Source organism: Bombus flavifrons, chromosome 11 (assembly GCF_040668555.2).
Source record: "Bombus flavifrons isolate JBK064 chromosome 11, iyBomFlav1_principal, whole genome shotgun sequence".
Lineage (NCBI taxonomy): Eukaryota > Metazoa > Arthropoda > Insecta > Hymenoptera > Apidae > Bombus > Bombus flavifrons.
In genome coordinates, this window is record NC_138452.1 from 592,406 (window position 1) to 701,652 (window position 109,247).

Genomic DNA, 109,247 nt, shown 5'->3' on the forward strand with positions numbered 1-109,247 from the left:
TCTAAAATTATTACATTTGAAATATTCAAGAAAAGGAGAAACACATTCGGTCGATTTAATCTGAAAGGACTGTTCCTATGCATCGATTAAGTTTCTTTTTTTTATCAAATGTTTTCTCGATTTCGCATGACGAACGAAGAAATCCGGCGGGACTACCGAGTCGCTTGCCATGACCGTTCGATAAAATTTGCAACGATATATCGTGGCGCTTTCAATAGCGGCATTCTTTCGTAGGAACAACTCGATCAAGGTCAGCTAGAAGCGAGCCGAGAAGAGAAGGAAAGACAGAAATGTGTCTCAGTATGTCGTAGGTTACAAATCATCCAGGCGGGAGCTGTAAACAGGCGTAAGGTTAAACGGGCGTACACACTTAAGTGCATTAATGAACGCGTTTAAGATACGCGGCGTGCCGTCGTTTAAATATAGGCTAAACCAGTGTTTCTCAGCCTACTCGTTAAAATATAGACCATTTGAAGACCCAAGACTTTTGCGTCACGGTTATATCTCGCTGATGCTTGCCGTGTAAACGATATCGTGAGAACTAAACTCGCGATCCTCCACGCGACAAGCTTGGAAGTAGCTCGCCGAGCGATTACTTTGATATCTTTTCTCTTCTTCTACTCAAATGCAGTAGAATTACGCTTTTGTCTTGATATTTCTTCGAATTGCGGCTAAACAAGGCGAACTGTGACGCTCGCAGTAAGAAGTGGCAGCGCCAATATTTAAATCGTAGTTATTGGAAGAGAAAAGAACAATAGTCTAGCTTTCGTATTCAAAAGTGTAAAGGTTTATTGCTAGAAATATTAGTAGGCCGTGAATTTATATGTAGAGCGTTTGAAAAAGTTCCTAAAGGAAGGTATGAAAAATACAGAAACAAAAGCAGTAGGCATTCGTTGGATCCAGATACGTTGGAGTTAATATTAATTTTGAGAAGTCACATTGGCCAGTTTCGTAAATTGAAAGGTGCAGAAAAGTGACGGTGTTACGAATACTGTTTTTTAAAACTTACCTTTACTAATATATACGTCGTATTACGATGAATAGACTTATGGAAGTAAAGCATTTGTTTCTTGAGAATTCGGTATTGATCGTGTATTTATGTTTATTCTATGGAATTAAGAATTTAATAAAAAGTAGAGTCGATCAGTTTGGCCTCTAAGAAACTCAATAATAAATATAAAAATTCATAGTTTCGCAGAGGAAGAAATCTCCGAACAAAATTTTCTCGTTCGGATTTACATACTGGCAAGGGAACAATTAGCAAAGGGAACGGAACAGATGAACAGTCAAGAAACGAGAGAACGATAATGTGGAGTAGCGAGGAGGAAGCAAAGCAATAAAGTTGCGAAAACGAGGGTAACTTTCGCCGTCGTTGTTTTCGAGCGTGCTACTCGCTTCACAATGTGCGAGTGCCTTACTTAATTAGACAATTAACCCTTGCAACCATTGAAACCGATGGCGCAGAGAATGGTCAGCTAAGCGAAAACGACACTGTTCTCTTAATTTGTCCTCGGTTCTGAATCAGGTTGAAACAGGAAACTGTTAGTTCTCTTTTAACGTGGAACTAGTCGAATTTTCTAAAAAATTTCCGTAATATGTTAACGATATTACACGAAAAAAGAGATTCTATATTTTCGATCTGCACTTGTACAAAAGAACGCAATGAGTTAAATTTCCTATCTCTTACGAAGAAGCATTTTTAAGATTCAATATTTATACTGTCGATCGATTCTATGCAACCAAAATTGTTTCTTCTTTGGTTTTGGTAGTTAAACACGCATACCTCTTGGTACTTCTCAAAATTTCTAAAACATCGTTCATCTTAGTAACTGTACCATTGTCTTCCACAAAACTTTGTCAACCTGACCGCTATTTTTAAATCACATCTTTCAACCTAACAGATGTGATGTTGTTTTTGTTTTTAATTGTGGCATATTAAAATGCTTCTGCTCGATCATAAAGCAACATTAAAATCAGAAAATCATGTTTTCTCTCCTATCGTCTCCAAGTGTTATTCGCACTTGTCAAAGATTCAGAAGCTTTTCAACAAGATAGTGCACGAGGTGGCGAGAATTATGAGACGAACGTGTCTCCATTTGCCAGTTGAGAGTACGTCAGGACATGTTATTACGACGCTAGGAAAGGTGATCATCGAACGCAAGAGGGAAAAGGGGGGCTCGTCGGTCGGAACGTGAAGAAGGGAGAGGTAGGACGAAGCGTTTCCACACCGGATATCCTCCAGAGGGAAGTGGTGCACGCGATTCATATCGCCACGCCCGCCATGCAAAATGTGTATTTATATTATTATTACTATTACTACTATATATATATATATATATTATAATTATTATTATGCTATTATAAATTCGTCACTTGTGTTGTATCTGTAACAACTATGGAAAGAAGTAAGAAGCGCGGAAGGTCTCGCGAATAAGAGCACTGTTCTTTTTACGTCTCATTAACTACGATTTCTTTGTACCTCATTATATTATGTTTGCTTCGTTTAAATTAATTACATCTCGTTGTCAGCGTCGAGACAGCGTCGAACACAAAGATTTTCATTTTAATTCCATTTTTATGACACTGATAATTCTTTTGATATACTGATTTCGCGTACATCGAAAACTACTATAATACAGGGATGTTTCATATTTTCACATTCCAATTATGTTAAATGCTTTTGAAAATTAAGGCCTTGAACTCGTCCTCGACCAACGTTGTTTGTAACGATAAGTTCGCGAGTGTAGCTGCCGCTAATGAATCAGGTGAGTTCTCGAGTAACGATATGAACGAACGTTTCATGAAAACCTTGGGTATCTCCTTTGCATGTATGCGAGTAAAACATGATTTGCAGCAACGCTAGTGCCACATTATTAGACGAGTCTGACCAGTCGCGTTTCTAGATCACTTTTCGTTGTTCCCTTCAATGTCGCCAGCTTGTTTTTCCTCGACTCTAAGGATTTATTCGTCTCGATACTACGTTCCGTTCGATTCCCGATCGTAAACTTCGAGACCTTTGAAAAATGCGATTTGTAAATCAATCACACGTTTAATACGCCCGCTTCGCGCATTCGAGACTAGAACAGTGGCATTTTTGCATGGAAACCGGTTCACCGTATTTACTGCCGAGTACTAAGAGTCGTCACCGTCGATGCGTTTCGTAAAACCACTCCAATCTTTACATACATATAAACGAAACGAGTAGATCGCTTTTCAACAACGACTAGACTATATTTTTACGTTTCTTGTGTTTGGATTCTATAGGAGGATTACAAGGAAAGAACATGATAAGTCAGATTTTTAGAACTAAACGTGCGTTCTCTTATTCCCCTGAAAATTTAAAGAATATTTCTTGGTTTACTAATTACGTACATTTTTGGCTTTCACAAAACATCAGCTATCATCATAATTTATGAGCTATTTTTGAAAGACTTACATGTCTGGACCTGAGAAGTTATTTCATTTTTGATTATGTCATATTTAACATTCCCCTGTTTGATCATAAAGTGAGAAAATCAGAAAATCAACAAAAATGTCTTCATCGTGTTTCTCTCCTTTATGTTCATATGTAAGTGCACCGATCAAATCAGGATATTTCACATTAATCAATCTATTCACGGAATCATTGACGGAAGCGCTAACCTTCTGATTTTTGAACATATTTTTATGAGACAAATAGGAGTGGAATATTTGATGAATAGCGTGATAAAATCTCGTCGACAAGAACAAATTCACAATCTGTACATAAGCTGTTATCTGAAATCAGGATATTTTGTATTTCGTCGTCTAATTAAATATTATACTTCAATCATTGATACGTAGAAACGCCAGTGAGAATATGATATAAATACGACTGGAAGGTTTGTCGAACACCGTGGCGAAGTTTCGAGGACAAAAGCGTCGATTTGGAACGTATATACAGTGGATAAGGTTGGAAAGGCGTCCGCCGGAGAGGAAAGAGCGCGACGTGATGCAACCCGGTGTATTTATGGTAATTTTATTTGCAGGAGTCTGGTCGATTTATCTTGACAATATTCCGCTCGTGATTCGAAACTTGCGTGTCCGATTAATACTCGAACTGCTGCGCTGCCTGGTGTCCCGGCTGGGCGAAACGGAGATAGCCAAGCTGGAAGCGACAAGGACAGCCTGGTTTATGCTCACTGTCTGCCTTACAACAGGGAGTGGGAGGAGGAACACGCACACACGGCCGCATAAATAACGTGGCACAGCCACAGAGTTACGGTGCGACTTACGTGTAAACGAATAGAGTGAGACGAACAGATGGGGAACGAGGACAGTCGTACGGGTTGTAAAACAAGAACGACGAAGACGAAAGAGGATGTAGTCGGCGGACATTTCCGAAGAGAACCGAGAATCCCCGACATGTGGGAGAGCCCCGTAGTACACAGAGGGGTATCGGTTTTATGACGTTCGATCACCTGAGCGAAGATTTTTCAAGCACCGCGGAGCGAAGAGAGAATACGAACGAGCGAAATCCTTTCCCGCTTCGATATCCTTCAATGAATAAACCGTCCTCCCTGAGCGCATTCTCGTCAGTTCTTTGAGAAGAGATCGCGTTTACGAACTTATGAATGTTTAACTTCCATAGTTGATTACAAATATATTTATTTAATACATTCCATGTTAATCGCTCGTGTATAAGGAATCTTTAAGTTTGATTCATTAATGAATTATTTTGAAAAGCAACGATCGCGGAACAACGTAAAAGTAGATTTTGATAAGCGATATAAAATGAATGAACATGATAGATAGGAGAGAGAGTGGAGCGTGAGTGTCGTAGATTAGACGCGGTACACGTGTACGAAAGTTGGCAAAAAGTACGTGGGACCTGGGTGAACAGAAACAGCCCTGGTCGCACAATACGAGCATGAATGAAGTATCGCGTCTGGCTCGCGGGGTACGCTATACTCGGGCGAAGCAGGGCGAAGCGAGGGGGGGGATAGCAGGCGTCACGGTGCTTTCGTGGCGGTGAGGTTGCCGCGACGTATGTATGCACGTTTACGTGTAAACGATCACGCTCGTATGAGTGAACGCGCGCATATGCAACTTTCGGTATGATCGAGTGCGCATGCGCATCGCGCGCACCCCACCCACAGACAGACAGGCCGCTGCTCCGCTGTTTGTAACAAGCAGAGAGTCTACAACGCCACACCAGCGTTGAGCGCAGCCGGCCTCGGCTCCAAACGAAACACGATTATACTCCTGCTGTGAAAACGAACGGTATATACGGTATTGAGAAAAAAAGAACGGGTGATACTCGACTCGGAAAGAGGGAAAGAGGAGAGCAAGAGAAATCGCGAGTGTACGCGTGCGCATTATTATATTTCTCTCTTTCTCGTTAAACTAGACCAAACGGCGAGATTGTTCGCCTAAGATTTTCCGTGAGAAACAGGAAAAGAGGTTCGTTCGCCTTTCCGCTCGATAGTCGTTAGTGTGTACAAACACATCGTTTACAGTTTGTTCGAATCACATTTGGATCGTCGTACGCGATCGTATTCACCGGGAGAACTGTAAACGTGTTACACGCTTTAAGTCGAAAGTGAGAAAACGAAGAGATCCGATGGATACACGGAGGCTCGAGGATCGATTTGATCGTCGACCGGCACGGCAATACGAACGAACGTGAAAAAAGTTGGAAGGAAGAGAGGTTAGAAAAGACGACAAGGAGAAGGAGAGATTGTGTCGTGTACGTGATCGCGAAGCTTGGAGGAATACGTGGTCGAAGCAAAAAGCGAAAAAAGTGCGGAGGAAAGAGAGGATAAAAGAAGAAGAGAGGGAGCAAGAGGGAAAAGGCGAGAAAATAGAGGTGTTGAGTGGTGGGCCTGCGGGCCGGACAGTACGTGCCTGGGCTGCGCTCGCACGATCTACACCGGCATGGCCGCCGAGGCCAGCTGAACTTTTTCTTCTCTCTCTTGCACGACGATCGTTGCTCCCACCCACTTTATCCGTCTTTCTTCCTCCCTTCCTTTTTTCCTGCCTTGTTTCTCTCTCTTTCTCCATCTGTCTTTCTTCCGCTCCCTCGTTCACGCTTCTCCCACTCCTCGTGGCTGTTTCGTCGTTTCGTCTCTTTTTTTCTTCCTTCCATCCGACTCGTTCCAACTCTCTTTCTCCCCCGTTCTTTGCTTAACGCAAGAGAGGAGGACCGTACGCCACGAATACCCAGGCTCCCCGTGTATGCATTCGCTTGTGTGTGCGCGCAGTTTGCCAGCCATCGCGGGGAAATCGAGCGGAGGCTTGCCATTCGAGAAAATCAGTGAACGCAAGCGAACCCTTTACGCTGGCTGATATTTAACCACGGACACACGCGTTACATTTATCACCATCAGTGGTGTACGTATCGAGAATTGCGTCGTGCTTATGTGATTCCTCAAAAAAAAAAAATCTCGCTCAATCGATCTACACGATCGATTTTCTCGCATAGATCGAGGGGGAAATTACTGGATCTACGGAACGGTGGAGGTGTGCACGAAAGAAACAAAACTGTATCGATATTTGGCGGTGACATCGTTTCAGTGCAGAGCCTGTTAAGCTGATTGCATCGAAAGCTGTATAATAAATCTCCTGACTAGAGAGATATAATAGGAGAAAATCAGTGACATTTGGATATTAGCGAAACGATCAAATTCCCGGCAACAGTGTCAGTTAGTTTACGGTAGAACGGGGCGACTCGATCGATCGTGACGCACCTGTCGGCATCGTCGTCGGGGTGCTGCTGGCAGTGGCAAAGGCAGAGAGTGTGGCAGTGTCTCGTGTGCCGGTAGGAGGAGACGGAAGAATAACGGAGGGCAGAATAAAGGGCAGGCATCCAGCTCGGTGAAGTTTACGCACGAGGACGTACGCGTGAGAGTGAGAGAGAGTGAGAGAGAGAAGAGGAAAAGCACATACGCTTTAAGGAAGAAAAAGCAACGCTCCGAAGAAGAGGAAAGAAGGATGCACGAGAAGGAGAACGTCGGTGAGGAGGTCCTACTCGTTGCTTTTCCACGACGAGCAGCAGTACTGTTGTTCGAGGTGCGAGCCGCGTGACACGAATGCGAGAGTGCGAGAGAAAGGAGAGGCAGGAACGAGGGGGAGAGAGAGAGAGGAAGGAGATCTACCGAAGAGCGAAGGCATATCCGGCCGTGGCATGTGCGCGCGACGAGGACAGAGCGAAGTGGCTATTTCTGTGGAGCATAGGGGGCCGCCCGTATAAAATAAGCAGTGAATGAAGGAGCCTGTTTACTGGCAGACGGCCTACGCGAGATTCAGTCGTCGGCTCTCTTTCTCTCGCGCTCTCTCTCTCTCGGTTGCGCACGCTAATCGTCGTTCTCTCGTGCCTTCTCTCTCTTTGATTTTCGCTCTCGCTCGACCAGCAGCCGTCCCGTAGCGGAAAGAGAAAGGGAAAAAGAAAGAAAGAGAGACGGAGAAGAGCGCGCATCGTTGCCACGAGAGAGAGCCCGTATGTGTTCCCAGTGCGCGAGAAGAGCCCGCAGTGTATTCACCGGTCTTGTCCTTCTGTCTCGCCTCGTCTCGACTCGTCTTGCCTCTCCCTCCTCTTACCTCACCACACCTCGTTCTACCTCTCCTCACCTCGCTTCACCTCATAGCACACCTTAGTACTCGTTCGACTCTCCGCCCTTTGCCTCACTTTGTCACGGTTTGGCTTCCTCTCCTCGTATTCTCCTCTGCTCTCTCCTCTCCACGTCGTCGTAACCTCGCCTCGCCTCACCTCATCTCTCGTCTCGTCTCGCCTTGTCTCGTTTCGTCTCCTCTCGGCTTGCCTTACCTCGCATCATCTCGTCTCACTTCGTCTCGCCTTGCCACGACTCGACTCCACTCCACTCGGTTCTCTCATCTCCTCTTCCCGTGCTTGTGTTTTTCTCGACAGAGCTCTTACGCCGGAGCCACCGTGCCGTGTTCACCGCTTTCGTTCCTAACCACGGAAATCTACCGATAATCCGTAGCCTGTACGCGAGTTTCTTGTTCGTCTGTTACGTTTCACTGCACTATGCCATTACACCTATAGTATCCGTACTCTGGAGCATGTGTTTACGTGTTGTGACGTGACCAGTGCGAAAGAAGAGAAGTGAGGAGATAGAATATAAGGAGGAAGAGGCAGATAAGAGAGAACGCGACAATATCTTTTTTTCGAAACCTCACGGTGCGCGCAGTCACTGTTGCTCCATCTTTCTTTCTCGTTCTTGTTTCCCCATTCGCTTTCCGAACGCAGACCGCGTGTTGTGTGCTCGCGGATTTCAAAGAAAAAAAAAAAGAAAAGGAAGATAGTGAAAGAGAGATTGCGGCGATAAAGGGAGTCGTCGGCTCGCGCCTCTAATGAGTTCGTGCTCGAACACGTGCCACGGAAACTACAGCGAAGGATAAAGCTAAAACGACGATTTCGCGGTTCGGTGAAGGATACAGGTGAAACGGAAGTGCCGAAAGTGTGGATACCTTGGACTACGAGCCGCCCCCGGTGCTGCCACCGCGGCGCCCGCCCTGGCCGTTTAACAGCCTGAGCAGCACCGCCTCAAGGTACATCGGGCAGCACACCACCACAATCGCCGCCACCACGTCCCCGTTGACACCGACGGCGGCTACGACGACTATCACGTCGACGACGCCACTGACGACGACGCTTGTACCGGCGCCGTCCGCCTCCCAAGGCTCAACGACCTCCTCGTCTGCGCGAGTGTCGCCGCAGCCGCCACCCTTGACGCCGCCCCAGTATCCTGCGCCTCCACGGCCCCCTAGTCGAAACGGTGAGTCTGAACTTTCAATATTTATCCAACATGAATTTACTTTCTACCGTCATTCGATCGTTATTTTTATTACGGGAATTTTAATCAACCTATTAATCGGAGAAAACGAATCAAGTCGTCACGCTCTCGAGTCGATTCTCTTGGATATACTTTCTTCGTCCCTATTCCTCTATGATTTTAGGTGCCATTTCATTTCGATGTAGTTCGCTATGACTGGCGTAAATCTGGTTAAGGGATGAATCGGTTATTCTAGCGCGCCTTTTCTAACGTTGAAAAATATCTCAAGCTCGAGTAAAATATAAAAATGTGCGATTACTTGTTTCAATCCTATGTTAAACACTTCCTGATAACACTAAAAATCCGTTTTACTTGCTAAAATAAAAGCAAGATTGAGATAGAAATATTCGAGGATCGTAGTAGAGTTAACACGCTTAACCCAACCTTTTTCGTTCTTGAACGAATCGTTGATCGAAAGGAATCGATCCTAAAGAAACTCTGTAGGCTGTTGTTGCTCGTTTCTTTCTCATTGGGGATTCACTCTTGGAACCTAATATAAGGGAGACCTAGTCAAACGAGTCTACCAAAACTTTTATGGTTTCTATGTAATATGCGGTATACTGTACACCTTTTAGGCTTATTCCATGTTTGTTTAGAAAATATAACATTCATAGCTCCGATATAAAGCTCGCTGGGTTGCTAGCGAGGTCGCACGATTTCTTCGTAGCAATTTCATCGACGATCGGAGCGAGCGAGCGTGACTCGCCGCGGATTGAGTCACATTACGCTTTCATAGAAGTCAGCCAGAAGGTACGGGCCGAGTAGTGAATGAAATTTACTGGTGTAGAAAGTTTGCGAGAAAGTAGCCGCCACCTTTCCGTTCGTAACGCCCGACACATTTTACGTAGCCGTGTTTCCTCCTCGAGCATTCGGCTTCGTGTGCTCGTTGCTTTCCTCCCGTCGATGGGAATGCTGACCTCGTAGGCGGGTCGCGTATGCTTTCATGGAAAGTATTCGCTTATTCTATCTATGAATGCACTGGGTGTATATGGTATTCGATCGATTTTCCAGTCGTATTTTCTGGTGGCTCAATATCCTTCTCGGACAAATTTGTATAACGAAATGTCGAAAGGGAGGACAGACGTATCGAGTGACACGTGTAAAATGCTAAAATAAAAATCTGACTCCAAGTAAACATCGGCCTTTATCTCGCGTTATCTATACTGAAGTTGATTCGCATTCGTTAACCTATGTTAACTGAATACCCCTTATCTTCTTTCCTGATTATTATACACCTCTATGAGCTACGATTTCATATTTTTATTTTATATTCTCCGAATGAATCTAAAAAGCGAATTTATTTGGTTCATATATATGCGTGTATGATTTATCAAAGATAGCGCCGATTGAAAACTTGCAGACTGTAATTGAATTAGTCTTATTGCTAGTTTCCTCTCTCTTGGAACGGAATACGATCGGAGTACGAGCGCATGCGCAGTGCCGCGCATTCACACCAACACATAGCCGCGTCATTCGCTTCGAATGGCAATAGAAATGAATGCCACTCGGTTTGACGTACCTGGCGCGCATGCGCCTGCGTGTCTGCGTCAACGTTTCACGTAAGTTTCTCGCGTATAAATACGTATGCCGATTTATCGGGTGCTCAAAGAATCTCGCGTAGAATATTACTAAAGACCTTCGGTGAGTCGCACTTCCGGTTGAATGATTAGTTTTCCAAGAAATTCGGAAACAGTAATAATCGCGAATAGTAACAATCATCGACGCGTACATTGAAGTCATGAATCGCGCCCGAGATTAGGTTTGGTATCTGGAAAGGCTCGATCGAACGGCTTAGTCAGAACACTGGGATATAAGATCTGACACGTAACATTTGATATTCGATCGTAGATTAGATATCTCCGATATTCATCGAGTGGGTAGTGTAATTTCACTTGGAAGTGTGCAGCCGCGAGTAAAACCAACGTTAGATTTACGATTTCATGATTCGATCGAAAGTTCCTCCGTTGAAATCGAAACCTATTGATCGATTTGAGTTTGATGACGGAAAATCGATGAATAAGTGTCTGTCATCTGTGTAATTTTACTGTAAAGTTTTACTGGACTTGAAATATGTAGTATATAGAGATAAAGGTGTGTGCTAGAGACTTTCAGGCCAACTTGTAGAGGCAGTTTGCACGGCGACTTGCGAGGCAAGATATCGGCACGCTCACGCGCATCGTGACACAGATATACACGTAAACGAATACTCAGCCACAGACATGCACACACACATAGTAGTGTCGGTCTGGCATGAATGAAACCGTGATTTCCACGCATGGCGCATAGGTAGCTGACTCGTCTGGCGCTATACTCGACTCATCGATGAGAAAGATTAATACGCTGTATCTGCGACAGGGATATAGAAACTAATTTCGTCTCGTTTTTCTTTCGTTCTGTTTTCATTCAGTTGGTTACGAATCGATAAGATTTCTCATTCAGGCACTTTTGAATGACAACTAGTAGATCGTACAGTGTCGTAATAATCTGTTTGTAAGTCTGTAGAGTTTCAAACTCGTCGGATATATTTAACTTTTTTTATCAGAAAATAAATTTACGAGTATGTTCACACATACTATTTTTTGTATAGATTTATATTCAAAAAAAAGGCTTTGATCAGGCGTATTCACCTTTCAATGTCGCCTCTAAATTATTGCCTTGCATCTCTGTGATTAATCGTAACTGGTAAACGAATGTACGAGTAGATCGGTGAAAAATGTATTTTTTTGGCGTTTAGCCATTGTTTCCAACGTTCTCCACGAAGGGCTCTCTTATTATTCTGCTCGCGTTTGTCATTCCCTCGAAAGGGACAAGACGAAGTCGATGACGCAAAACGCGACGCAGAACGTGATTTTCCGATATTCTCGAACCACTGCGTCGCTTGCTGAATAATTCGAAGTACGTTCAAGATACGCGACAAAGATATTCATTATATCTCGAAAATGTTCCCCGTCCTCGGAAAACATTGAAGCTGAAGCTTTATCTTTAGGAACTATGTTAGACCAAGCAACGATTTATCACAACAAAAATGAAACAACAAAAAAGTGAGAGATATCAAACAAATTCTTGAAATTTCCTTTAATTAGCCGTGATGTTAAAACACAGAATTCGATAACGTATATTGATTAAGAAAAAGCTTATAAATGAGATATTGCATTAATATAACGTTAAACCTTAATGGATTAAGATACCATTAGATCCCAGGAAATTGATACTAAACGATAATTTAATCGAATGTTGATAGAAAATCGAGTCAATTTCGTGATGAAGCCGATGGAAACGCAAGTTCTCTGATTCTTGATACGTTAGTTAACGATGTATTAATATGTAGTATGCATATGACATGGTTACGTATACGCCAGAGATTTGGTTTGACATTCGTATTTCAGTGTTTGTAACACATACTACGTTCACGTTTAATCACATCCTATAGTAACTTTGAACCCAGAATGTACGATTGGTGGAAGGCGAGTTTCGAGCTACCGTTTCTTATGTAATGTGGCGCAACTTCGCAATAAATGCGGTGTGGTAACACTTTGCAAATGCACTTGATGATCTTCGCGCAAAGACGCCACGTCCTTGAGTGACATGTGTCCGGAATAATGAATCGAAGGAATATGAACAAAGTCATAAAAGGAGTGGTTGGCGTTGCACGTCCTCGCGCGTTTGCACGTGCGTCTTTAAACTCATCAACGAGTCATTTAAATTATGCACAGATCGTATCCTTCGTCTTTCGACGTCGGATAAAACGTCTTCGTATATCGATCGAAGACAGTACGACGTAGGAGTTTCGTGATCGATGAGAAATTAATTCGACATTGAAATCCTATAGACAACTTCTGGTTTTACATAAGAACAAGAAAAAGTATTTTAAAAACGAGACTCTATCTATACATACATTCAGGAAAAAGAAGGTCCGTCGATGTGTTTTGCACCAGACACGGGTGAGGGGGAGAGGCATTGTGAAAGTTTCCATTCCAAAGCCACCGTTCCGCGTAACGTTGACGATGTTGCTTGCATTCCACGCGTTTCGACGTCGTTCGTGACGAATCGGCACGTCAACTTCCAAGCGAACTACGCCTGCAAAATTTCCGCAAATGCATTTCCATATAATAGGCACATGATATTTCCATATAGTACCATAACAAATCAAAATCGATTCTAAACGAAGCGCTTATTTCATTAGGCTTTGTTCCAATGTACATACGTGTTGGTATCCCGTTGAGCAATATTCATAATATGTTGACGGTCGAGTCAACGTTTTCGATGCAGAGACGCCAAGCCTGTCGGCCTATCCTACTCTTGCAATAGTCTACAATCTAGAGTCATACTCGAATCTTTAACAAAGGGTATGATTCAAACGTTCGAGCCTGATTCAATTCTCCTCTCGATTAATGCTGTCTATACTTGCGTGTATTCTAAATGACATGCTAGCCGAGACAAAAGAGAGACTTGTTTAGAGATTTTCCAAGAAAATTCTTACAAATCGTTTTATAATGTAGAAGCATACATTTCTAAAATATCTGGCGAGGTGAAAATCTCCTTATATGTACTTCGATTTCGCGAAAGCGCGCATTTCTTCGATCGGAACGCTGAACACTTGGGTCACGTCCTTTGCTGAAGTAAGATTCTCTCCTCTCTTCGTAATACAAGAACACCGCCGCTATCTTCATGTTTGCCAACCCCGTTATCTCTCGTTCCTCCGTCTTTGATCTCCTTTCTCGCTCTCTCGCATCTTTTTCATTTCCTCCTCCTCGCACTTTCTCTCTTTCTCTCTCTCTCTCTCTCTCCCCCTCCCTCCCTCCCTCCCTCCCTCCCTCCCTCCCTCCCTCTCGTTGCTACTCTACCCTCCCTGTTCGTCACCGTTTCATCAACTCGCTCCTGCTCGCCTGCTTTTGCACAAGCACTGAACGCAATCTACGATCATCGTTATGTGCTGTCGCGTCATATCCGGTCTAGCTGATCGCTCGCCTTCTCCCCGTTCGTTGTTCTTATTGCTCCTCTTTTCGGCCTTCTCGATGGGTCGTTGGTTCTCCGGACCGATCTACATGTCTGCTTCTTCCGACGAGCATTCGATTCTTTCTCTTCTTTAACACCATAACTAATAAATTTTTTAATTTAATAATTTAGTTAGACTCCTCCCTGAATATGTTATACATAGTTAATTAAAATCAAAGTAGAGTATATAAAGTATGTAAGTATGCGTAACCGTGTTTCTATCTTAATAAGAGAAAATATTGATATCGTTAAGAACACTTGCAGGTTTTTGGTAATCGCAAAAATAAAAAATCTGATACCGGTGCTGTCGATTGATTTGGCAGTTCTAGTACTTAGATGATTTGTGAAACTCGTTGCATTGCAGAGTACTCTGAATGAATCTTCGAAATATGTGTTTAGTTGAATGAAGTTGCTATGAAATTGTTATCTCAACTGATTCAGTATGCTTCGGTACGCTTGGATTCGACGTTTCTGAAATTACCAAAACAACGACCGATTGTGATAGATTAAAAAGCGCACTAGGGTGCAATTTCATGCATAATTCCCTTTGATAATAGCTTTGTAAATAGTAACAATTGATCTGGTTATATTAACCACCTTCGTATGATTCTTATTGTAGCAAATAATGCCCAATTGTATAAATAATGGCTTATTGTAGTAAAATAATGCCTAAACTGATATTCAGAACAACGTTCCCATCGTATTCGCTGTGTGTGAAGTTGAAAGTCTCCTGCTTTCTCCGTCGGTGTATCGAAAATTATAGTAGCCGCAGTGGATTCAAGGGGGAGGACTGATGTAGTTTATTGCCACGAAGGTATCGTGTGTCGCGATCAGCTCACGGAGATTGACCGGAAGTCGCAGGGACGAAGATACGAGGCAGGCTGCTTAATTGGCGACTAGAGTATTCGATTCGATTCAGGGTTCAACGAATTGGCCTCTCGGCGAATTAATTTATTGTCACTGCCACGGGGCCAACGTTATGATACACGGATGCATGGACTTTTATTGCGAGCACGAATTATACGCGCATAAACCGACCGTAAATGATCGGTTACATAATACCGCCATAAAATAACATTTACAGCTCGTCAATTTCTACCTACGTTACCGATTTCTACTTCGTACGAATATTATTCGCATTCCCTGCGTGTATCGTATAAATATGCGTGTATGCGTAAGCTTGTTAAGTTAGGGCGTGATTGCCACGCTGCATTACGATCCTTCTCTGGTATAGGTGTTTAAAATTCATTAAGTAAATCCATCGAGTAAATATAAAGTTTGCGGATAATGTAATAGGAGCCTGTATCGTGGTAACCATCTTACTACCCCTTCAATTTTCAGTTATTAAACTACATTTATTTATTCACTTTTATGGTTTATTAATTACCAACTAACGATAGAAATCTCTGTTTAGATATTCTATTTACATTTAATTGCATTTAATTCGTGGAATTGGAGAGATGCAAGTGTGTATAAAATACAGATGATATGTAGGAGTATGTAAAATATCCGAAGCAAATATCCAAATTCCATTATTATGATTGAAACAGATCTTTATTTAGATTTCATTCTCGTTATTAAATATTTTATCTAAAAATCATTATTGTTATTTTATTTTGTTATATTACGTACATTCGGTACATTTTCTTATTCTTAGATTTCTATTCGATTGTCATAAATATATAAACGAGTTTTATACGATACGTATTTCATTATTGTTCAATCAGATCGACGATAATCCTCGCATTCGTATCTCGGACTTCAAACATTTGGGAAGAACTGCACTCCTCTCCATCGGTCTGATCCAAATGGTCGCGTCCCTCTATCGTGTGGAACGGCGTGCCCTTATCTCGAAGACGCTTTTACGAATTAGCACGATACATGCGGCAGACCATTATGACAGCCGTGTACAAGCCGGAGTCGAGATGCGCTGTCGAGTTACTTACGTGTTCATTCTCGAACTTACGTGTAAATTAAACGTTAAGACAAGGAAAATGAAAAAATCTTCCTATATCAATCTTTTGATACTACTTTGTATGTTCTTTCCTTGCAACTATTTTCAATTAGATAAACACGAGAAATATCGTATTTCTGTAAGCTTCATTTCAATTATTACTCTATACGATACGATTTGACTAATGATGAGAAGGATAGGAAGGATAAATAGGTAAATAGATCGTTCGAAAAATTCATAGCACTGCTGACAATTTGATGTAATCTTCTGTTACATGCTTGACGAGATTTCAGTTCAATAAAATGATCACAGAAATCTTTGTATCATCTTTGTTCTTCTTCATACAGTTTAACACACGTAATCAGTATTTCTTAACAGATTGTATAATATAACTTCACTTGAAAGGTTAAAAGACACGGGAAACTGGAAATATTTCAACGAATATTAAAGAACGCTGGATAGAACATCTTAAAAGAAGTAGTTTCAAACTATTTGAAATGATCGTGAGGTAACTTGACTGCTTTGTACGAAATTCTACTTCAACGAAGTAACAAGTGTTCATCTCGAATGCCTATAAAATTCTAACGCGGCAGATGCATGGCCGGTTTCTAAAACTGGACATCGCAAAATATTTAGGGCAATCTATTTCACTTTACGAGCTATTATTAGTTGCTTGAAAATTCACCCTCCCGAAATAAATGACCATCCTTTCTCTCTCTCTCTCTCTTTCCCTCTCCCTCTCCCTCTCCCTCTCCCTTTTCATCCGCGTCTCTCCCTTTCACCGTTTTATGTGGCTAGGTCTCGCTCCTACGCCCGACTGTTCTTTGACTTTTCTCTTCGGCCGTCCTTGAAAGGAAGGGAACGTTGACCCTCACGAGAACGTCCATCTGTCCGTCCACCGATCCGTTCGTACGTACGTTCGTCCGAACGTAGTTTCATTCAGAATGCGATGCCAACAAGATCGACGTTGATATATACTGGATGAGGAATGATGTTGCAGAACAGGGAACAACACCAACATTGTTGAACCACCGCCTTTGCTTTTATTTTCCTCTGATCCTTCTCGTGCCGTGCACCGTTCCCTAGGTAGCTTCGTCGACTACGTGGACATCACCGTGACACGAATAATCTCCACACCGGTCGGGAAAACATTCGATTCGATATTAATCTGCTATCGATAATCCAGTCACAGTAAGCCAGCGCTAGCTGTCATCCTAGATACATGGGTCCAAGTAATCGAAACGATCGTGAACCTTGTTCGATTCTTCTGCTACCTTGTTTCTATATTTTCTTTGGCTCGTTCGGAATAGCAATTTGCTATTTGCGTTGTGGAAATCGTATGGAATCTCGTTAGAGTATTTGATAGTACAGTTCGTTGGAAGTAACGCAGCATAGATATTCTATTTCTGAATATCATTTAGCGAAATTTCGCCAATCAAGTTACAAGTTATCAGCTTGATAAGTACTTCAGCGTAATATATAGTAACGAAGAAGATTAAATTTTATAAATTATAAACTATCTATAGAATTTTAAATAAGGAATCTGCAAGCTGAAGCTTGCAATTTGTAAGTTTAATTATATTATTAACTGATAAATTACATCTTGTTCGCGAATGTTTATGGAAAACTCAAAGCTGCAAAGATATACACAATTCGTATATCTAACATAATCTATAAAATTCACAAAGCACAGCGCTATTTCTAATACCTAATAATTAAACCGATATTGTACCCAAGTTCTTAGTTATATTTATAAAAATATGATTTTGCTCAAATAGCTGAAGTTCATCGATGAGACACGGTAATTTCACGCAATTCAAAGTTTCCATCGTTTGGATATGAAAGATTTCGAGGACTCGAGCAACGAGATTCGTCGAAGGAAGAGCAATTTTACTTACGATTTTGCGTAACAAACGCTTCGGTATTTGACAGAAACGATAACAAGATCCGCGATGCAGCCGAGCGCTGGCTCCCTTAACGAGAGGAATTCCTGCCGGTTGGATAAATATCGAGAGACGCATGTAGGCCGCGGCAATATGTTTACATACGTAAAACAGAGGTTTCCGGCGGAGTCAGGAGTCCGCACGTATACACAATGCTTGCGTCGAAAATAGTTTTTCAACATACACGAGAGTCGGTAGTTTCACGACATGTGGTGGAGTGTGGGTCGCCACTACGTGGGCTTGTATTTATATACATATATACAATATATGTGTGAATACGTAAACTTACGTATGTACGTGACTGCGTATTTGATATCCGGATTTTTCTTTCACCCTGTTGGGTAATCAGCCAGTCGTTTTCATCGGAAAATATTTAGCGTCTTCCTGGAATTTTTCACACGCACAAACGTTCGTCATATTTCCTTTCCGTTATTAATATCGTATTTCGTCCGACCAGCCGTTGATATTCATTGTTTGACTCTTCTTAAGGGACGTTGTTAGGACGTTGTTAACCCTTTCAAGCTTGCACGCGATATTGCATTTAAACAAGTTATAAGCCAACTAATATTGGCTCGTTGCACTTTCTCTATAAAAACGCTATGAAATGTATGTTCTTGTCATTAATAAATTGACAAAAAGAGAATTTATCTCTCAGTTTAAAAAACACTCGATTCTGAAAGGGTCGAGACTGACTTCTTAATGAAAACTTATCTAAAAGTTCTCTTTGAAAATCGCCGAAATTTTCAAACACTGTAACCGATCTTACCGATCTTTGCGGCAAGAAGAGTCTTCTATGTACAATAAAAAATCTTATAATTATCAATCAGATCATAGTTTTCTGATGACAATATTTGCTATCAAACCACTTATCAAACAATCGAAACGAGACAGAAAATTGAAGGGAACATCGGCAAGCAGTCGGCGAACGAGCGAGGCGGCATAAAATGGTGATCGAAGACGCGAGTCCGCAAACGGACGCACAACCAGAATTCCCAACTGTCGAGTGATTTCACGTAACGCGAATGTGGTAATACCGGCTATAAATTTCCATTCCGCGAGCCATGCAATTACGCTGGAATCGCTAACGAACTTTTCTCCGAGTTGACTTGGAGATGTAGATGCATGCGTAACGTGGCGCGGGTGAGAGAATCGTGGCACGACGACGACAACGACGATGACGACGACAACGACGATGACGACGACAACGACGACGACAACGACGATGACGACGACAACGACGACGACAACGACGATGACGACGACAACGACGATGACGATGACGATGACGATGACAACGACGACGACGACGACGACGATGACGACGACGACGACGACAACGACGACGACAACGACGACGACATCGACGACGAGTGGGTGGTTGGGTGAAGATCCCGGCCATATGGTGTCCACATTCCATTTCTCGTGAGCCGACGATAGCTGTGTGTTTGCTCTCTTCTTCTGCCGACAGCCAGAGAACCTCCCGCTTCGCGGACATCTCTAATTCCACGCCTTCGATGGAAAAAGCATCTGTGCTTTCGTGTTAATCTCCTTTTCTCTTCATTTCCAGCGATTCTTTAGAAACAATTCAATTACAGTGATTCACGAAAGTATTCCTACCTTAGTAAACACCTTTTATGAACAGGCATACTAGATTGTTTGGAAAATTTGATAAAGTTTGATTAGCGATAATTAAGAAAGATTTAGCTGGAATTATATATTGTTCGATAGAAATTTAAGATCGAAACGCTATGAATATTTCGAATAACCCGATATTATGCATGGAATACAAAACGTGTTGGAATTTCGTTGGTACTGTAATGAGATAAGACTGTCATGGATATATTGGTAAAGTTTGAAACTAAAAATTTGAAATTAGAAAATATTTCGTTAAGATATTTCGCAGATAAGAAAAGTATCTAAACAATAAATTGCTATTTATGTTCATAAGTTTCAACACCCAGTGAAATCATCTCTATCGATTATTATATGTTTAAGATAAGTGTTCATGCTGTACACTAATTTTTTACCAAATACACGTTTGTAGTAAATATATATTTAGTAACTTGCGCACATTTTTCCAACATGACCATGACAGTCTGTCTCGTTACAGTATCAATGAAATTCCAAAATGTTGCGTGTATAATGTACACGCTGTACGCATGAAAGTTTATTATGGTAAGCGTCTACGATATTTCCATAAACTGCCGTATATTACCCTATATCCTCGATATTTAGCTGTTTAACGCTTCCATATTATAAAACCAATTTTCTCGTCGATCGACTTTTAATCGAATTTCTGATACCGCATGATCGATTGTATATGTATGTATTATCCGGTGATAATTCAAAGGAAACAACGTGAATAAACTTTACGACATACTCGATACCCAAATAATGATCCATTAACTTTGGCAATCGTAAATGACTATTCACATCGCTCGATGAGTGATAAATTCCAGTTGGACATTAAATTCGTCGTATGTATATTACGCAGAGATATACTAATAATCTTAGCAGCTTTCTAATAAACCTAATCGACGAGCCAAGAGGATCCTAAAATTAAAGGAAATACCGGAAGGTTATGCAAATGAGAATGAAAGAAACGATAATAATTTAACACTCGGTAGCGGGAAGCGCTTTGGCGAGTAGGTGATTGATTATCTTCCTCCAGCTATCGGATGTACTCGTAAGTTAATCACCGTCGTAAATCATGTAAGCTGGTGCTTTTTCTAAACACGATACCTTCCCTGAACGATTTTATTGCGCTTTAAATTTGAAACCGATGCCGGATAGAGGTAACAGACCGAGGCTGGTGTTGCAGGTATATACCCTGTGGTTCGGAGAGAATAGGTAACGCAAGGTGGCAGAAAAGCAAAGGACGGAAAGAAGGGATCGTAGCGATCCATTGTCTTCCCTTCTCTTCTCTTTCCCTTCTCAGCTCCCTCTTCTCCTTCCTCCCCCTTCTCATCTTTTCTCTTCCTTTTCACATCGTTCGTTGGCTTTGTAAGAAAATGACTCGTTCCACAGGTTCCTCGAAATTTCTTTCTGTAACGCAGTGTCGCCGTAAACGATTCCTGGTTTATATACCTCTCGCAGAGGATAGGTCTTTGCACACAGAAACCTATTGCGAATCGCGTTATAACGACCGCCGTTAATAAAAGTCAATTGTTTCATTTATTAGGATCCTGTTTGCTCCGTCGATAATTCGCTTTCGAACTCGTTGGAACCGTATAAAAATGCATACAACTGTTGCTTGTTTCGAGTTGCTTTCTTATCCAGAAATTATTTATTACGAGGATTTTGCTTTGCTAGGATCGGAAAATCGATTGGGACGGTCACAAAGGTCGATAAAAATTGACGAAATCGAAAGACTCGTCTCGAAGTAAGATTTTTCTTATTGTCGATCTATTAGAGAATTATCTGAGCCGTTCGAAAGTCACACTGGTTCCGTCCATAAATGGAACAGTAGAGAAAATTAACGACGTTACGGCTTTTTAAAATTTACCTTGGAATTTACTATTCTCATTTATGTCATCTTCTTGCTACAAAATTTGTTTCTTAGACGTACGAACTTACGGAAATAAATCACGCGAGAATTAAAAGTTCATCGAGCACAACGAAATTAAGAAGCTGAGAAAAGATGGAGTTGACCAGGGCTTGTTACGGGGATTCTATGTTTTGAAAACTAGAAGGTGAACGATTGTAAGAGCCAATAAAGAGAGAAAGAGAAAATCTATATCAACTAGAAAAATTTGTTTCAAAGTAAAATACGTATTTATAGCTGGAAAAGAAACGTAACAATGCGAAGATCGTAGAAAGACACCATTCGAGTTTCTTTGAATTGGAAAAAGGAAAGTTTACAGAGTTTTCAGAGCAAAGTATCTCGTGTAGGTTTCAGGCGAAACCGGATACATCTGTCTCTGTAAACGGGGCTGGTTCCTCGTCGTCGAAACCTTCGTCAGAGTCCCGTCGTATTTTCAGGCTATTTCCTTTCGTAATCAATTTCGAAAGTGTTGTTCGACGCTCCCGTGGGCAAAGATCGGAGATAATCGAGTGGGAATGCCACCAGGGGGAATAAATAATCGGATACAGCGAGTTTGCTGGGCGACGCTTAAAAATATGCCAGCACTGAATCGCGGAGAGATGCTCTGGTGCATCTTGAATATACGAGTGTGTATGCACGCGGGCATGCATGCACGTTGCGTGGGTGCAGTCTGAAGGATATCCGGTGTCGCTCTCGCTCGTTCCTTTCTCTCTCTCTCTCTCTCTCTCTTTCGCTCCCTCTCTTCCTATCTCTCCTTCTCTTACCTCTATCCCATTTCATCGTTTGCTCCTGTTCAAAATTTTGTTTCGCTTTTATCGTTCGCTAATTATGTCGCTCTCAGTTGTTAATTCCAAAAATTTGCTATTTCACGGCGAAACGGATTTTATTGAGGTCGTTAGCTTATGAATAACGATCCATCGTTTGTGAAATTAGATTATGAATTTCTATGCATTTATTCATTAATAATTTATGTAAAATTATTTATTTATTTAATTTCTAACATATTTCTATGCAAAATCTATAGAATATTATATAATATATATACTATACATTGATTATTTATTATATATTTAATATTGTTCTATGTCTTATAATATTATTATTAATATAATAACATGTATTTATGTATTATATAATATGGATAACTTATATTATGCAAAGATACATAAAATATCAAAAGTAGAGTGGGTAGCTTGCTCGTTACAATGTTTGGTGAATGAAAGCTCTATTTAGATTCAATTTCTTTAATTTATAAACACGAATACTACAGAGGAACAACCTATCTGCATTTCTTACATGTTACGAAGAAGCAGTTTTAGAACTCGGTTCGTTGTCAATCAATAATGAAAACGTGATCAAAACTATATCTTGCTTTCGAGGTAAATACGTATTTCCCCATTTCCTTTAAAATTGTAAAGACGGCATTAAAATATTGCCGTTTTGATAACTATGGCTTCTATTTTCAAAAGATTTACATCTTTCAACTTAACATATTTTTGTTTTCAATTACATCGCATTAAAATTCTTCCGTCTAATCACGGAAATCAGGGAATCAAGAAAAATATAATTTTCTCTCCGTAGTCGTCAAATGTGAATTTGCATAAATATCCATAGTCTACTAATTACATACACATGTATTATATTGCTCTCGCTTGTTACGTCAATAAATTTGCTAGCTATCAGCAGGACAAACTTTACGAGAGCTGTCGTCCTAAAAAAAAAGGAAAAGAATAGAATAATTAGAAGAAACTTTGGAAAGTAAAGAATCATGAGGGTCATTTTGACTAGGCTTCTTGGGAATCGCGCGTATATTTATTGCGCTCGAGTCGAGAACGAGTCGAGCGCGAAATTAAAATTTAATAATCCGGCAAAGCTGTCGTCGATAGGAATTTATAGCGACGGTCGATTTATGGGCGATTCGTTATACGAGATTTACGAGCGTATTAAGGTACTATATAACGATTAATTCCTACGTTAGCAAGAAGGTTGCGCGCAGTCTGCCCTGCGCGGCTACTTTGCATGCAAAGTCAAAACAGCTTCCGACGACCGACGACCAGCTTCTCCGCTCGCTCGCTCGAAGGGAAGTTGAACAGAGGCCGGCAAACATCTGTCGTAACGTCTTCGCTGCATGGGGCGCGCGTTCCCTGTCAGTTATGACAAAAAGCTGCAACATCCTGGAAAACGGCGGTGCTTCTTTATTTCCTTATTGTTCCTGCTGTTTGTTATTTCGCTGTCGCCTTAAACTACGTGGCGCGCTGTTTCCCTTCTCGTGGAACTTGCAAGATTGATCTTCCATTGTGAACGATATTTTTCAATCACGATAGAACGTGTGACGTCAGTTTAACACTAGAACTACTGGCTTTTAATGCATATTTAAATGTACGACATATGGTCAAATGGAATTAAAGAAATACGACGAAAATAATTAAGCACATATTATCCTTAGGCTAAGGACGTCTACGTAAATTTGTACTTGTATTAATATGATTCCAAACACGAATTCCAAATAAATATTACTTACATCCGTTAAATATTATAATGCACAATTTCCTTTTGATATTTTATATAGTTTTTTACATATATCCTGTGCTTCCTTGGACCTTCAAATTTTTTATAAATCTTTAAAAATCCATAGCGTAGTATCTATGTTTCTATCTCAATTACCAAACACATTTACATGCAAATGTGTTTGGTAATTGGAAAAGTAAAACGGTTCGATACCAATCGTTTTAACTGATTTTGCACATCTATTGCCAATATTGCGTCACTCTTTTATCGGAAGGAAGCGATGAGTCGTAAGAATAACAAAAAAAAGTCGAATATTACTCTTTCAAATGTTTCCCGATTTATTGCTCAGGTCTTCGAGTGGAAAGTTAGGAAAAGCATGTGGAAAAACCCAGGTAGCTAGGTAATAGGATTGGAATGTTCCGTCTCTTTTCCAACTCGAACAATACTGCGAATCTTCCAACTTTTCTCTTTAGAACTAGGGAAATATTTAGAACTCACAGGTTTTACGTTAGGAATCGTATTGAGAAAGGTTGCAAAGTTTTCGAAATATTTTCATTAGAATCGTGGAAGGCTATCTAGAGTTCCATAGCAAAAGGAGCAACGTTTTCACGATGAGCTCGAGCTTCTTCTGTAGGAGAATATTACCTGGAAACGCGTCGCAAACCCTCACGAACTACCATCGCTGCGAACGGAAGGCGTTTCGCTTTCTGTTTTCAGTGAATCGAAAGGACATCGAACTGAGAAGTTCTCGGTACTACAGGGGTATCTCTGGAATTAATTTACTATTTCGAGTAACTTGTTTCGCAATGGTTCGCAGAAGGAAAGATTTTATTTTAATTTTAAGTTTAATGTTAGATCTATCTTTAATATATATATATATAATATACATACATTTACATAGTTAATTTAATATGGATATTATTATAAATTGTTCTTTTTATTGAGACAGTCGGAATTTGCATATACGCAAAGATTACAGTACGTTGTATTATATTATATTATATTGGATTATGTTATATATTTTCAAATAAATTACGATTAGAATACATTAATTTCTTATAGTATCAGGTTACAACTTTCAACGAATAAGTAAAACTACATACAACAGGTTAATACTTGCGTGTAATTTTGGTAATTATAAAAACAAAATATCTGATATCGCTCATCTCGATTGGTTCGGTAGTTCTAGCGTATATAGTTCTCCAATTCGGGAACTGTCAAAGATTTTAACAAAATCGAAACTTTCTTCCGCGATACAGAACTCACGCGTTTAATCAGTTCTTCCGAAATACAGATTGTTTTGTTTGGGATGTAATGTACGCCCGATGTTAGATAACTCGTCCAAGTTACGACCTCTAGAAAAAGACACGCAACCGATAAGAATCGATCGGTGGCTGTTACGGCCGCTTCGTTAACCACGATCGTATCCGGGAGCGTGGAATGTTTTTCAGTCTGGTCTCGGTGGCAATAAATAACATCCGCTAGGTTTGTTACACTTCCCAGAACCTTGACTTTCCCAAGGACTAGAATTTCGGTTTAAAAGATAGCACATACAGACACGGCAGCTTTGTCGACCATTATAGCGCGACGGATTGCTTGAATCGCGCGATCTTGACACACCGAGAGAAGCAGAATTCTCATTAAAATAACTTGACGGTGCGGCTCTAATTTTGTCGGCCGTTGTGAACGGATGCACCGTGACACGGCCCGTTGAAAGAAAAATATTTTGGATCATCGTCAACTCCGCGCTCTCCGTGCCTTAATTTTTACCTCCCTTCTCCCGTGCTACACGTTTCGAGATTTACACCACGCGAAAAACGAACGAGCCAAACTGCTCTGTTTGCATCTCTGTGTCTTGTGGTTGGAATTCATACGGAGCTCTTTTATGAGCCATTGTGTAATTGGCTTCGCCAGTGGCACGCGAGTCTGCCTCCTCGAAATCGAAAACGCTCGAAATAAACTGGCTGCTTTGACGCTCGCTAACTCGCTGCTACCCATTGCACGCCTTTCGTTTCCCAGAGTGTTTTCTTCATCGTCGTTAGTCGACCATGCACGTTTCTTCATTATTGACGTAGCAACTTAAGCAAATAACAGCAATGCAGACGAATTGTGGCTACCTTTGCCTGTTTTACATGTTTGGATGTTTCGAATAGTGAACGATTATGTGTGTATAATTATTTAGTTGTAGAGGACTCAAATTTATAAATAGGCGCGGTCGATATTATTTTGACAGTGGAAAATAACATTGAAATTGTTGCTAGTAGCAGAGAAATCAATTTTGAGATCTATGGGGTTTTGTGCGATGGCTCGTGGTTAATGGTAGGGACGCGGATCGGAATTTATTTTATATAGAAATTTCTTGGTGCACAGAGATGTTTGCTCGGAGGCGAGCCAAGCCCTCGTCAAAGTTTACTTGGCTGTTCGCTTGCTCGCTGTTCGCCTGCTTCGCTTAACGTTCCTGCGCGCTTGTCTTTCTACGCCTCAGTAGCGTATCGTCGAATTCACAGAACCCTGAAGAAAATCTCTTCGAGTTGGCGCAATAAATCAGAATGACATCTAAACATCCTCTTCTTCAGCTTTTAAATAGAAAATTTTTTCACTCGCTTGATTATAATATCGTTCTCGTAGATTATTGAAAATTCTTGGTAAAGGTCCGCTAGCGAGTTGAATCGTCAGCGTGCCTTGGTAAACGATAAGCTCGCAATATCGCGTGTAGTTTAGAGTCGTATCGTTGTCGAGTCGACACTCGAGATACACCAAAGAAACATTACACTTCGAACACGATATCTTTATCTGCGCTATTTAGTTTTCGTGCGGCACTGCAAGGACCGCGACCCGGAAATACGTTGTTACGCAACTAGGATATACGTTGACACACGATCGGCAAATCTACGTTGCCGATAGATAATACTCGCTGCAATTTGTTGAAAGATAGCGCGAACGTGTCGCTCCCGAATCATTTCCCTTTCTATATGTCTATCCGCATTTGAAAATCCTTTTCAGTCTCTCAGCGCCGTACCGAGATTATGAAATCACGTAACTTAATCAAATTTAGAGAAAAGATTTGCGTCTCTTAAGATGTATTCTAGAAACTTTTGCTAGGTCAATATATTCATATCTTAGATACTTGACTATAACAAAACAAACATTTCTACTTCGGTTTTCTCATCGTGGAAGAATATATTCATACCATGAGCCTGACTATAAAAGAGAGAAAACTCCGCATGAAATTTCGAGTGCTCGAACGGGGAGAAATGAAATAAAATAAATTCGAATAAGATTTCCAATTTACGCGCGATGCGCGTAACCAGGCGGATTCGTAGTTACGCTATTGGTATCTGTCGTGCGGATGTGTGTCGTTGGTGGGGAAGCACGAGTGAGTGGGAGCGACGTGACTAGTTGCGCGACTGAGTGAACGAACCAGAACTAGAAGGAGGATGGCCAGACAAGGACGGAGAAGGAAAAGGGGCAAGACGGTTGCGTATGAGAAGGAGAGAACGAGAGTGGCTGATAGAATGGAAAGAGACGAGAAACAACGAGTGGAAAGTACACGGGCAGCGGGAAGGACAGAGAGGAGATGAATGAACGTGCGTACGCGGCAGAAAGAGAGAGAGACGCGACGACGACGGTTGGCGCGGCACTGTGAGATAGAGCGAGACAAATGTTCGAATGAATGAACGGTGCACGACGAGGATAGAATTAATGAGTGGGATAAATATAGAAGCATGTAACGCGTCAGAACGAGACGGCCTATCTCTTCCTCTTCTTCCGTTTTCTATCTGCGCCCTCTCTCATCTGTTCGTGTTCGACTCGCTCGGTTGGTTGGTCGCTCGACTTACTCTTTCAACTTCTTCTCTCTGTTTCGCGTGTCAACGTGATCGAACGACTACTCGCTGTAAACGAGCCTCCGATACAATCGAACCAAATGAAACGAAAGGATTCTTCCTTACGCGCATAGCTGAATCAACGCTATAGCGTCAACATGTTGGAACGATTTATCGATATTATAGTACGCTGGGAATTCATTCAGCCATGATACTCGTTCGATGAGTATCGTCGATGGTCTTTCAACCTCTGACGCTTGATTCGTGGTTATTTAAATGGATAGGACAATGGCTTTTTTTTTCTTTTTTTAAACTAGATTTTGATTCTGGGATTAGACAGGACGAGTTAAAAATTACCAGGCAAGCGATTTGTTTTCTGGTTTTCCATGCGTTTTCTGCGATCGAGTTATAATTATTTGTCGTTCGGCTGTGGTTACAGTAAACCGTTCAACTTTCACAAATAACCGATTTCATTATGGGGCAGAGTAGCTTAGCGAGGTACGAAGTGGTTCACGATACGTTTTTCTATGAAAAGTACCATTAACGGTATTATTTTAAGTAGACGCTCTTATCGATTGTCTTACGATCGACGTAAATACCAATAGTGACTTTCAGGCTGATTCTAGCGGAACGTTCGTGACCATTTATCGCCACAAATGATTAATATTAATGAGAACAATGTTAGAGATAATGGGACCGATACCGTAAATGTTAAGCGAAAGATCGGAATAGGACTGGTAGGTACATGGTCAGTTGATTAAAGAAACTCCTCGAAAGATGCAGTCTGGTTATTTAATAAGCCTTAGACGTTCTTCTGGTTCGAGAATGGTATCGTTATTCGAACGGTAACGGTACTCGTTCGTTCTTTCTATTTACTATCTATTCCTCGGTAACAGTTACGATCGAATGAAATTTGCTGCCTCTGTCGTGTGAAACGCGCCAAAGTCAATTGGAAATGCGCGAGAAGGAAAAAAAGGTAAAAGAAGAAGTGAGAAGGAAAAAAGAACGGTGCAAGATGACGGTGAACGTGTAAAGTGACGCGGCTAGAATCCTTTATCCGGTGTGACCGGAGACTCTTTGGTGTCGAGTAAACGTCCGAGAGAGGTACGCTTTAAATTCGATCGATAACACGCAGAACGGCACATCGAACCCCCGGTGTGGTGATCGGACAAAAAAATTTCCCACAGCGTGGAAGGAGGCGTGTACAACGTGTAGAGAGCACGTTTGACAGGGACAAAAAAAAAATCACCGCGCAAGCATTTGCCACCTCCAGCGTGGCGACCGACGACCGTCACTGTCGCCGCGCCGACGCTGTCGGTGGTATACACGGTGACGACATAGGTAATGTTTTCATTCAATCTAAAGCTTCAATGATAGCTTCCGCCCATTCATAAAAAGCTTCGTGTTGCGAACGAGTCGTTGGCCACGATATCGCCAGATGGCATACCGTGCACGGAACTCGACCGGCCCTCGTTTCTCTCTCTCTCTCACACACTCTGCCAACCACCTCTGCTCCATCTCGCTCTTTCGAACACACCGTTTCTCTCTACTTCTGTCCGCTCTGTTCCCCTCGCCCGGCTGTCGCCATTCATGGCTTCCTTCCTTCTCCTTTCCTGCTTTCCCTCTTCTCCATCCGTTTCGTTCTACTGCCTCTCGTTCTACTGCTCGTACCCTGCTCACCGCTCTGTCATCGTTCCCACTCTGCCCTCTCTCTTTCTCATCCGTCGTTCGTCTGACTCGCCTGTCGCCCCTCCGCGCGGACCTCTTACACTGCACCCAATCGCTAACGCGCTCCCCCTTCCCCTTCACCGCCAGCTAGCCAGCTCGACTCACTCACGGCAAGCTCATTGTCAGTCGTCCGCCAGCAGTTGTCGTGTTTGTTTCGTGTTATGACGTTTCACCGTTTCTTTCTCGCCTCCGTGTCAACCGTCATCCATTCATATCCTAGTCTCGTGTCACGAACGAACACTTTCGTAAGCTGCTTCTATCGCGCTTCTGCCGAGACAAACGCCGGACCATAAACGATATAATCGCAGATATCCACGAGGATTTAAATGTTCCTTTTCATCCATGAAATTCGAGAAAAAGTTGGGAACAGTACAGGTGAAACTTGATCTTTTCCGTGCAAAAGTAAATCGTCGTCGTCGTCGTCGTCGTTGAGTGAAAGGCGTTTGACGGAAATATTAAATAAGATCGAATAGGGAGCTCTCTGAGTATTCGTTCAAATTCGTTGACGCTTGTGACATGTGCCCCGTTCTCGGCGCTAAACGCCGTCGACAGGGAGGCTCGTGGTGCAGATATTAAACAAGCGGCAAATGAGAGCAGTACGACGTGACCGATGAGAGGATGACAAGCTGACGTCGTCCGGTGGAATTCGAGGACGTCCCTAGATCCGTTCGAACGGAATCGCTGTTCCGTTGGTGTCGTGTCCTGTCGGTGCGCGTGCGTCGCCGTGATCAGACACGCCTCCGAAGGATTCCATCGGCCCCGGGCGTGGGCGAGCCCACGTTCTTTTCTGGATTTTCGCTAGTCCCATGAATTTTCAGTAAGTCGACAAGGCCAATTTCTTCATTTCCACGCATCTCCATTTTCCATTTTTAGTCGATTTTTTAAACGATTGCCAGGATGTAGAAGAAAATGGTTACGGTTACGTGGGCTAATACCGGGGTATTAATAATACACAATTTTTTTTTTTTAGATATTTTCACATATACTATACTATATTTTTCTATCGTTAATGGATATCTTAAGTTGGACTAAAAAATTATACTTGTGATTTTTCCTCTCCATCTCGTGTGAAACGTTAAATGTTTTATATATAAATCTCAGTTCGGTTCAAATGGTACGATAAAAATAGGTAGGTGTAATAATTTATTTTATCTGAGACGCGCATGTATAGTATTTAATAATTGCGCGATCAAAGAATTGTAATCCCGTTATTTTAACAGGTTTAGTAGCTGCAGCATTAAACGAAGGAAATGTTATTTGTATAAAGTAAACGTTTATATATTTCGTCTACGATTTACGAGTTATAAAAGTTGGATATATATATTTAAAATTATTTCGTAGCGCAGGATCGTTGGAAAAACTTGCCGTTTAATAGGTACGCATACGCGACATCGTGCTGACCGCAGCACCAGATAATTTTATTGAACGGAAATACGTACGTGGCGAGGAAGCATGTCCGATCTTATCGCGGACATTTCCGGCGCGTTATTGAAACATATCTGGACCGGAACGTCGTTTAAAAATCGCGTTTCTTTACGAATGACAGTTACACGAATCTTATTCGTAACATCCTGTCAAAGATACAAACGTTTCCCAAAACTTAAATTGTACCGTTTAATTCTAGAGCTACGAAAGTGAGATTTTTTGTTTGTGTTATTACGGTAAACATATAGGAATATCTTTTAAAAAAATGAATAAGCATTGAATTTCGCTACAATGGGAAGGTAATTGCACATATTACATATATAATTTATATGATTTTATAATCGATATTATAATTTAAAATTATAATTATTCGTACATAATATACTTAGGCGCTCGTTGAAGCATCGTAATACTAGCGTTAAGGAAATTTTAAAACAATAGCAAACATTTCCACGTAGTTCAACAATCCTCGATGTATCATTGTTTAACAAAACTTATTTTCTTTTTCCCGTACCAACTATTTTGACACGTAACATTACAAATCGTAAAACATTGCAAGGATTATTTGTATCTCCTTTTCCGAATTATCTCACCGTTTATGGCATTCTATTTACAAATAACTCCAATTATAATTATCGTTGTGCACGCGACAGAACAACCAGACATGAAATATCGAGCGCAACACGAAGGACGTGAGATAGTTGGCTAAATATTCGACGTATCATCGTCATTATCCTAATCGCGGCGATTGCGCGTGGATATTGACGGAACAATCATCGTGTCACAATTACGTGATTGGCAATCTTCCCCGAAGCCCTCCCGTTCCGTAATGCCACCAGTGTGATTCATAATTGATTCGTGACTTACCTTATCGTTACTTGGAAAGCGTACGTTATTCACTGGTTGACGTACGCGTCGCACGAATATCTCTCGTGCCGTGACAAAACGAAATTCCTCGCGTGGACGAGCCTTCCTTTCACTTCGCAGCTGTCTGCTTTTCAATGAAAATTCGCCTCGCGTTATCGTTCTACGGTAGTGGAAGTTCGGCTTCCAGAAACCCATTAGCGGATGGATGAGTTTCTATCTGTTGACAGTGTTAGTATATACTACGAGGAAAACGAAGAAACGTATTCGTTTTTGTTGGTTGATTTAGAAAGAAGAGGTAAGAGAGATAAAAATAGAGAGAAGGAAAGAGAGTTGCTCGTTTATACCGGCTATGTACAAGCTCACAAAACGTTTCTCTTATCTGTACTCGGTCGTATAGAGCGACTAAAAGCTCTGACCTATGGCAGTCGGCCGGCGATAGGCTCCACGCATTCCTCCGAGCGCATCCTCCCTGAATGGCTCTGTGCTCGAAGGTTTTTTCGAGAACATCACCGTGTCGTCGAAGATAGCGTCCGTGCGTACCTATCTGTTTACATTCACACATGTTGGAACCGCGTGTTTGTTAGGCTGTGGTTACGGTTGATGCGTTTTCTCATGAACTGACGTTGCGACAAATATGTCGGAACGATGTAAGCTCCTCAGAAGTTAAATCGACAAGTCCGTTTTTGTTAATTTTTCAATTTCGATGCACGAGTATCTGCGCGATTAACGCTCAATTTTCAAAAAACAAATTTCTTACTTCGACGGAGAACTCCATTTACTACAAGAAAATGACGCAGATAATAGGAGATTCTAACGTAAATCCGTCATTGCTTTTTCCACCTTTAAGTTTCATCTCATTTATTGACTCATAGTTCCGTTAGGCAGAACAAATGTACATTTTTATGAGAGTAGTCACATCGTTCTTCGGACGTATCATTCGTCAGAGCGACAATTCATTGGAACGTGCATTCGCCGCAGCTATGGCTTAATCATGCACCCAAATCCTGTCGATTCTTATATTTGTCGATTTACTATTGACTGTACCGACGTGTTTAGTTTCCTAAACAGAGAAAAACCGAATAGTAGAGCAAGGGAAGTTAATAGTCGTCGTTGCGAGAGATACTAATGCATTTCTACACGGCGGATGCGTGTAGGACGCGAGATTGGTCTCGTGCGGGCAAACGTCGTTTCTTCCAGTTCCGTAGGCTCCGCGAGAGTGGGTCGTGGCGCGTTGAACGGATTACCAGCCAGATTTAATGTCATCTGGTCTGCGTGCATTCTTCCCTGTTTTCCAATTACATATTCCGTCTGTTCTTCGAGTCCATCACGACGAATATATTATACATTCTCCCTCGGAAGGGTAGACGAATAACAGAGTCTATAATTTTCCAACGTTGAGTTTCTCCAAAAAGTCTTGGTAGAAATAATTCATTGGCTAGCCCTGGTTGTAAGTCTGTCACACGGAGTAGTTGCGTGGAGGGCACGATCGGTCTTGGTTGAACGAAACGCTCGATTCTTCCACAACTGTAGGCGCTTCGAGTGGGCCGGTGACCACTGAATCAAGAACCCCGGTGCTGCACACACAGGCCACGAGCGCCCACTCGCGCCGCACTCGCCCACGTACGGAGACCAAACCTACCTCGAAGCTACGTAGGTAGTGGCGCGTACACAGCATTCTTCGTATCTATCGAGGTGTAATCCGAATATCGCTTTCGGCTTTGTTCATTCAAATTTGTTCTTCCATTCTTTCAGGATTCTCCGTGAGGATACTTCTTACTAGGCATATAGAATAGGCAAAATACGATACCGGTTTGGCAAAACGGACGATCGCGTGTTGGTTACTTTTTAATTCTCTGTTTCGACAAGATAACGATGTATTGCGATTTATAGAAACTACGAAAGAGAAAGAGAGAAGAAGAGAGTAACGGATGTGGTATCGTTTCAGGTGGGGATGAAGCGCGTGTCGCGAGGGCGAGAGGAAGCGGACGCGGAGCATTACCGAGCCTCATCCTCGCTAATGGAACGCCCTTGTCGAGAGTGTCACCACCTCGCGCGGGCTGGGCAGTGCGGATCAACGAGGCGATACTTACTACCCCGAGTCAATCAACTCATTATCAGCAGCAGCAACAGCAACAGCAGCACCATCAGAACCAGCAGCATACATCGAGTCCAGGATCACCGAGAGCCATCGAACAATGGGCTAGCGAGCGGGCAGCGTCGTCGGCTTTATCGGTTCGTCGTTCCACATCACCATCCTCGCCAGAAACAGCAAGGAGACCGGGAACAGGATCGCCGAGAAGGACCCTCTCGTCATCGAGTCGAGGTAGGCCTGGTGGCGCGGGTGGAGGAGGAGGAGGAGGAGGAAGTGGAAGTGGCGGAAGAGGAGCAGAAAGGAGCGCAGAGATCGGTAACGGTATCCATTTCGCGAATCACTGGCAGGAGGAAGAAGAGTTGGAGGCGAAGAAGAAGGAGGAGCACCGGAAGCGTTGCGTGGACGCAGCGGCGCGTTGCCAAGCCGAGCATCTTGAACTGAGAGGTCGGCCGATGTCGCAGAACAATGCGATCGCGCCGCTTTCGCGGCCGCCTCCTTCGCAGACGAACGCGAATGCCGCAAACAACGGTCTCGACACCGCCAGCACAGTCATTACCACCGACAACAGCGCCAACACCAACTCCGACGACGGAGACGCGCGTTTCGTTCAACAACAGGGCGTCACCGGTGGTCGCGTGCACGATCACAACCGGCCGTTTCCGCCACCGAGATTGCCCAGCGTGCACGTCGCGGCCGCCTCGATCACTACCGCGCCTCCTGCGGCCTCGTCAAATCCGAGAGTATTGGTCACCGCTCCGCTCAGTCCGCTCTCGAGCACCTTCCGGAGCAGACCGAGGAACGTGGACATTTCGAACGAGACGAACGCCCGGGGGCTGTTGTCGAACGACACGCCACCGAGGAGTCCCATAAGTGAGGTGAGCCTCACCGTGCCTCGACCGGATGGAGAGAGGGCAATCAACGAGTACGTCGAGGCGCCGTTCAAACATTCGAACCAGGAGCGACGCGTCATCGATGATGAAAACAAACGCGGGGTCGGTACTGATTGCCCGAAGATCGACCGAAGGCATCGTCAGAAGGGTGTGACGGACGCATCTGTCGCGGCGACGCATCGGTTGCACGCGAGTAGGACTCAAGCGTTTCGCGGATTGATCGCGAGCGGGACGAACGCGACCGCATCCGCGGGCTCGATCGCCGCGAACACCGCGACACCGAACGCCGTGACCAAGCAGCCGGTCTCGTTTACCAAGGAACCGGCCAACAGCCTCGCCTCTAGAACTTACGATCCGGCCGGTTTGTCGATAATGTGCAATTTCTGCGGTCGATGTCGCTGCGAGTCTTGTCGGGAACCACCGCCATTGCCGAGCAAATGGTTGTGCGACAACAAATGCTTCTGCTCCGCCGACACGATCCTCGATTACGCTTCTTGCTTGTGCTGCGTGAAAGGACTGTTTTATCATTGCGTGGACGGGAACGGCGGCAGTGGAATCGACGGGGAGGCGGCCGGGAGCTGCGCGGACGAACCATGCTCCTGCACGGGGAACAAGAGGGCCTCCAGGTGGGCTTGTCTCGGTGCCCTTACCCTCGTCATGCCTTGCTTATTGTGCTACTGGCCGTTCAAGGGCTGCGTCGCTTTGTGCGAAATATGTTACGCCCGGCACGCCGCTCAGGGATGCAGATGCAACCCAAATACGATCGGGAACGCCGGGAATAGGCATCATCCGATCGCCAACGACATCGGGGACTCGAGGGATCCGGAGAAAAGGTTGCTCGACCCGGTTACACCGGAACTCTAATAGTTGGGTATTCCGACACCGGTAATACGACACGTGGTATATCGCGGTCTCTCGCGAACAGAGACGCCAAGGCTCTTCTATGCACAGGATTATCGAGAGGGAGCAAAATGAAAAATTGCATTAAGTACAAGAGTTGCATTTAAGTCGAGAAACGATATCGAAGATTCTGACGAATTTGTACGTCTGACGTCGCGAGTGTTTTATTTATTATTCTTCCATGCGCGCGCGAAAGTGCGAAGCGAGCGAGAGAGTTTGAAAGAGCAAGAACGTGTACGAATGGAAGAATGCGAGTATCGTGTAGTAGTGGTAGGAAAGAAAGGAGGCGAAGGAGGAGAAGGAGGATGGAAGATGGGCGAAGGGTAGAAAGGCGGCGGAGAATGGGCGAGAAAGATTGACAATGTACTACGCGAGCGTGCGTATAAACGCAGAGACACATACCACTTACGTACAGATAGGTCTATACATGATAGAATATATAAATAGTACGCGCACACACAGGGAGCAAATGCGAGCGTGACCAAGCGAATGCGTGGTAACAGTAAGCGAGCGTACGAGAGAGAAAGAAAAGAGAGAGAGAAAGCGTGAAAGTAAATAGACGAACCACTAAAGTATATTGAACGCGAGCACGTGTACGCGCGTGTACACGCGTTCCTGCTGTTACTTTGCTCGAAACGCGTGTACACGCGTCTACGCCTAGGTTATAGATATGTATATTGTATATTACATTTGTATAAAGAAGAAACTTTTCTACGGTTAATTTATTCGTGGCTGCATCGCCAAGTAACACATAAAGTTTCACAGTAGGAGCACGACACGGAGAGAGGCGGCGAGAGATGTTTGATCAGCAGGCGGCGAAAGAATTCGGAAGGCGTCCTGCCCGACTGGACTCGATTATTTTCTGAAACCGTGTTCCAGTCGCTTGCATCTCGCGGTAAAATACGTATATAAGAATCGAAAAAGGAAGGAATAAAGATATGGAGGGGAAGAAAAAGGGTGAGGGGGAGAAGGGGAAGAGACGGAGAAAGAAAGCTCTGAAAAGAAGCATTGTCCGCGTTTCCGAGCGTTTTCCTCCGCTCGGTACACGATGTATACGCTTTTATACTCGTTAACACTGTTGTATCGAGCGGCCCTGTCGAGCGTTAGAGAGCGGTATGACACGAGATCGAGATAATGCACGCGTTCGGGCTGCGTGAGAGCGAGAGCGCTATGTAAGTCTGTAAGAATGAACGGTTGCATCTATATGTGTATCTGTGTGTAAGTGTTGGTGTACGTGCGTATGTGTATATGTATGTATGTATGCGTGTATGGGTGTGCTTCATGGGGACGGCGAGAATGCGGGCAGATGGGAAAAGGACAATTGCGTGGGGGCATAAGCGTGAGGAGAAGAGAAGTACGGCACAGGACAGAACGAATCAGGGAAGGGGTAGAAAAGAACACAACGCGCCTGAAATCTCTTACGTACGTATACATATTTATATACGTTAGGTTGTCGGGCGTCGTTTTCCATTTCGTTAATTCTCTTCCTTTTTTCCAGTATTATCTAGTCGTGCGAGTTTAATTAAATATCGTTTCATTAAGATACGAGGTACAAAGCGATACACGCGTCGTGCGGTGGTGTAGTTGACAGGCCGTTTTGCCGGTGTTGCTCCGCTCTTCTATAACGCGAGAGTGGATTCGCGACTCGGGATCCCCTTTTTCTTTTCTTCTTTCGCTGTTACGAACGCCGATTTAACGTACATACACGGATAATCGCTTTCCTCGTTGGTTCGACTCTACTTCTTTGACCAAGATTTTGAAATAATTAACGCCTTCGAGACTCTGGTGTTGTGGAGAGCCGAGCCGCCGCTGCAGCCTGGAGCGGCGTTTAATTGCACGGTAACAGCGCTTCCCACGCGGACGGAATTCACCGAACGAAGGTGTGTTAACTTTCCATTCTTGCTCGAGCAGCTTGATCGTTGAGGTATGTCGACGTTCCACGGGATACCGTCATCCTCACGACCACGATAACGTTCGTTTCTTTTTATTGTCGAGACTGTCTAAACCGTTTTTCCAACAGATACCACCGACACCACCGTTTTATCCATGTTTGAAGCGCATCGAACGAAATATACGAGTAGTCCTTGCATTTTTGACACACTTTGGGAAAGATGAACAAACGATCGAAGACGCGCGTACCGTTAACGCGTACAAAGTCCACAGCGAAAAGTAATTCCTTGGAAGTTGGTGAAGCACGAGAGGGGGGTCGAAAGGTTGGAAAACGCGTCACGGGAGGAGCGATTGCTCGGCGAAGCGGTTTTTCTTCCGATTGCTCGTTCGGCTTCGTTCGTCGCGAAGAGGCAGCGAGAAACAGAAAGAAACCACGCGTCCACTCGTTTGCCGCTGCGTTGACTTTCGAGAGTCGTCCGCGATAGGACCTGTCGCGGAGTGAACGTGGCGGGAAACGATCGAACGTCCAACGAATCGCAATATCCCGAAATCAATCCCCTCTCGTAGGTTCGCCCTTCCGAGTCGAGGGAATAGGAGAACGCATGGTACAGGGAGAACGTTCCGCGGATCGGCCGTAATTGGAAACTTTGGGTGCGTTAATCGTATAGCCTTTCAGAACTCGCGAAACCTTCGACGTACACTGATTTGATGTTGCGAGCATATTTGGTGCAAATAAAAAAGATACAACGAGACCATTAGAAACCGTCGGGTTCTCGCAAGCATTCGTCCAATGTTTGAAAACTTGCTTTTTTCTATTCAACCTTTTAACGACGAGTAATATTTTTTTTAGTTGATCTTCCGAACGGTACTTTATATACACGAGGAACGAAGCGTCTGGCTAAGAAATGCTGAAAAAAAGGTGAATCGGACACGGGCATATTCGTTGAAATACAATTCGAATGGTCGAGATCGACTCACGGGAACATCGAGCCCTGGGGCAAAAAGGTAAAAGTGTTAATCAAGGAGTACGTCGCGACGATCCCATTAATGCGTTTTGTGCATACCTATGCGCGCACCTGTATGTATAATATGTATGGTTGCATGTGTGTGCGCGCGCGCGTGTCTCGCGAAGCGAAAAGGAAAAATGTATGTTTTTATTAATATTAACTATATATGCTCTGTATATGTCTTGTAAATATTATATATATATACACATATATGCATATATATATATATACATATGAATTATATATATACACAAACATGTATATATACATGTATATATATATATACATATATATTTATGCATTTCTGTTTAACATATTGGAAGCAGTAGTTTGAGAACATCCAAAATTGTTTCCGATTATTTCGATTCTCCGATTAATTTAGAGATTCGTCTATCGTTCTTTGCAATATCATTTGTCGGGTGCGCAGAGGTTATCACACGAGTCGAGACATCTGATCGATTCCTCCCTGTCTCTCTTGCTTAACATTTTCTCTTCCGTATCATCAATCTTTGGTCTTTCTTTCGACGTTTGCCGCATCGTACTTATAAACAGCGACAGCTTTCGAAATACATTTACAATGGAAATCCTTGCAAAAATTCGAAGAAGAATACTCATCCACCCTTTGTATCATCGCAGCGATCATCTTCTCGTTACTTCGGATAAAATAATAGATCGTCGAAATAAGAACGAAGGGAAATAAAATTCGTAACTTGTATGTCTACGTTGTTTGATGGAAAACGATCGAGAGAAAGACAAGGATACAGCCTGCCGCGAGATCAGGAAATCTGTCCAAAATCGTTAGAAAGAAAAACAGATTGCGATAAACAAAGAAAATAAATAGATGTATCAACGTATCCAGGTTCGATCAGTTTCTTCCACGGTGAATAAGCTCTCGTCGCATCAGTATCGTTACCGTGTAGTCTCCTTGCGAAACCTGATTCTTTGGGACATTGTAATCGCAAAGCGTTTAACATCGACGTAACTACGATATATGTCTTACGTGCACGGACGTACAATATTAAAAAAGAACAATGTGGTGTAAAAAACGAAAAAACGTACCAATTCGGTGTATTAATCCCCTCGCCCCCCCCCCTCCATGGATCGATACAAATTCGCCTCAAACTGAACAATCTTTCTATCTTTGATAAATAATATATCGCAATGGCTAATAAAACGGCACAAAGAAAAAAAGAAAAGAGAGAGAGAGAGAGAAGCAGGAGAATAGAAAAGAACGAAAAATTCCATTACTTCCGGTTGATGCGAATTCGTTACGTCCATAGGAATGCGTTGACGCACATGTTGTTATCTAATTGTTAGTAGATTCAGGTTTATACCGGCAATTGTTAATAAAGTTAGTAAGCAAATACTTTTTTATTTTCTTTTTTTTCTCGCGCGAATTTCGTCCTTATCTCTTTTTTCATTCTTTATACATGCTTCTTGTAAGAAATAAAATATTTCTGGATTTTCACAGACTCCACTGATAGCCGAAGCTTCGATATTTGAATTCTATCGATTGGAAAAAGTGTTAAAGGTAGCGGGTTGAAAAGTGCGAAAGTTCAGCACTACGGATATTAGTTCGCTATGAATTTATAGTACGTTTAAGAACGTGTCTCGACGATTTTTACGCATTCATAGGATATTCAAAGATGTAAAGTATTGGATCTCAAAATTACATCACGCTCTACGATGTTTCGTATATAAAACAATCTTCTATCGAAGTCCGATCTGTCTGATTATATTCCATAAAAGTATGAATTTGCATAAATATCGTAAGTCTAGCGATTCGACTTTAATTGGTCTTGAAGTCGGTTTTATCGATTCGCTCTAATTACTGGAAAGTGCAGATATCTCCTTGCTGCAGCAGTCCCTTCGATTGATAATTAATTCCTGCAATCTTTATCGCGATATAGGAGTCGAAGATGCATTTACTGTGAATGAAAAGTGAACATCGTCGTGCAAATTGAAAATTCCATGGCGACGAGAATAAGACGTGAAAATACGTTCTCCACCATCTGTTTCGCTTGTTCCTGACCGATTCGTGACAGTTTGAGTTAATCAAAAAGAAGAAGAAGAATAAGAAGATGACGCCGATGTGGAGCTACGTAAGGGAAGGTTGAAAGGGAAAGAGAGAGAGAGAGAAAAAGGGGGTCTGACGAGTCGAAAATAAGAAGAGAGCAAAGTGGCAGGCTGGCTGGTCCAGTGTTGTCACGTGACCGGAAGTGGCCTCTTCCCCACCCTTCAACTCCACCTTCGATGTCGAGACCTGTACACGATCTCCCCTTCCCTCCTTTCTTGGGCTTCATCCGGTTAGCGATGGGCATTAAATTCCGTCCGTTGCAAGTTTTCGAACGATTTAGTCAGACAAAAATCTCCGATAATAATTTGGTTTTAATGGAATGAATGAGCGGCGTTTCCAATAATTCATAGGAAAAGAGCGATCGATAGAACACAGCGTATGTGCATTTCTTGGAATATTAATTAGGCCGTATAGAAATACTAAGAGAATGCGGCGTTATCGCCCCAGTTGTTCGAAATCACTCGAAAACATCTGTGGAATATTAATTCATTAAGGGTCACGTTGCTTTAATACGACATTTTATTTGCAATTTCTTTTTTACCGATCTATGTTATCTAAATACTGTTTTTCAATGTCGTAGCTGCGAAAGGGAATATTTTTCGTCGTTATTTCTTTCACTCAGATCTCAAGTTGAACTTAAAGAGATGTATGTGCTTGTTATAACGCTTCTATACTAACGATCAATTAGGTCCAAAAATATAAAGTTTCTTATCATATAGCGGTACTTTCAAATAGCTACAAAAATTCGATAGTACGAGAATCAAAGGAACCTGATGAAAGAAGTTCCATTAGAGAATAAGAATATGCGCGAATATACTCTGCAGTTACTGTGATAAATTATTGCTCGGTCCTCGATGAGTTAGCATCTTCCGTAATAACACGAATCAGAATTTGAAGCATCGGTCTTTCACAAATTTGTCCTCGCCGTCTCTTCGAGATTCGATTCGAAGGTTTTGGTCGACACTTTGCGCCGTGCCGTGCTTAAACATACGCACAGTAATTGAACAACGTTCGACGCAATGGAAGTTTTGTCAACGGTCCGAAGCGATTCGGAACGCGTTGATTCCATCGCTATCTCCGGTTACTTATCCCTTCCTCTCCGCACGAACGAACGCATCAACGAGAGGGAAGATTGGCCTGGCTCGCTTTTGCCTCGCTTTGCCTTACCTTGACGACTCGTTCAACCACATTCGAAGAAGTCAAAGCTACCGGAGACGTCCTTTAACCCCTTCTTCCCCTTCACCTTCTGCCCGTCTCGCGAAACTAGTTTCATCCTTTGGTACATATTGTATTAAGGATAAGCACTTATACTCGTACGTGACACGATAATTTCATAGTACCGGCTGATTTAAAGATATTGTACGATATGGTACGCGGTGTTTATCGCGTCGCTTTACCTACAGAACGTAAGCAGCGGAGAGACAAAGGTGCACCACGCTGCAGAAAGGTTTCCAATTCCAGTGGTACAATGCAACAAACAATCTTTGCAGCAGTATTGTGATATATGTCTTGTTCGGTGCAGTTTGACGATACAATCGTTATTGAAAGAACGTTAAATGGAATATTGGCAAAAATGTAGGGTGATAAGGTGCACGGTTCTATGTGACACGATGATACAAGGCGCCAAAGAGAAACAAACGGATGGATAACTTGTTACAGGGCGCAATAACTTGTTCGCACGAATGCAATTCTAAACGACAAGGAAATACGTGTTAGTCTATGATTACAGCGGATACGTACTCTAACGAACTATCGTTTTCGCGAATACGTTAGAACAATCAAGTATGCGAAGATTATAGGAAAAGGGCGTGACAAGAACAATTCTGTTGTTGATTTTTTAACTTTGATGTTATTCAGCGATTAAAAGCGTGTACATTGATATAACGTACTTAAACGTGAGAACATCCTATTCGACCAGAAGATAAGCATTTTAGCGGTAGATTAGAAATTGATGATGTTACGTTGATAAGATATTGGACTTTCAAATTGCTAAATGTGACTTATCCTGTTCTTGCTCTATGGTTTTCGTGTAGATACGCGTGAGATTTTATTCGTCGGAAGGATGGTTCGTCGATAGTTCAATTCCTAAGACATAAAAGATCGATTGTTGGAAAGAGGTCGAGGCAAACTTAAATTAGAGTGAATCCTTGCCCTGATTAGTTCACAATACTTCAATAGTTTTTCTCGCGTCATGCGTAACTCGGAAATGTTCCATCGGAGCAGCAGTCCGAGTGATCGAACGCGCCATTCGACGCGACAGAAGAGTCAAATAGAAGCGACCATTGTACACATGCGTTCGAAGCGCATCGTCCCGGAAACGCAAAAATCCGAACCAATAATGCGGTCGGGAAAAGAATCGAGACTGATAGAGAGGTGTTCGTGGAATGCTCGCGATATTCCGAGAATCGCGTGATATTTCCAGTGTCGTTCTACGAACGTCGTATTGATCAGTGATTCGTGCATGTGGTAGGTGAAACGGAGGATGGAACGAGCTATCGCGGCTGTCACTCGCGCGCGAGTCGCTGATAAACATTTCACGAAAACGAACGAGTAGCGGAGAGGGAGAGGATTTCGTGAAATTTTGAACGAGTGGAGTGCGATCGAGGTATCTGAAGCAGCCAGACGCTTTTACGGTCGATCAGGTTTATCGGGCAGGGAATTAAAAGCGAAGCATCCGGGGACGAAACGAAGGCGAGAAGCGTTCGTCGCCGAGCGATTTTATAGAGATCCGTCGTAAGAATTTATTATCGCGTCAGGGTAATGGGAGAGCCAAGGTCACGTGGAGAGAAAGAGAGAGGGGGGGGGGGAAGAAGGAAGAGGGAAAGATCTACGAGCCATCGGTTACACAAATATGACTTACGATCTAACAGGACAGATTAAGCTCAATATTGTGCTGATACGATATACAGAAATTTATTACCGTGAAAGAGAGATTAGAATGAGCGAGGTCGCGATATGTTTTTCGCGATCCAGTGGAAAGGAAGCGTGTATTTAAAATGATCCATCGATGAAAACGATCGATATACGTACTTCCTAAAAAAAAAAAAAAAAAAAAAAAATAGGATACATATTTTGATAATAAACCCAATCTTGATTCGCCTCGCTGAAGTTGAGTCGCGAGGATTAAGAACGATAGAAAAAATCGTGCAAGTCGCAGCCGATTATCGAATTCTCGTGCATCGAAGGCAGATATCAAGGACACGATATGTGGAAGTAACCGCACGGATTCCAAAGAGAAGGTCGTCCGTGCTTCAGTGCGCGCCTTAAAGTACCTGGACACTGTGCAGACGTCTTCTTTTCATCGACGCAGCTTCGGTCGAATCATACAGAGGAGGATGAACGGGATCTTTTTTCTCGATCTGACGCGATAAATGCAATAGCAACGTGCGGTTAGCGGGGTTAGTGTGATGTTTTCGCGACAGGGCGTGCGAGTGTTCTATATTAAACTCGGCGAACGCGGGTAGGCCGATTGCGAAACGGACGGCTGATATTTTCGTTACATCGCACGAGTAACTGCTTCCGGCCGAGTATATCCTCCCTCTCTCTCTCTTTCTCTCTCTTGGTTGCTCTCTCCACGGCCGGCGTCCTTCCACTCGCATCCTGCTTTTCTACTCGCTCACCCGCTGACAGACTCTATTTTTCTCGCTCTGCTCGCTAGCTCCCTTATTTGCCGGCTCGTTCTTCTCTCTCTCTTTCTTGCGTCACGCCGTGCGTTGCTGTCTCCTCTCTCTAATCGCCCTCTTTCTCTCTCTCCATCTCTCTGTCTCTCTCTCCTTTCCTTCTCCTTCTTCGTTCTTTTCTCCTTCTCTTTCTTCGTTCTTGCGCGCACGAGAGATCGAGCAGATGCCCGTGCTTCAGCCGGCCGGAAACACCTACGCATCATGGCAGCGTGCGAGGTAGCAATGCTCAGCGATGGGAACGAACGCCACGCGAAGCTTCCTCTTGCTTCTCGGTAACAAACGAAGGGCTCGTACGCGTCATAACGAGAATGATCCGTGACAAATTTTTTGGCTCCTGGAAGGAAGAATCTTCTATCATGCAACTAAAACAGAAAATTATACGTTTCAACAACGATTTTTCTATACATTTCTCAAAATCCAGACACTCGTTACCGATGAAAAAACTTCATTCGGAGTTTTTTTTATAACGCTGCTTGGCTTTGTCTTAGTTTGTATCATCGGAATGTAGACAGTACACTTGAAATCTTACAACAGAATACCGTAAATGTTTCTTCTGTAGGAATTATTTCCTAGAAATCAGCAATTATAATCGTGCCTGTGATCGATTCCTTGTCAATTTTCAATGGCAAAGCAAACATTAAGTATCATATCTGATTTCTGTTAATTCTATTCTTTATGAGATTCATCTTGTAAACAAGACTGTTGTTAATGTAACACCAATTGTATTAAATAGATCTGAAAGTGGTATGAAATCTTGAACATCACAGAGGGCTGTCACGTCCCAACTACATCGCTAATCTGCGAAATAGCGACGGGATCGATTCAGGATCCTATCTTTGAAAAGAATTCAAGAACTCGATAGAAGAATATTGTCGCGACGTATACTGTACTATTAATTGCTCGCAATCCTGCTTACAGTAATATAATATTGATATTCGTGAGTTAATGGTCGCACGGTATTGAATTTGTAATAAATGCTATAATGAGCTCCGCAAACGGATGTTGGTTCATCGCTAATGAGAACTAGACAAGCGATATAGATAGAAGGAGACTATGAGAGCTCGCTTCCGTTCTCGGTAATTTTGTCAGTAATGGGTATAACAAGAAGAAAAAGCAAACGTTACCTTATATAATTTGTTAACACGCATAATACAAACAGCAGATGCAATTTATATACCAACAGATACAATTTATGTACGAACACATTGTTCTAAAGTCACCACGTTTGAACAACGAATGAGTTTTGAACAATAACGATTATAGGAACAATTATAATAAAATAATGTAATTTATAAATGAAGATCAAGTTAAAAATGAAGCAACGGTTTAATTTAAATTGCTCATTTCAAAAATGTTCAAAATTAAGTAAGAGTCATTGATTCGAAAGAATTTTGACATTGTCGCTAACCCCGTCTTAGTTTCTTCCTTCGGTTGTGTTACGAAGCTCAACAGTTTTTCTACGTGTTTCTTTCACAGGTACAGATATCGTGTCACAATGTTGGTCGAACAATGATTGATTCGCTTCGCTTCTTCTTCCTTCCTCTACCTTTTTACATCGCTAGATCAACCAGAAAAGGCTGTCTCCTTGCCATTGCAATCTTCCAGAGAATCCTTGTCGCGTTTGGATATTGTAATGTTCTTCTTGATAGATCGATATTGTCGAAGAAATTTCTACTTATACTTTATTCTTGTTTTATCATTACACTTCGAGGTGCAAATTTTCAAATAAAAATTTTAATGTATTTTGAATTCTTCGCGGGCCGAAAGATTACTCGTGGCGCCACCTACTCGAAACACCTATTACACTAGAAACGTATATGATATTCAGAAAAGATAATAGTACATATCTTCGTTTTTAACGTTTAATTGAATGAAAGACAAGTAAATAAAGGGTGCATTATTTATTTATTTACATAGAAATGAATTGCAAACATTTTTAAACATTAGAGAATGTAACCTAATAAATTTTTCCAGGTTAACTTATAGGAAACTTTTGATAATAGTTTTATTATTAGCATTCGCTTGCTTTTCTACGGTGTATCGTACATCATGTGTCAGTAACTGTAATGCTTATTAAACATGCATGCGAGATGCTACAAATACAAACTGCTGAAATTTTAAGAATGATCTGTTTTATTAGGAATTGTTCATATTATCCGGTTGAAACAACGAAAACTAAAGAATCCTTGCTTTTGAAGGAAATATTCTTAAACTAATCTTTTTTTATAACAATATTAGACTTCCATTTTATATTTAAATTATAATAAACCAAAACAAAAAACTGGAATCCGCTACTTAATTCACAAGAGGTATATATTAGTGTGCATGAAATGAGACGTTATTGCTTATCGAAGTAAGCTTGCCTCCGCGAAGAATGGAACGCGGGGGATTCGAGGAATGCGAGGTGCGTGTAACAGGCGTGACCTTCCCAAGGTCAGACGGTGTGTAAAGGAACAATGCACACGGGACTTGATCCGTGGTAGTCTACTGCGATACAATGCGACTGGTAACAGCAATTACGGTTTCAGCCGAAGGAAACACTGTGTGTCCGTGCCTTTGATCATTCAGCTATTCATAGATGCAAACACTGCTGATGTCACTTACTATCATTCAAAAATGTTCCATCAATACAAGTTGCACATTCTCGTAAAACGAGAATTTTTTTATAACATAATTTTTGTAATATAATTTGAAAACAACGATTCTTGTTGTTTTATAATAAAAGATTATGAATATTCTTACATCTCTTTTAATATCTTACTTACACGTTGCGTATAAGTATTGATTCCATATAAGTTTAGTAAAAAATTTAAATTGTCTATGTCTATTTGACTGTAAACTGATTTTTAATGTTTTATTTTTTATTTATTTTCATTCTATTTTGCATCGCCTACATTTGTAATGTTTAATAAAAATATAAATAAATAATTTGTTAATTTCAATTCGCTTTGCATTTTATCTTTTCAAATTATCGATTGTACTTGCCTGATATATTTTAAAATTAATCCAGCGCCAAGATTACAATCTTAAAATTGAACTAACAGCACACTCTAGTGGCAAACGTCCACATTTAATATTGCTTAAAATAAAGACTTGAATCTTTCAAGTGCTTTTCTACTGGTAACAAACTTCTTCGCGCCAAATCTTTCATCTCAACATGCGTGAATGTAAACACTTAATACATACTGTTAAATTTTCTAAACGTTATTTATACTGAAATAAAATGTGGTGTATAGTGAATTTCTCTAGATTCTCCTTCAAATTATATATTCTTTTTAATTAGAAAATATAAAAATAGCAAATATAGATCTAATGAATTGGACGGATTTACCAAAAGAAATTAACGAAGATTTTGTTTCATACAAAGGAGATTATGATTTTCCGGAGTATCTATCTGATAAAAAAGAGTGGGTCAATTTCAAACATAAAAACTTTGAAGGTGGATTAAAACATTAAATGCAATAATTGATAAGTAGTATAAATTTTAAATATATCATTATATAAATATTATATATTATTACAAGCACAGTAAATTATTTTAGATAATGTAGAAATTTTTGAACCCTTCTTAATAATGGAATTGTATAGATTTATACCTTATTTTGAGGGTAAACATGTCAAATTTCATCCTCTTAATATGCCTTATATTAAAATAAGAAAAATAGAAATAGTCGGATTTGTGATAGATGTTTCTGAAGATCCTAAATATTATGAATATCATGGTAAGTAATATAAACTATGTGAATTGACAAGTAATATCTGTAAGCTTTAATAAAGGCTTTTGTGTTAAACAAGTAATTTAAATAAAAATTGTTATAGTTGATGATGGAACAGGAAATATTATTATTTATTATGAGAAAGAAGATTTCAAAAGAGCTGCACTGCGAAGAAAAAAAATAGACATTAAATATAATAAAAGTGCAAAGAATATAGATATTAAATCGTTAAAAACTCAAAAATGCCCAAAACATTTACCAAATCCCCGTCCGAAATTTGTGTATTCTCCTGGGACAAGTATATCTGATATAGCTGTAAGTAATAAAATGTAATTTTAACTGTAATATATGAAAGAGCAAGATAATATTAATGTATATATTTATTATATAGATTTTTGAACATAATTGGTCGCTGGAGACGAATAATGGGACATTGGGTAGAAAACTAAAACGTTGCGCTCATGTACACGCAGTAGGTTACTGTACATTTGATTTTATGTACACAAAGAAATCAAGTGAAGAAATTACATGTGAAGATTTATTTAATGCCAAACTATATTTTCTTGCAAACAGAATTACTTGCATAAGTGAACACAAATATAATAAAATATTGCTTCTGTGGATAAATACAGTTGTTAGAAGACGATATGATGAAAATTTAAATGAAACAGCATCTTCCTCCAAAACATAGAAATAAAAGTAGATTCTACTATATTTTACAGATATAAAATGTGACAATTCTATACAATTGTTAAATGATGGAATAAAACAATTATAATGGTACTAGATATATTACTGAAAAAGCATTTATTTAGAACATTTTGGATGCATTATTTATGTGTTAAATATCATATATCAAATTAAAAATTTTTTATTGTTAATTAAATTGAAAATTCACACACAATGGAAGGTTACATGCCAATGTCTTTTTTTCAATAAATGCACATTTGATTGTTTCAGATTGTGATATATTTACATATAAATGGAAATTTTAGGTAACAGAATTGTCTATTTCACTTATATTAGCTCTAGGTGTTACACTGGCTGTTACTATTTCATTAACCAATTCGTTGTCGTTGTTTGTGACTAATTCTGTTTTACTTGACATCATTATCAGCTTATGATACTGACATCCAGTTAAGGGCAAATGTGGTGCTATTTCGCTTGGCTCTACAAAAAGTGATGGTGGAACCTAAAAAAAATTAATTTCTGGTTCATTCTAATTGTTATTTTGTTTACGTAGTATAGTAGAGACTTCATAGAAACTCAGGAGTTTGGTTATCCATAAAATATCAATCCATAAAATTATCAATAAAATATCAATTGCAAGGCAATATAAATTTTGAAAGCAAAATCACTGACATGTCATATTATTGGTATGGATAAAACATGAGCTGTTATAGTTTTGTTCTAGAGTATTGTTTGTATTAAAACTATATTAAACAATTACTTACACGTATTTCTTCAACCCTGGCTTCTCTTGATGTATATTCTCTTAATATATAATCTTGACCAAATTCATGATACAGCCGCGTATCATTTATCCTCAACATTACACCGTCAATTCTCAGAAAATATCTCAATAAAATGAAAAAGCTAGTTGGCATAACTCGCTATTGAAATCAGTAAATAAAATTAGAATACAATAAGTCATATACTTTTTTTTTAGGACAAATGTATTCATATAGTGACTTACAATTTTTACAGAGCAAACTGCAATGCCATTGTCATGTAGTTCATCTTCAAACAATGTTAAATCATGATAAAACAGGATTTTATCTCTCCTTTTTAATTTATCCACATCAATTCGTTCATTAGTTTCCTGAATTTCAAAATTAGATATCGTCCCAGTATAACTACTGGTAAATGTCCAATCAAATGGTTTTACTTTTTCTTCCAAATATTCACTGCTTTCTGATCTATGGAATAATATATATATATATATATTATTATATATATATAATACATACATGTATTATTATTACTATTAAAAAATGTATTGATAAATAAAGTGAATACACATGAGTATACATATCTGTACCTGGATTCTTTCCAAGCTTCTGCACATGCTAATTGAATATTAATTTTTCCATTTGATACAGTTCTCAAAGCATCTAATGCATTGAATTGCATGGATGCACCATCCTGATGTTTTAAAGTTAATATATTATTTGGGAATACCATGTCCGGCATGTGTGGCAATTCTAAGGTACGGCTGAAACTGTAAAAGTATTTATATGATATAATTCACCACAATTCTATACATAATCAAAGTTATCTAATGTACATGCAAAATTGACAGGCATCAGCATCCTGATCGCCACAACCATTTTCACTCTTAGAACATTTAGAATGAAGTATATGTGACTGTGTGTATTTGATATGCCACGGAGGAAATACATGTTCTTCTTGATTAACAGGAAGCCTCAAAATGTCAATTCCACCATGAACTTTCACTGCTGTCATGATCTAAAATATATTTATTATAGAACATATTACATTAATACAAATTAAAAATTTACACAGTAAGCACATTTGATAGATATTTGTCTATCTATGTAACATAATTATAAATATTAATACAATTTAGACTTATGGAAATTGAATGAAACAATAGATAATCTATATAATTAATTAAGAATAAAGTAGAATGTTTATAGATATTGATTCATTAACCTAACAAAATGCCATATTCGCTTGCATGTTTTAACCGTAACATTTTGCATCCTTATTATATTATAATGCAATACTAAATTTTATGTATTTTAACGCATTTTATAATTAATACCTAATTTATTTTTATTTAATTAACTGTTATAATAATATTGTATAAACTGTCATATACTGTTATGTATATACATAAGGTATACTCACGAAAACTAGTTCTTGAGCTCAATTATTAAATTTATAATCAAATAACATCACGGATGTTATTCCAATTATCTAGCGATCGCTGCTATTTTTGTTTGTATAATTATTCGTTTCCTTATTGAAAATTTCTTTCGAACATGACAATCGCAGTCTGTTCATAACACTTCATTACCGACTGTACGCAGAGCGCTTACTTGCAAAAATTGTATACTTTTTATAAAATATATGTACAATGTATGTAAGTATTTACATATTTCCATATTAAAAATAACATTTCATTGTAGTATTATCAACATATTTTTTTAGTATAAGTCAATCTGAATTACAAAATATTTAAATCTCCACGAAAATGTGTTCATAATAAATTACCGTGAATGCAGTATAAAAAATTAAAGCTTTTGGTATGTTTGGATTGCTAATTAAAATGTTTTTAAAAATAAAATATTAGAATGACTGAAAAGATTAGAATGAATTTAAATAAGTAAAATTTAAGTATATGATAGGAGAAGATCATGTAATTATCAAACACCAGGCACTGCTTAAAAATATGTAATATTGATCATATCTAAAGATACTTGACAAAATTGAATTCTGGGCGAAGTTTTAAGACCACAGTTCCTTCGCTCTTCCGTACGGAAATAACCGAAGTGATTGTAGAAGATTCGGGTGAACCCAATCAGTCTCCCTCGAGTATAAGAAGCAGTTACGTGTTTCGCAAAACGCGTGTGTTTAAAATGTCGATCAAAAAGTCTGATTTATCTGTGGGATTTACTGAAGAAAATGTCGAACAAACTACAGAAGAAAGAAGATTGTTTCAAAAGCAACATATACAAAAAATCAAGTCGATCGCTGGTCACGTTGGACTTTTGATTGCATTGATGCTTTATACAGCAATTGGTGGTTTAGTAAGTTAAACTTTTAAACGTGCACGTTTAAATTAAAAAAACTAAATAAAAATAGCTACTGCATTTTTCGTGAAATAATTATATAAAGTTGCTGTTAAATATGAAAAGAACAATTGGATGAAAAATTACTCTTTTATAAATAATTACGCGTTAAAGGAATCTTATAAATAATGTAAAAACGTATAGAAAGATTTTTAATGACAAATGATATTTTGTTGATATTATTAAACATACCAATGAATATTCCAATTTTTTAACTATTTATTTACGCAAGTTTATAGAATGTAATATTTACAGAAATAACAACGCGGATCTGGATTTCCATTTGGTGTCTTTATTTTTAGCAATTGACCAATCGCATGGCTCGATGCGATTAATACTAACCTTCTTTGTTAAACGTTTACATATATTGTTTATCTTTTAGTTTGCAATTTTTAAAAAATGAATTTGTATGTTATCTTTGAAAGAATATTACCTAGTAATAAACTCACAGAATAAAATAATTAGCGATATTATCAAAATGCAAACCGAACATATATTTGAAGCACGTAAAATGATATTGAAGGACCAACCACTTGAGAGTCAAGAGGTTTACAAACAAGTGTATTAAATGTCGTTAGTAAACAAAGTTAATTTCTTACATTAGAACTATGCTATTCTAGAACAATGTTGAAATATATCAATCATAAAATAATTCGCTGGGATTTATTATTATAGCTTTCATTAACAGGTTTTTCGGCATATCGAACTTCCGGCAGAATTAGCACGTTTGGAAGTTTTGCGCGCCAATTTACGTGCTGAAAGATATTCATTTGTCAATGCGGTTTCCAACAATACCGATGTGTCAAATTTACGCACATTGGTAAGTCGGTGATTTCAACATTGATGGTGCACCTTCAAATTTCGATTCGAAATACTCACTTGATGGAGGTGATCAAAATCGAACCGATATTTTGAAACGTACCAATCGTTTTTGAATAATTAGAAAGAATGCGATGCAAGGGATGTTTACAGGTTAGCGTAAAATTACGTGCTTACGAAGAGGCAGTCCAGAAAGCAGCACAAGGTGGTTTGTTGGTCTCCTTCGTGACAGACACAATAGATCAAGAAAATCGAGATACGACAGATTTACAGCCGATCGTAACTGAAAGATGGAGTGTTTTTCAAGCCGTATTTTTCGCAAGCACTGTTCTTACAACGATTGGTAATGAATAACAATTATACGTGTAATTTAAATCTAAGTTGATTTATGACGATCAAGAGATTGTGCTTGTAATAGTTTCCTAACATATAATACAATTAGGTACGAATTAATGTAATTTTAAAAACATGAAATTCATAGGTGGATTAAGTGGACGAACAACAAATACTGTCTCTATATTTTTGTTTATTTGGTTGTTCTTTCCTTTTTTTTCTTTTGTTGTTTTAAGGATATGGGAACGTTGTACCATCTACTAATCTGGGAAGGATGTTCTGCATCTTATTCGCATTCGTTGGCATACCTTTGACATTGATAGTAATAGCTGATTGGGGGAAACTATTCGCTGGAGGTGTAGTTAAAATCGCATTAACCCTAAAATCGAAACTCCCGCTTCACTTTTCTTTTCCCTGCGTTCCGACAAATTTAGCAGGAAGGCGATCGCTTGGTAAGTTCGATTAACTCATTTGAATTATGTTAAGTTCAATAGAGAAAGTATTAAATAGAGAAAGCCATTAGGTGGTATTGACAAAATCCGCAATCACTTAGTTGCCAACCCAATAAAACGATAACCAAATTTATATTCGAATTAGTATATTCATAATCTAAATACTCTTGATATTATTATATATCGTTTTTTTGCACGTTATACAAATTGCATTATAAATTTTTATACAAAAATATAAAGTTGCATATTCTTTTTATAGGAGCATTTACAGCGATTGTTTTACTTTTTTTATACCTCGCTTGTGGTGCAGGTATGTTCATGTTATGGGAAGATGACTGGAATTTTTTTGATGGATTTTATTTTTGTTTTGTCACTATGACCACGATAGGATTCGGTGATTTAGTACCGAGTAAGTATTAAAATATATGTTGCACTTAAAAGAGTTTTTGAAATATCACGCGAACCCACGACGTAATAAGTAGTTTTTACTTTACGTTCGAAAGGATACTGTTATTCGTACCCACGTAGTGCGTATTTATAGATTATTATTTATATACCTTCTGTTATCGTCTTTTTATAGAGAAACCGAAATACACGTTACTATGTACTCTATATATCTTGGTTGGTTTGGCGTTGACGAGTACCATTATTGAGCTTGTAAGTCGACAATATGCTCAATCATGGAGAAGATTGCAAAGGCTCAGTGGGCCATTGGCTGAAACTATTCGCAGACTAGGTGAACAGGCTGGAGGCGATATGTCCGCGCTGCATTCAGATCTTAGGTAATCAGATGAATTATATTGTTTATAATAATAATCTTTGAATGTCTTCATATTATTGTTAATTTTAGGAAAGTTTTGACAGTGATATCAATGCCGCGCTTAAAATGGTCAACATCTTTTAATCGAGAAGATTCGAAAGATCAAGAATGGGAAGAAGCAGTAGAAGCTGTGCTTCGTGATATAGCTGCGAATGCTAATAATACCCAGCCAAAGAAAAAACAGATAATGCAAATTGTTATTTATGAGTCGAGTGTCTGACTGAAAGCAAGATTTATAATTCGATTGTTTATTCCTTTCGAAATAAGTTTATAATATTCGATGTACATGCTACTTAAACTTTACTTAAACTTAAAAATTTTACCCGCGTGAACTGCGCGCGTCGGTAGATAAACCCGCGAACGCGCAGAAACCGTTAACCCTGAGTTCGATCAGTAGTTCTAATGTTGAACTACCCTGATCGACGAAAACAATAATTCGTAGACGAGCAATCACTAAATTTAGAAATTATAGTACCGCACGAAGCAGGACAAAGGACGTTGTTCTGCGTTCGTTGTCGGCTCTCACAGTGACGTCTACGTTGGTTAAATCGGTGATAATTCCGGTCCAATGGTCCAGATCGTGCAAAATAGAACTGACCGACCATCAGCTATTGTGTGCATTGCGTATCGTGTGCGTATTTAGATAAATATTTTATATGAAGGTAGAATCGCAGTGGTTCTCCTACTTGATAGTTTTGTATTAGAAAAATTCTAATTGTGCGTTTAAAGTCAATTTAATGAAGGGAAAATATGTATTAGATGAATTTTCAGTTGAAGCAATATTCTCATTTAATGATTTATTGTAAATACATGTGTGTATCTAGTCTTCCATAACAAAGTTTTTCAAAGTTATTTGTAATTTATTCATGTTACATAGTGCATATGAGGATTGAATTTATATACAAACATAATCATTCTTGATCATTTTTTTTAAATACAACATGTGTATATGTCGTACTGAGGCTATTGTAAATACTCAATATGTCTGACTCTTACGTCATGCCACCCACGTGTATTCATGTATACTGTTTCGCGCGTGTTGTTTGAATTGGTCAAACTGAAACTTACCGTTACAAAGCATTGCGTAATTTTAAGAGGAGGATATTCCATCTCGTCTATACTATGGCACATTTTATCTTATAGGGAATACGTTTTTATTCAATTCTTTCCTGTTTAGCAATTAAGTACAATGACCGGCATTAAAGATCCGACTGAACAACCGAAGTTGGAGAAAATAAAACAAGGAAATGATCAAATGAATGCTATTGTTAAAAAACGTTTTACGGATTTAACAAATACTTGCATGCAAGATTTATTCAAGTTTTCTAAAAACATGACAGAATCCTTCAGGTAATTAACCCTCCAATTAATTTCAGCAAAATGTTCTTTTTATAAATAACGAATAAGATTGTATAATTATTATTCAATAAGGAATATTTATAAATAATATTCTTTTCTATTTCTCAGGTCAATATTAGACAACATAAAAGTTCGTATCGAACAATTTCACGAACAAAATCGATCTATATTTGATTTATTTTCACTTTCGTCACTGCAAAAATGGTCTCAACGTGAACACTGAAACATCGAAGATGTGGAAGTATCAATGTTTTTTGATAGATACATGTTTTTCAAAGATATACTTGTACCTAAATTGACCAAAATATTTAAGTCTGCACATTCTTGATGAAATAAAAGCGTTATGAATGTTTAAAACCTAAAATTACTTTAATAAAGGAAAGTCTAGAGAAAAAGCAATTTTTATTTACTTACTAGGGCACCTTAATTATCAAATACTGATATTATTTTATTACAGTAAAACGTATTAAAACGTAATTGATGTTTAAGGTTTCAAATTTAACGGTCAAAATGTTGCAAACATATATGTTTCGATAGGTCGACATAGCGTACGTTGTACGCCATCTTAGTGGGGTACTATTACCGCCAATCTACTACGTTTCAATGAATTTTGTTACTTACTATATAACTAAAATTTAGTGTTATTTTCGGATTGATGTCTCTGAGTATTTGATTAGTTTATTATTTGAACAATCGGTTTTTGTTCTTTGAGTTCTATGTGACAGCATGTCAAGCCAGTACTGTTTTCTCTGTGCGAGTGATGAAGGTGTTTTCTTGGATGTTACAGCGGACAATAAACAAATGTATTATGACCAACTCGAAATCTGCTCACTTATTAAGGTAAAGAGAAATATTTTCTAAAGAGAAATATTCTTACTTGAAATCACTAATTTGCTAGTGAGATATTCGAATTCAATTAAGTTTGCTACAGTAAGTCTGAGCGTGCGTCGATATTTGTGCACATTAAGAAACATAAATATTTGAATAAAGGGTTTGCTTAAATCCATTTCCTTACAATTACATATAAATACAATGAACAGATCTATTATTATTAATAGTGAATGGTCTATTGTAAACAGTAGGAATAAATGTTTTATTTAGTCATTAATTTGCAGACTTGATATTAGAGGTTACATAAAGCTGTTGGATTAATTTTGCATAAACAAACTTTAATAATACAAGATTAATATTATTTTGTGGAGAATTTGAAAGCCGATGTTTGATTCTATTACTCTGTATGATCATAGTTTCATACTCTGTGATGATTTAAGAGCTTCTATGTCTTTTATAAGATATTTAAGTTATGTTTTAAGTCTTTAACTGGCTATAGTATGTGCTATTATTGATGATTTATTGAATTTGCTGTAATTTTTCTATAAAATATAATCTTTGATACATCTATATTAAATATAAACTGTACATTTGGAAAGTGAGTTTTGTTTTCTAATATAAAAAAGTAAACATAAGTTATCACAATGTTAAATGTAACTATATATATTTAAACATCACAATATAAATATATGAAATGTATTATGTTATTCCTTTTATTTCCTTGTAACATTTCTTTTATAGTTATTGATCTTTTATAAGCATTTTACTTTTTTGTGTTTTCAGTCATATTAACTATTTATTATTTACATAGGTACTAAAAGCAGATCAATTGCCAACCAAAATTTGTCACAAATGTGCATATGAATTAAATCAATGCAGTTCTTTTATAGAAAAATATAAACGTGCTACAAAGCAAAAAATAAATGTTCGCAGACAGTGTTGTAGTCTATGTCGTGAACCAGCAAAAAACAAATTTATCTTTGATATTAGTAAAGAGAAGAACTTGCAGTATAATCCATTTCATAAAATACAGGAACTCCTTAATACAAAGGTAGAAACTACTTAATATAGTGGTTTATTGATTACCTTTATAAATATTCTATTACATATGAATACTTATAATATTTAATATGTTTATATTTGTATTGTATATTGTATTTTATATGGTATGTAATTTAATATGTAATTTACATATGATTTTTATATTTCGTAGAACAGTGAAAATGTTTATGGAGAGTATAAATTCATATGTTTATCTTGCCGATATGTGATAGATGTATTGATAGATTTAAAGAACATATGTGAAGAAGCTCCATTTAAATTGGAAGATACAGCTGATAAAAAAATAAATTACTTAACTTTCCCTAAGGTAATATTTAGTCGTATATTATATTAAATCATTATATATTATATTAAATCAATATAATATATTTATGTTACAGATAAAAACAACCATTGTAAATCGCAAAACTACCAGGACTGAATCTAAAAGAATAAATTTAATCACATTTCTGGAACCAGAGAGAGATTTTGACGAAATGACTCGCACACGATCTCGAAATAACAAATTAAACGAACAAACAAAGTCGCAAGTTTGTAGTAAATGTCATAATTCTATTGAAACTGATGATGATATATTCAAGATTCATAAAACAGGAGAAATTGTATGTAAATGTTGTTGGAAAAATGTGGATATTTGTAAAAGTAAACCTGAGAAAGAAGTATCAAATGACAAACAAATCAAACTTTGTACAGTTTTTTTAAAAGATGTATTAAAAGATTCTAAAATAAAGAAGGAGAAGCTCTATAGGATTGATGAGGATGATGAAGGCAATAAGACATATGTTGTAATGGCCACAAATTTGACAAATGCAAATAAATCCAGTAAGCCAGTTAGTGATATAAGAAATGATATAGAAAAGCAAAGTCAAAAGCGTTCTAGTAAAAGTGTAAGGACTGCAGATAAGGACTCAAGTAGTGAAGATGTACCTAATAAAAAACACAAGCCTGATGTAAAAGAAATAAGTGAAACTGACTCGAAGCAGTCCAGTTTGGTTGCACAACAGGCAAAGCAAGTTACACAGAAGGATGGTAAGCATAATATTAATCAAAGTTCTGATTCAGATTCTTCTATTCCAAAAATTGCAAAAAATAGCGGTCGTCGTTTAACAAGACATAAACGAGCAACTGGCGCATCCTTATCGGATGCAGATATTGACAATAAGTATAATCGTAAAAGATTAAAAGCTATTTTAAGTGGTATTCCTATAAGAAGAAATCGTAATGTAGACGTGAGTGACGAATCGTCGTCAAATGAGGATGTTGTATTAAAGAGAAAGCGATTGAGCTTTACAAGTACTTCATCTGTTACTATAGAAATATGTGATGACGATAACGATCAGGAAAACTTTGAAAAGAATATACGAAAAACGAACAGAAAGAATATTAAAAAACTCGTGAAACTTCCTACAGTTACAAATTCCCAAGAATTGCAGTCCCCAAAATCTGATGATAAAGATGATATATTTAAGACTCAAACATATGTATGCGATGAATGTGGAGCTAGTTATGAAAATAAATTTATAGGTTTGACACACAAATTGACACACTATAAACAACCACAATTAAAATTACAGAAATTAAGTAATGAAACTTGGATGAAAGAAACATCAGGTCCAAGCGAAGCACTAGATGATCAGGTAGAAGATTTGTCTGAGACTATAAAAATTACGGTAGAAGATGATGAAGAAGAATTGATGGAAAGTGAAAAGAATTTTAACACAAGTAATTGTGCAGATATAAATTCTAATGCAGGAAGTAATATTAATTCGCCTAAAAAGGAAGCAGTAGAAGATGCTGTTGATGTAAAACTTGTCATGAAAGAATCTGATGATGATCAGACACATAAGACTGAGAAAGAAACAGAAGATCTACAAGAAGATGAAGTTGCAGAAATAAATATCATAAGTCCGTCGCAAAATGAAACTAAAACTAAAGAAGACAAGGATAAAGAAAGTGAAAAAGAAAATGAGGGTAATTATAATAATAATGATGAAACTGATAAAAATATTCATGGATCTATAAAATGTGTGAATTCAGAAGAAATAATGGAAATTTCACATAGCGATTCTGAAGACAAACAAGAAGAAAAATATAAACAGATGGAGGAAGATAAACAAGAAAACGAGAAAGATAAACAAGAAAACGAGAAAGATAAACAAGAAAACGAGGAAGATAAACAAGAAAACGAGGAAGATAAACGAAAAAACGAAGAAGGTAAACAAGAAAATGAGGAAGATGCAAGTAAGGTAGAGGAAAAACAAACTGAAATAGTTGAAGAAGTTGAAAAAGTTAAAGTAGTTGAAGAAGTTAAAGTAGTTAAAGAAAGAGGAGGAGAAGAAGATGCAAAGAGAGATTTAGATATTAAAGATAATGAGAAAGGAAAACAGGAAAAGGAACAAAAGGAGGCGATGTGCAACGGGCAAGCGATTCAAACGATTAATAAAGAAAGTTTAAAGAAATTCAGTGAAGACTGTGTTGAGGATACCATGGAAGCAAATGATATTGATGTTTCAAAGAAGATTGAACAAAGTGATATTAAACACAAAGAAACGAACAACGGAACGGACGTAGCCGATGATGAAGGTGATTTAACAATACTTGCCGAACAAAGATCGCCTAAATCGATACAAAAAATAATATCCTGTAATGAAAATAGAATGCAAATAAAAGTAGATGATTCTGATTCAAAAAAATCAGAAGTTTTGGAGAGAACTGTGTTTCTCGAAGAAGATACGACTGATAAGGAGAATTTCAATAGAAATGATGTGGAAATCGTGGATGTAGATTCTCCACAACGAAAAGATTCAATAAGCGATTCTGCAAATGCAGCAGCAGAAGTGTTACGAGAAGTACTTGATTTAGCAAGTGCAGAAGTTGTAAAACGACAAGAAGTTATTGATATAAATATTGACACTGATTCCATCGAAACGGAGACTTTGGAAAACATATCACGTGAAATACAAAATATTGTTGATATGCCATCTCTCAAAATTGACGACACCAAAACTGAAAATGAAACACATGTGGAGTAGTGTATAAATATATATATATATTTAGGAGATCACTTTTTTATAAAATTTAAATATAGTTTTTACACAGTCAAAAGGTCAAGTTTCCTCCGCTTCTGTTGCTTAGAAGATGTATCATATTATTAATTCTCATTTACATGAAAGGTATAAAATGGAACAATTATTTCATTGGTATTTCAAATTAAAAGATGAAATGTACAATGGTATTTTACTTTTCAGTGATTAGTAGCCTTTTGTATACGAGTTCATTTTAACATAGAAACACTTGAAAATATTTTACGACATCACATACACAAATGCCTATAATTTTGTGTCATATAATTCGTTGTGGAAGCGTTATCCGTTGTCATAGACTAATAGTATGCGATTTCTACACACACACACACACGCACGCACACACACACACACACGATATTTAATGCTCTTTTGTATTTTTGTTTGTGCAACAAAAAAGATTATATTATATTATGTTATATTATATACTCTTAAAAAGCTTATTTCTAATTATTACTATATTTGGTAATTAGCTGTTTTATTTACAGGAATCTATGCTTTTTACATTCTGTTTTTTTTTTAGTAAGATAAGCAAGAAACGTGTTGCATGCAGGTTCTAAATAATTTACCGTTGCACATTAATTGGAGATATTTGGGCCAAGTTGTGCAGAATGCTACCAATCCTCGATGGTCTAAAATTGAGAAAAATATAGTTTGAAAAGTCTAATTTAAAAAACGGAAATAGATTTATTTCTTTTGGATATATTTTATTTTTTGTTCTTTTATAATGTTTTTTAATGGCTTATTTAATAGTGAATAGTATAATTAATATATGGTTTGGAAGTTTTCTGTAAAAATAATTATAAGCTTAAAATAGAACTATGGCTTGGTAATTTTAATAATTATGTAATGTAAGAGTCGTTCTATGGGTTGGCTATTTTTTGCAAAATAAAGGTTATAATATTATGGGTTCTGTAATGTGTTTAACTAATTTTTTATTATTTTGGGGGTTGGTAGATTTCTGTATAACCTGGCCAATTTTAATGTAAATTTCTAATTACTTAATTCTATTAAACCTATTAAATTTTTTCTAATTTTTCTATGGCAACAAGTAAGAATTGAATAGTCGTTTGTGTGCAATGTAACCACAAGACTTGTTATTACTATTTTATTAGTACAACGACCTCTTAGCCCATAATATTTTTAATTTGATATTTCTTATTTGTCCTATTTAATTGTTTAAATTACTATAGAAGTCTACAGTTTTTTAAATCTTGCTATTATAAATTGATCATACATACTGACGCATTCATCAAACGAATTAACTTCACTAAAAATCTCGCATTATAAGCTCGCCGTACATCGTCGTTGTTTTTGTCTTGATTTTGTTACCTTATCTTTATATTTTTTACGTAATTATTTCATTAATTTTTTTGAGAATATCATTTAAGGATGAGTCTAACTATAAGCAAGTCGCTTGTTTATGATTTCCGCGGCATTGTAATGAGGAACAGGAAGTTCTTATATTTAAATATAAAGTTAGATAAGTATAAGGTGAAATAAAAAAAATGGAATACTTGTAGTAATAAATTTTATTAATCATAACTGTTACATATGGAGCTTTAGAGTCGCGATGTTGCTTGATCGTTGTGAAGTGTAGAAGACAACGACGATGAAAGCGTGTCCGAATTTTCATGCTGGATTTCTAAGTCTGACTTTGTATCTGAAACATTCGTGAAAAAATTACATTATGATACAATAATTATGAACGGGTTTACATATGTGTATGATATATTCGATATTCAGTCAAGTGTGAGATACCAAAACAACAAAATCGAGATATAATTTGACTTTTATTGAATAATAAAGATTGTGGAGGTCCTTAGTATTTTAAGTAAACGCCCGTTGAATGTATAAAATTTAAGACAGGAAGTGATGGCCATCGTAACACGATAGTCAGTGGATTAGTGTAACGAAAAACATATAGTGTATTTAATGAGAAATTTAATGGACATCATTAAAATATGTATATAATATAAGTATGCAATTATCAAAACTGAGAATCTTTTGAAAGTTTTGCAAATATCGTAACTGATTTTAGCAAAGATTGAAACACACACTGATAGTGTTAGTATGAAAAGCGCCCTTTTTTTGTCTCAATTTTGATCATTGTCTAAGATATCTTTGATTAATCATAAGTATACAAATCTAAAAACAAAAAGAGTTATATACATTACAGTAGTACGTGATGACTGAGTAAAAAATTCATATTGAATTTTAGTTACCAAAGGTCTCCTCAATCCAAAAGATCTCTCTGTAGCTTTTCCACCGACAGAGTTTCAACGTTGCATTTTCATCATATTCACCGCATCGTAGTAACAAATCGATATATTTCTGGATTCTTTCTTGCCCTTAAAAAATTAATACCTCCGTTACGTATACATTAAAAATTTTTATCGTACTCAGTTATTATTGTAATACGTAAAGGATAACTTATATGTACATTTAATCTATGTATTAATTAAATATTCAACATCATGATACAACTTGTATTATGTAGATATTTACAAATTGTTAAAATATGTAAAATAAAGCAAATAGTGGATGTATTTCTATATATTTGAGAAAAGATCTTGGGCGTAATTGAGAGTGCGAGAACACACACGTATTTTCATTTTATATAGCTGTTTTCTTTTTATCGAAGTGAACAACTGAGCATGACAATAACTTCGTGTAGTATATAATTATATATCTTTTAAAAAGTAAAAGAACCTTTAGAAATTCCTGCAATACATCTTGCTTGATCAGCTTCGCGAGTCAAATCAAGTCTACTGTATAGGTTTAGTGCGTTTTCCAAATGTTTTGTAGATAAATGTAACTTTCCCTGCAAGAATAGAAATTTTGATTCGTCTTTTGTACTGCACACAAAGCAAGTATTGTACAATTTTATTATTTGAAGAAATCAAAGCACTTAGGATAATTTATGTAATTTGTATGTTTATATATTTTTGTGCATATTTTTATTGTGAGTGAACTTATTTTTGTAGAATTATTGTAGCTCAAAATTTTTTAAATAAGGTAGAACAGCATTTTGTTTTTTTTTATTTTATTTTTTTACCTGACTCAAATAGTGTTCGCCTGTGTAATAGTGTGCATCGGCGAGCTTTTCCAGGAGACCGAAATTTTCAGCGTTTTCTCGGCACATTCGCAAATGTTTTTCCGTGTAGTCACTGTCGCTTAGATGCTATAGGACCAGTATCATTTACATCTTAAGAAAGATTACATTATACATAGAAACAAAAGAAGGGATTTAATTACTTTGTACGCAAAAGCTAATTCCATGTGCGCATTACAAACACCCTCGATATCTGCAGTTCTCTTGGCGAGAGCTAGTAGCTTCGAAAAATTTTGCAACGCGTTTTTAATTTCGTTTACAGCAATGTAACATTTCCCGAGCTCGTAAAGGACTTCATTTGTATATTCAATGTTTCCAGCTGTTTTTATTTTCATTTTAATTTTAATTAGTCTTATTGTACTTTATTTTACTTTAAATTCGTAAATGCGAAATAAGTGCTTCGATAGAAGCAGAAATAAAAGATAAGTTATCTTTAAAATTTATATGAAAGAAATTATTGGCAAAAATTGGAGCCTGTGATCACTAAATTTTAAAGAAATTTAGATAAAAAATATAATTTTAAATATAATTTACAAAATGTTAATTTTGAACTGTTATAAATAACTGCTATAAATGATCAAAACCATTTTGGTTGCCGATAATCATCTATAATGGAATGTCTTTTCGTTCCACCCAAATCAACAAAATTTTGTCCTTTATAATGGTTATTCGTAAGCAAAATCACTTAAACTGAGCTACCAATTTTTACATTCAAACTTTTCTAATTTTACTTATCTTTATGATCCTTGAATGGAGGTCAACGGAACTTACCATCGGTTGCTCTTTCCACAGCTTCAATGCAGGCCTTCAAAGCGGACTGGGGATTTTGGAGACGTTCCGTGCGAACGAAAATCAATAGAGTTTTATACAAAAGAATGTTGCATTCTTTGAAGATACAATGTTGTTTTATTTTCAGTTTTGCCGATGCGTTCCATGTTTTATTTTCTGAGTCCTTTCGCGCCTTGTTCAGATGATCTAGAGCTTCTGTTGGATTCTGTACTAATTAAGCGTATGATCGTAAGCATTATTTTTCAGAACTTTAAAGTACGAAGAGTTCGAGATCTATATACCAACATTCGTGACAAAGAAATCGACCGTATAAATAACGTATCAACGTGATTGTTTTAGCATCATCACTGTCTATCAATTTCGCAACTGAAAGAGCAAATTGATAGAGATGGTCGGCTATCCACCACCATTCCCACGTTTCCGATTGAAAGAACAGAGCCATATCTAAAAGTGTCGTTGCTTGCGCAAAGTAGTCACCTAAGTAAATTATTCATTTACTTAATCAATAAACTAGCATATGTAGTAAGAATTAGTGGAATCATGTTCTTTCATACCTTTCCTCTTACTCTTTTCAGACACAATAAATCCATTTGTCAAATAGTTTATAAAATCTTGTTGATCTTTCAAAGATGGTTTTTTCCATGATAACGAGCCAGGTGTTTTTTCTGAAATTTTTTCATCGAAACCTAGAAGTTCTGTCATATAACCAAATGATTGTTGGTATCCCTGTTCTTTAAACTCGAGAAGTATCGCCTCATGATATGGCATATAAAACCTATTTATATGTCGTAGTTAATAATATTTTTATAAATACGTTTGTATTATTCTCACTTTTATATGTATATATAATGACAATAAGAACCTTCTCACTTCTTTGGGAGTTATATTTGGTAACGCGGCTTTTAAGTCATCAATAACCTTATTTATTTCTTTTCCCTGAGCTTGGGGCAAAGTTTTCAATTTTATCTTTGGATTGTCAATGTATCCGCTAATGTTGCTATCCGAGTTATTCGACCATTCTGTGCAATTCTTCTTTAAAAATTCTTCGACATCGTGTCTTTTTTCTTGCCTGTATTTTGAAGTCATTATTTTAAGCGTTTCTTCGTAAGCTCTTAAGAGTAAAACGTAAACAGAAAGGTGAAACAGAGGAAAGATGAAACATAACATCGGATTTTGCAACGCTATGGATGCATAATTTATTGCATAAGATAAATATCAACGTAAATAGTAAATATATCCATACATTACACGATGAACAGAAATATACATACATTTATACACAAGCATATAATCCGAGGGAATAGTTTCCCGCGCATGCTCGAAAAGTATGACGTTTAACGATTCGCGTGTGTGATTAAGTGTTTTGTCACCCGCTGTGTGATTGTGCGGGGAGCCTATAACCTACCACGATTTGTAATTTTCCTTTGAAATAAAAATTCTTATGTTAAATCGTCCTTGCATTTTTATGCCGTGGCCGCTACTACTTTCCTAGGTTCGAGCTTGATATTGAAACCGTCTGCTCTCTTTAAGATAATATCAGCTTGTAGTCTGAAATCGGATTCCTTCGAGTTAGATCTTATGCGGAAGTTTCTGAGGATCGTCGACAGGATGATCTTCAGTTTGAGCATTGCGTATTTCCTTCCTACACAGGATCGTGGACCAGCCGAGAATGGCACAAACGCGTAATAATGACGTTTTGCGGTATTTTCTGGTAGGAAGTTATCAGGATTGAAGACATCAGGGTTAGGATAGATGCTTGAATGTCGGTGTAGCTTGTAGGTAGCAATGACAACTGTGCAGCCAGCTGGGATTGTGTAGTTTCCACTCACTGAAATTTTCATTTTTGTTAATACTGCTTTTGGTAGAAAAAAAGTATGTAAGATGTGAAAATCAGGATACTAACTGCATTTCAGATCTGTTTTGATCTCCCGAGCGATAATTGGTACTGGTGGGTATAATCGAAGCGTTTCCAAGAGGCAACGTTCGAGATATTTCATCTCTAAAGTATCTTGGAAGGTGGCTGGTCTGTCACTGTCACCAAAGATCTCATCGAGTTCTTGAATAACTTTCTCTTGTACGTCAGGGTGACAACCCATCAATGCAAGGAAGAAGCTGGCTCCGGCTGCAGTTGTATCGTGTCCCTTTTTTTTAAACATACCGTTTCATTGACTTCCATCGTGCTATATTATTATATTATGTATTTACATATATCGAACGTTAGTCTTGTTTGGAATTCTACCTCAAACATAATGGTGTTGACTTGTTCTCTAACTTCTTTATCGGTAAGGATGACGCCTTCTTGACCAGCTTCGATCAAGAGATCGAGAAAAGCTTGTCTCTTCTTCTCACCAACGTCATCATCAACATCTAAATCATCCTTAAGACCGGTCGATTGACCAAACGAAACACCCTCTACGACGGTGGCGTTGTCACTCTAATATTTACAAAAATATCGTATCGACAATTCATTTTGTATATCGATTATAAATCGATTTGATCCTTACCTTTTCGTTCTTCTGAGCGCTAGTGTCGATGATGTTACGCTTTCCGCTCTTGTAATCTTCCTTCTTACGCGAGATGACTTTCTTGGTTAATCCGTGGATAATTTCCAACAACTTGATCTGGTCTTTTCCGTATTTTGTTAGATTGAACAGCCAATCAGGTCTGAGCCATACTTTGGTGTGACGGAGATGCAAGATGTCGCACATCCTACGAATAAATTACCCGTTATTTAATTTCGCCTGTAATACACGTGTATAATGTATAGCTGCTTCATTCGTTAAAGACATATATCTATTTTCCAGTCGTTATGCAATACCGGTTATAACTCGTACAGGACATGCACTCTGGAATATCGGAGAACTTTCTCCGGAGGAAGAAAACGTTTGCGTAAGAGGGGCGGAAAAATGTATACGTACTTCATCACTGCCATGGCGTATTCGAATCCACTGCGATCTTGAGTAGTCTTGGAGACACCCATGGCAGTTTCCATAAGAATTTCAACGGTGAGTTCGGACATATAATCGTGGCAGTCAAATTCTTTGCTACCTTCTTTGCGCATTCTTTCGACAACATCGCGAGCATTTGCGTTGAACAGGTTGATGAAACTCTTCAGCACGTTTAAGTGGAAGGTTGGGGCGATCAGTTTACGATGGCTACGCCATTTCTGACCTGTATGGGAATTACATTTTTAACTCAGTTATCCGTTACATTTAACTCAGTGCATAAAAGTTTTGGAAGAACTCTTAATTGTATCGATTAAACGAAGGAGCAGTTTCGAAGAGAATACACGATCTCTTCAAGAAGAAGCGTGGCTCAAAGAAAACCGAATTGTTTATGAAATAGCAATATTTTTGCGAGACACAGACAGCACGTTATTATCTAGATATACAGAAAAGGAAGACTAAACCACTGGAAGCGATAACGACAAATTTTCTTTCTATTTTCATCTGTCGTACACAGACAGATTGCAATATATATGAACTGCATTCGTATGATGAAAAATAATGGTATCCTATTAGTGTTACGTATATTCTCATAAATATATTATTTAACTTAATAATTTAGAAAGGCACGGTAGAAGAATGTGTTAATACGATCTACAATAGATATGAAATTACACGTTTCCTAGTTATTCCACCTATCTCAGTAATGAAATTGCAGAAGTTAATTATACTGACTTCTTTTTATACTTTCAGTTACTTATAATTCAAAAGTTTTTCCTGCTCGGAGGAAGCGGTAAAGGGTGCGAAGAAAGTTTTACGTCAGTGCATGCGTGCTGGTCGTTTAAGACGGTTACACGCGAGGTTGTTACGTGCACGTGTGTCAAGCCCTGTTACGTGTACGAATAAATGATACTTACAGATTGGGGGAGGAGGGGAGAAGCTATCTAGACAACGGGAAAGTTACGATAACTGCACTCGCTCGTGAAACTACATCTCGTTTCTTTCACCGGAATACGAAGTCGTTGTTGCTTTCGCTATCACCAGAAAACACTTATAATGATATTTCATGTTTTATTGCTTCTATTTACCTGTCGTAATAAGAGATTGTAACAATCGATTAAGATATTTTGTCCTCACATTCGTATGCAAAGAGCTAAAAAAATATTTGTCTTCAGAGTGGAATTATGATTTAATTTTGTAATTCGTAGACCGTTGATTTAAATAATACCGGAAACCTATTGCTATGAGGAACGTCTTCATTCTATATTATTCGTACGTTTTTAATTGAACCGATTGCTATACGGTACAAAAACAGAGGAACTTTAAAACGAGAACTTACCAGTTGAGATGAGAAGACCGTCTCCAAGCCATGGATAGAAGAACCTATATTCGGCAGATTTGTCGATGTACACGTTGCTGGATAGGATTATTTCAATGTCGCGTGGGTCAAACAAGAAAACAACTAATTTGGGGCCAATCCACAACCTAACCACATCTTTGTAGTCTGCAGCTTTTGCCAACAAATTCTGGAAGATGGCTGCAATTTGCAAATAAAATCGTTATTTCCATTTCTTCGCGAAGCTGAGGGTTGTTCGGATTCATTTCTCGTATCAAATTGTATCAGATGAATTCGAAAGTTAATGTGAATTATGTCAACTATTATTACTTTATTTTATATTTAATATTATTATTACTCTATTTAAGATTACTGTTTTACTTACTGTCGGAACTTCCAAGTAAATCCAAGGCATTTCCTATGATAGGCAAAGCTGGTGGACCTGGTAGACTTTCGGCAAGTTTGAGCATATGTTGCCTAGAGAGGCGGAAATAAATGAGATATAAGACGACAGCAGGGATGAAAAGGGATAAGAATACAGTGGTCGCCGAGAATCCGGTAGCCGAGGCGGCTGCCATTGATCCGGCTACTATTTCCGGTCCGGCCGTAGACATAATTGATGTTATCTGGAAATAAAAGGGGATCAGATTGTAATTGTATTTCTTCTCAAGTAAATCTTGATGAAATAACTTAAAGAACGAATCACGTTGTCATATCGGGCACGATCACTCGAGTTTCACAGTATTTTCAAGTTCAAAGTTGAAGAATGTTGTCGAATATCAATAATACACTTGTGTCTTCACAATCTACGAGGGGAAGAAAATATCGTCACCCACCTAAATGCTTATACTACCTAAACGATGCGTTGTTGTCGATGAACCATCACCGAACTGGTTTTCCAACTTCGCGCGATCTCTTTTATAACCGGACCTTTCTACGGTCACCCCTACTTAGAGATTCGCGAAGCTAATTAGTGGCTGCGCCATGTTTCTATTGGAATTAATATTTGCATTCGCTCGTGCACCTTGTATTTTTTCCTGCAACTATTAAACTTCATTGTATTGAACGTGGAGCTATTTCTTATTTATGCGGTTTTTTAATTAAAACACTGTTTATCTTGAAAGTTTTCACAGTTTCATGCTATTCATTTCCTACATAATATAATACTTTTGATATCGAATGTTTGTACCTGAAATTTTTTTAATAAGATCATTATGGTCTTGTAATTAATCTTGTAATTAATGGTCTTGTACATACTATATACTATATATGCTATATATATATGTAGCAATTCAAGTGTTTAACAGAAAAAAAATACAGAAACGTGTTTCCGGTGTCTGGTTATTTTTTAATTCGTATTTTAAAAGATCATCGGTAGAAAATAAGCGATGGAAGCAAAAATCGATCGAAAATAAATTAAGGGGATGAAATAAAATAGCAATATCTAATTAAACCAATTATTTATTATTATAATATTTTATATTTATATATAATATTTATATTTATATTTATTATAATAATTTATTTATTATTATATGTTTGTATTTATTATACCTTTCCATTTTTACGTCTGGTCTTTGAAGTATGCAAAATAAAGCAAAATCAGCTACTTGTTATTTTGCAGAAATGAAACGCGAATTACGCTGAACATAAGGCTATATACGTGTATGTCCAATCAACAATTTTTGACATATGTAAAATATGTTATTTATGTATATGTGTTATATGTAAATATAATATTTTCTATATGTAGTGTCAAAGTAAGGTAACAGAAATAATTTTGCTTCAGGTGCAAAAATTTTTTAATATCATTTTTGGAAAAGCACCAAATAAGATTTTGCAAAAAGTTATGATATTTTAAATATTGTGATAATATTTTATAATATGAAGATATTTGAGAGTATAGTAAGAATGATTATATTATGTATTCATTGATACATAGAAAGTTGAAGAGAGATTTCTCTAATTTACTGTAATATAATATTCATTTCCATTAGAAAGAATATAACTAAAAAAAATTCGTAGCAAAAGGAATTTCTCATTTTGCATTCTTTTTGTATCGTTATTAATATCATTCTTTCCATCTCATAATCGAATTGAATAACGAAAGACGGAATTACGTCAAGTCATCGAAGACGCAGAGAGCATTTCCGCCTTGACCTACTCCCCTATCACTTGTCAGCGGTTTCATAATTTACAAACAATGCTTTTTTAATTTCGTTTCGTTGCGCAGAAATTATTGAATTCATTCTTATAATTTGTGATACATATTATTGCCACACTCGAAGAAACTTTATCATAATATTAATTAATTCATTTAAAGGTCATTGCATATAAATATTTTGCCATGGTGATAAAAATCATTAAAATAATTAGTGGCGCTAGTAAAAATAAATTAAAACTCATTTGTTTTAAGTATTTCATTAATCTCTTTTAAAATCTTAAAATCTTTAAAATCTTTATCTTTTATTTTTCACTATGATTTCGTTTCTTTATCTTAGGAACTCTGACGTCGCTTATTGAATTGTCGATATTCAATCAAATAAAAATTAATAATTTTCTATGAATATTCTTAAAATTTGTTGCAATATTTTATAACATTGTGTTGTAATTTATGAAACAGTGTTTCAAGTTGAATTCTAAGAATAATGTAATTCACGTAAGCAATTCTTGAACAGGATGATTGATATTTTTGTAGATGACGCATAGTAGCGAATTGATTAGTTAAAAAAGTTTACTTTGTATGGTCCTTAATTTTTAATTCTCATAGTTTTAAGAGGATCGTATATTAAAAATTGGACTTAACAAAAAATCTTGTTTAAAATTTTGTGTACTTTTATCTACGATTTTAGGAAAATTTGTCACCGTGCTACGTGGCATTGGGAAAAACGTAAGTATTTATGCTTACAATAGCCGGATATCCAGGTCAATGCTCGATGACCCGGCTTTCTGGCTCAATAATACGCGAAAATATATTCTGTTAGATTGAAATTACGCAAGTGCATTTTATTACAAATTAATTATTCCATATGGAAAAATAATTGCATTGATTATTGATGTTTCATTGTTTATTACAATTTATTCGACTAATTGTAAGAGATTGAAAAATGTTTGATATTATTGTATTATGGGATAATAATATTTTTTTCTTTCTCAGTATACAGCCTTTTATATTCTTTATATAGAACATATAATTATTACAAAAAATGGTGAAGCATTGGTAAAATATAATACTAATAAAAATGACGCTATTATATATATATATAATTCCCTTAAGAGAATTGATATTTTTATATTGGTGTTTTGACTAAATAAATTTGAAAGGAAGGTAGATATAAAAGTAGATCTTTTTGTATTAAACATTTTTATTTATGTTGTTTATACAAAATGTAATAAAAGTGGAGATATATATGTGTATGTATATGAGATGGAATATTTGCTGTTGTGCCAATAATTCACAGTATTAACTTAATAATTAAAATTAACGTATTTTTTAAATTCTATTTTGTATTATGTATGTATCTTGTTATACATATAGCATATATACCTTGAGATATTATGTATGAGCCAGGAAGTTTATTCATACCTGCTGATACTTATACACAGATTCGTATGTACGGTTGTTATCTACAATTGCATGCTGCACGTACCTCCATCAGATGGCAGCACCTCGTTAAAAACACCAACTGTTTTGACGATAATAGTTTAACAAGTGAATACATTTTTTTAAAAACCGCATGAGTATTAACGAAAAAAGAATTGTACAGTGTTTTCTGAGCAGCATCACGTTCTTCTGTGTTTAATCTGTGTTAAAAACGAAGTTATCAATGAAAGCATAACGTATCAAAAAGCGTTATGGAAAAAGACTTTCAAAAACTGATATATTTATAAAGTTTTCCATTGAATGAAATCCGATAGTAAGATATATTTCCTACAAGCGATATATAGCTTTAAAAGCGATGAATTGTTCCAGTGGAAATAAATATTACATTACGAATGTAGATAATATTTTGTGAGGTTATGTTTTTGTTAAACCGAACATTTTTCAATTTCTGGTAAAAAAAAAACACGTGGAAGAAACAGGAATCCCGCGTATGCCATTTAAATAATGTGCGACTAATATCGTATTTAAATACAGTCTTAAACAATCGTCGCTTTTTTCCTATTTGGATTAACGGAAAATCGTAAGTACGTTGGTCAATTATCTCATACTTTAAGTCTTGGCAAAATTTGTTACGTAACAATGTTGTAAGCCTTAATTGAACGACGAATTGTCATACAATCACGTTAAAAAGTACAATACACTACAAAAGTACAAATCACTCGTACAAAATTATTCTCGTTAATGGGTGTAATGAATCTTTAACAGGAGTATATTTAAAAACACGAAAAAGAGCCTGTATTGGAGGGACTGAAAAAATGCTATTCAACGGAACATTCTTGTTTATGTACGGAATCTTTCAAGGATTGCGTAATACGTTCGCGCTGGTGACACGCTTTTTCTTTCCCGTTGCAGGAGTCGACTTCATTTTCTTCAATTGTTTCTTCTTCTTATATTTCTTCTTTGAGGCTCTTTGAGTACGAGAATCGATGGAGTCGTTTTCCGACGAAAAACTGTCGCACAAAGGAACGATTAGGGGTTGCAATTGTATGTGGGATCGTGAATGCGATTGCAAATGCAATTGAGATTTCGTAACGCTCGATATTTTTCCACCGTTAGAAACAGTGCAGGTGGCGCAACTTTTCCGGTGCTTCCTTCGAGATTCAATTTTGTGCTGTCGCGTTTGAATCTTTGAAGGTACTTCAAGCGTGACTAGTTTTAAAGAGTCTGCTTTAATTGTTAAAAAGGATGTTTTGCGGTGGCACATTTCTTCTACTCTAGAATTTAGATTAACTATCTTCTGCCACTTCAGAGGAGACTTCTTTTTCCTTGGCTTCTGCTCAGCATTTTGCCGCTGCGATTCCACTCTCAAACTACTGTCTTTTGAACGCATCGTATCTTCACGTTTATATTTATTTTGTATTTCTTTCATGTTGTCTTCCGTATCAATATATTCGACAAATTGCAATTTTTTGGTGCCTCTGAAATAGAAGTAACTTGGAACATTCGTCGATAATGTAACAGAGCTTTACGTACTTCAGTAATACTTTATTATTCATTTTATTTTTGGTTAACGCCATATTGGATATTCCCCAGCTTAATGGTCCCTTTGGAATAGGATGATGATAGTTGACTCTTTTATCGATATTTTCTGCGACGTTCAGTGGAACTCCCATCCATATTTGTTGCCGCAGTGAACTGAGCTTAATTTGTATATCTTGACTTCTTAACGGAACAGGCGAACGATGTCTTAATGTCCTACATAAATTAAGATTTAAACAAAGAAGTTTCCATTTTTTAAATCTACTTTGGTCAGAATATCTTATTTTAATATCTCTTTACCTAACCAAGCGAAGACAATGGGATCGTCTGTTCGCCTTCGGTTCTTCCTTATCGACATTGATATTCTCAGCTAAAGACATACTACGAGGTCTCGCTATTTCCGGCAAGATTAATCCATCACTGGGGATTTCCTTTGTTTCTTTATCCACGAATTGGTTAGTTTCTTCTTTGCAATTTTCGCGAATTCTTGCTGAGAAACCTAAACATAATTTCTCTTATTTCTTTCAATTTATATTTAATAATATTTCAATGGTGTGGTTTTACGTTCTGGCCTCGTCAGTCCTTCATCTGCTGAATCAATATAGTCACACAAATCGCTGCCCGGGTCCAGAGTTGGTAAATCCATTACTGCTCTTCTAGTCTAAACGTCAACCGGTCTAATTAGTAAGTACTCATTTCAAATGAACGTGTTTTAATTACAGAAAGAAAGTATCAAAGATATTTCAAATTTTACCAGCATTCGTTTGCGTCGAAGGTAGCTTCTGTTAACGGTGATTCCCTTTTTGCTTTTTCTTTTTGCTAGTTCTAAACTTCGAGGAGGAATAAATGTTGGCGTAGGTGGTGGCGCGCATAAATATTGCGGAGAAACAAGTGGTTCCTTCAAAGTATAGGTCCATGTACCTTCTGAAAATTGTATTTCTTGTTCCTCTGAGATTGAACTATCAGACGTGTCGCCTTCGTCGCTGATTAAGATATAGGTATAATTGAATCGAAGATGGTTCGAATAAAAAGTACGCTACGATTAATGTTGAAAAGTACCTGGAGTAGTCGGTTAAATCGATATTCGTCGGTTCTTCGGCATTGGAGCCACCCTTCATTAACCTAGTAATTATTTTGTTCCGTAGCTTTTCCTTCCAGTGCGTAATTTACCATCATTTAAATCCAATAAAAAATATATACAAAGTAAGAAGCAACGTTAAGAAGATTGTCTGTTGTTATAATGAGTTAAACGATTATTATGTTTACCTTGATAGGATCTGGATCAAAGAAATCCAATAGAGTTTCACAGAATACTTTTCCAATTTGCTCGTAATCCTGAGTAGAAAAATGCGTGCCTGATCTAGAGCCTATTTTCGTCCCTCCCATTGACGCTTCCATTGTGTAACTATTCTGCACTCCCATAGACCATACTACGACTCTTCCCGTACCTTCTTTACCTTTCTCCACGTGAAATTTGCAGTTTTCAAAAGAGAACTAAAAATCGAGCGCTTCTTAATACATTTGACTTTACTTAAACAGAGGAGAAAAAAGCATATGATCTGTATCGGATCGACTACTTTGTCAGCTGCATTCTTGTGTAACATCAGAGGAAACACTTGTTCGGAGAGTCTCGCCTGTGAAGCGGTTCTTTTACTCTCGCAGCCATAAACAAATATATTATGTTTTCTGGAGTGAGCGTGTAAATCACAGTAAATGGCCACTCCGCATTCTTCCAGTAATCGTCGAATCATTAACTTTGTATGCCAGACTGAAGGGTAACTTTCTCTCATTACAGTTCTATATTGTCTATTCAAATCTTTCCCCGATAACGAGCAACGATTGTTGCCAACAATAACGCCATCCGGATTTAGCATAGGAATCAGCTTGAATACGAATCTTTCTCGTAGTACCTGCGTTGTTAAAGTCTTGTTACATCTTAAAATAAAAAAAAGGAAGAAAAAGAAAAAACTAAATTAAGATCAAGATTATGTCGAGCATATACTCTGGCTTGATTCGATTCTCCGGTTAAAAAATCAATAATTCCTTTCATCGTCCAACTAGATGGAGTTTCTCCAGGGTGAACTCGTGCCGTGATAACTATGCCTCTTTTTCTTCGTACCACATCGTCGTAAGTAGGCGCAGTGATAGTCAAGTAATAGACTCCATTTCCGGCAAGTGTACGACACAATAGTCGTAATTTCGCATATCTAGATTTTATAGGATTTGCCGCTAGTTTGGCAAGATATTCCTAAAAATTGGAACATTTTTTCTTTCTTCCTATGCCGGTCTATTAAGATCCTGCTAATCGTATCGTCTGTTGCATGTCTGATTCAAATTATTTATATTCACTGTGTCTCCAACAATAGTCGTCAACGAATATTAATCATTTCGGTTGTACGTACAAACAGACTATTTATAAAAAGATATAGCAAAGGATGAAACTTGTATTTGTATTACCTGTAGGTCAGTATAGGTGTATGGATAACAATGTGCCAAATAAACAGTGTCCCTGTCATGAGGAAAGGAGACGTTGAATGTTAGTGTGTGCTTTTCTTTTTCTTCGTTGCTTCTGGAAAGAAAGATACATTTAATAAAAATTACGAGAACACTTGAGGATATTGAAATTATGATAACGTACGATGAATCATTCTTGTAATAAGCGATATTCTCTCCGCATCTCCTCCAACCAACGGCACGCTTCTTTGCGTCTTCGGTTGAGTACAAGAGTGGCCGAAGACCTTCATTGTATAGACTTTCCTCTTTGCAAAGGTTCACAATGGACAATCTGAAATTGTTTTAAATGAATATTTGTAATAAATATACTGTGGATATTTATGCATTTATCCATCAAAATATACACAATGGACATAATAATACGCAAAATATTTAAAATAAAATACTCATAAAATTTAGCGAGTAGTACAAATTTTTCTCTATTTTTGTAAAAGCATGGATTTGTATCAAGAAAATTAATTAAGATTCAAAATTGAATGTTTACCTGTAATTCGTTCTGCTCCTCGTATTTGATATCCTGAAGTAATACCATTGGGTATGTCTTTGAGTATAAAGATCTTTTCTAAGATACAATTGATAATACGTGTCAGTGATCTTCACAACTTTGCAAAGGTTGCCAGATTCGAAACGAGATTCAAAATGTAAATCGGTGTCAGTTTCCATTAGGTCAGACACTTTGGTCAATAAGAACATATTGCTATTAGTCTCGACGTTCTTCGATTCGTTTCCATTTGAATCGGCTGAAGATTCCGTTGGTAACGGTGCGACCGTGCTTCCACCCACACAAGATCTACTAAACTGTTGGTCATTGAACGAATAATTGATTCTTTCTTCAAATTGTAATTGTTACAATAATTATTATCGTACGAATTATTATAAACTCACGTAACTGGTGACATTGGTTGGATGATATCGAAATATCACAGTTCCAAATTCATCGCCCAATGGTTTTGGCCTTGGTTCCTTCCCGCTTGGCACGTAGAACGGTTCTGGAACGGCTGGAGAATATTCTATATGCCTAACTCTTTCCGCAAGTACCTGAAGTATGAATTTTTTGATCATTTTGTTCGAATTTTCTTTGTCTTTCCTATATTTCATATATAGGATATTTCAGATTTTTACAATACATTATATGCCTATAATCAAGGAAAAAAGATTAAATAATCACGGGGTATTTAAAGCTTCATTAAAATGTTATAATAAAAATAAGAAATGCAAAGAGAATACTTTGGTCTCTAATATAACATCTGCCATTTCACGCTAGTTGATTTTTATGTGTGTATGACTTTAAAAAAGATATATCAAACAAGAATTAACATGTATAGTGAACTGATATAAAGATTGATTCATTAAAACGAAATAAAATCAAAATGAACTTCGTAGAGACACCCTATATATTTGTTTCATATTATATTGTATACTTGGCACTCTGTGGGCCATCTAGCAGTCTCCTGGGTGATTCCGTCTATCATGCAATGAGTATCCAATATGCTCCGAAGAGTTTCTTGCGATTGATCATCTCTGGTTCCAAAAGGCATGGAGAACAGTGATAACTCCGTTTCCCTTCGTGGTGCATCGCATCGTCCTAGCTGCAGCAAGTGCAACTCCTGCAGTTTGTTCAAGTTCGCCAGCGTACTGCCTGTCTCGCAACAAACAAACATTTCTATTCTATTTGCTTAAACTAGACGCGCTGCTATTATAAATGTTTAAATTTACCAGGGATCGGATGAACCGGAAAAAACATGGTCTGAAGCTCCTTCACCTTGCTATCGGTTAGAAGATCTTTCATTTTTCGTTATCTTCCACCGGCCTCGTCATCTTGCCCTGGTCTGTCGACCTCTTCATTGTTCAACATCGCTGCCTTTCTTCTTTCAAGACTTTTAAATTTATCTTGACTCGAGACACAGTCAACGATCCACAGAATTCTTCCGTCCAATAGGCATTTTTCGATCGTGCTCATTTTTTATTTTTTTTTTTTTTAGTTTTTTAATCCTTTATTCCTTGTTCTTTTATGTGGAACTTAGTCATCCGTCAGATGAAGCTTTCGACCATTCTTTAAATCGTTCTTTAAATCGTTCTTTAAATGCATTTCTAGAAGAAGCTTATCGAGAACAGTATCAACTTTAGATGACGTTTTGACTACACAACGTATTGTCTGGACGAATCTAGCGCGTGAACTGTGATCAGGAACTTTGCCCTCCAGGAAAGAGGAACTCGGTAAAAGCTGGCCCGTCCATTGCCTGACAACAGGGAAACGGGGGCGGAGCCAGTAGATTGTTCGAAGCCCTTTCTCGTTCCTCGAGGTTCGTCGCTCTGCTCCGATGGAACATTCGTATCGAACCAAGTCTGGTAGACACGATGTCTGTTTATCGATCTTTTTCAACGCACTTCTACTTCTCTCTCACGATCGAACTTATTGTTTGTAAAGATAATCTAATATTTTATTTAGCTTTTATATTTCCCTAAGTAGTAGTTGCAAGAAATTGCTCTCTTTTTACAAGAAGACTCGTGCAAGAACAGATTTATGAAAAATACGATTCCTTATTCTATTCTTTGAATTTTAATGATATTGAATTATTCTCCATCCTTCTGTATCCTCTTTTATATGATATTGATAAACTTGTAGAAAATATACAATAATACATCATGGGTTACTTATTATTCAGAGATATTTCAAGATTTCTTAAATCTGTCCAAAAAGTCCTTACAACCGAATATCTGAATCCATTTTATCAAAGATAAAACGTGACAAGGCAATTTGTCAGGAAAGTTGCATTAATTTCAAGGAATTCGTCTTCGGAGTTTTCTCAGGCATTCTTGTGCTTAGTCACACGAAACAGCCAAGCAATTTACATCCCTCTCCCTGCGTGCTTCTGAAAATTATTGATCAATCAACGTTTGTCGGAGTAGAGAATGGATGTGCTGCTATTTCCTCGGCAAACGTTCTTTCCGCCAATCAATGAGCTTTCAATTGATAGGTCGAAATGAATTAACTTTCTATTTATCAGCAATTATTCTCCTCCAACCAAATATGTACTTTACAATTTTTATATAACGAGGGTAATGTTCTACGGTTAATAACATCCAGTTTTATTTTTTATAGATAGTCCCTGTTAATCATCGCTTTGTTTGAAATTTTGGAAGAAAAGAAGAATTTTTTAAAGATGGGTCGTACAGTGACGGTAGCAGTTTGTTCGCTGAATCAGTGGGCATTGGATTTCGATGGGAATTCCAGAAGAATCTTGCAAAGTATTCAAGAGGCTAAAGATGCTGGCGCTACTTATAGAAGCGGACCAGAGCTAGAAATTTCGTAAAATTTTCTTTTTAAAAAACAAAAGAATAATACAATACTATAACTAGATGTGGATTTTGTGCATTTATGGGAAATTTAAAAGCGCAAGAATACACAGAATGCATATGAAACACAAAAATGTCTAAAATATCTAAAATAAAGTATTTGTTATATCTAGAGAGTGGGACAAATTTTTATCTGGATATCGTCTCTTTTTATTCATAAAATTCGTTTGCATAAACATCCGCAGTCTAATTATAAGATACTAAAGAATCTTTGTTTTTTTTTAATTATAAAAAGATACATACTATTAATTCTGTGGAATAGTGGTTACAGTTGCGAGGATCATTTCTACGAGTCAGATACATTACTTCACAGCTGGGAAGTACTCGCGACGATTCTTAAATCACCGGCTGCCGAGGACATGCTGGTAGATGTTGGTATGCCAGTCATGCACAAGAATGTGACGTACAACTGCAGAGTGGCATTTCTGAATCGACGAATTCTGCTTATCAGACCCAAGATGCAATTGTGCGAGGATGGCAATTATAGAGAATCCAGGTGGTTCTCGCCGTGGACCAAGGTCATTCTTTCAGATTGCACGCACGATGCATAAGAAATCCGAATAGTTCTTGACCTTCTAGTCTTAGGCTTGATACCGAGCGTCTGTCTACAAGTGCTAATTGCTTATGCAGGAACGCACGGTGGAGGACTACTTTCTGCCTAGAATGATATCTCAGATCACTAACCAGACAGTGGTGCCGTTTGGCGATGCTGTTATTTCAACCAGGGACACGTGCGTAGGTTTCGAAATTTGCGAAGAGCTCTGGAGTCCAATGAGCAATCATATTCCAATGTGCTTGGATGGTGTTGAAATTATCGCAAATGGTAATTGACAAAACAATGTACAAGCACTTATATATACATGTATTTACATCGTTAAACACATGTATCACATTTAAAAATGTATACTACATACAAAATGTATACATGTATACCTACGTTATAACAGTGTTTATTTATTGCACTATTTTTTTAACTGAATAAAATATTAAATCTAAAATCGCTTTTAGAACATGAAGTAGAAAATTTATGTGGTCAAAAACTTTTTTTTACTACTGTGTATTTATTTTTTACTTTGTAGCTTATATATACGATTTCAATTTTTTCTCTTGAAGGTAGTGGATCATATTTCGAACTACGGAAAGCTTATGTCACCGTAGACTTAGTTAAGTCGGCTACGTTCAAATCAGGTGGATGTTACATGTTCAGTAACTTGAGAGGATGTGATGGTTCTAGATTATACTTCAGTGGTGGATCCTCTATTACTTTGAATGGTCAGATCTTGAATCGTGGTAAGCAGTTTGCATTGGATGAAGTGGAAGTCATTGTGGCAACCTTTGATCTCGAGGATATAAGGTTTGTAATATTCATTAAAGTTCAACTTCCGTTTTGAGTTAATTGTTTTCTTCTTTCATAGGAGTTATAGAAATAACATTAGGTCAAGGTCTCATCTAGCTGCTAGACAACCAAGCTATCCACGCATAAAGGTGGATTTTGCTCTAACTTCCGATATTTTGATTTCAATTCCTCCAGATCGACCGATCGATGTGGACTTAGGTCCTTATGAAGATGAAAACGCAACAGGAAAACTTGTTTATCATACACCAGATGAAGAAATTTCGTTGGCCCCTGCATGCTGGCTCTGGGACTATCTAAGGTTCGATACTTTATTCATAATTAAATATTTATTTATTATTTATTTACTATCGCCTTTTTGTAAAAGGCGCTCTTGCCAAGGTGGATTTTTCTTACCCTTAAGTGGTGGTGTCGATTCTGCGTCATCAGCGTGCATGGTTTATTCCATGTGTGATATGATCGTGGATTCGGTTAACAAAGGAGGTACGTGTTAATTTTGTATTATCATTAGAGGACGTACTTATTGAATGTCTCCAATTAGACGCACAGGTATTGTCAGACATCAGGAAAATAGTCGGAGACTGTGAATATGTACCGACTGATCCAAAACAGCTGTGCAACACCCTTCTTGTCACATGCTATATGGGTACTGAAAATTCATCGGCCGAAACAAAGGCGCGAGCAGCTGAACTCGCTAATCAGATTGGCTCTTATCATCACAGTATAGTAATCGATGTTGCTGTGTCTGCCATTCTAACGATTTTCCAACAAGTCACTAAGCTGACACCGAGATTTAAGGTGCAAGGAGGGTCTCCTAGAGAAAATTTAGCTTTGCAGAATATCCAGGTTGATTTCTGCTATTATATTTATCATCCTTGTGAGAGACAAATAAGTTTTTAATTATTTACAATTTTTTAAGGCACGCTTGAGAATGGTGATAGCTTATCTGTTTGCCCAATTGATGCTCTGGGTCAGAGGACGACCGGGTGGTCTTCTGGTATTAGGGAGCAGTAACGTTGATGAAGCGCTTCGTGGGTATTTTACCAAATATGATTGCAGCAGTGCCGATATCAATCCTATCGGTGGAATTGCAAAAAACGACTTAAAGTCATTCCTTTCTTACTTTAGGTTAATATTAAAATTGGTATCCTTCTAAGATACTTATTTTGACACATATAAGATCAACCATTATGTTTATTTCAGGAGAAAACATGGAATAACTGCTTTAGATAAAATCTTAGACGCTCCTGCTACCGCAGAATTGGAACCTCTTCAAGGAGGACAGCTTGCGCAGCTTGATGAGATTGATATGGGTATGACGTACAAGGAGCTTGGTATTTTTGGACGTTTAAGAAAACAGGATTGTGCAGGTCCCTTCACAATGTTCTGCAGACTCGTCCACATGTGGGATAAATGTACCTCAAAAGAAGTAAATATAGTTATAATTAGCAGCAGCCATTGTTGCTACAGATATTTTTAAATTTGAATTCACTTATAGGTGGCAGATAAAGTGAAACACTTTTATAGATGTTATGCTATAAATCGTCATAAAATGACTATCTTGACACCATCTTGTCACGCCGAGACTTACAGTCCCGACGACAATAGATTCGATCATCGACCTTTCTTGTACAATCATACATGGAAATGGCAGTTTAACGCAATCGACGAACAGGTTGGTTATGTTAGATGATAAAGCATGATTAAAACGAAACTTATAATAACCATTGAAATAAAATAATTGACCGTAGGTGAAAGGTCTTCTCAACGAGGAGAAATCACCAAGAGGTCGAAAGGACGTGCCGAAAGTACCTGCGAAGCCCAGATTCATGCCGTTCAGCTCCGTAATCAGTAGTGAGTAAATAAAAAAAAAAGACAAGTGTACGATATCGCTGATGAAGCTCGAGTCGTGGAGGGGACGAAAGCACCGTGAAATCGTTCCTACGTGATCGATTTCCTTGCTTGTTTACCGAGCTAAACAGCGTTAATCGACGAATAAACACCGATCTCGCAGAGTCGAAGTCGAGCAGGCCGCCGACAAACGACCATCCAGTAATTTTGACCCACCGTGCGCATACTCGTTCGTTGCATCTCTACCGAGGAATCATCACACACCGGCATCATTCTCTGTTGCAGATAAAACACATCCTGGAGTAGTAGTTTAACCGTAGCAGTATCTCTGTCTCTTATCATTTTGATATTGCAGCCTTGCGAGCGCATCGAAACGCAAGTTTGGTAGCTGACCATTTGTGCGTCCGACCAGTTCCTTGTATCATCGGCGCTGTTTCTTCCGTTAGAGATTCCTCCACGAAGAATCTTTGGCTACGCTTTGCTATAAAGAGATTGGTGAACGCAAGGATTGCATGAATCATAGATTGTATTATATTAATGCAACTAATGAGCAGAAATACAAATTTTAAAGATATGCAAATTCCACATATATACATATATTTATATAAATTGTGTGTAATTAGTTCTTAATACCTATGATCATCCTCTTCAGACGTTCCATATATAAGGTATTAAAAATAAACATAGTTGCAGAAATAAATTGACACGTGTGCATATAATATTACTTTTATTATTTCTTCTATTTCTACATACAGACAGCGCGTATTCGCAATTCGTTAAATTTAGCATCAATGAATGACGACAGGGTTGAGAGCCTAGATCAGTGTCTATGTGTGATGTAAAACATCTTAATGTTTTATTAGTATTGCTTGACACTTTAAGATTTCAAATTCTCCAAGATCTGTCATACACAGTATATTGAACAGTCGTGCAAAACACACTCATTTCTATCTTTCACGCATACGATAGTCATTTGACACTCATTCAAAAATTCGAACGTACATGGCGCGCGTTATTAATAGCATGCGATAACGTCGATATATATATATTTTTCTAATTTATATATCTATCTATCTGCATATCTATATATTTGTATAGATATATAGGTATATAGATAATGCACAATACAAATATATATTTATATATTTCTAAATTATTAATAAAGTCAATATATAGTCAGAATTATTAATTGAGGAGAAATAACGATATTAATAATAACATAATATTAAACAGTTGGAAAACATAATATTGCAATAATACTAGAAGAGGGAAAGGTGATAGAGTGTCCTGACGCGTCTTGAAAGGTCAAGATAAATAACTATTGGTGAATATTGGTGCAAATGATAGTGGGTATAAAATGGAGATTTGTATTAATAATGATAGTAGCAATATCTTAATGCTAGTTTTCAACAATACTGGACGTAAATTAAATAATCATAATAGAAATAATAATATTTATTAATACTTATATAATAATAATTATATAATAATATTATATTAAAATTAAAATACAATAATATTAGCAATAAAATAGTATTAGTTATAATTAATAGATTACCACGAGAAGTACTATAACTCCCGAGTATTGTCAAGATATAATATAGCGAAAATAGTATACATTATCGATACAAAAAAAAAAAGGTACCAGATAATCAAAGGTTTAAGACTGTTTTCGTCTCATGCAACCTAATTAGTATTTGCTATATACAAGTTGCGCTATTCGTCCGCACAATATACTGTAAAATGATAAACAATGTTGAAAATACTCTAACAATTACCTGCATGTGAATACTATTTACACTTTGTGAATTTGCTGGAAACTTACCTGTATTCGGAGGAAAATATCACAACTTAAATGTACGTTTCGAAACGTGTTGTTCATTGTGTTTATTTCAGCTCTTATATTGTTGTTTTGCCTGTGTGAAAAGAAATGAATAAGTGATGTAATTGAACTGCAATGTGTCCTAGTATGTATATATCCCAATATTCAAATAACATCTCAATAAAGCAGCGATAAGATCTCGAGGATTTTAAACGGTTTTTAGATTTTAAAATCGATTTAGATTTCGAAAGATTGATTTGTTTAACGGCAAAATATGATAGGTTAAGATTTATAAGAACATTATATCGATTGTGCAGTTTAGTCAGAAACCAATTGGTGTTTCTAAAAGAGTATATACCCGTTTCGCGGAGTACAATTCGGTTTGCTACCAGCAGATCTTCCTATTTGCATAACCTGGATTTAAGCTTTCGCGAAATTATGTATAAGTGCCTCCATGATGACTCGGATTGTTACTTTATCGATAAATCGTATCGCGAACAGATTCGTACGCTGTTATACATATGTCGCCTAAGTAATCATATAACCTACCACCATAGAATTGCACGAAACCCCATTATGTTTGTCTGTATATGCACTGCCTTTTTGGCGTTTGTCAATATATTAATTTTACTAAGAAATTAAAAGTAATAAAACTTTTGATACATAAAAAAAGTTGATATATAAAATGAATCATATCGAATTTAAAATAAAAAAGAATGTTAACGATTGAAATCAGAAAATAAATAGAAGAAGGGGATTTTCTGTATACAAAAAACACCGTGAAGAATTGTGTATATGTGTATCGTGTAATCTCACTTTACTATGACAGTGCTCGTCCCATAAAAGAACCAAGGTGCAATAAGCGAAATCTTGTGCGCGGAGGAATGAGTAAAATTGTTATTATATCACAGATTTCCCAAAGCACGTACCGATAGGCGTCTATTATTTAAAAGAAAAGAACAAACAAAAAATTTCTTTTTGCATTCCCCTTTTCTCCGAAATGCCTCAGTCGAAACGCAACGATTGGAAATAAGAACAATTACCTCAAGACACGATATGTTTACCAAAATATGTATCGTTATCTCGGTGTAACGAAAATTTGAGAAATACCTGACACAGGTCTCGTGCAAATGTCAGATATTTCTACGTAATTGTTTACCCTCTAAGTCGGAAAGCAACGTAACTTGCCGTGTATTGCTAAAAGAAAAAAAAAACGTTCTAAAAAGGACCGCGTAATCCCATCTCGCGGTAAGGAAATCTTGTCGACGAGAAGAAATGGTCATCATTCCTGAAACGTTCGATCCGAGTCTTTGGGTATAATTTTTCTTTTTTTTCGCAACTTTGACTTTCGTCTTTTTTTGTAACCTAAATATCATAGTCTACACATATACATATATTGTATATCTACCTATATGTGGTTGATGAAACCTTATGCATCAGTTATCGTGTACTCAATAAGGCAATACTGTGTATGCAAATATGCTTTCTTTCTTTTTATTTTTTTTTTATGTCTATGTTCTGGGATTCACGGGTCAGTACAAATCTCGTGGATAATTATGAGATTCACGTGGATTCTCGCAATTAATCTGATCGTTATCGGCCCTCGACGCCGTCGTGTATCACCGCTTAAGGGGGCCATCTGCAGGTACTTTTCGCGCGACGTTTATTTCAAGATGCGTTTGATGGCCTTCCAGTTGAGTAGCTAAAAAATCGTAGTCAGCCTCCTCTTCGTTCTTCTTTCCTTCGTTTCCTTTTCCTCTTCTTTGTCTTCTCGCTGTCTTTGTAGTCATCATCACAAGCTGGAAGCCCGACTCAGGTGTAACAATGTCGTGGCACGTTGAAGAGGTGCTTCGAGGCTTTTCGAGGCTGATTTTACGCAGCTGTCCGTATTCCGCGAGTCCCGTTGCAACAGGCCACCCTGAAGAGTTACATCACGAAGAACAATTTCGTGTTCTTGCTTCTGCTATTCTTTTTGTTCGAATATCGGATTTCTTTTTCCTCGTCTCTCTTCACGTACCCTACACATCATCTTTTTATATTTATCTATACATATATTTATATATAAACATATATCCTTTTGTTCTATCTCTTATGAATTTATTATCGTTTACTGTTTTGATCAACTTTGTATTTCTTCCCACCCTCCCCTGCCTATCTATCTAACTTCGTAATTTCAAATGTTGTTTCTTTTTTTTTGTCTACCAAGGAACGGAGAAACACACGGTACAAAATTAAACGATTACCGATCACGTTCTCGTTACCTCTTATTATTGTTTCTTTTTCTATTATTTATATTTATATTATTCTATTATTTATTTATACGACGATATTATTGGAGTCTATCTGCGCACCTGGAGCAACATGTTGGCAAAATTGCTGTTGGTAAATTTGAAATGTCGCTTATCATAGAACTTCAACAAAGCTGGGCTGTATGGGTGTTTATCTTTCAGATGTAGGTAATGGACCTCCGGTTCTTGCGTCGTATGCCCACATTCTTCGCATACGTATACCTGAATGAAACGAACAGAAATAAAGGTATTAATTAATATCCATTTAATCTTACAATTCTATATCCAGAAATTGGTGTTATATCGCCGCCTTCTTATGTGCTTCTGGTTATTCTCTTTAATAAAAGCTCAAGCTATATAAATTGCAGAAATTTCAAAACTGTTGATTGTAATTACTTCTAGGAAAACTCTACATCTTTTCTTTTATATACCCGTTACAAAGAAAATAGAATTAATGAAGCAAAAAGAAAGAGAAAATATCAAATGAAGGAAAGGTCTATATTATTGTGCCTATGAATATGAATGTTGTTTTGGGTTACAAAGTCTAGAAATAAAAGTGCTATAAGTAGATTATTATTGCTGTCTCTTGTAACTTTCATCTACAGTTACACACCAAGGTTAATTTTGTTGGTAATATCCTTTGCTGTAAATGTATCAAAGTGCTCCCTATCGCTCTCAAATGTAATTTAACACTGATAGAGTAAGGATCTGGATCAGCATACACTACACCTATATAAGTATAAATAAGTTATAAATAACTCATTTATAAGTATAAATAAGTTATTTAAGTTATTTAATTTATAAATAAGTATAAATAATTTATTTATATTTATAAATACTATAATACTTTATATACTTTATACTTATAAATAAGTTATTTATACTTATACTTACTTCGATATATATTTTTATTACAAATTCAACCACGCGTTTCTCTAATAAATAACGTTAAGAGAAGCTATTGTTTTATAATTATGTCAAGTGATTTACTATTATACAAGACCGTCGTGACTCAGAAAAAGATAGAAAATATTGTTGTATGTTGATTGAATTTTGAACCTTACCTTTGTGCGACGTTCCTTATATGCGTATTGATGTTGAACACCGTGAACCTTAAGGCAGTGACTTTCCAGAGAGCACCTCTGCGTGAAGCTCTTTTCGCAGAGATTACATTTGTACGGACGAACACCGGTGTGTGTCCTGGTGTGCCTCTTCAAATCGAACGTATCATTGAAACCCTTGCCACAGAATGTGCATAAATAACGTTTTACGTCGCTGTGGCATTTCATGTGGCGATTCAACAGTCTTTGCAAGCTGAAATTCTTGGTGCACACGCGGCACGTGAAACGATTCGGATCGTCGTCCTGAAAATCAACGAATTTTCTTCATTTATTAAAAATATTCTTCGTGTCATTCTTCATGTTGCGAAGTACATATCAACCGCATGAAATATGTAACAACGACAAAACTGGAACGGTAATCAGAAACTGGGATCTAGGTGTGTAAAGCACTAAATCTACAGCCCGAGGAATGCAAATCTTAATAAAATATGCGATATATGGTGAAGAAAAACATCAAAGAATGACGTTTACCTTGCCAGGCGGAGGTCGAGCTGCTCTCTCTTCCTCGCGAGTAGCCGCAGCCTGTCTCTGACCCTCGATCGCCAGAGGATTCTTAATTCCGTGGCCGCCGTTTACAAACTCCAATTGGCAGTCACCAGGAAGTCCAAGCTGTAACAAAATTACGATTAGTTTTATCTATTAACCCATCTAATCTATTATTTTGTAACTCAATCGGTAATGGATGAAGCACTCTATTTGATTGGCATTGCATAATTGTGCTATCGCGCAAATTTTGATGCGTTTGAATTGAACGAAGCCAAATATTCTACAAATAAGTATCGTTTGGAAGCTTTTAATAATTTATATGGCAGTGTTTAAGCATTTTGAAACATACAGGCGTAGGTCTGTTCCTTGCTAGTTTTCATAGAATAGCGTCCTGCGTTTATTATAAAATCATATCTTTTCAAGCCACAAAAGTTGTATCGTGACAAAGAATTCAATTAATTGTGAAATTAATGAGATGATACATTTAATGTAAATACATGTGGTCGACTCCAAGAAAGAGAAGAAAGAAGGAAGCAAGGAGGAAGAAAAGAAAGAAGGGAGTAGCAAAAAGGAGAAGAAAGAAAGAAGCAAGAAAGCTGAAATATAAGAAGAGGCAAAGGACAGTAAGGAGAGAAAGGGGAGGAAGAAAAGGCGGGCTTTCAGATCCAGCAACAATGCCATACAGATACTCTTAGCCGTATTCAAGTTCGTAGACGAGAAGTATGCTTTTGCCTGGATCAATTTCGGGTGCTTACCCTTTGCTGCAGTACACCGACCCGTTGCGTCAGTGGTGGTTCTCCGACAGGACCAGTCGGTTGTACGGTATTTACCGACGCAGAGGACACCGCAGCCGCCGGGCTTGGTGCGTGTTCCATCAGAGCACAGGATGGCGATGTGCTGGTCGAGGCGGCGTCCAAAGAACAGCTAGCTGCTCCTGGGCTTGGTAAGCTCCCACCAACGCTACTACCAGAATCTAATTCCAAACCTAACATCAATAGTATTAAATGCTTAACTTTATCCTTAAATACATTACAGTAAAGCTATGGTTTCAGTCAATCTAGGTTCTTTTACTGTAGGATATTTGTACAAGCTGTTTTACGAAGGGAAAGAGGCGATATAAACACTAACCGCTACCGGTAAAACTTAATCCTGGACTCAACAGTCCTTGGTGTTGCTGTTGCTGCGGCGGCGGTTGCTGCTGCTGCTGCGGCGGCGGTTGCTGCTGCTGATGCTGCTGGTGCTGCTGGTGCTGCTGGTGCTGGTGTTGGTGCTGTTGGTGCTGTTGCAACTGCACCTGTATCTGTAACTGTTGCAACTGCGGTTCCGATTGGTGTTGGTGGTTCTGATTAATGTGAAGCGCGAGCTCTGGGCGTTCCTTGGAGATGGGCTGATAACTTGACTCTGCTGTAGCGTAAGTCAGCCCTAATTTCGAACTGAAATGTTGAGGAACTGCTGTGTAGCTGCTCCTGAACAGAGATGGTTGTTTGTTTGTATTATTTTACGACGGTCGACGAACAACTTTCGAGCGCATTTCATTTGATTCCTCGGAATCCTTTTTAATAAAGCGAATTTTACAGCTTTCTCTTACGATTCAATGTCCAGTTCAAAGAGCAGTCTCGATTTCCAATGTAACAGAATACGTGACATTCACAAACGTTAGAGAGGCGTATCGCGTGCGAACATCGAAAGCAGCTCGATTCCGAGTAAAGGATTGTTCACGAGCACTTACCTCGACGTGTCGAAGCCTCTGGTTAAGGCCATGCTGTGCTCTGGGAAAGGATCGACGCTCGGTTCTACGGGAGTGGTCATTTGCCCGCCGTCCTGGCCGATTCCACTTCCAGCCGAAGCTGGCGAGTGCAAAGATTCTTCCAGAAGATCGTTGCTACCATCCTCAGCTGGTAGCCTTGGTAGAAACAGATCGGCAGCGTCGCTCAGACTCTCAAGAAGAGCGGTATGATCCGAGGGTGAGTTGAAGGTCAAGGTAGCAGTGAACTGAAGAGGATCCACAACGGCGCCCGTCACCATGTCTACCATCATTCCTGTGTCGGTCATATCATAGGCGCCATAATGTCCCGATAGCAAATCGTTTGTTTGTATCTTGTATGCGGATAGATCTTCCTCCTCTTTTAATGTCAAACCATAAGATGCGCACACATTCTGTAGAAGAGAATATTGCTTGCCCTCTTGAGCATTATATTGAGAATGCTGCGAGTTCATGTCTTGCTGTCCTGCGTCGCAGTCCATTCCTACCGCCGGTGATGGTGTCAAATAGCCGTTTCCTGAGACAATCATTTTATTCATATATTAGTAATTGACTTATAGTATAGTATAGCATATTTATAGATTAGTAATACATTGCGAATATTTGTGTATTCATAATTTTATGAATACAACTAAAGAAATTATACCTAAGGGAAGATTTATGTCATCTACTAGTTATTATACATAAGGAACGAATATTTCGTTTTGGATATTTTATATATTATACAGTTTTGTATATTATTATACATTATACAAAATATTACTAATTAATCAGTATGTAAATATATAATAAATATAGTAGCACTTATCCAGATATCTTTTGTAGCCATTATTAGCTATCATACCTTGAGTACTGTTGTACTGATTTGCGAAATTTGCCAGATTATTTCCGCCCTTGAGGGACTCATAGAAGGGAGGTAAAGAGCCAGTGGGTGGCGAACTGGGCCCGTAATTTCCGCGGCCGTTTCCACCAGGATTCATTCCACCTCCAGCGCCTCCGCCTACAGCTCCACCGCCTCCACTACCACCTGTGACTGCCCCGCCTCCGCAGTAGCTACCACTTCCGCCTGAATTCGAAGAAGAGGAGCTACCGGAGTTGCTAGACCCGTTGCTAGAACCGGAACTCCCGCTGCCACCGGAAGTTGAAGATCTTCCGTGACCTGCTGCTGCATGAACTACCTGAGGACCAGATAATCTCATGGCTAGAAGAGGCCTGGCAATTGAATTACCAATCGCGCGCGATACTTTTGCACATTCACGACCTCGCTCTTCGTCCTCTTCCTTTCTTTTCGGCACAGCGTAATCGATTGGCTGTTCCTGCAAAAAATAAGTCCTCTGTGTTAGCTGTCATGATAGATTTTCGCAGGTGGTTACGCCAGAATTAATTAGTATATGTATGCGTAAGATAAATAGACAGGAACGTTCTTCCTTCCAGCTTCTATGAATAACAAGCGAGTAATTATTTAAAGATACACACAACCAACACCTTCTACATTGTTTTAGTTATTTTCGGTCGAGTTATGACATTTTTTTTTTTTTGTATTTTTGTGTGAATGTGGGAAGATCGTTATAGATGTACGGACTGCCATAACTTTCCTGGTATCACTGAAAGTTGACTATTTTTGAGATACGAAATGGCTTACGCTATTATACACATAACACCATGAAAATGAAATCGTTAAAATTGAGAAACCTTAAAATAAAGAGTAGAGAGGAGCATATTTGTTAACACAGGCCATAGCAAGATAGTATGGAAAAAATTCAAGCGATTAGAAATTCAGACCCAGGAGTCCCAGTGAAACATGATGAAGATACCTGTTCCGGTTCGTGAACTTGTGGCACCTCAACCTTATCCTCCCTCCTAGACGTTGACTGACCTTGTGAAGGCACCCTCTGAATGACTGACACTCTAGTCGGTGGTTCGACTCTTGGCGTTTTTGGAGGAGTGTCAGGTCTGGGTAGCACCAGCTTCTCCGATTTCGAGAGAAATTGAGTAGCATCGCTAGAGGAGGGAACGATCGGTGGGCTGCTATATTCCTTACGTTCCGCTCTAGTCAGTACGTGTCCTCTGCTCCCGTATGGTACGTCTCCGCCGAGAATACTCGAGATGAATCGACGCGGCGGTGTATCGGTTGGAGTGCTCGATTGCCATTGTGGCGGTGGAGAAGAAGCTGGACTGCTGCTGCGTAACGATTCCGGGGTCGTTGCTCGATCATCGTCTGTTTTCTCGCGATCTGTATCGTTGAATTGAATATTCTTATGTTTACATAATATTCCCGTGCCGAGTGTTTTTGTTGCGACCATGTTATGTTCGGATTATTGGATTATTCTTGGAGTATTTGTATGCATCATCATGATTGGATGAATCAAAAAAGGCAAAAACAATTACAAAGATAGTAGGTTGATATGAAGCTTTAGTTCTAAAAGCCGATTTTTTTTGTTTTAAACATTCTTAACAAATTCATTTGTAGTAGGTCGATCGTCGTTGGGTGAGAAGACTGTTCGATGATTAAAATTCGCAAATTTAGTTCGACTCAGTTGGCGACAAAATTTTAATGCTTGATGCGTCTGGAATAAGTAATGAGCATACGGTTATAATATGGGCTCTCGTCGTAGAGTCAGGATGGTTGAATTTACGAGCAACCTTGAGGGGGTTCGTAGGTACCGTATGCTATACTCTCTTTCCGTGCGTCCTTCACGCACCGCCTCGTAATTCGTCCTCGAGCAGCAACGTTGTTTCGCACACGATTTAACCCAAGCCACCATTAAAATTCATTCGAAAAACCGCTTCTCCCATGAACGGTGACGGGCATTAGATCCTATCAACCGTTTAATACGTTGATGCCAGCGTGCATCACCGATGGGTCACGCGAGTCTGTCCCGCGAGACGGCGTGCGTCGCCAGTGGGTCACACAAGTCTGTTTCGTGAGAAGACGTGCATCACGGTGGATTACACTTGTATTTCACAAAATAGGTAGTACAAAATAGGTTTATGTTATTTTATCTCAACATTATAAACAGACATTCAATAGTAAAAACATAACAATTCAATATTATAAACAATATAATTATTTTTTAAAACATGTTAGACAGAGTGCTAGCTAGCCCTTACAACGATCACAATATGTTGTTACTTTTTTTGTTTTATTCGCGGCATACTCTCTACCTTTTACTCTAGAAATGCGTTTATAACATTGTTTACACCGCCGTCTCGTTTTACTCGCGGACCCTTGGTACGACTGCAGAAAATGTGAATGTTTTTTGGGCAGTACTTTATTTTTACTTGGCATTTCTTCTCTGTGGGGATTCACTGAACTTAAAAGGTGATCAATAATTTTTTCCCCTGAACAATAACGCACCTGTGATTTTTGGAAATAGCTAGCATATGTACTGGCCTTTTATCAGTCCATTTTAAAAATTTAACGTAACCTAACACTATTTTCATCGTGCATCTTCCTCACGCGCGCCGTCGTTCTCCGACGAACATGCATGACTATTCTTTTTCCTGTACGGAATTGAAAAATTTTTTGATTCGCGCTATGTACGTTTCTTATAGAAAAATGTTCACAGAATTGCCTGTGATGGTTAGAATTCGCGTCAGAGCTCTATTTTTTGAGAAAAATCGAGAAGAGTATTCCAAAATTGGGGTCAAAGTTGGTCCTGTCAGCTTTACTCAACATTTATAGATATATGCAAATTGACATTGCCAAACTATTGTATATCAATGTATTAGTTGAAGTCCACGGAATTCATTGAACCCAACAGGAATCGTATAGCTTTTGTAATTTTGCTATAAATTGAGGTCAAAGTTGAAAAATTGCGACCGTGTTGAACAGTCTAGTCTGACACTGTACCGCCCCACGAAGCAGACCGTGCATTCGGGCGCCGCTTCACAGAGAAACCCCTGAATATCGATCACGGCGTCAACGTGTTAAGTTGCCTCATAAAAGATACGAAGAAAGAATGAACTGTACGAAAAATTGTACGAGGAAAGATTGGAAAAATTCAATGGTTGGAGAGAAATGTGCGAAGAGAGAAGCACACTACAACTTATTTGCAATACGTCTTCCGTATCACTTACAAAATTTACATAGCAATTGCTAAGACTACGATCGACGTTGAAAGTCGACTGATTCGAAATTTACTAGCTTACGCTATTTCTATCAACGTCTACGATCTATTTCGCCTTACGGTTATCTTTTCCACATACACTACCTTGTTCAAACTCGCGTTACAGCTACACGCGTTACCCGATCGAACGACGCTCTTGAATATAAAATAACGATAACCTTGCGAGTACAAGTAAAGCGAGTAAACTACGCGATTGCAACGGCGTGCAACTTTCCATCGTTCGACAATGATATTTACGGCGAACAGACGCGAACAGGAGGAGCGCCCTTCAAGGACAGTCTGAGAGACAATTACACGCAGTCTCGGATCGCTTGATCGGTCGGGCCGGGGCTGAGGCATTTGGCCGTAGAGTCGCATTCGTAATTTCTCTCTATTACCGGGATACGCTTGGGTCCGCGTTCTCTTGACTTTGACACCGACTGTGTTTCGCGAATGGAGCACGAGGACATCGTGTCGGCCGACGAAGCCATTCGAGCGGAAACCAGGAAACCAGTCGCGAGGACACGCTACTTTTTGTGAGCACGTGCGCGCCGTCTATATGGGGCCAGCGACGAGGAAAGCCTTTTCCGCTCTGCGTTTTTTTTAACTTTGATCGCGCTTTCGACCATCGATTCGAACACGGAAAAGGTTTCTTCTCACTTACGACTGACAATCGTAGTGATGTGAGTCAGTCTACCGCTATTTTTCAGAAAATGATCTATTCGTGCGTACTTTGCCTTTATTATGATACAAATCTCGTTGTATCTCTTCATATCGCAGAAATGTAACACGGCGGAGAACAAAGTTAGAAGTTAATTAAATACGAAATGAAATGGACGATTTAAAAACTGAAATACCACGACCGAATCGAAATACTCGAAGAGCTATCTACGTATCTCGTAATAGGTGAGGATTTCAGAAAAAAAACTCGGCAAAGGAACTCTTGTTTCGCTAGCAATCTCAATTTTCATTGCTACCTAATTCGTCACTTCTTTAACCACTAAAGAATATCAAGGTAATAAATACCAATAGACTGCTATCGATCAGAACCGATCTTCGATATTTCCATACAGTACATGGCACCTGTCATCGTCATTAGGATTTCGAACGTCCTTCGTTCCAGCGCTACCAGCAGCGATCGCGACAGCTCCGTCCCTGAGGCGAAACGCGTTTCTACGAGCGGAGATTTCATGGTTCTATAGAGACGGTGGGTCAAACGTTTAGAGAATGCTTCTAACGACGCGTCTTTACGCAAGCGGTTGCGTCACACCTCCAAGTCGAAGGTAACAACGGGTCCGCGGTAGAGAGGAACCAAAATGGCGGGTTCTGTTCGCGGTTGAGCAACCTTCAAACAGAATCGGCCCGTGTACGTGAGATCCTCCGACCAAATCCCTCGAACAGGTCCGGGGCCGTGCTATAAATACCTGCGCGAGCTTCGTGACCGGCGTACCGATCTTTTTCTTCCAGTCGCGTCTTCCCTCCTCCAAGGAATTCTCTATCCTTCTCTTTCCCTCCTTCTACTCTTCCGTCTGGACAGAGAAGAAGAAAGGGAGGCCACGAGAGAGCGAGAAGAAGAAACAAGAACCGGTACTTCGAGTCTGCTTCGGCAGGAACGAGCAGCTCCCTGCCGAGAGACTAGCGATGCCCATTCGATTGTCCGCCTTGCGAGTTTTCGAGCAATTTAGCTGTACCGAGGATCCAGTCGCCTCGAGTCCTTATCGAGAGTCGAAGATCGAAGAGAGAGAGAGAGAGAGAGAGAGAGAGAGAGAGAGAGAGAGAGAGTGAATGAGGGGGAGACCCGACCGGTTGGGAGTCTTGAAAGACCGAACGGTCTCTCGGTGAACGAGAAAGATCTGATAGCTGTTCAAGCCTTGACCGTACGCAACACCCTCGTAACGTTCGTTCTATATTAAACTAACGTTCTCTATATGTCTCTCTACCATGTAAGTATGATAAAGTCGGACGAATCTATGCAAGTATCTAATTTTAAACGATCGAAATCTAACGCGAGAGATTATTTCGTCGTGTAGTTTGTGCAAGGTAGCGTTGTGGTACGTGTCAAATAATACATTAGTAAACGGTGTAACAGGTTACAACATTGAAACGAGTACTTTTCGAGTTTTATCACAGACAGAAAAGATCCTTTGGGTTTTATAGATTCTATCATTCCCGTGAGAAATAAATCACATTTATAATCACGAAGATCAAAACCGACCTAATCACCATTGATTCGTCTTTCTTCCCTTTTAATCTCCCAATTATAGGAAACTTCTGGGCTAAATCTCACGAAAGTACTGGATTACGACCAATGTCGCTACTCTCATCAGAGATGGCTGTGTCACGAAGAAAGCGATGCGACAGTCAATCAGGAGCAAGTGCATCGTAGAAAAGTTGAAATCAACGTCAGGAAATTGCGTGACATTGAGTATGCGTCATTGTAAACGGTTTACGATATCGTCGCTTAATCTCCTACTATAAATTCCGATTTCCGTCCCGCTGGTGATTTTGTCGCGTAGTTGACGGGTTTTCCTCGTTACAGAAGCCAGAAGATACAACAGAGATACTATGATAATAATGCTTTAGCTTGAGCCAGCGCACCGCATAGACAGTTCCATTTTAAATGAGGCTCCGCGAACTCGATCGCTATAAAGATATGGTCCAAGGCGAGCAAGAACGTTCGACCGAGCCTCACGGTGCTCAACGTTAAAAAGTAACGGGTTGAAGAGTCTCCGATGACGAACGCAATGACGTCGCGTTTGCTTTTTTCCTCCGGTCGTTTATCTATCGCCTTTTAATGACTCGCATTTTAGTTCTTCGGTTCGCGCTGTCGTAGCGAAAAATACAACGTCTTGAGCCGTCAGTAGTTGCATCGTGTCTTTAAACCGTAGCCTACGTTCGAAATACGACGAAACAGGACTGTATAGTTTTCTCTTAAAAAACGACGCAGGCGTAAAGCTATTTTATCTTTTTCCGATTGAAAGGCTTGGGGCAACGAAGAAATAGCTCCAACGTTTCAATAATATTTATCGTAGACGAACAGAAGTAAATAGAATAAATTGGGATAACAACAAGAAAAATGACTAGGAGATGAAATTATATTCCTGCAGCGATCCCTTCTATCGTCGACGATATCTATATATCACATTATCATTGATTGCAGCATTACGAGGATTGTATAGAAATACTCTACAACATCTATGTATATATAGATCTAAGATCTGAAGAGGAAGAGAACGACTGTTCCTCGTCGAAACCCTATAGGAATTATACGAACACGAAGTTCATGATCAGAGAGAAAAAGAGGCAGATTGGATATTCTGGCGGGAGAAGCTTCTGTCTTGTCAGCCATTGGTCTGGCGGTAGCTTCGTGGCTGGTTGTTGTCTGCTCGATCGAACGCCTCGACTTAGTCGACCTACTTACGCTCCGACCACTCCCTTAAATCCTTTTTTTTTCTTCAGTTTTTCCTTTCCTTTCCTTTTGGCTACCCGCGGTGCTACGAACCTTCACCGCTTACACGCCATCGTTTATTCGCGTTCACGCGGATACACAGACGGCCCAAACAATGCGCCAATTTTGTCTTTCACTGGCTGATCTCTCGCTTCGGTACTTTCCAGCCATTTCAACTAACTGGTGCGTTTGTGTCTCGAAAGCGTACCATTAAAGATTTGTAATCGATTCACAGTGCAAATTTTGCATTACTTCGAGGCTCGTTCGGGACGACTGCTAGATTCGCTTTATCGGTCGCGAATCTGACTATTGCGGTAAACCAGAAGTAATTACATTGGAAGAAACCATTGTCCCACTACGTCGAGCAGATCTATTTTTACATTCGAAACTAGTTAGTAGATCAGTTTCTCTGCACTGCTACAAAATTTGTAGCGTGTTTTGGAATTTTTAGAGAAATTTGGGTTTTTCCGTCCTTTCAAAATGTTGAGCTCCATGCCGAGGATTCGAACTCGCGACGCGTCGTCTTCAGTTCTGAACCTTAACGAACGTAGCTGGCTGCCCCGCCTTTTGGAATTTTGATTGAGAGAAGGAGAGCGTTTGATGAAATTGCTTTACTCCTTCCTTCGGGGAAAATAATTTTCGCGCTTGTGATTTTGATGCTCGCTCCTGAGTGATTTGATCAAAATCAAATTCATTCAGTAAAAGGTAACATGTACATCATGGTTCGGCTATTTTAACTTGTAAATAGCAACGTTTGTAATATGTATTTATAATATATATATATATATGTCATATGTCAAGCTTTGCCGAATCGAAACACAGAGAATTTGATTAAAGGTACCACAAATAACAGTAATTACTCACTTCAGATAACTATAACTAGGACTATCACAATTACATAAATTCAAAAATCCAGTTTATGCTTCTGGGGGATTAAAATGGGGAAAAAAATCAAATGGAAGAATCAGATCCAGACGCGAAGCGCAAACTCGGCAGTAAATTCATGCTCAACACACGTACACGAACAATAAGGCGTGACTACTGCAAAGAATGCGCATCGCCAATAATAATATGATCGACATTGTTCCGTTGCGACACTTGCATCGAATCAGTGTCGGTTGATTATCACGATGATCAAGGGATAAAGCGTGTATCGTTCGTAATCCTTTGCGGACGGGTCAGCTCGACGAGCGAGCGTCGCTGTGGACGAGAGGTACTGGCGTGCGCAGTTGAGAAAATATATACGTTGAACGATTGCGTTATTCATTGTCGAAACTTGTATTATTTTCTTCAAAATTTAGTTCATTACTGTCACTATTTCTGTTGTGTATTCTTGTTGAACGGAGTTCGTTTTCACTGTCTGAAGCATTGTCGTCGTGTTCTGTTCTGTTAGGTTCAAAATAATATTTGTACTATCATTATCGAACATGTGCTTTCTGGATTTTTTAGGCATCGTGCATAAGGTATTATAAAAAATATATGAAATATATAAAAAGCTTGCTGATTCATCTGGTAATGCCATTGAAAGACTGAAGTTCGTCCTGACTCGACCGTCGTCCTACATCGCGAGTTTACGTTAAAGGGAAGATAAGATTTCTAAAGATCTATAGTTTTTTTTCACCAAAAAGTTATTACTGTTTAGTTTACTATACCCATGCGTAAATACGCATAAGATTATCGCTCAGAAAAATAGAAGTACGCCAGACACCTCAAAATAAGTACTCGGAACTGTGAACAGATACGAGCGGCTATATGCTGACACTCGTCCGCAAGGGATTAATTATTATTATAATTAATTATTATTATAATTATAAAATGCAATAATTCGTGTACCGTTCTTATTCGTAATAATTGCAGAGCCCATAAAAATGTACACAGGGATTTGTGTTAATTATGGAAGCTCTGCATATTTTATGAATCACGAGTCGTATCATTAAGAAGACCCTATTTTGAAAGTCTTTCTGGCGCATCGTTTAAAGTTAAACGATGTTACGCATTAAAATCGTATTAACTGGCTTTGGAAAGTATTTGTACCTGAAATATATAGGAAAAATGTGTAAAACCTTCTAATATTCGTAATCTGGTGGCCGGCGAACGAAACTGGACTCCCAATTAGTTAAAGTGGACCTGCAAAAAAAAAAAGCGGCGACTTGAAGATGGAGCTCCTTGTTTAAGAATTCTTCTCGAGAAATGCCTGCGTTGTCTGACAATTGTTCAAAGAACGAGTCGGTGATAGATCAGCTAAATAAATAAGAGTGGATAGATAAGCAAATTTTATATGCAGTATATCCGACGCTTGGAGAGTCTGGAAAAAAATGTTGATTATTTATTAACGTCTTATATATGTATATATGGTGGAGTTGTGGAAATGTCAGCCAAGTCACGTTGATGACAGCTTCAAGATTGCGAGCAGCGTCTAGAATTTCCAGAAACTCATACAATTCAAATAAGCCCAATATACTATGTATAAGTCATGGTATTTTATTGTCACGCTTGTTCCCTCCATCGTATAATTTTACAAGTCTGGATCTCAATTAATCTACATGTGTTCCTAATAACTGTTAGGAAGATCGATAACTTACTGTAATTCTTATGGTATATATATATATGTATATAATACTCGAAACTCGAATTATATGGGAGAAAATTTTATGAAATAATTATCAGTTTTCCAAAGTTGAACGTTTCGAAGTTTCAAAAAGAAGGATGCCATTACGAAATCTCTTTGAAACGAACTGCATCGTTATATTTACAAACGTTGAACTACGAAAAGGAAAATACTACTGAATAACGTTAAAGTTTCAGAGTTGAACATTTTGAAAACAAAATCAATGATCGTGCCCCTTATTTTTCAACGAACGGAGCGCCTTATCGAACGCGCGTCTATTTCGATATTATGTGCTTAATCCCCAGCAAAGAATCGGTTCCGTTGGCTTAAACTTCGCGAGGTAACTGACAAGACGTGAAAAGAAGAGTCGAAGAAGGAGAGTCGGTGTGGACAGAGGAGGCTAGCTGCACCGTATCTGCGTAGCATTTGCGTAGCGGTACTGTGCGTGGGTCGAAGCATCGCGAACAGCAAGGTGACACTGTACACGCAGCTACACGGTTGCCTTACGTAATGGAACCGTGCACGCTGTCCCTCCTCCTGTTGTCCGTTAATTCTTCTCCGACCGTGGCCTCCCTCCTTCTAACGCGACTCTTCTCTCGCGAACAACGTCTTTCTAGAGGCGCACAACGGAAGATCAAGGCAGACTATCTTCCGCGGTCGTTCTCGTCGCTCGGTGAAAAGTTGCGACGAGAAATGCAACTACTACTGGACGCACAGGCAATTCTTTCGACAGAGCACCGAGGTCTCGCTACGCGTTGCGCTGTCAATGAGACCGGTGAAGTTGAAATAAATTTGATGAAAAATTTTTATCGTTCGCGCGGCATATTTGACGTGGCATAGCAATCTTACCGTAACAGTCATACGTCACGTGCGAACTGACAAAATGATAAGTACGAAATATAAACATCAAATAAAAGTTCGACCTAGAGTCGTACAAAGCGCTAACGCCTGACGAAGGTTACAACGAATGTAGTGTTTGTATAGACACCAGAAACTTCATAGTTCCCTTGTTGTCCAGTTAAGTTATGCTTGGAATTCTACTACAGTAATTTAAGTAATAAAATAATGAGAGTAAAACTTCGTTTATAAGAACGTGTAAGACGAGCAGTTTATATCGATGGAGTTTATAACGTAGGGTCTAACCTAGTCTCTACAATATCTACAATTTTTCGTGCACGCTGCTAGAAACTTATGTTGGGGTAAGTGGATTCAAGAGCGAACGCGTTTACTCGGTTATACTAAAAACTCATTCAAGTAAGTGATGTTCGCATAACGAAATTTTACTATATTGAAACGAAATCTTGGCTAATGCACGGTTAAACGAACTCCTGACCATTGAATTGTTGTTTGAACGTAAACTCTTATCATCCTCAAGGAGGGAAATTGGTGAATCTCTATTATCTATATACGCTGTTTATTCCAACGGGTTCAGATAGGTAAAAAGTTCTACTCAATGTTATAGGCTTGAACAGTGGAATTTTTAGCACAATATTATGAACGACAATGCACTCTGTGTGCATTGAAAAAATGAAAAGATTCGATACCGCAAATCACAATTACAGATACAAACAGCCTAAAGTGTTTCTCCTATCTACCATGTTTCTTTTCTCTTTTTTCTTTTTCTTTTTGAGTCATTTTCCATTGATTAGAGCGTGATGAGCGTGGCGAACACAGAACGATGGAGAACGAGTAGAACGTGTTTTCGAGACCTACGCTGAGCCTTGACATTCGTTGCACATACGGAAACGTAATCGGCGCGTTCCACCTCTCGTTGCATTCTGCAGGAAATGCGCAGGAAAAACCGGTACGATACTGGCACACGATTAAACGAACGCGGACGGTAGTTCCAACACCAACGCGGAAAATTTTCCCCCCTTTTTCCTTGCCGTCACTATTCAGCGATGATTATGGCAAAATCGTGGCCAACGAAGCCATGCTGCGACCGCGTTTTTCGTATCGGATCTAATATTTCTGCATAAAGTATTCGGCGAACACATTGACGGTTCAAAATATTCTTTTATAGATTTTTTTTATAATTTCGAAACTTATTCTTGGTTGAAACATCTTTTTTGGAGGATCTGGATAATCGATTATTCGAATATCTTGCGAGGAAATTGCAAAAGATTCGAAAAGAAAAAGATTTAAAAGATCTGAAATCGCTCTAAATCTATTCAAGAGATGCATATAACACGGCGATTAAGCGATAAATCTCGTGATCAGATTCACTTAGATTTCTAATTTAGATTAACCGTAATTGAAGTTGCAACGATGATTAATGATATCTGCTTTAGCTTTTCCTTTGCGAATGGCTACTTAAAAGTTTGTAGAGCGGCAGAAAAACTTCGAAAACCATGGATATTAGCTGTTGCATTTTCATTCATGTCGTTTCATGTTTATCAGCTCGAATATTAGCTAGAATTATGATCTTTGAATAAGACCTTACGAGCTGGTGTGCTCACGATGTCGGCAGATCGCGACCAAGTCGCCGCGCCGCGGCTTCCCAATTACAGTGTTCGCCGAGCGTAATAACACGCGTCGCGAATGCAAGCCGATTCCTCTGACTCGTGGAGCTTTTTTCAATTGTGGATGGAAATGAACGGAGAAAAAAGAGAGATTCACGCTTCAGCCGAAACTCTCACCATTTTTTTCACCGATACACCTGCTTGTTTTTTGCGGTTTCTCATCGTTTTGTATCTTGCTTCAAAGCAAGTGTTATATTAGTAGCGAACAATCGTTCCGATTCAAATTAACTGAATCTTTGATTCGTAACAGTTTTAGTCTTTTAAAGACATCGAACAGCCATGCAAAATAAGAAAAGAGAAGAAGAAAAAGAAAAGGGGGATGAAGAAGATATTCGTTTAATACGAAAAGAAAAAAAGTAGAAGCAGCATTGCGCGTAGGTCGAAAACAAACGAAAGTGTTGGAGAAACTGGCTGGTTACAGGTGCAACGGTGCATCTGCCTTGAGAAAAAAATAAACCTCCAAGGAAGTTAAACATTATCTAAATGGTTGGAGAATGATCGCGAACTCGAAGAGAAAATCAGAGGAGGTGGTAGCGCGCGTTCTTGCAAGGACTCGGTGGCGGTCGCAACAGATTTATCGAGCTGAGCGTTTTCTGCACTTGGCCCCTTTGCTTCGAAAGAATTTCGGTCACGGCCCTCTTGCGCCATTAGCCTCCGCGGCACGGTAGTCGTTAATACGGCTGTTTCTGTGCGGCGATCGTAGCTAAGTGTGCGTGCAACGTCTGTGAACAGGTGAGTCGCGCCTGTGTGCAGCAACCAGACGACGTAGCCAAGTTCTGTCTTCTACCTGCTTACACTGCTTTCGACCACGAGCTGAACCTGTTTTCCGCGCGACCACAGGTCCACGCTGTGTCGTTTCAAAGCCAACCGATGTTCCTTATCGCGACACTTACCTTCGTCGTTAAATCATCCCTTCTTAAAATATCATTTAGCTGTCCTTCGGTGATTTCTGTTAGTCATTCAGCTACCCGGTTTCAATTAATTAAAATATACGTACGCGATAACGCTTCAGTTCTTTACGAGGTATTTTAGGTTTTTCATCGAAATAAACGAACGAAATGAACGCGTACATTGTATAAGTGGTAGTATTTCGAGTAATTAGAAGAGGCGAAGAGCTGATAGGTTTTTCACCTGGTTGTCATTGCCATTGCTAGAGGAAACCCGTACCTTTAATACCCATATACCAGTACACGCACACGCGCGTGCCTCGAAATGCACGCACGATGAACACCGCGAGCAGTGCATTGTAATTCGTCACAATGACTGCACATCCTGGTGTACTAGTCTTTGGCACAGGTGCGCGATTACCCTACGTGTCAACGACAGCCGAACGCCGCCTCTGACTGGTGCGTTCGTCTAGTCGCACACCATTCTGCATACGCTAGCTTTGGAAAGCGACACGATTTTAAATGGTATATTTCGTGAATCTCGTTCAGCTTGGTGAAACAAAATTCATACGTTTCGTCGAAATTGTTCTCTGTTTCCCGACCTTCGGATAGTTGGTTAAATCATACCGATATATCTTTCGATTTACAATTCTACTTTAAGGGCAATGTTTTGTTATGCTCGTCGCCAGCATTCGTATTCATCGCGTCGAATTTAACACATTCCACGCACACGGTGATAGTACGGCAACTTGTGACGCGGTTTGCGGCTAACATCTAAATAGGATGCGAGTTCTAAACTGAATAAAACAATCGGTAGTTGTACCTATCTAACGTATTGACTCGATACTTTTCGAACTAACACGAAACAAACTAAATTAACCTAATATCGTAGAACTCTGTTTATACGTATATACGTTGAATATTTCAAGGAAATAGTAACCGATCTGGTACTCGTGTCGTTTGATTTTACTGCTTGAATCTATTTACCTGAATCTAAACAACTCCTATTATATGAGTAAAACGTCATAACGAGTAAGAAGAATGAATGAAATCCAATGATATAAACTATTTGTCTTACAATCAATTCATATAAAGCAACATTCATTGTAGTTTTGAGAAAAGAGCAAGAGATTTTCTTCACCGAATATATCCAAATCGTTGCTAAGAAATGAAGAAATCATCGAACTCGGATTAATTTTAAATATGCAACTGCTCATTCATAAGTTGTATTCTTCGCGAGCACTATTTCGCTTATAGCCCATTTCCCAACCGACGATAAATCTTAGCGCAAGCAGCAAAACGTTCGATAAGAATTCTGATTCAAGGAATGTGAGAGTTTGATTTTTCCCGGTCGCTTTTCTATTTACGACTTCGAACCGGCCACGTCCTTCTATCACTCCCTCCCCATCGACCCGGCACGAGATTCTAACACCGGTACGCGGAGCTCGCCTTGGCCGTCGTGGAATTACAGACATTGACGATCGACTCGTGAGCGTTCCCGTGCTCCGACGTTGCGCAATTCGTGCGAGAACCGTGCGAAACTTGAAAATTCTTATTGTAACGCGTTGCGTAATATCGTGTAACGCCTGCGTGACCAAATTGAACCGTAATAAGTGAAACGTGCGTAAAAAAGAGCCACGTTCTCAATGAATGCTTCCTTCGTGCTTGAACCTGCTCCTTTTTTTGCAGTCAATTACGCAAATTTCATTCGATATCTTTCGTCTATTCGCGTGTAACAGCTCAAAAGAAACAGAAACCAACGTCGTTTTAAATTATATTTGATAAAATTATTTGAAATTTTATTTGGATCATTTCCTTTGATATTACTTATACTTGGACGTGAAAGCAATATCAGATTTTATATTTGAAGGACACGAATTAAAAGAATTTTGTATATCGATATAGAATGAATATTATTCGATCAATGAGATAACTATGATATGTCAGCGTACGCATGTTAAGTATACGGTTAAATTATGCTACGACGAAGCGCGTGAAAAGTATAGTGACGTCCCGCGTATGCGGGCATCGAAGTCTCCGGCTCGAACGTGGAAGTGGCTCGTCGAGCATAGAAATCTCTGCGCGATGCGTAAATATGAAGATACGCCTAGAAAAACTCTGCACGCGTTTTGCATACACATCGAGTGCTTTCATCGTCACGTCAACGCGTCAGACTATTCCAGCACAGATTGTCGTTCTGATAAATCATTGAATCTCATCTAACGGGTAGACGCAATAAATCTATTAAGTACGACGACTTTAGCCGTATTAATATTCAATGGTCTCTTTATCTTTAGCTGTTAACGGTACATTGAGGCCAGCTCGAAGGTGTAACGATTGCTCCGCATTATCAAGGATAAATCTTTGAGTCAACGTTTTACGATTCATATGCAGTGCATTAAAATGAATTTTTTACGGCACAATTGAATTAAAGTTGAAAGAGAAAATCGATGTGTCGTTATCGAACTCTTACCGAGCGGCGCCGAATTAAGTCAAATTTCAGATTAACTGAATGCGCGTCCGCGTCTCTACACCGGTCGATGTTATCTCGTCGATTTTTCGCGTTATTTCGCGAAATTAATGTCGTCAAATGTATACGGTAAACAAATTTACAATTATACGAAGGACAGCACTCATTGTTAATAAACGTCGAATAATTTCGTCTGATTTATCGCGTAATAATCGAGAAACGCAAGTAAACGTTTCTGTTGACAGCGAGTTCCTAGGATCTTACGATCCCTTTCGGTTATCGAGGTATAGTTGCGCTTATTTTGTTCCTTTGAGGATGGCAAACTTACTCGTTCTGGGTTTCGTACGTTTAATTGATATACGAGCTGCTTAATGAGTAACGTCGTCGGAAAGTAAATTTGCACCTGCGGCGCGTGATAATCGATACGAGGCCATCGACATCCAGCTCTCGAAACGACCGACCGTGTCCGTGATGAGAGAGAAAAAAGAAGGAGTGACGAAAAAGAAGAACCGGTTCGAGTCATTTTTCTAAACCAGTTTAGGACCAACTTCGTCGGTCTGTCTACTCACTATACCGTTGTAAAAGAACCGCGTCAGGCTATCATCTCGCGCTATGCTACCGAATAGGCGCCTCAGGCTAAAAAGCCAATTAACCTGTCTTCCAATCAATTACATAACTGGAAATCAATATCGATATCGTACTTGAAATATTTAAAACACGAAATTCTATATATATAGCACGTAAAAGTTACGAATGTGACACGTGTACATTATTGGTTTGTTTTGCTTGAAATAATACTCGAGCGATTTAATAACACTTTTAGTATATGTGCAGTTTCGCCGTGAAAATTTATTTTTTTGTTTAATTTAAAGTTCGTTGAAATGATATTGCGTACAATGCGCGATAAATGTACATGTCGTTTACGTATTACACCGTTCTTCGGTAATAACCGTTACAAAGAGTAAGTTGTTGTTTGACAAGCGTTAAAACAGAGATAAGATCGCTACGAAATCCATAATAATTAATTGGATCTTAGCTTCAGTTTCTTTTTTAAACTGATGGATTATTTTTTATGATTACTATTGGTTTGATTATAAGATATACAGCAATCATATGTTACTGAAAGAAAATTACATTTCGTACATAAATCTAATCAAGCTGAATAACTTTTAGATAAGGAAAGACAAACTGATAATTGATATGAACTTGTAAACAGTTAAAAAAGGTGTTAGTTTTCGAACGTTGATGCAGATGACTAACGATGAAACAATAACGCGTTATATGAAATGCGAGATAATGATAGCGTTGCAAATCAAATTTGCAAACGTACTCCTAAATTGCAACGGCACCTGTGCGTCCGACTCATTTGCACCTGCGGGGTTGCCCTAAAATATTCTCGGGCACGCACTTCTTTTTTTCCACGAGAGAGCCGAGTGTAAAAAAGTAGTCTAACCAAGTCGAAGAAAACCGAGAATTTTAATGAACTACCGAAACCGGCTTCGCAATCTTCTCGGCGGATCGACATTCATCACGACAGGGAGAAATTGTTATAATTTCTCGCGAGGTCATCGTCCAAATTTGCATCGCGATCTCTGTCAAAAAGACATCGATACTTTATGAAATGTCGCAGCTGTGATGTATTAAAAAGATATATTCATGATAAAAATATTTTGGCACTCGTTTCTATTTTCAAAATTTGTATCTTTCATTATTAACTCGACAAATTTTGTACATAAAATTTGCTAAAACGATTTTAATTTAGTTTTCCAGCTGAAACGAAAGCTGTACATTTCTGGGCATCAAGAGGAGCTAATTAAAATAAGGGAAGTTTACTTACACTGATGCTTATTCACAATGAGACTGAGAGGTTCGGCACCATTTGTCGATGAATTCTTTCCGGCGTGGTGTGCCTCTAATAGTCTCAATTGTTGTTGATGCAATCGATTCTTGATTAGGAAAATTTTCGGCATTCTGCTGAACCTTAGCGCATGTTAACGTGACACTTCACCCTAAGGCTTCAGGCCACCATTCCCATGGTCGGCCGCAGTTGCGTTCTTCAGAGACATCAACCACACTAGTAATCACTTCTGGTATCTCTCGAAGTGTCTTCTCGTCTCTTAGGACGTAATTCTAGTGACGATCGGTAATCACTGATTCTGTTGAAAAGAACCGCAATATACGGCGAAGTGTTACACTTGGTTACAAAACGAAATTTCAAGTTTGCAGTGGTGTCAATGGTTCTAGTTGCGAGCTAGACGTACTTACACTTCTGATTAAAATCCACCTTGAGAAAAAGAAATATCTTGAATATTAACCAGCGAATTTTCGGATCACTTCGGTTCCCGCGATAGTCACTATTAACAACGATACACGCCAATCGCGAAGTCCAGAGATAGATTAGCCTCTCTGTTCTCGGTTAGTTCAAGGTAAAACTTCGTCTTTCTTTGTCGCGGATTTACAGTTATCTTCGACACGGAGCACAGATTGAGCGAGCACACATTAACGGTCGAACTCTAGCGATCAACTGAAACTTCGTTGCCTCTTCGCTCGGTCGGGGCCTTGTCCCCACCACCGACTGGTTCTATCCCCACTTTGCTACTCTACCAACAGGCCCCGCTTTCCCCACTCCAGCGTGGCTGGCGTGCTTTACAGTCCATCCGGATTATTTGGTCGCTTTAGCAGTGTGCGGGGTCCGCTGTGGCGCGCAGTGTCCTGTTGGAGATGGAAACCGCTCGTGGGACTGCGCATGCGCGTAACGGAGCATCGTACGTGTGCTGAAGCGTACGAGGTCCCTCTCCCCTGCCACTCCTCTCGCAGCGGTTCCCTCCCTCGTCTCGCGTTCGCGTCTCTTTTTAACAGAGACGCGTTTTATAGTTTTATCCTGACCGTG

General features: G+C 38.6%; 10 protein-coding genes across 21 annotated transcripts; 5 read left to right on the plus strand and 5 right to left on the minus strand.

The window, feature by feature from the left end:
• Positions 1-8,422: 8,422 nt before the first annotated feature.
• Positions 8,423-39,746, plus strand: sty (sprouty signaling antagonist; the record flags this gene model as incomplete). The annotated part of the gene is made up of 2 exons (XM_069123847.1): positions 8,423-8,756; positions 33,547-39,746. Coding segments are annotated over 2 exons (2,235 nt in total), but the record flags the coding sequence as incomplete, so codon positions are not given.
• A 7,474-nt stretch (positions 39,747-47,220) lies between these two features.
• LOC138184852 (uncharacterized) lies at positions 47,221-49,016 on the plus strand. Its single transcript, XM_069123203.1, has 5 exons — positions 47,221-47,365; positions 47,436-47,576; positions 47,680-47,859; positions 47,957-48,168; positions 48,245-49,016. The coding sequence occupies exons 2-5, from the start codon at positions 47,450-47,452 to the stop codon at positions 48,542-48,544; spliced, it is 819 nt and encodes a 272-aa protein (XP_068979304.1). The 5' UTR covers positions 47,221-47,365; positions 47,436-47,449; the 3' UTR covers positions 48,545-49,016.
• Positions 48,800-53,680, minus strand: LOC138184850 (TIP41-like protein). Of its 4 annotated transcripts, none has more exons than XM_069123200.1 (6): positions 53,570-53,680; positions 50,141-50,322; positions 49,895-50,074; positions 49,550-49,772; positions 49,308-49,466; positions 48,800-49,045 (listed from the first exon to the last, which is right to left on the minus strand). In XM_069123200.1, the coding sequence occupies exons 2-6, from the start codon at positions 50,317-50,319 to the stop codon at positions 48,845-48,847; spliced, it is 942 nt and encodes a 313-aa protein (XP_068979301.1). In that variant the 5' UTR covers positions 50,320-50,322; positions 53,570-53,680; the 3' UTR covers positions 48,800-48,844. The 4 variants fall into 4 exon arrangements, with proteins under 4 accessions (XP_068979301.1, XP_068979299.1, XP_068979300.1 ...); XM_069123198.1 differs by lacking the exon at positions 53,570-53,680 and adding an exon at positions 53,132-53,224; XM_069123199.1 differs by lacking the exon at positions 53,570-53,680 and adding an exon at positions 50,728-50,912.
• Positions 51,387-53,695, plus strand: LOC138184851 (TWiK family of potassium channels protein 7). The gene is made up of 5 exons (XM_069123202.1): positions 51,387-51,629; positions 52,360-52,491; positions 52,644-52,833; positions 53,060-53,275; positions 53,535-53,695. Exons 1-5 carry the CDS (start codon positions 51,459-51,461, stop codon positions 53,693-53,695), a joined length of 870 nt encoding a protein of 289 aa, XP_068979303.1. The 5' UTR covers positions 51,387-51,458.
• A 618-nt stretch (positions 53,696-54,313) lies between these two features.
• On the plus strand, positions 54,314-60,873 carry LOC138184845 (putative autophagy-related protein 11). Of its 2 annotated transcripts, XR_011174430.1 has the most exons (7): positions 54,314-54,726; positions 55,273-55,445; positions 55,563-56,294; positions 57,097-57,336; positions 57,499-57,654; positions 57,728-60,520; positions 60,596-60,873. XR_011174430.1 is itself a non-coding variant. In XM_069123185.1 (6 exons), exons 3-6 carry the CDS (start codon positions 56,181-56,183, stop codon positions 60,377-60,379), a joined length of 3,162 nt encoding a protein of 1,053 aa, XP_068979286.1. In that variant the 5' UTR covers positions 54,314-54,726; positions 55,273-55,445; positions 55,563-56,180; the 3' UTR covers positions 60,380-60,873. The 2 variants fall into 2 exon arrangements, 1 of the variants encoding a protein (XP_068979286.1); XM_069123185.1 differs by having other exon boundaries at positions 57,728-60,873.
• Positions 60,874-61,944: 1,071 nt separating this feature from the next.
• LOC138184854 (uncharacterized) lies at positions 61,945-65,501 on the minus strand. The gene is made up of 9 exons (XM_069123205.1): positions 65,197-65,501; positions 64,889-65,109; positions 64,620-64,811; positions 64,317-64,544; positions 63,689-63,864; positions 63,489-63,614; positions 63,143-63,254; positions 62,656-62,781; positions 61,945-62,093 (listed from the first exon to the last, which is right to left on the minus strand). The coding sequence occupies exons 1-9, from the start codon at positions 65,499-65,501 to the stop codon at positions 61,993-61,995; spliced, it is 1,587 nt and encodes a 528-aa protein (XP_068979306.1). The 3' UTR covers positions 61,945-61,992.
• Cyp4g15 (Cytochrome P450 4g15) lies at positions 65,501-69,598 on the minus strand. Of its 2 annotated transcripts, none has more exons than XM_069123195.1 (8): positions 69,452-69,598; positions 69,001-69,241; positions 68,619-68,816; positions 67,253-67,505; positions 66,839-67,043; positions 66,574-66,768; positions 66,238-66,475; positions 65,501-66,162 (listed from the first exon to the last, which is right to left on the minus strand). In XM_069123195.1, the coding sequence occupies exons 2-8, from the start codon at positions 69,227-69,229 to the stop codon at positions 65,798-65,800; spliced, it is 1,683 nt and encodes a 560-aa protein (XP_068979296.1). In that variant the 5' UTR covers positions 69,230-69,241; positions 69,452-69,598; the 3' UTR covers positions 65,501-65,797. The 2 variants fall into 2 exon arrangements, with proteins under 2 accessions (XP_068979296.1, XP_068979297.1); XM_069123196.1 differs by having other exon boundaries at positions 69,469-69,538.
• Positions 69,599-72,263: 2,665 nt separating this feature from the next.
• On the plus strand, positions 72,264-83,443 carry Nadsyn (NAD synthetase). Of its 3 annotated transcripts, none has more exons than XM_069123192.1 (13): positions 72,264-72,803; positions 79,376-79,582; positions 79,892-80,147; positions 80,260-80,452; positions 80,743-80,983; positions 81,045-81,284; positions 81,351-81,466; positions 81,525-81,829; positions 81,903-82,111; positions 82,187-82,412; positions 82,482-82,658; positions 82,735-82,837; positions 83,120-83,443. In XM_069123192.1, exons 2-13 carry the CDS (start codon positions 79,437-79,439, stop codon positions 83,146-83,148), a joined length of 2,241 nt encoding a protein of 746 aa, XP_068979293.1. In that variant the 5' UTR covers positions 72,264-72,803; positions 79,376-79,436; the 3' UTR covers positions 83,149-83,443. The 3 variants fall into 3 exon arrangements, with proteins under 3 accessions (XP_068979293.1, XP_068979294.1, XP_068979295.1); XM_069123193.1 differs by having other exon boundaries at positions 72,264-72,799; XM_069123194.1 differs by lacking the exon at positions 72,264-72,803 and adding an exon at positions 78,557-78,575.
• Positions 72,352-78,270, minus strand: LOC138184853 (cytosolic carboxypeptidase 2). The gene is made up of 15 exons (XM_069123204.1): positions 77,989-78,270; positions 77,694-77,911; positions 77,158-77,310; positions 76,757-77,070; positions 76,397-76,543; positions 76,216-76,327; positions 75,761-76,006; positions 75,336-75,668; positions 75,025-75,252; positions 74,818-74,909; positions 74,513-74,741; positions 74,323-74,419; positions 74,059-74,257; positions 73,753-73,974; positions 72,352-73,697 (listed from the first exon to the last, which is right to left on the minus strand). Exons 1-15 carry the CDS (start codon positions 78,059-78,061, stop codon positions 73,076-73,078), a joined length of 3,285 nt encoding a protein of 1,094 aa, XP_068979305.1. The 5' UTR covers positions 78,062-78,270; the 3' UTR covers positions 72,352-73,075.
• An 831-nt stretch (positions 83,444-84,274) lies between the features above and the next one.
• On the minus strand, positions 84,275-108,893 carry LOC138184846 (transcriptional regulator ovo). Of its 5 annotated transcripts, none has more exons than XM_069123190.1 (11): positions 108,623-108,893; positions 108,195-108,513; positions 92,128-92,546; positions 91,158-91,629; positions 90,281-90,830; positions 89,680-89,984; positions 89,307-89,536; positions 88,537-88,674; positions 88,009-88,308; positions 87,008-87,166; positions 84,275-86,574 (listed from the first exon to the last, which is right to left on the minus strand). In XM_069123190.1, exons 2-11 carry the CDS (start codon positions 108,325-108,327, stop codon positions 86,449-86,451), a joined length of 2,832 nt encoding a protein of 943 aa, XP_068979291.1. In that variant the 5' UTR covers positions 108,328-108,513; positions 108,623-108,893; the 3' UTR covers positions 84,275-86,448. The 5 variants fall into 5 exon arrangements, with proteins under 5 accessions (XP_068979291.1, XP_068979290.1, XP_068979287.1 ...); XM_069123189.1 differs by having other exon boundaries at positions 89,328-89,536; positions 89,680-90,017; XM_069123186.1 differs by having other exon boundaries at positions 89,680-90,017.
• Between the last annotated feature and the right edge of the window lie 354 nt (positions 108,894-109,247).

Coding starts and splice junctions, on each gene's coding strand:
- LOC138184852 (XM_069123203.1), top strand. CDS start 47,450: ATGAATTGGACGGATTTACCAAAAGAAATTAACGAAGATTTTGTTTCA. Junction 47,577..47,679: donor CAAACATAAAAACTTTGAAG/GTGGATTAAAAC, acceptor AAATTATTTTAG/ATAATGTAGAAATTTTTGAA. Junction 48,169..48,244: donor CAAGTATATCTGATATAGCT/GTAAGTAATAAA, acceptor TTTATTATATAG/ATTTTTGAACATAATTGGTC.
- LOC138184851 (XM_069123202.1), top strand. CDS start 51,459: ATGTCGATCAAAAAGTCTGATTTATCTGTGGGATTTACTGAAGAAAAT. Junction 51,630..52,359: donor ATACAGCAATTGGTGGTTTA/GTAAGTTAAACT, acceptor TTTCATTAACAG/GTTTTTCGGCATATCGAACT. Junction 52,492..52,643: donor TGTCAAATTTACGCACATTG/GTAAGTCGGTGA, acceptor GGATGTTTACAG/GTTAGCGTAAAATTACGTGC.
- LOC138184850 (XM_069123198.1), bottom strand. Junction 50,075..50,140: donor GATGCCTGTCAATTTTGCAT/GTACATTAGATA, acceptor ATACTTTTACAG/TTTCAGCCGTACCTTAGAAT. Junction 49,773..49,894: donor GAAGCTTGGAAAGAATCCAG/GTACAGATATGT, acceptor ATTATTCCATAG/ATCAGAAAGCAGTGAATATT.
- LOC138184845 (XM_069123185.1), top strand. CDS start 56,181: ATGTCAAGCCAGTACTGTTTTCTCTGTGCGAGTGATGAAGGTGTTTTC. Junction 56,295..57,096: donor AAATCTGCTCACTTATTAAG/GTAAAGAGAAAT, acceptor TTATTTACATAG/GTACTAAAAGCAGATCAATT. Junction 57,655..57,727: donor ATTACTTAACTTTCCCTAAG/GTAATATTTAGT, acceptor TTTATGTTACAG/ATAAAAACAACCATTGTAAA.
- LOC138184854 (XM_069123205.1), bottom strand. CDS start 65,501: ATGTTATGTTTCATCTTTCCTCTGTTTCACCTTTCTGTTTACGTTTTA. Junction 62,782..63,142: donor TATTGCAGGAATTTCTAAAG/GTTCTTTTACTT, acceptor TAATTTTTTAAG/GGCAAGAAAGAATCCAGAAA. Junction 62,094..62,655: donor TTGGATTGAGGAGACCTTTG/GTAACTAAAATT, acceptor CGAATGTTTCAG/ATACAAAGTCAGACTTAGAA.
- Cyp4g15 (XM_069123195.1), bottom strand. CDS start 69,229: ATGTCTACGGCCGGACCGGAAATAGTAGCCGGATCAATGGCAGCCGCC. Junction 66,476..66,573: donor TCAACACCATTATGTTTGAG/GTAGAATTCCAA, acceptor TTTAAAAAAAAG/GGACACGATACAACTGCAGC. Junction 66,163..66,237: donor CAAAACAGATCTGAAATGCA/GTTAGTATCCTG, acceptor TGAAAATTTCAG/TGAGTGGAAACTACACAATC.
- LOC138184853 (XM_069123204.1), bottom strand. CDS start 78,061: ATGAAAGATCTTCTAACCGATAGCAAGGTGAAGGAGCTTCAGACCATG. Junction 77,311..77,693: donor GATGGCCCACAGAGTGCCAA/GTATACAATATA, acceptor TTCATACTTCAG/GTACTTGCGGAAAGAGTTAG. Junction 74,910..75,024: donor TTGATCCAGATCCTATCAAG/GTAAACATAATA, acceptor ACGCACTGGAAG/GAAAAGCTACGGAACAAAAT.
- Nadsyn (XM_069123192.1), top strand. CDS start 79,437: ATGGGTCGTACAGTGACGGTAGCAGTTTGTTCGCTGAATCAGTGGGCA. Junction 80,984..81,044: donor TTTGATCTCGAGGATATAAG/GTTTGTAATATT, acceptor CTTCTTTCATAG/GAGTTATAGAAATAACATTA. Junction 82,112..82,186: donor TCATTCCTTTCTTACTTTAG/GTTAATATTAAA, acceptor TGTTTATTTCAG/GAGAAAACATGGAATAACTG.
- LOC138184846 (XM_069123186.1), bottom strand. CDS start 108,327: ATGCCGAAAATTTTCCTAATCAAGAATCGATTGCATCAACAACAATTG. Junction 88,309..88,536: donor CTCGACCTCCGCCTGGCAAG/GTAAACGTCATT, acceptor GTTGATTTTCAG/GACGACGATCCGAATCGTTT. Junction 86,575..87,007: donor TTGCCAACATGTTGCTCCAG/GTGCGCAGATAG, acceptor GTAACTCTTCAG/GGTGGCCTGTTGCAACGGGA.